Source organism: Taudactylus pleione, unplaced genomic scaffold, assembly GCF_031769625.1.
Source record: "Taudactylus pleione unplaced genomic scaffold, aTauple2 ptg000040l, whole genome shotgun sequence".
Taxonomy (NCBI): domain Eukaryota; kingdom Metazoa; phylum Chordata; class Amphibia; order Anura; family Myobatrachidae; genus Taudactylus; species Taudactylus pleione.
This window is the reverse complement of record NW_028284442.1, coordinates 31,279,924-31,424,102: the sequence shown is the minus strand read 5'-3', so window position 1 is coordinate 31,424,102 and position 144,179 is coordinate 31,279,924. Positions and strand designations below refer to the sequence as shown.

Below are 144,179 nucleotides of genomic sequence, written 5' to 3'. Positions count from 1 at the left end.
GCTATGGAGCTACACATCCCAGCATGCCCTGCCAGGGTTTTGCTGTTAGGGCATGCTAAAACTGTGGCAGAGCATGCTGGGATACAGGGCCGGCTCCAGGGGTCTGAGCACCCTGTGACGGCCCGGTACGTAGCGCCCTGTAATCGTGCATGACCGAAATTGGGGGCGTGGCCTCATTACCATAGGCCACGCCCCTTAAGTAACATTATTTGGAGGCGTGCCCACATGGCATGCCTCCAAATAACGTCAGGCTGGGGGTAAAGCCCAGCCTTCCGTCACTGGCTGGGCTTCCCCCAGCCCTCTCCCGTCAGTAAATGCTGCACGCATCCATTCACACTCCGGGGGTCTGGCACCGCCGCATAGCTGCAGTGGTGGGGCTCCCCAATCTCCTGATTTGACCACCCACGGGTCACTTCGGCCCACGGGTGGAACAGCGGGACAGTACTGTGAAATCGGGATTTTGAGGAGGGGTGCGCCCTCTATAGGTGCACTGGTCGAACACCCCTAGAGCCAGCCCTGTAACGCCACAGCAGCTGGAGGGCCACTAGTTGCTCATCCCTGTTCTACAGGGATGTTCTTCTAAGTGGTCCTGTAGAGAAGTTGCACAAAGTAACCAATCAGCTTCTACCTGTCATTTTATTGAAAACATTTGATAAGTGCTAGCTAGAAGCTAGCTAGAAGCTGATTGGTTGCTTTGGGTAACTTTTCCATTTTTTAGAAGCTTTAATACATCTCCCCCTTGACCGTCTCAATTCAACAATGTTAAATGTAAGGTTAAATAGATTATTAAAAATCTTGCACCTGTGTGCAAGTATGCACACAGGTGCATACTTGCCGACTTTACTTTGGTACTCTCCAGGAGAAGCCCAGAGGGAGATGCAGATGGGCTGGGCTCTTTACATCATTAGGTGAATTGCATCATATTGGCTCCGCCCCCTATGGACCCGTTATTCCCAGTATTATCTCCCCATCCTGTCCACTTCACTAGGAATAGGCTGTTGGAGATCCAGTCATTCTACCAGGGATCTGGGGGACTATCCAAAAAAATCTGGAGTCTTCTGGACCTTCCAGGAGAGTAGGTAAATATGAGTATGACACACATACATCGAGGATACACAAAAAAACCCATAAAATAGATCTATTTGTATAACATGCAAGTCTAAAAATGAGTTTGTACTGGCTGCTTTCTGCAACTGGCGAGCAGTGTGTATGTACTGTAGTAGGCTAACAAGTAAGCACACGCGCTTATTGTGTGGCTCATCTGCTTTTTATGTGGTTAGTGCTTATACAAAATACATTCCTCAAACTGGCAAAATGAATAAAGATGTAGCAAATGATGGATTATGCTAACACATAATAATGCTGACAGGCAAAATAAGAACATATATAAGTATGAACAGTGGGCCTGATTCAGAGCCGGACGCTATTTGCGCTCGCTCGTTCAGAAAAAGGGGACGGCTATTTAAATTGAGCGCTCGCTCTTTGCGGTCTGTTGACGCCTCTATGTCTGAGCGAGCGAACGAAACATGCGCTTGCTACTTTGTAAAGACGCCCCCTGGCCGCTCGCATCCTACGTCATCTCCGCTATTTATTAGATTAATCGAGTACATCGAAAGGCGTCTGAACTGCTCGCAGTGCTTGTGGTTGGATTTTCCTACCACAATCATGCGAACAGTTCAGGCTAAGAGACAACCAAGTGACGTGGCCGATGACTCTGCTTTGTTAATTATGCACACCCTTAAAACGCCCGTTTTGACCGTTTGGCACGCCTGCGTTCGGATCTCCCCTCCCCGTTTTCAAACACCTTCCCCTGTTACCACCCACAAACGCCTCATCCTGTCACTCAAATTAGCAGGCACTCGCTATTTTGCGAACACACGATTTCCGACCGCAATGACTGGTTTGCGCATGCGTATTACAACCCATACCCATGCGCAGTTGTGCGAACATCGCTCAGAGCGAACGAGCGGCCGCTTACGAGCGGTTCTGAATCAGGCCCTAGGTTCAGGGCTATTCTGCAAGTATGCAGCAGGTGTTTTGAAGAATAGAATTATAGCGGCAGGTGCACAAATGCAGAATTTTTAAAAACTTACTTTAGGGACATAAAAATATGCTAGTACCCATTTTCATGTACCCCAAATTTGATGGGACCACTTAAAAAAAACGAAAAAAATCACCTAAGTGCTCTTCTGTATCACTTCTTCAATGTCGGGAAAAAAACACCTGCTGCGGCTATTTAAATCCCCGACTTTCAATTAAAGGCTCAAACGGGGGTACCCATAGTGATCCCCCTTGTTTTTACAACTTTAGGGGGGTCTTACAATTTTTTTAAGGAAAAATTCGTAACTTTACGCAAATCCAACTTCGGAGTTTCCCGTTTTCGTTAATTTTATATTGAATACGGGGATAAGCGGGAGCGCGCCCGATACTTTAATGCAGGTAAAAACTCCGATATGAAACGTTAACTTCGACAGTGAAGTTAACGTTTCATATTGAATACCCCTCGTAGTGTTTAACAGCTGCCTGCTAGAAATGATGGACTGTCACTGTAAATAAATAAAAGTGTACCCCGGTTAGGAATGTTACTGAGCTTACTGTGAAATAAGCGCTGCACTAACAGGTAGTCTAGATTTTTCGGTCTACTTTTTACCGAAACAGGTAGAACATTGTATAGTTACAGTAAGTGCAAACATTTTCCATAACACAGTGTATTGGCTGTAACGTTAACCCCAACTTTGCCTGAACATTTGGTTTCTAGACATGAGCTCAACATCTTGGGATGGGATTGGCAGTAAGGACAACACATCTATTCTGCCCAGTATTACTTCCTATTCCCTGTCTGGCACCAGCTCCCTATTCGCTCACTGCCGTTTACAGGACTGCGTGATGTTAAAAAAAAGGCTCCGAAGTAACCTTATTATAATGGCTCGCCCAGGATTTATGTGGCTGTTACAAAACAAAACATCACAATTATTTATAATTTTATTATCGAATCGTTCTGATACTTTACGGTGTAAAGGAGTAGCCCAAAGAGAGAGAACATTGATAATTCACGTTTTATCGAGGGTGTTCCATCGGCACACAAGCTAGTATAGTCATTGCTGCAGGCATGGAGGTGCCTACTGTATCTCAGGATTCCTCATAGGGCCACTAAGCCTGAGAAGTTCCCAAAAGGCGCAACATGCTATAACACAGAGTCCCATTCTAAGGAGCGATATGCAAAACGCAGAGTATGACCGCAGTGAACATGGTGCCACACGGGATGAGCCAAGAGTAGTAGGTACACAGTTAAGCATTTTATGGCGAAGAAGTAGACAGGTGGCGAAGTTGACCATAGCAACCAATCAGCTTTCAGCTAGCATTTATCAAGTACATTTTATAGTATGATAGTTAGAAGCTGATTGGTTGCTATGGGTAACGTCTCCACCTGTCCACTTCTGAACTCTTTAGAAGGTTTGATACAGCACATCTCCCCTTTAGTCAGTTTGCAGATGTTACACACTAGTTTCAAAATAGCTTTTCAAATACTGTAGGTGTAATTCCTCTATAGGAAAACAAAACTGCATGTTTGTCCCAATACATTTAATACATGTTACAATTACAACTGTGACAATATCGATAGAAAAATATTTTGCCCATCTACAAACTGAAATTCCAATACCTGTAACGGTAATCTGGTATTAATCTTTGGTCATCTGTCTGACACACACACACACACACATTGATGAAATGCACTGTATCATAATGACTGACGGAACCAAATGTTTATGTTGTAACCGTAGGCCACAAGCTCTGCCTAGCACAGTCCTGCATTACATCTGCCAAAGGATATTCTCCAGTAATCTCTCCTGTCCTCTAATAACCTTCTCACATTCAGGCCTAGCCCTCCCAACCTGAACTATTTACCTCACAAAGGCACTTTAATTAGGCCATAATTATAGAAAAGTACAGCAGCAAACACATACTTACAGTACATTTAGACATCTCCCAGTCTCTAGTCCAGTGTTGTCCAACTCCAGTCTTCAGGGAACCTATCAGTGCATGTTTTCCAGGTCTCCTCATAGGATCACAAGTGAAATAATTAGCACCAGCTGTGGATCTTTTAAAATGTGTCAGTCAGTAATGATTAAACACCTGTGGAGATATGGAAAACATGAACTGTTAGAGTTCCCTGAGGACTGGAGTCGGGAAACATTGATCTAAACTTTCTAAAGGTTTCCCAAAATGCATTTCATAACCACTTGCCTGACGTGGCCGCGGCCAGACTGTGATCGATGATCCTAACAGGATTGGCTAGGGTTGCTACCTCATCCTAATAAGAGACACATATGAATTACCCAGATTCTCTGGCTGGCTGACTTCAAGTCTCCATTTTACCTGTTTTTAATCAGCCACAGAACCTGTGTCATTCATATGTGTCCCTGGGCTCTCTGCTGCCTGCAGCAATGCCGTGCTTCCTCCCCACTCCCAGGCTAATATGAGCGACAAAAGGTGTCGTATTGATTCCTTCTTCTAAAAAGACTCTAGAGTGCCGCCTCTCTAACTGATTGTGTTATATATTACACACACAGTATAATATATATATATATATATATATATATATATATATATATATATATATACACATACACACACGTATTGTTTTGCTCTTTTTAAATTGTTTCAAATTATATTTGCCAAAAAATGGTCGCTTTTCTTTTAATCAAAGCACGTAAACATTAGCTATTTCAACAGGTGCTAATGAATGACCATATAGATAAAATTTCAATAATACTGAAATATAATTAAAAACATATAGTAAAACCACCTGCAGCACCCTGATTATGAGTTTGTGGGCTCTCACTAGAATATCTTTATAATAAGAAAGGTGAACAGAATACATGTAATTGCATGGTGCTGCGCTTAGAATGTGAAAACAGAGATATTGGTACCGTATGGCAGAAAGATGTAATGAGAACAGATGCACTACTAAACAATTACACCACATTTAAAAAAAAAACAACAAACCTCACAACATATAACAATGAGAGTTATCACATAAATGTCAATTTCTAAAATAAGCTTTTCTATAAACCACTGTTTAAAAAATATTCAGAGTAGTAAATGGAATGTCCGTCTGTATACACAATAAAATCTGTCTGTATACCAGCGACAGGTGATGGATTAATTAAAGTCTTGAAGCTGCTTACTGGTTAAATATAGGCTTACCATACTACTGTACCTACCCTCCAACATGACCCATTCCAATAGGTACAAAACACTCTGATCCTGGACTTCCCACCTAATGTATGATTGCAGCCACCTGTGTTGAACTAGGTAATTGATGGGACAGGTGGCTGCAATCATAAATTAAGAGAAGTCCAGGAGCAGAGCATTTTGTACCTAATGGAATGGGTCATGTTGGTGGGTCTGCATACTATCCCTTTAAATCAAGACACTCATGAATTACAATTACACAGGGTCTGTGGCTTGTAATATGCAGAGTAATATGCAAAGTCAGCCAGCCACAGTGACAGAACCTGTGTAATTTATGAGTGTTCCAATATAAAGGGATAGTATGGTAAGCCTAGATCACAGGTTCTCAAACTCGGGTCTCATCACCCCAAACTGTACATCGTTTTCAGATCTCCTCACATAATCACAAGTAAAATAATAAGCTCCACCTATGGATCTCTTAAACTAAACTTCACCTGCTGGGTGAAGGCCCCATACATCAGCAATCGGTTGTGGCAGTTCTGCAATTTACATTCGATTGTGCATAAAAATCTGCAATGTATGAGCTTCACAGATCGCAGATTGCAACCAAAAAGTGATTGGAATTGTTAAATCAGATTGTCCAATATGTTGGATTTCACAGATGGATTGGGGCTGTAGATTGCTAGTGTATGGACATGGGGCCTGATTCAGACCCACTCGCGAGCGGCTGTCCGCTCGCAAGTGGGTCGATGTTATGGACTGAGCATGCGCACGACGGAGGGAGCTCCGTCGTGCGCATGCGCCAGACGCCACGAGCGAAGGAAAGTCCTTCGCTCGTTGTGTCCGATCAAAGGGGGCGTGCTGTCAATGTTGATTGACAGCACGCCCCCTTTGGTGGGCGTGCCGGGGGCGTGCCTCCCTGACGGGGGCGTTCCCACGGGAACGCCTCCCGTCAAAAGCCGGCCCACTGACATCACTAGTGATGTCAGTGGGAGTGATTTTGGCTCTGATAGAGCCAAAATCACTCCGGAGCTTGCGGTTGAAAACCTCAACCGCAGGCTCCGGCTCGCAATTTCGATGGTCGCGATGGTCACGACCATCGCGGCTATCACAATGCACGCTCGTATAGCCTGTGGGTGGTGACCCACAGCTATACGAGCGTCCAGGAGGACGCTCCATTTTCATGGAGCCCGGCCCTCATTCAGAGCGTGCGCTCTGCTCAGAGCGTATGGCTCTGAATGAGGGCCATGATCAGCAGATTTGCAGACCGTTACTAGTAAAATAATAGGCCTTTCAAGATTGGCAGATCTGTGTTTGCTGCAAACGATCTGCAAATCACTGAAAAAGATCTGTAATGTATGGGCGCAGATTGCTAGATTGGGAAATCATAAGATCGGGCAATAAACCTTTAAATTGTTCAATTGTGGTTCTCAGATTGCTGATGTATGGGGGCCTTGACCTGGAAAACGTGATCTGTTTGGGGTCCTGAGGACTGAGTTTGAGAACCACTGGCCTAGATAAATATGTTCCAAAATGGTGTACTTGCAAATGTCCCAAATTGCCAGTATAATATCCGGTTTGTATGACGATAATTCTTTATTGAGAATCCATGCAGAGCGCAATCTCCAAGTGTATCATACTTGCCTACTCTCCTGATGAAAAGGTTGTGAGCCTCTTGAAAATCGGGTGACGCTCCCTGCCCCCCGGAAGAGTGGCCATCCGCCCACAAGGCACCCCCCCCCCTGCACCCACCACCGGTGTCCGATCTCATCCTTGCATAGGTGGCTGGTCGAACTGATGACGCGATTTGCGCTGAATCGCGTCATCATGGCCCTGCCCCAGGCTACACAGTGCCGGTAACCTCGGCATTGGGCAGCGGGGAAGGGGCCACAGTGACGCGATCGCACTGTCATACTCCGCCCACAAAACCGCATCCCGCCTCCCCTTGTTGTGCCGAGGTGGCTGCCTCCTCGCGGATGAGGCTGCCAAATTGTCGGCAAGCCTAAAGTGTATATGGTCTGTACCAGTGCCACCACGGGAAACAGAAGTCATAGGAGGAGATGTACAAAGCTGTGGAGAGAGATAAAGTGAATGGAGATAAAGTACCAACCAATCAGCTCCTGTCATGTTATAGGCTGTGTTTAAAAGATATGACAGTTAGGAGTTGATCGATTGGTATTTTATCCCTTTCCACTTTATCTCTCTCCAAGAATTAGTACATCTACCCCCTGATGTGAGCTCATAAACCAGTCTCTTAGCAGAAGCAGATCTCCAAACAAGTGGCAACAGGTTGTCATCTGGATCCAGTGTATAGCACGGAGATGCTACAACAGCACCAAATGACGGTTGGCAGTAGTCCTCTGAATCATGTTTAATTACCTATTATTTACATAATTTGATTTTTTTTTAAAAACTACAATTTTGGGGACATTTTTTGAAAAAATATTTGTCAGTTAAGTGGTTAAATGAAGCCTGTAGAAATAGATCTATTAATAATTATGTATCCTGCTGAGGCTATTTTTTTACTTCGTATCTATCATCATATTACGCTTAAAAAATGGACAGATTTCCAAAATTGTACATTTTTCCTTTCCAGTCTGCATGTACTACGCACTTGGAGAATTATTATTATGACAGCCTTCCACAGCCCAACAACAAGTTGAGATTATAAGGCTGATCTAAATCAGTATAAAACATCTATTTATCGCTGATACATTTATGAATTGGTGCCCAGTACCTGGTGTCTCAAAATAAACGTTCAAACGTGCTCATGTTTTATTTTGTCCAAGGTGAAACAGAGCCAAAACCACTAAAGCTACGTACTCTCCGTCTCGTTTGGTATACGCTCAGCTGCCACTTTATTACTTACACCTGTTCGTCTGCCCGCTAATGCTAATATCTAACTAACCAGTCAGACACGTGGCAGCAACTCAATGTATAAAGGTATGCAGACATGGTCAAGGGGGTCAGTTCTTGATCAGGCCAAACAAAAGAATGAGGAAGAAATGTGATCTGTGACTTTGGCTGAGGGATGATTGTTGGTGATAGATGGTGTGCTTTAACTATTTCAATAACTGCTGGGATTTTCATGCACAACAGTCTCAGGAGTTTACAGAGAATGTTACACAAAACAAAATGAAGAAAAATGTTCCTAATAAAGTGGCTGTAGACACAGGTGTGCGTAGAACCCGGCAAAGGGGGCCACAGCGGGACCTCCCCCTCAGCCGGGTCATGGACTACCCCATCCCCTTCTCCCTTCAGAAAATAGACTACTTACCTGGAGATTAGTCTATGTTCTGGAGGGAGGGGGAACGGGGTAGTGCACGACCCGGCAGAGGGGGAGGTCCTTCACGCCTATGGCTGCAGAGTGTTCAATATACATATAAACAACACAAGCTCCTCTCAAGACACTCTTTATGAACATTATATAACCAACACAGTTATAGTCTTGACCCAACACTGCTATACAGTTCTGTGATTACCAGAATAGTAAAGTGGGGGAAGGCAGGACCATGATGATGAATAAAATGCAAAAATGTTTTCATTCACTTCATGTTAGGGGTATTTTTGGAGTACAGTATATTCGTTTCTCTGGCAGCAACAAATTAATTATAGAGGTTCCCTATTCTCATATCAGGGCCATGGTGCTGCATTTCAGCTTGATTGATTGTGCCATCAAGCTGCCCCAACCTCCCACTTCACTTGGGAAGTATGTGGCAGCGGGCAACCTCTGGCAGACTTGCCTACTCTTCCAGGTGTCCGGGATACCCATCGGAAATGTGGGAGCATCAGAGATGTTCCAGCAAGTATAATGCATCCCAATGTAAGTAAAACGCATGTGAAACCGCAAATATGTATGGTCTCATCAGTTCGCTGCCGGCCGCCGTGTAGAGAGGAGGGGGCCCTGTAGACTGCACATGGGCCCCCTCCTCTCTTAATATGCCCCTGATGACAGGGGATCTTATGCTAATGCCAGGGCCAATTTTGAATTACTGAGATGCCCACTTGCAGCGTCTATTGTAACTGCATTTCCGTCTTTTTAGCATGGGACTCACCATCGAAAATTGCACCAACCCTATGGCAGGTACAGTGGCTCTGTCTGACCAGGGACTCCTGTGTGAGCAGATGGGTGTCTTTAGCCACCCCCCTGTTGGCCGCATTTCACAACAATGTTTTTCAAGGCTATCAAAAAACACTTGTCGGGACAGCAGCTTTGATAGGAGCCTGTACAGACAAAGAGATTGGCAGTAAAGAGATAGCTATCCCTGTGACTTTAAAGACACCAGGTCGCCATCAGAGGGAAAGAGCCAGTGCTGGTGTACAAGCCCTAGACTCAGAGGGGTGCCCGCAGTGTGCTGATGATTTTGTCTGTTAACTGCTTCTTATTCACAGGCAGATGTCTCAGTCAGAATCATCGGCATGCTGCAGGCCTCTTCTTGTCGATGTCTGATGTTTTGCTGTTGTGTGGGTGGCAGGGTAGGCAGGCTCCCATAAGTGTGGAAGGATATGTGCACCTTTAACACACACATTTCTCAATAATGTCATACCCGAGACTCGAACCCAGTACCTCACACATTGCAATCAGACACCTTACATACGCATAGGAAGCCAGGTAATTATAACTATATGAAGCTAGGTGTAATGGTCAGTATAAACCATTGCAGCTGAACAGATCTATGTAGTGTGTGGCTGCAGTGCATTGAAATATATGGTTGCACACTACATTGATCAGCTTAGCTGCAATGGTTTATACTGGCATTTGCACCTAGCTTCATATAGTTAGAGTTACCATGCTTACTATGCAGGAGCAAATAGTTCCATGTGTAATGTTTCTGAGTGCATTGTAAAATGTCCTGGGTTTGAGTTCTGGGTATGACCTTATTGACAAGTGTGTGTGTTAAATAAAGAAGGATGTAACTGAATGGCAAGGGGCTCACAAAGAAAGCTATCACTGATAGATCTCAAATTAGGTGTATAGGAATATTGGGGTAGATGTATAAAGTTGTGAAAAGAGTGTCGAAGCTGAATAATTGGCTGAGACAAGTTTGGTTTAAAATTTAATTGCAGCGATGCCATCTTGCGACTGGCCGCAAGATGCCATCTTGAAAATGAGGTCGCAAGACGCCATTTTGCGAATGGCCGCGTAAGCGCCATTTTAGATATCTCACATTTTAGTACATGTGGCGATAATACTATTAGCACCATGCGATTGCAGTTTTCACCATTTCTCATACACACATTAATACGCACAATTGCGCTGTTAACTAGTCGCATATTAGCGAATGCATAGGACTTTGTATGAAACCGCTGTTTTATTAGCTTTATGCGCACTCATCTGCCCCAAGTTAATTAGCATCCTTATATCAAACCCTCAATACCCACACATTACATATTCACACATAAGGTTCAATAAGCTTTAAAGTGTATGATTTAAGTTGGTTCAGTTAGTTTAAATGCTGAGAAATAAAGAGATTTGATAACTAAGGTATTATACATGCTAAGCAAGTCGTGTTTGGTCTTGTATTGATGCGTACTCTTTTTACAGTATTCCGGTGTTATCGGTGAGGAGGTTGCATCATGCAAACTCAAGTTATGGATCGCAGAGCCTACAAGCAACAAAATGTATATTTCATGAACAACTGTTAGAATGTTGCAGGGGGCGTGAAGAGGAAGACCCCCAGCTGTTAGAGGCAGGGAGAGTCTATTTGAACCAGCCTGTTAAATGTGCTGTAACAGATGCTTCTCCCCTGGGAACCAATGACATCAGCAACTAACTTCCTTATTGTCCTGTTTATTCTGGGGGCTATAAATATGTGTGCACGAACGCTGGTTCTCAGTCTTCGTGCTGAACGCTGTATGACTAGGGGTCTCTTGCTGATGCCTATCTCCGGGTCCGGAAGCACCTGCGTATGTATACTGTACTAGGGTCTGTATAATTTACGTTTTGTGCCTAAATCGTGTCTAGATCAATTGCGTGTAACTGTCTGAACTTTTACCTTAATAACACTTGTGCTTCGGAACCACAGATTCCACGTTTAAGTCTTTATTTATGGTATGACTGCGTACGCAAATTAGCGTCATCCTTAGAAGATATAGGCAGGATATTAGAAGGTATAGGCAGGACATTAGAAGGTATAGGAAGGTGTGTATAGAGGTTCTGATCCAGTATCGTTAAGAGTGCAGAAGTGTGCCAGTGGAGAAGTTGCCTATGGCAACCAATTAGCTCCTACTTATTATTTTACAGAATGTACTTAAGAGGGTTGGTGTTCAGAACGCTTTATTGGAGTGTTATTAAAGTCAGTTCAAATGTGTGTATATATATATATATATATATATATATAAATATATATATATACAAATGTGTATATATGATGACGATGTATAGTATACATGCGCCGATCATCGCCAGCTTTGATAAACCACGCCTTAGTAAATCTACACCATCGACTCCAATTTTTGGAAAATGCATATTGGGGTTGTTACCCGAATATTCCAACTCCAGTATGCCCAACAGTTGTTATGTATCAGCTTAATATGGGGTCGCTGCTCAGAATAGTGTGTTATACCCCACCTTACAAATAAAGGACACTACATTAAGCTGAATTCACTAATATTGTAAATCCATGAAACCATATAAGATATTTTCCAGCCTTGAAACATGGAACATTAACTTCCTGATAAACCCCTTTCTCCGATGAATACACTGCTACTATGAAGGGCTAGTTGGCCAAAATATTCATATATCCTCTGACAGTCAATAGGTGTTGTATGTATAGGTGGCAGCATAGACGGTGTAATGGTTAGCATTACCGCCTCACAGCACTGGGTTCGATTCCCACCACGTCCCTACCTGTGTGGAGTTTGTATATTCTCCCTGTGCTTGCGTGGGTTTCCTCCGGGTATTTCGGTTTACTCCCACACTCCAAAAATATACTGGTAGCTTAATTGTCTCCCAACACAAATTAACCCTAGTGTGTATGTGTGTGCGCATGTAATAGGGAATATAGATTGTAAGCTCCACTGGGGCAGGGACTGTTGTGAATGGCCAAATATTCTCTATAAAGTGCTGCGGAATATGTGTGCGCTATATAAATAAATGGTAATAATAATGTATATCAAGAGATCTGTGTATGTGAAGAACATACCCACACCATACCACCAGCCTACATATGTAACATACTGCAGGATGCATCCAAGCACTCATTTTTCATCAAATACTGGTCCTCCTGTAAGCATGAAACATCAGGTACCAGGATTCTTCACAACACTTCACCTTGGTGTGGAACTCAAGCTATCAAATGCCACACCAACTTTGTGAAAAGCTATGAGAAGCAGTGCATTTGGATATGCCTCTCTCTGCATCACTGCTGTACTCGGCTGTTTGACTGCCTGTAGCCTGTCTATTGCTCCAGTGGTTGTATGGCCCCTTCCACCATTGGTCTGTGATTTGCGATTATGCTCACACAGAGGATTCCCTCGCAGAGTTAGTGACAGGTAGTCAGCATTTGGGGGAGGTAAAGTGGGGTGGTTAAGGAAACGCAGGCGTGTCTGACCATTTAAACAGTGTGAGATATTGCAGTTGCGATTGCATTAGCGTAAATCTCTGAATCAGGCTAATTCATTTCAACACTACTAAGCTCTGGAAAGTGATAAAGTGGAGAGTGATAAACTACCAGCCAATCAGATCCTAACTGTCATGGTACAGGCTGTTTGAAAAATGACAGGAGCTGGATGGCTGGTAGTTTATCACTCTCCAATTTATCACTTTCCAGACCTTAGTACATCTGCCCCAAAGACATAAGCCGCCAAGCAGGATCTCTGTGCTGAGAAAAGGTTCAATTTGATACTGTACATTGATCCTTATGTTTCTTAACTTCAGAAAAGAAACCCCGTTATTTCCAGCACAGCGGAATGTCACTCTGCACTGTATCAAACGCAGCACAGCACTGTTTTATTTTTACAATTATCCGATGAATCAGTGTAATTCAACTTCTCCTTTTATTTGCTGAATATCTGTCTGTAACTCGGCTGCTCTCACTGCTGTGTGTCCCTCGGCTCCTCTAATACCTGTGCAGATGCTTTGACCATTTTTCAGATGAAACAACATTGGCCATTTACAGCTGTCAGTTCCTTAAGAAGATGGTAAAGCTGGAATAGCCTTAGAACAAGCTATGTCTTTAAGGAATACACAGAGTGACTGTCTGCAAACGCAACAAGATTTCCTAATCAAAATTCTTTCTCCAGTCCGCATTTTTCTCTTAGCACGTCATTCCATAACCTTATTAAATTGGGTACATTTAAGTGGATTTTTGGGTCATGTAATCCCTCTTAAAAAGGCAATATTAACCCCTCCCAGCTAAAGAGGTCAGTTGAGAATTCCTCCCCTGCAAAGCATTGAATTATGAAGTCCGCTGGGATACCCCCAGGGTTGAGATAAAGGAGAGACCTTGGGCTATTAGACTGTCACATGTTCTCTGTCACTAACAGATGTCAACACTACTGAGTATGTCAGTACAAGTGACTGCCAGCGCTAGTGTCATAGGGGTGTAAACCCCATCACATGACCAGACAGGACCAGCTGAGTTATGTCACATGACTAGACACCAACAATTGTGTCTGTGATGGCAAAATGTGTGTAGCTGGCTCATGCTCAGTGTAAATTCAAGAAAACATGATTTAAGATGTAAGGCAACAGCAGTCGTTTTATATATATAATATACAGTATTATCTAATATATTTAAGTAAACATTTTCCAATTAAAATCTGCATAGATATGCAAATTGGTATTTAATAATATAATTGCTAAATGTTGGCGATATCACAGATATCTCCTGCGCTATAGCATTCAATGCATCTCACTGCTGTCCCCATAGATCATTAATTGTGCTGATTGTCACAATACATCAATGCCGGGTAACTGCCATGGTTAGCATGCTTCCTGCTCTCCCCTCTCTCCTATGCTTCGGCCATGTCCATCATTCTGCTCTGTATTATAGGGCTTTGTTGCTTGCAATCAGATGACCTCTGATGTCACTAGGATGCCAAGCACAGTAATATGCAAGAGTATTAGGCTCACATACTCAGGCACTCCTGTATATTGATGGCTTCTAGTACTTCTGTATATAACCTGGCCTATTTAGCTTATCTCTTTCTGGGCGGGAGGCATCAAGCACGATGCATCCCACCCCTGTTCGCATTTATTAACTCTGTATGCATGAAGATTTGCAGTTAAAACTGCAAAGGACAATAAGAGCTGTCCTTTGCAGTGTGAGGACTTCCGGGTTTGTTACCCGGGAGTCCTTCTGTGCATGTGTGGCCATCGGCCAGTGTATACACAACCACGGGGGACACTATTGAATCCCTCTCTGGTAAGTCTATGGTAAAAAGCCCATAGGCTTCTATTAGACAACGCCATTTATAGATGGCGTTGCTTATCATGAACAAGCTCTGGAGTTTGATGCATATGGGGAATGCGGTCAGACCTCCAAAAACTGCATTTTTGGAGGTTTGATGGCATTTTTGAGGATAGTTCATTCCGCCCCCTCTCTCTCTCTCTCTCTCTCTCCTGCTGATTTTGCACTGTGCTAACTGCTAAGTGTTTTCCTGTGTCATTTACTAACTACTCTCCAATTTATCAATGTGACATGTGCAATACTTCTCTGTGTACAACAAGCTATGTCTTTAAGGAATACTTACTTGCTATATGCAATTCCTTAGCCTGCTGCTGACTAGAACTGGAATATTGGGCTGGTAATTTTTTTTCTTCCCCATATTTGTGAAGTGGCATTGCCACTTAAGGTGCATGTGGAGTAAGGACATAGGTTGGGTTGGCACATGTGGGCTGTGGCATGCTGCATTTCAACCAGTTCCATGACTTGGTTTCACTGCACAACAGTTCCTACTCTTGTATTATCCAGGCAATCCACTCTTACCTGTCACCCTTATATGGTGGTGGACAGGATTGTGCTTCTGTTTGTCCACACATTGTATGATTGACAGCCACTATCACTGGTTTTGCTTATCACTTGGAATATAAATAATTTGACTCAGTCCTGGACCGTCTACCCGTGGCACCCCTGCAAGTGCTCTGCAACACCCAGTTTGGGAACTACGGAGTTAAGGTATATACATAGATGAACAGGGAACAGCACATACTCAGTGCATACAAGACCTCATTCTGAGTGGACGCTTTCTTTTGCCTGCAACATTCTTTATTGTTAGTGTGCATGCGCGGCTTTTTTTCCAAGCAGCCTACGCTTGCAGCCCTGTGCACCAAGGGGATTGGGCCAAGGATTGGAGGGGGTGTAGATGTAGACAAAGTACAGCAAGGGTGGGTTGACGCAATTGGATCCTAAGATGTTTGATGAAAAAGCACAATTGTGCCTGTTTGGAAGGACACATGATTTGCGAGCAGGTCTGAAGAGAGCCAGCCCAGGTGATTGCGGGAGGCGTGGCCATGCCTCTTTAGGGTAAAAATACTTTTTTGCTGGGGAGGGGGCGCTGTGAGCTTCTCAGACCGGCGCAAATCCAAGGGGGGGGGGCTGATTAGTGTGATCGCTCCCGGAGGCAGAGGAGACTGCTGCTGCTGCTGCCCCAGGGGTAAATTTACTAAAGTGCTGGTTATAGAAGTGGAGATGTGGCCCATAGCAACCAATCAGATTCTAGCTATTATCTTCTAGAACTTGCTAGATAAATAAGTAAATATACCTCATTTTATCTGCACACTCTGACCATTTACCTTAGTGTGTATGTATTATGTACTGCATCTTTGACCACCTTTTGTACTCACAGTGAAGCCACACCAATCGTCTTTCTGGCGCATCTGCAGAGTTGGTCGCATCTCGCATTTGAGGCCAACTAATAATAGGAAGCAAAATGAAAATGTTTTCTTCCTGCACATTTTACATTTGCATTTGCATCCAACTCTGAATGAGATCCTCTGTAGCGCCTGGTTCCTCAAGGTGTACGTGGTTGGTTATAAGTGAAAGGCTGCTTTTGCATTGTATGTTCTCATCATTTCAGCAAGTAGTATAAAGCAATATCTGTGCTTCTCCGTTCCACTTTTATCCCATTTATATACACATCATATAGAATGCAATAATTGGCCCATATTGTAGTCATGATGTGTAATTGGTATGTTGTCACTTGGGCCAGCTTACAAACCTCACACATTGCAGACCTTTCATCTTGTTTGCGGATATGCTCCTCTTTGTCCAGCTAGCCCCGGTCCTGTTCCATGGATCTGCCCTGTAAAAACAAAATTCTTTATTATGAGTACAGTATGACCAACTTCTACATTAATTTAAACTTTTAAATTAGCTTGGCTTAAATTCATTGGTGTCTTAAATTAATCATGAGATTGGCATTGAGGAGACATTAAGGCTGTGTTTATTACAACACGCTTTAGTCACTTTTTGAATGTTTTTATTACATTGTACCTGAAGTATAGGCTAAGGTCCAATGTGCAGTGTTCTACAGCGGAGGACGTGGAGTCTTTCTTGGAGATAGATAGACCGTATAATCCCCTTTATCTCATTTAGGGGCATATTTACTAATTCTCGGGCTTCAGACCTGACAATTAGAATTCTTATCGCATCTGTTCGGGGCAATAACAAATTCACATTTGCCCGAATTTACTAAAAACACTTGCAGGGACAGATGCTCCGAAAGCTACCCATAGACTACCATAGGATAACGCAATCTGGAGATGGCTTATCCAATTGGGGCCAAGCTCTGGAATGCTGACACATTTCCGGAGCTTGGTAAATCTGACAGTTTAGCAGCCCCCATAGAAACCTATGGGGTCTGCAGATATGGAGAGACCGTGGCAGATATTAGAGATATGTTCTGCAGTCTCCCCTTCATACATTTGGGGGATTCTTTTTCATATTGTATTTTTCTTGCATCATGTTTTATCTCTACTAAAGTAATCATTTTTCTTAATTAACTACAAATAAAAACCAGACATTTATTGATTACATAAACATTTCCTCCACTCAGGTCACGCAATTGATTGTATTCCAGCTGTGTATAATGAAAGTCTTTCAACTGACTTCAAAATAAATGCACCTGCCTGTGCGAGGTTCCGCTGTTGGTTATTGTATTTACAAACAAAGACATCACCGTGAACATCAAAGAATATTTGAAGCAAATTTTAAATAAAAAGTTATTCTTAATATTGGCGGGTATCCCCCTAAAACAGCCGGATAAATAGGTCTCTTAAATACTCTCCTTCCACAAAACTAATTGTAGAAGTGATGCCGTTAATCCTCACTTGCCCACTCTCCCAGATCTCAGAAAAGTAGGAAACCCACCCATCCTGCCACTTTTCTGATGGAGTGGGGGGGGGGGGGGCGTGATGACGATGCGCTATAAATTGGGTAATCATGGCCCCGCACCCTGCATTGTAACACCAGGAATCGCTGCTAATTATTGTGGAGAAGGGGATATGAGGATTCATAGGGGAAGAACTAAGGAGCTTATTCAGAGGCGGACGTACGGTCTACGCACGATGTTTTGCCAGTGCGCATGCGCACGAGGGAGCCGGCTCCCTCGTGCGCATGCGTGAGAACCGCTACGACCGACAGCGCTGGTCGTAGCAGGTCTCTTTCCAAAGGGGGCGAGCTGTCGATGTTGATTGACAGCTCGCCCCGTTTGGAAGGCGGGCCGGGGGGTGGCAACCCAAACGGAGTCGTTCCTATGGGAACGCCTGCCGTTTGGGGGAGGCCCCACTGACATAACTAGTGATGTCAGTGGGGAGCTTCCGGCTCAGACAGAGCCAGAAGCTCTCCAGGGCTTACGACAAGTGAGACCCTACCCTAGGGTCTCGTCGTAAGCCCCGATGGTCGTTAGAACTGTGGGTGTTAACCCACAGCCTAACGACCGCAACAGAGGCGGGCGGTCAGGATGCAAGTGGCCGCCCAGTTTCTGAGCGACCGCTTGCATCCTCCGACCGCCTATGAATGAGGCCCTAAGTTCCTCTCTTCGCACTTTTTTATAGACGCGTCGCCTCAGTGTGTCATTCGCAGGGCAATAATTTGGCAGCAGCATTGGGAGGGTTGGAGCAGCAGGAGGAAATCCGATCTGCACATGAGGAAAAACCTCAAATAACTGCAGTATCATGCATGTATTATTAATAGGGTCCCCCTAGAGAAGTCTTCATAGTGATGCTGCCGAATGTATCAAGGTCCGAAAAACTAGTACAGATAGCTAATGTTATCTTTGATTCATCCCTGGTAATGGGCACTTCCACATGTGTGGTGCATGCCCAGTAACCTTGCTGGGTCTGAACATGGAAATAAAATGATTGCGTAAGTGATCAATTTACATAATTCACTTCGCAGGTACTGTAAGGGGGTATATGTAATAGGTTGCAAGCTGCAGCCGCTGCAGAAACTCCTGCGAGTCTTCCCGTATTTTTAAAGCGCCAACCTATTACATAAGCCCCATGGGCTCTTTTCAGAACTCTTTTTGTTTTCTTCTTCTTTCGGAAGTCTTGTTGTAATACATTGCATCGATACATGAGGGCGTAGTGACATGATAGGCAGTGATAACAGATTATGTTTATCAGGTCATTTTCCCGGACAATGATAAATCGCCCCCTTACGCTGTTCGGTCCCTAATGCAGCAAACTTCTGGCCTCTCATGTGAATAGACTGACAGCTGCGTTTAGAACATCAGTAGTGACATCAGTTCCCAGACATACATGAACAGTTGTTTACCCATATAGAGAAAGGTCTAGTCTTTCCCTATGCACAAAGACACAGAACTGTAAAACACAGTATATACTAGCGTAGCTGCAGTACAAGACTCCCTCTATCCTTCACATACGCACATTGCTCTCTCTGCTGAGAAAGGTCTGTACTGTACATCACAGGCTGAAATAATGCTTGATACATAAATAAATAGCAGTTTAAATTACCTTCTAAATGTAAAGGTCTGTAAGTTATCGAGCCCTCTTGAACTTGTTTTGGGAAGTTTTCTAAACTTTTATCCTTGGGGAAAAATGTACTTACTGTATGTACAATGCTCCTCAATATCTCCAAACTACTGTAGTAACTACAAAAGCCTGGTGCAGCTGTGATAATGTCATATCACCTAAAATGTCATATTAAGCTGTGCAATTGAAAGTTCAATTGATTTTGCAGGTCTCCAGCATATTACATGTGATTTATACCTAGTAACAACTATACTTTATATGAGGGTCTTTTTATTAAAGGTCTACCCTGAAAATCATGTAAAAAAAAGTTTCCGGACTAAAAAAACAAAAAATGTTTCTAAAATGTTTACATTATTACTAACCCAATACCCACGACCAGGGGTTTCAGGGATAGCCCTTATGTGGTATCAGCACAGGACTGGTTTCTCCTTGGATGGGGGGGGGGATCCATTTTTTTTGCAGGCCCGATAATCCTAGGGTGTCCATCCCTGTGCTGACGGGCTGGTTGGCACTATGGCAAGGTAACTCAGGGATTTGTGCAGCACTATAGAAGCCCTGTATTTTCTGTAGTCTGGCGATGGTGGCCATTCTCTGCGAAGGTTTCCACTCTGCTGTGCTGACAATAAATGGGGGCATGTGCGTGTGCGGGCTACAATCTGTATGCTCAGTAAAGCAGAGCAGTGGACATGGCAGCATAGGGACCAATATTGCGGCTCCCCACACCAAAATTTTCCTGTAAGGCCCGGTAACTAAGGACCTCATTCAGAGCCGCTCGCAAAAAGCGAGCTCTCGCTCTGAATGAGGGCGGCCGCCTTTTATTTTTTAGCCGGCCTCCTGGCCGCTCGCTAAGCTGTGGGTGACCACCCACAGCTTTTGCGAGCGGCCAGGTGATGGTCGCGACCATCGGGCTTGCGGCGAGACCATTGTGGTAGGGTCTCATCTGCCGCAAGCCACATTGAGCTTCCTGCTCTAAAAGAGCAGGAAGCTCACTACTAACATCACGAGTGATGTCAGTAGGGCCGCCCAGAAACGGCAGGTGTTCCTTCAGGAACGCTTCCGTTTGTCCAGCCACCCCCCCTGCCCACCTACAAAATGGGGCAAGCTGTAGATCAACATCGACAGCCGCCCCGTTTGTAGCGAGCCCCGGAGCAAGTGAATTTCTCAGTCGCTACGGGGCTTGCGCACGTGCATGGCACGCACAGCGCATATGCAGTGCCCCACCATCGGCCCGCTTGCGAGCGCATCTGAATGAGGGCCTAAGTGTTATGGAGCCACACATTACACAATGGCTGGCAGTTTGGTAGAAAATTACAAAACAGAACATATAAACTAGTAACTGTGTCACCAGTTGTTTGACCAGCATTGGTAAGAGATAAAATGGAGAAAGATAAAGAACCAACCAATCAGCTTCTGTAATTTTTCCCACATTTTTTAGCCTGTAAAATTACAGTTAGGAGCTGATTGGTTAGTACTCTATTTCTCTCCACTTTATCTCTCTCCAAGGGCGGGATGCAGCAAAGGGAGAAATGTGGTCAAACCCCGAAAATGCGGGTTTGACAGCATTTCTCATATGCACCAAGCCTTGGATGCGGTGGGTAACTCCATTTTCAGATGACGTTACCCTATAGAAGCCTATGCATTTCTATCGGGCTAGTGCTGTGAGAGCGGATGTGTGTAAGGTAAAGTGGGTGTCTTTATGTTGTGCTGATGGATTAGCTTGCTATCGCAGTTGAACTGCGTGCGTACGCAATATTGCAATCCATAGTGAATCAGGCCCTCTGTTTGCAGAATTTTAGCACTTTGAAAACCCTAAGAAACACGCTTCCAATGACAGCCATTTCATCCTGGTAAAAACAATGGTATCTTTTTTATTAGCCAATAGTGGTTCTGAGACACATACTGGGCAGAGTGGCAAGCTCAACTCCGAATGCCAACTGAATGAGAATGGAACATGCTCTATGTACATTCTAAAGCGATCCTACCACCCCACTTTCTCCTGTACGAGAGCAGCCGCAATCATTGTCATCGGTACTAACACCGACTCCAAGCTAGGTGCAGAATAGCTATCTGGATTTCTTGTCCTCTTTGCATATGCAGTGACAAGTAAGCAAGTAACAGGCCCACGACACCCCCTGACACACCCACAAACAGTTCTCCTGCATGCATTTGCCTTGTTGCCACCCAGTTGTGACCATCAATGACAATTTAACATCTGCAGAGAAACAGCTGAGATACGTATGACACTGAATCATGTGCACTTAAAGATGCGTATGCAGTCTGCGACCCATCTCTAGATGCAGGCATGATATCCGAATAGAAGATCAACAGTGTATAGGTCGACATTCAATAGGTTGACACAAGATAACAGACTTGACAAAAGGTCGACAGTGTAAAATGTTGACAGGGTTAAAAGGTTGACTGACAAAAGGTCGACAGCATGAACTGCACTGCACTGTCAACCTTTTGTCAGCCAACTTTTTGTACCTGTCGACATGTTGCATGTCGACTATTTGCGGTCAACCTGTTGACAGCCTATTTATTGTCGATCTTTTATACCACACCCATGTGCACAGCTGCCTTTGAAGTTGCAACTCAGAATCAGGATCACTATTAGTACAAACAATTCCTTTCGTGTGGTGAGAGTTAATAGACAAAATGGTTTACTATATATGACATGAAAATTATGGGGGGAGATTTACTAAGACTAGGGGCAGGATGCATGACACATAGCATTCGGGCTGCGATGCATCCCGCTACCCTTTCACATGCACCACAATGGACAGCTCTCTCGGTAATAGCTGTACTTAGCGAATGAGGGACTTCCGGGTCTATGACCCAGAAGCCCCTCTGGCATCCTTCTGCTGATTGGATCTTCAGCAGAATATTGTAACCATTGGTACAATCGAGTACCATCGCAGCCTCACACACACTTGCACAAGCCCTGGCTTTACTCGGAAATTGCTAACCTCATCGCATGCTATGAGACTTCACATTGCGTAAGGCATCAGTGGCAAATTTATGCACACCCCTGCAGCGGTGTGCGAATGCCCTGGCATGTCTGCTTTTCCCCGACCACCCCGTCACCACCCTCAAATGGTGCATCCTGTCAATCCGATCGCAGTGGCTATTTTGTGCAGGCGCAATGCGGTGTACGCATGCGCGGAATGCCATAAATGGACGATTGCGTGAGTATTAGCAACTGTGTTCCTCGCTGAATCAGGCCCAGAGCCAGCAATTTAGCAAATAGAAGGTACACGCTGTCAGATGTTCCCTGTTTTCCGAGGCTGGGGTGTGCTGTCCCCACTCATATCATCCTGTTCCTCTGCAGCCAGATCATAATGCACCTCTGCAGCTTTTTCTGGGATTTGTGTAGATGAATGGTGTTTTTTTTGTTATTTTTTTCAGTTGTGGAAATTTTTACACATGTTTGTCGAATTCCCTCACACCACACTATAATTTCATCTTTGATAAATACTCTGAGGTCTTCTTCCGCAGTTATGCCGTCTGAATATTTTGACACATTATTGTTGAATTCCCTCCAAAGATTGTTTTTAATGGTGAGCCTCTGTCTGAATAGGCCTTTTCTGTGTGCAACATAGTACATATAGAGCCTGTTTCTGAGTTGTACGCTCGCTATGTTTTCGTAGTTGGGCGATTACACTGTACAACAACTAAATACTTTTAATTTGTTTCCTTTCTAAAAATAGGCATACTATACTGATTAGAGGTCAAGAAAAGACTTCAGAATATTTGTATTAGCTCTTGTTCTTGAGCTACTCTACAATACTTGCTCTGTATACACTTCAGTATTATAGTCATAGTGAAAAGCTATTTTAAAATAATCTGATGTTTTCTTGATTACAGCATAAATAACAATTGCTTCAATTCAATCAATCGCGAATAAGAACACAACACAAAACAACACAGAGCAACCGAAAGTACTATCTCCATCCTGTTCATGAGAGCGTTTTCTCTTTGCTTGTCGCTTGTACTCCTCGTCTGGGGCTTCTCTTGTCACTGTCCAACAGGAGTCAGCAAGCATAGAAGTGTGCAACCTACCCTGATACCTTCCTTCCATTGCTGAATTCTTAGGGAAGAAGTTCAGATGAGAGGCGAGAACGTGGATTATGAGTCACAAATTGCAGCCTAATTGATGACACTTTTCTAGAAAATTTTTCATAATTTTAACATAGTTTCCAGCTCTTCTGTTACCCAAAAGGCCATGTAGACCATCTTTACAGGCTTCCCAAGCTGCTTTCCCATTAACCTAGAGGACTTGGTCGGAGTGTTCATCCTTAAGAAGTTGACGAATTTGCGGATGAACAAAGATTCCTTCCTTAACTGTAGCATCACTCACAAGTGGAAATGATCCTCTCAGGTACGTGAAAGCTTCTCCATCTTTGCTCATCCCCTTTACACAGTTCTTCATAAGTCCGAGTTTGATGTGTAAAGTGGACAGAAGAATTCTGCTTCGATCAACCAGAGGACTGTAATGGACATTTGGCCTACAATGACTACATGGCCAACAATGACAGCATTCCTGTATTCAGGTTTCCTAACCTATATATTTTCTAGATGCCCACATTTTCTAGTGTTTAACCAAATACCCCTACATCATCATAATAGCTAACTGAGAGTTTTAAATGTCATATTCGATCTTCGCATGCTGAAATCAATTCAGGAGTAACTATTTTCACATCAGAACCATTTTCACTGTTGCGCAGTATTATCGGCAGTCTGAGCATGCGACTGAGTCGAGCTGCGCATGCATCAAGATACATTACCACAGTAGCTCGAAGCAACTTTTTACTCACAGAGTGATTGACAGTCAGAGAGCGTTTGGTGGAGGTAACGGGGAGTGGCGGCAAAGAACACAAACATGTTGCAAACGTTTCAGGGGAGTGTCACACCCTGCGTCTGATTCCATATGCAAAAAATCCTGCGGCCATTCTGTGGGACCACACTCAGGGGAGTATTTATCAAGCAGTGAAAAGTGTGTAGAAGTGAATCAGTGGAGAAATTGCCCATAGCAACCAATCAGCTTTGAAGTAGCATTTATCAAGTACAGTCTCTAAAATAATAGGTAGGAGCTGATTGGTTGCTATGGGCAACTTCTCCACTGGTTCACTTCTCCACACTTTTCACTGCTTGATAAATAGACCCCTCAGGACTGCGTTAACCGAATGATCTGCAACTAATGCTGCGCCCTTGTATGCAGATGCTTGGATTTGCTCAACATATCTCCCGGGGTCTGTGACATTTGAATATATTTGCATAGCAGCTACGAACACAGATGAAGCAGTGGCAGCATTGGTGTACAACTCTGAATGAGGCCCATAGATCCAACAAGCTCCCAAGGTGATGATTGGGACTGTGAGCAATATAGCTCGTACAATAGTGTGTGTGCTCCAGCATTGATTTGACTATTTCTTTTACTAAATGATCCCTAAGTGTATTATCCACTTGTGGATATGCCATCACTGCCTTATAGAAACAAGGTGCTGTATGTATTTTTTAACGTTTATATAGTAATGTGGTTTCAAATGCACAAATGCAGTAGATATAGGTGATTATTCTATAATCAGCCCGATAATGTTGCAATACTAGTTTGAAGGATGGTTCAAGTTTTGGATATATCTCTCTAAAAATGCTGGCGTGGCAATGTTATGCTGTTAAAGTAAAAAAAAAAAAAAGTAGCTTGCTCCAAAAGATGGCATGATATGCACCGCAAGTAGCTGCAGAGCGTTCTGCTGTGACATTAATGACATTTAATGTCTCAGGGGGAGATGTATCAAATCTTCTAACAAGGACAAGTGCAGAAGTTACACATAGCAACCAATCAGCTTATAGCTATCATTTTATACAGTGAACTTGATACGTGATAGGTAGAAGCCGATTGGTTGCCGTAGCACTCTCGCTTGTCATCTTTAGATAGGTCACTGCGTCTCCCTGCTCTGCATATTATGGATTGACTGTATTTTTTTTTTTTTTTTAAGGTCATTTCCAGAAATAAGTACAGTATATCTTTTAATGCTAGTTAATACTTGAAGCTTATCAATCTGCCTCTAAAATTATTTGTATATAAGACAAACATGGTAAGTACACTTAATAGCATACACTAAAAGGTGATTTATTGGATCTTTACAGGAGGAAGTGGAGTCTGTGTCTTGATTTTTCCTGTTTACAAGTTAAAGACCTGGTAAGTACATGGAAAACTAAACTAGGTTTAGCAAAGTCATTTGGCAATTCAGCAGTAACCTGAGTAATTGCAGACAATGTTGAGGACAGTTGTACAAGGCTTGGATGAGAGAGAAGTAAGAGAGAAATCATGACCTGGCAGGGCACAGAGATGGCACAGAACCTCACTTCAGTCAGTGCCTAGTCAGTAGATTGGAGGAGTACAATAATAGCCCAGTCTTTGGAGACCATGACATGTTCACTGAGCTCTAGCCAAAGTGACAAAGGCTCTTGGAGTTTAAAAGCCCTGCTGAGTATCATTAAGTCTGTCAAAAACCAAAAGTACAGTATATTATACCCTGAAAGTTTATGTAATCCCGTGCGGTCACCCAGTGCCCATGCTTCTGTGTACAAGTATAAATTGTCCGTATAAAGGAAATCATTACAATTAATTTGATATATTTTCCATTATACACTTCATTGAATTTTCCCTTTTCAGATGTGTGCTCATACATTTCAGGAATCACAAGCTTCCATCACTGAGACTTTTTATAGCGATAAGTTTGTCATCATCTCGATACAAAGTAATGTCTATATTGTTCATCAGGTTGTGCCAATATCTACCTTTATTTTTATTTTTACTGCCATGAGCCGGAGAAGCTGCAAATAAAACCTTTTAACAAAGAGAACAGCAAAATCATCCAAAAGGGACTTGCTCCTGTATTTTAAAACACATACAGACAGAAGCATTTGTGTTATGGTAGACATGCAAAGCGATGAATCCAAGTGTTGGGAATCTACAGTACATGTATTAGGGGAACCTACCAATGCATTTACAGTATGAACGATATGTGTAGATTTTCTATACAACTTTAGCAACATATGACCTATCTGGTCAGAGTAAACCTGGGTACACGCTATAAGATTTTGCCCAACGATGATAACCACTAAACTAGTTCAACCCGACCAAAAAGATCCCGAAAACGGCTGATATACACCATATACACTGCCCAATAATCGTTTAGTTCCAAATGATCCTTTCAATTTCAAATGGTCTTGTCTCCGTACACACTGTCAGATAATTGTGCTTTCAGAGAAGGGGAATACTAACTAATTACTGTAGCACTTTCTGAACAATTCTAAATAGGTCCGACATAGCATTTGCAGTACACGCTATATCGGGAGCCGATCCTGTGAGCTTTAGACCGAATGCCGGACCCTGCTGCTGCGTAATTATTGGACCCATCTGACAAATATGATGGGCTGAGAATCGCATAGTATGCACCCAGTTTAAGATTAGGAGAATTGATGAACAAATCACCCATCAAGGAAAGCCGTATCAGTTCAGTTTTGTTCAGATACATCTGAATATTAGAACATTATACAGTATACAGAAAGAATATGATAGGAAACTATTAAAAAAAACGCACTTGTGGCTAGATATACTAAATGGCGGCTTTTGATCCCAAATTTAAGACGGCGATAATATTGAATGCAAAACCAGGCCTGTTTTGCATTTAAGAGTCAGACTTACCAAAGCCATCGCTTAGTAAATCTAGCGCATGGATTTCTATTCTAGCCCATAGTTTAAACTATGGATATCAAATTGGATTATTTTATATAAGCAGTGTTTTTTATACAAGCAAACTATACTTGATATATTTCACCAATGTAAAGTCATCACTAAACTTTTGCTTAATTTGTTTTCAAATATCAACTGAGTAAAAGTAACAAGTATCAATCTTAGGGGTCTATTTACTAGGCAGTGTTAGGAGACAGAGTGAAAAGTGATAAGGTGCCAGCCAATCAGCTCCTAACTGCCATTTTTCAAACACAGCCTGTGAGATGACAGTTAGGAGCTGATTGGCTGGCACCTTCTTAATTTTCACTCTGTCTCCTAACACTGCTTAGTAAATAGACCCCTAAAGCACAAAGGTCAAAATCAGAGTAGGAGGTCAACAGCTTACTGTGCTGATTTATTCAGCAAGTGCATGAGGACTTCTTTTATGAGATAAGTGGATTATTAGATGTCGACATTTGAAGGTGTTTTGAACTGGTTCTAAAGTTTTATTTTAACTCCTTTTAGCTGCGAACTGCAAACAGGAACTTCAAATTCTAGTTAACAATTTAGGGGATGATTCAGAGTTCAGGGGCGTTTGGAGGCAGGAAGGGGCAGCGATGAGCTCACCCTCACAACACGGAGGCATGTCACCTCTGTTTTGTGGGAGTGCCAAGGCCAGGGTCACTTCCTTGCCCCGGCAGAGTTGCTCCATCGCCATTCTTAGGCTTACTCAGATGGGAAATGACTGCGACCACCGCAACCGATGGTTGAGTTGGTGATCCAAAGACGCAGTAGCGATACTAACACCGTGATACTCTGAATCAGGTCCCTTAGCAAGTGGAAAATAGACACTGTGGTGGTTGAGCTATAACAAACTTTGATATAAATGAGACTGGTTTGATCATAAGTTCAAATTAAAAATTTCAATGTGGCTCCAATAGCTTGAGCATCTAGAGAAATAAGGGCCCGAAGCAGAGATGTACAGTACAGCAACCATCTGTAAGTCTGTGCACCCAATACATCTTTGAATAACAGTAAGTCTTTAACCGATATATCGTACCGAACGTGTTGCATGACAGATGCGATATATCATGCAGATATGTCGTCCTTACATTGTTGTGTGTATAGATGACCTAAAGGCTGCATGATAGGATGGACACATGAATCTTTGAAAATGTCAGTAAAACTGTGTGGGCATATTTAAATGGGTTCCTCTGAACAGACATATTGTGCGGCCCATTGGTAAGTGTGTATGGGAGCTATCGTTGCTGTGCATCGTTTCCTAAATCATTAAATCAGTCGGTTGCTCTTCACATCTTTCAAGCGTGAACCCCACAAAAGAAAAGCTGCATATCACTATTTGTATTGTTAGACCCAGATGCTCGTCAGCTGGGAACATACCAGGTGAAAGAGGGCATGCTCTCATTGGATGTAGGCATCACATCATCAAATCCCATACTGATTAACTATATCCAAGGCATTTCCAATGTACAAAAGCACCTGTCCTCCGTAAACAATATTTGGGCTTCTTAATCGAACCCTGACATCGGTATAATCATGGATTTCTCCAATGTTTACTTGGTAACAGTGTAAATCTCCATCCCCATAGATCTCTATGGGGATGATAAATTATCCAATTTCCCAATCAGCATACCCCCGGTGTCTAGCACCATCTTCAAATTGGCATTAGCTGCCATTTCCCATTGGTAAAGCTCTGGCAACAGTGAGTTATACCAGTAGTGAATGGGCCATGCATGTGCATTAGTGTCAACTGGTGACTTTTCAATGGATAATTGCTTTGCCAGTGTAGCCTCTTTTTCGAAGCGCTTGTCTAGAAAACAAGCTACAGTAGAAGCGCTGCAGAAACTTTGTAATAATAATAATGATTGGTAAATATGTCGGCGCTAAACACAATGCATAATGATTTGTCACTTATCGGGTAAAACCCCTGATAAACAATAAGTAGGTTCCTATATCTTTTTATGTACAACTCTAGTTGTGAGCTATTCCTCAGCTCCACCTGGGTACTGATCCCGGATTTCTGGTTCATGATGCTGCTCCAACAAGTAATGTCAGAAGTTACCAGGATGCGGCAGTAATCACGCCATTCAAAGGAAGCCGGTGTTAGTCTTCCTTTGTTGAAACCATATCTTTAGTGGCAGTGGTAGAATAAAGCAGCAAGGACAAACTGGTTTCCAGAGATACTTTTTCAAGAAAAGAAGACTGAGTGCAGCTTCCTCTGATCAGTGTGAGTGTGGTCACTTCCTGGCTACAGTCACCTCACAACCTACCCTAGAAGACTCTCTACAGTAAAGTACATCTGCTGTCTCTCAGCCTGACAGCTAAGAGTAATAATTAGTGAGATGCAACCAAGGAGAGCTTTCATGCTCTTTAATATGTCTGTGAATGCTGGATTAATTCATGGCCTGTTGGTAAGCCTTCAAGAGACTATGTTGGCCAATTTGATGAATGATTGCTCGAATGTGGATGCAGGTCCAAATTGCTTGACTGGTTAGAAATGTAGCAGCCTGCCCCCGTGAGGCCAGCTAATGGTATCATACTATCCTCCAGCTGTGACCAAAGATGGCAGCATACTGTGTGATTTTCATTACAACCACAGAACAGAACAACCTCACAACAGCGTTGGCTGTTTACATTTATAAATGACTGATTGCAAGTGATTTTGATGCAATTTTGACGCAATGATCAATGAAAATCCCCAATGTAACCTAGGTCTAAGTCTGCTCTATACCAATGTGTCTTGTTAAAGCATTAGACACTCCAAATACGGAACCTCATGCTAGATGTATGACAATTTGGGAAATCATGAAGACATTTGACTTGTGTGTAAATAGCATATTGACTATCATATGTTCTTTTTGTTTGCATTATTACAGTTGAATAAGGCAGAGAATTGCCATCCAAAAGTGTATTTATACATGTCAACCATAAATAAAAACACATCTGTGCAATAATATATCAAATAGAATTTGTATCAGTAGATAAAACAAGCTAATTACATTGTGCAGTATTAACACTTAACAGTGACCCTGCTGGCTGCTCGTTAATGTCTGGTTCAGGATAATGCATATGATCAGAGTTCACATGTAAATGTGCTTCAGAGTCAACATACAGTAAGTTACCATCATAATCAACAACAGGTTTTGGGGACATGTTAGAAACCTATGTTTCATTTAGCAGTATAGAGGTACTATGAACTGGATAATTGTACACGGCATTTTATTGCTTAACTATGTGATATACTCTAATAATCAAAGCAAATGCTTTCTTTTTCCTCAAGTGCAAATACTTCAACATGCTGGAAATACTTTGCTGAAGGCACATTCCCACTACAAGTCCTGCACCTGTGCCTGAAAGTATCAGGATGAGTTCATTGATAAAAACTGGAATATCTCTTTGCCCCAGTGTACAACTAGCAAATTAATTTGATAAATGCTCTGCGAAGCGAGTGGAGGGATAGACAGACAGACAGAGAATAAGAGACAGATAAACCCAGAGCGGAGAATTCTGCACCCCCCCCTCCCTGGCTCTGCTCCCATGTCTATTTCAGCCAGAATTGCAGAACGTCAGCCAAGAAAAATGAAAAAAAAAAAAAAGAAAAGAAAAAAAGGAAACAAAACAAAATAAAATATTCCCCCCTCCTCTCCCAATAATAAGGGGGTGGGATGGGGCTGCTGGCACTCTTAGAATGACGTCGTGTCTCTCACTGCCCCTCCCTTGTTAGGGATGTGAGCTGAGCGGCGGGATAAAACCCAGCATGTGTGAGGGGACGGGGGCATTGTGAGACATGGAGAGCATACGGCCTGCCGCTCCGCTGCGGAGCCTTGTCCTGCTGCTTGCCTTCTGCCAAACTACTCTACAAGGAGGTGAGTGTCCATGTAGACCAGTGCACTTTACTCTAACTTTGTAGACTTAAGAGACCTGGCCTTGTCACCCTGGGTCATTCATTTGTCCCATGTTATGTAGGTTAACCTTAAAATGCTTTTCAGGGATGCATAACACATTTATTACTTGTCACTCACTGAGTGATCTCCATACCATTGCATTGCTCATTCTAAAATAGTCATACAGTATATACAGTATCTGTAGGGCTGCATACTGTACATTGCATTCACCAATTCTTCACACACATCACATTTTATAGTACTATATCTACAGAAGACTTGGCTCATCATGCAGAGATAATCACAAATCGTGTTATTATTCTTAGTCCATGCAATGCAGGGCATCATACTGTACCTTCCATAAGTCACGCCCAGACCCCTGCAGCTCAAACCCAGATCTAGGAAAGGTATAACCTGCTTGGGAGCTGTCTGTATCCTGACTGATCATTTCACTTCAAACCCTGCGTTTCCATCTCAGCTGCGGATACACACAGCACTGCTACAAAACACAGTTTAAAGCCAATGTTTGACTCTTGGAGTAACTAATGCTTTTTTGCAAACAGATGTGAATTCACTCAGTTTACATATGACACTGACATTCACAAGCAGCGTAAAGAAACTTAAACAGTGTGGGGCCCCGGGATCAGTATACAGTACCCTTTTAAATGAAAAACAAAAAATCAAAGAGACTCATTGGGTAAGAAGTGCAGACGTATCACAGGTACATGTTCTGGATTAAACCCCTGGGCCCACGTATTTAACCTGTTCACTGCCAGAGGACACATTGTTTCAAAATTGAAATAAACTAGAGGTGTAGATGTGTGAATATTTTGTTAGATGACAGCTACAAGCTAACTTCAACGTCTCTCTCTCTCTCTCTCTCTCTCTCTCTCTCTCTCTCTCTCTCTCTCTGTCTCTCTCTCTATCTCTCTCTCTCTCTCTCTCTCTCTCTCTATATATATAATTGCCAGTGAGATTATATTGGTATTACCAATGATATTTTAACTGTAGCAGCAACAACCTCATCACCGAGCGACGTACTGTACAAGCAATTGAAACCTGTGTTGGCTTTTAATCAGCATGCATATTTTGTGCAAATTTACACTCTTTTATATTAAAGCAAGACAGTTTATTAAGGGGAGATGTATCAAGCCTTGGAGAGAGATAGAGTGGAGAAGTTTCCCAAATCAACCAATACGCTTCTGTCATTTCATAGACTGTGCTAGATTAATAACAGTAAAAGGCTGACTGATTGCTTTGGGCAACTTCTTCATTGTATCTCTCTCCAAGGTTTGATACATCTCCCCCTTATTTAGGACATGCATTATGCAATTATCGGCCCGATCCACAGATTATTTGTGCAACATTTCCCTTGTTCCTCCACAGGGGAGGAATGTAGAAATGTTTTCTCCCCAAAGGGGGGAACGCAGATATTGTGGACATACACTGTGATATCTCAGTTTACAGAAGAACTATACTATATCTGCTGGGTTCAGGTAGTCAGATAAAATGTCTGTAGGTCTGACAGACATTTTATCTGACAATGTATGACCAGCATTAGTGAGATAGCATATAAGAGGCACATACCTACATACAGGTAGAGAGCTGGTCCTCCTCTTGGATGCCAAAGAAACAAGCTTAGCACACGAAAATCAGTCAACTTTGTTTAAAATTGTTCTGCTCAGCAAATGTCAGTGTAGTCTCTCATCTAGCAATGCATAGGCGCAGCCATGAGTTTGTTAATAGACTTGCACAGTCAGATGAATACTATATCACTGACAGAGGGGCTGGGTCTGGTCTCACAGAGGAAACAAGTGCAGGAATCATTGCCAAGTTTACATGGATCGTAAGTGCATTTGAAAGTGAATTTCACAGTGATTTACAACCGTATGTCTTGTTTATTAGAGAAAGCTGTGCACATATGATTTGAAGTTCACTGGGGTTAAAATACACATTCTACACTAATTGAGGATGATACAGTTGAGTATACATGTAATTATGATATGTAAACATGTTCCCAACTACAGAGAGGGCTATTTCACATATCAACTAAAAGGCGACATCCAACATGTGCTTTCCTTATGTGCAAGCAATGCTGCCGTCAACATTACCTCCTGTTTTTCCAATATACTACAATGAAGTTTGTTTTCAGAGTGTGTTTTTATTTAATGCAACATGATACCACAGACTGCTAGTTCTGCAAATCACTAAGAAAACAGGGTCTCATTATAGTGTAGCATTGTTCCTAATACTGAGTGACTTTGCACAATATGCATTGAGTGATGTGATACCAAGTTATGCTATACATGTATATGGTTTATAAACATTTCTCATTGCAATAGAAAATGTGTTTATGGTAAATGTATAACAGATTGGGAAAGATTCTAGGAATAGTGAGGCATTTAGTTTAGATACCAAACGTGTTCTGTGAAAGCACGCTCCTCTATCTTGGGCATCTTTGCAGTCTGTCTACAGAGAAATGATCATTTAAATGGTCATCAGCTTTATGAGTGATAAATGACAGGTTGCTTTGCATTTATTTTTTGGACACCTTATTATTTTCAAAATCCCAGAGACACAACTGAAACTGTAGTATATGTTTTCTCCATGGTAGATGGTATAGCTAAGCTGCATGTTTTATTAATAGCGGCCTACTGTTTGTCATAGCTTGTATACATAATTAGTGGTCTCCTCTATCATATCACAAAGTGATAGCTTCACTTTAAGATTTATTTTATGACATTTTTGTGTTGTGTGTTCCAGCTCATAGATAAACACTAACAAAATGAATTCCTGTGAAGTAATCATACTTCATAGTTCCTTGTTTGTCATCCTGTCATAGTACTTTTACTCCCATAAACACACAACACAGATTCATGGGGTATTTGGGATAAATTTACAGAATCAAGACTTTTATTAGGATAAATTGATAAGCAATAGTAGCTACTTGGCTAATATTCCTGATCATAACATGGTACATGATAAAAGAAGGTTGAGAAATCCCTATATAGATTAATTCAGGATTAACCGTGGTCATTCTCTTGAAGAGATTACAGTCCAAGTTTAGGTTAGCATACTCCATTCAATGGTGTTTCATGTTGCGGATTAGCTCAGTTTCGCATGTTCCGTGGAATGGATCAGTGCCCATGTTTTAGCCTAGTTCTGCTCAGGGCCGTACCCAGGGCAGTGCGATATGGGCAGATGCAAAGGGAGCAAATCTTAAGGGGGCAATGTAAATATTAGGTTCATTTAGTTACAAATGAGCGAACAGAGCGAACAAATCTATTTAGTGCTCTGGTTCTGTTGCATGTTTCAGGGATTGTTACCCCCAACATGCTTCTGTACTTACAGTAGTGATCACTCATGTTATAGACCACCTCAGCTGAGCATATTGTAGGAGAAGATTGCTATTCATAACTCACAGCATCAAATAATTTGCTCATGTTTTTGAAAAGTTCAGCAGAACGTGTCCTATTGAGGTGATCTCTATCCATGTTATTCTTAGGTTTAGCTGAAAGCTGCTCTCAAAGAGAACTGTAGTAGAGATCTGTTTCTCTGGAAATTCCAGATGTTTTCTGTCAAGGGAAGCAAAAGCTTTAACTCACAAGTGAAAGCTGACACATTCACATCTGACACGAAAGCAATTGCTGGAGCTGTTAACCATTTCCCCTCAGCACTGACCTGCACACCTACGGAGCAGCAGGGCCAGTGCCTCGCAGACAGGGAATACCTAGCTACAGATTGAACCCACTGCCTCAATAAGGTCATCACAGGAGTTAATGGACCAAAAGTGCACAGTCATGTTAAAAAGTTTTAAAAGTACCTACTACTTTGCCTTTGGCAGATCGGTTTGTTTCTAGAACTATATGGGTTAATAGGACAAGGTTTTCAGTTTCATTCAGGAATGATGATGAATTTAAATATCTTTATTATGGGGGTTAAGCAATACTATGCAGTATACATTAGGCAGAACCGTAACTAGACTTTTTGGTGCCCTGTGCCAGAAAGAGCATTGGCGCCCCCTCATTTTTCAAAGGGACATAATGCACCCAAAAAAGGGCCATGGCTTAATGGGGAGGGGCCAGGGAAGAGATAGGAGAGGCCAGGAGATGCTAGGGATGAAATAAGAGGAAGCTACAAGCAAGAATGATAATAAACAGAAATTTGATAGGCACAAATAGCGCCCCCTGATCTGTGGTGCCCTGTGCGATGGCACCGACTGCACTACCCTAGCTACGGCCCTGATATTAGGAGCAGGACAATACTAAGGGGTCTATTCACTAAGCAGTGTTAGGAGACAGAGTGAAAAGTGATAAGATGCCAGCCAATCAGCTCCCAACTGTCATTTTTCAAACACAGATGGCAGTTAGGAGCTGATTGGCTGGCACCTTATCACTTTTCACTCTGTCTCCTAACACTGCTTAGTGAATAGACCCCTTAGTGCTGTTTAGCAGATGTTGTACTCTGGACAGCCTCACATCTCATCCCTTTCATTGACTTTTCTCTCTGTTGCAATCTTTTGTTTTTAATGCGCACTTGATACTCACCAATTATTACTGTGCTCCAAGTCTTATGAAAGAAGTGAGACCCATATAGTAACACTGCACATTTGTAAAATAAATAAATAAAAAATTCCTTAATGGAAACGTTAAACCCAGATCTGTAGAGGACGTTCTAGTTTTCTGAAGTGACGTTAAATAAATAGCGACATAAAAAATGAACAATAACAGATGTGCTGTCATAGATCTGTAGGAATTGTTCTGCGTTTTGTTGGGGTTTTTTTTTTTAGGATTGTGAAACATCAGTGACTCCCCGGTGAAATGATTACAGCAGAAATGATAATATAAGGACATTGTACATGAGATCTTTAGCTGAGCTTCATTAATGTGCCATGGTTTGTAAATATGTAGATATCATTGGTAGATGAGGAACCTTTATGAAATGTGATTTTCTATTGCTCGGGAACTGAGCATTTGCCCATTTTTTTATTTACACGATGGAGCTTACAAAACTGAACACTGCTCTACAGGAGTTCATTTAATTGTATGGCAGTGCAAGGCTCATATAATAGCAGCTGTGTATATTAACATATAACTGTAGCATAAACATATTCTGTGAAATGTCAGACATTTTGCCCAGATATTGCTCTTTATTAATGTTCTAGACTCCCTGACGGCTATTTATTATTGGCCTTGCTGCAAAAGTGGACTGTTACAGCACAAGAATCACTAGCTGAAACTATCCTCACTTAAACCAATGCAATATTATACTTTGACAGGGCTGGTCCATGCTTGCACCAGATTTGGATCCAGCAGACTCTGACACATGATACATCTCCCAGTGGTGCTCTTAAAAGGTTTTTAGGCATATCCTTTCCAGAAGATACTGTAAAATGAGGTTTGGCAAGAGATCTTTTTTTTTTTTAATTTGGTTCAATGCTAAAATAAAAGGAAATACTATTTAGGTGAAAGAAAGCTCTTAATAAAAAATGAAGGATACTTTCACTCTTCAAGTTTCAAGCTACAGGAAGGTTTTCAATTGAAATACACAACGGGATGCAATCGGGAAGCCGACTGCCTATATACCGGCAGCCGGCTTCCCGACTGTCTTATCCCGGCATGGGTGAAATGCCGGGCGTCTAGATGTAGACGCCCGCATTTCCCCAACGCCGGGAGACCGGCGCCCGGCAACACGATTGTAGTGATGCTGGGCGCCGCGAGCGGACAGCCGCGGGGGGGGAGGGTTAGGTTTAGGGCTCCCGGGGGGACTTAGGGTTAGGCACCCCCCGGGAGGGTTAGGCTAGGGGGAGGGAGGGTTAGGGTTAGGCACCCCCGGGGGGGACTTAGGGTTAGGCACCCCCCCGGGGGACTTAGGTTTAGGTAGCGGGGAAGGGGGTGGTTAGGGTTAGGCACTTAGAGGGAGGATTAGGGTTAGGCACTTGGGGAAGTTAGGGTTAGGCACCCCTAAGGAGGGTTAGGGGGGTTAGGTTAGTGGATACTTACCTATCCACGATCGGGATTTCCAGCGCTGTCGGGCTTCCGCTGCGTCGCACTCTGCTCTGCTCCATGCGGCCAGCGGTATTTCATACCCATTCCTACACAACTACCCCCAACTGGATAATTTCTCTATGTGGCAGCAGTATAGCTGTTACTGTTACCTACAAAAATGGTTTCTGTACTATTCTCCAACACTGTTCCCTTACTAAACTCAAAGACACCATCATCCCCAACCTCCAGCCTGCACTAAATATTCACTACATTTGTTTTATGCTCAGCAGGCGACTACTAACTATTTAGCCCATGAGCCCTTTCTATGCCACACTGATTTATAATTGTTGAGTGAGCTACTATAGCAGTAGTTCTCCAATCAGCAAGCAACACCTTGACCTCTTCCTCTTCAAACCATTCTTAAACAATTCATGCAGTGTGGCAGGGTGCATCATCCCGCTGAACGAGGCCACTTACATTGGAGCAGGGGCGTATCTATAATGGGTGCAGGGTGTGCAGTGCACACGGGCCCCCGAGTCCAGGTCCTGCACCCATATTACTTAAAACTTACCTCTTCATGGTCCTGCGCCGGGTGTCGGCGCTGTACAAAAAGCCGGAAAAATGGCTGCGGCGGCCATTATTCCGGCATTTCGCGCATGCGCGGTAGACTCTGGGCACACTCTAGTGCCCAGAGTCTACTAATGCTCCGGTGGCTGGCTAGCCGCGGTAGTCAGCTGCAGGCCGCCGGGAAGAGAGGAGGGGGCCCTGAACGAGGAATGCACATGGGCCCCCTCCTCTCTAAAGACGCCCCTGCATTCGGAGACTACTTTTACCATGAACTTGGTACGCAACACTGACGTCCCCCTTAATGACTGGATCTCAAGAATCCAAGCAGAACATTTTCAAAGCATCACACTCCCTCCACCGACTTGTTTTCTCCCAACAAGGCATCCTGGTTCCATCTCTTTTTATAATTAAACTGCGCACACGTATCCTGCCATATTCATGATGCAACAGAAAACATGGTTCATCGGACCGGACAACTGCTTTCATGGATCCAAGGTCCATCTATGATGCTTGCGCACCCATTGTAGGTGATGTCGACAGTGGACAGGGGTTAGCATAGGCCCCCGGCATGCCCTAAGGCTACACTGCCCCATACAAAGCAAGGTTTGATGCACTGTCCTGACACATTACTCCCAACATCATTAAAATGTTGTGTGATTTGTGCCATAGTAGCCCTTCTGTTGGTTTGTACAAGATGGGATAGCTTTCCTTGACTTCTTGAACTGTTGAGTCTTGGCCAGAGCTGGCCCTAGGTCCACTTGCGCCCTGTGCTACACTGCCGCCACTGCCCTCCCGCACCACCCCTTCCCTACTGCCCCCTTCTTCCCCCTTACCCTTCCCCTGATTTCATCCCATAAACACAAGCCGGTATGTGAAGGGCAGGGTTCTCGTGCACTGTGAGACACCTCCGGAGAAGGCCAGGTTGTGTTGGCTTGTGGACCCCGCCCCTGTGCAGCTGCTCTGCTAAAACAACCCTCAAGCCGGCCCTGGTCTTTGCTGCACAACACCCTATTGAGAAGTCATGGTCTTTCCTTCCTCAGACTACTGTCATTATGAACTCACCACTGACCTTGAGCATCCCACAAGCTATGTAGCTCTGACCCATTTGTCTAACCATAACATTTTGGCCTTTTCAAATTTACTCAGGTCTAAACATCTGCCCATATCTTCTGCATTGAACACATAGACTATGAGTATCTAATGTCAGCTTACCTTCTAAAATGGGAGTAGCTATAATGGGTGCAGTTGGTGCAATTGCTATGGGGTCCAGAGGCTTAGGGGGCCACCGGCCCAAATCATTTAGTTGTTTATCGAATTACAGAATTGATTGCTGAGCAAATGGATCTCAGCATGAAAAGGGTTACTCATCAACGCTCATATAGGTGATGGTGGCGGTCTCTGTCTCTACACTGATATCCATCCCCCATTCTTACGTTTCACCCTCACGGACACAGTTGAGCTAATAAATGAGCCTTGCACTGTCGGAGAGTAGGCATCTCCTTGAACTCGTGGATTTCAGATCAGCCATTTAATTCCTTAATATCTGTCAGTACAAATACTAATGAATCCATACACACACTAGTTTAAAAAAAAGTTTGCTTTGGTTAGCATCAGATTCATCATTACCTGTAGCATTTATAATCATCTTCAGTCCAATATAATGGAGTTTTATTAATTGATCACAGTATTACAAGGTGGCCAGGAGAATGAGCTTTAAACAGGAGTTATTTTTGTACCCAGCGGTTCTCAACTACAATACTCAAGCATTATTATTATTATTATCGTTTATATGGCGCCACAAGTGTTCCGCAGAACCTTACAAAGTACATAATCAAAAAGGTGACTAACAGTACAATACAAATACAATGGAGGACAAGGACAGGTATAATATACATTGCTACATTGGTGACCATAACACTCAAATAAGCAACAGAGCATAAGCATCCAAGTGTTAGGTACCCTAGTGGGGAGTAAGAAGTAGATGAAAATAATGTATGGAGAAGCACAAGAGGGTAGAGGGCCCTGCTCGCAAGAGCTTACATTCTAAAGGGGAGGTGCAGACAAACAGGCGTGACACAGATGGGGTAGATAGGGAGGAGGGAGCATGGACTATTGGGTTAGGATAAGAGCTGGAAGGCTTTGACGAAGTAGTTGGTCTTGAGAGGCCGTTTGAAGGATTGTAGAGAGGTGGAGAGTCTGATGGGGAGAGGGAGAGAGTTACAAAGGTGGGGAGCAGCGCGGGCAAAATCTTGGAGGTGGGAGTGAGGAAGTAATCAGTTGGCATGAGAGACGGCGTCCATTAGTTGAATGAAGAGGGCGGGCAGGAGAGTGAAGCGAGATGAGGTCGGAGATGCAAGTGGGAGAGGAATGTGTGAGGGCTTTGTAAGCGAGTGTGAGACCCTTGAATTGGGTCCTGAAGGGGAAGGGGAGCCAGTGTAGGGCTTGTAGGAGAGAAGAGGCAGATGTAGAGTGTTTGGAGAGAAAGATGAGTCGAGCAGCAGTATTGAGGACAGCCCGGAGAGGAGAGAGATGGGAGTTGGGTAGGCCAGAAAGGAGGCTACCCAATGGGTCATGTTTTCAGGATTTCTGTCTGTGGAAAACAGGTGGGATAGTTACTGTCCCAGCAAAATAGATTAACTCACCTTTGCATGACTAAAGAAATCCTGAAAATATGACCAGTTGGAATTACTAGAGGATTGAAGTTGAGAACCACTGTTCTACACTAATGTATACAGGTTCTTAGTCTGTGGGACCAATACATTTAATTATTTACTGTACCCAACACAAGTCTTCAGGGAACCCTAACAGCTCATGTTTTCCATATTCCGTGGGCTGAAACAGTTTAAAGGATCCACTGCCAGTGTTATTTTTTTACTTGTGATTCTGTGAGGAGACCATGGAAACATGCACTGCTAGGTTCCCTGAGGACATCAGTAGGGTAACACAAATTTACTTGCATGTTTATTTGATTTTACACCCTGAGCCATAGCTGCATCTTAGGATATGTAGCTAACAAATCTTCATATAAACTGAAAATAAATACAAATAATGGTATAGTTGGATCTGTGAAAATGAGAAAGTAGGGCAGGGAAAAGCCAGAGATTTCTGCCTTTGGCATAATAGTGGCTACTGACTGCAAATATCCAACTTGTATCTGAACTAATTGTAATGCACAAGTATATTACCTACACTATTTGTCTGTGTCAGGTTTTCTGGTTTTATATAAGGGTACTGGTGACCCATGTGCAAGTTAGCTTCCACTAATAAATCTAATCTAGTGATAGTTTATGGATTAGTCAGTGCAGCATGCTGCATGCATAATGGTAACTAAGCAGAGAACTCTGTATTTCAGTAATACCTCTTTGATTGGTGGGTCACTGGGTTGGGACATAGTTGTCTGCTCCCCTGGAATGTCCAGAGGACTCACAAATTTGGGTCAGGTGGTTCCACGATGACGCGATTCACTGTCAATCATGCAACCATAGCCCTTCCTCGTGCTGCAGAATGGTGCAAATAGAGTGTGTTTATGTATGTGTTGGTATGTTTTTTATATATATATATATATATATATATATATATATTATCACAAATAAAGAGTCAGACTGTCTTGGCTTGGCTTTTCTCTGCAAGATACCATTGCAGAACTAGGGCTGTACATTGGCACTAGTATAGTGGCCTGCTACATGTACTACGCATTATCGGTTACTTTAAACAAACATCAACATTTTAGAGAAATAATTAAACACATACACATAATAATGGCCTCTAGGAGCATTTAAAATTCCTTCCTGTCAGTGCTTCTACTTTCCATGTAAGCCTGTGGCAGCATTAAGCCGTGTAGACATTTCCTCTCCTTGCACTTGATAGCAACATAAATGTACACTGAGTAAATGAGTTACATGTGCCGGATCAGTACTTTACTTTAACCTTTCCGTAACCTTTGTATAAATAAATGTACCGGAATATACCATGTGCTCATATGGTAGGTAGGCAACCATGCCAGGAATACGACCAGGGGAATAACTAGAATAGTCTGGGTTCCATCGTAAATTGTGATGGGAACCTCTAAGCACCAACATAAACTTGGGTTTCATAGTCATACCTGCTCTATCTCCGGTCAGTATCCAACAGACAGAGTACTCATTTCATTGCAAATCTATATCATTTCAGAAGAGTTCTAGGGAACAACTTCTATGGAGCTCTATTGAACAGCTACGGATAGACCAAAATGGGGTGTTCTTACTTTGCTATAGTGGGGGAGGGGCATAATTGTAGGAAGGAAGAGTTTTCCTTTAAACAGCAAACACAAGCTGAATAGTGTAGACATTCTCAAGATCTCTTTCAATACAGCCAAATTCTCTAATGTGTTTAGAATCTTTCGGAGGCTGAATACACATACTGCAATGTGGCCGATAAAACCAGCCAATTGGCCTGTTATGTAGGAGTGTGTCCAACCCAAAATGATAGCAGTGCCAATCGGTCATATTGTTACCGGCAAGTTGAAATGTACGGTTAGGAGTTGGCTACTACTGGCCTGTTTCTACAGATATCTTCTGACCGCACAGGCTAGAACAAGTCACAAGTGGTCCGACCACTCTGCCCACGTACTGAATGGCCAGATCTTGCTCAGCTTGGCTGCCAAGCAGCTGAGGGGCAAGACAGGCCAAAGCGTAGGCAGATTAGAAGCAAATGTAAGTAAATGTTCCACTGTAATCGACTAACAGACGGACAGCTTTACCGGAACATGCAACTGCTCAAGATAGTGATATTTCATATTCTGTTTACATTTGCTACACAACAAAGGACAAACTATTGTTCTATGTTTCCAGCTATTTAGTTTTAGAGAAGATTATAGCAGTGCCTCTCAATAGACATAGGGAAAGGGTGCTAGTGGATTGAACACTCATGTTGCAGCTGCACAGTACTGTTGCATGCAAAATGTCGACACTTCAGTAGCTAAAACTCTCCTGGCATACTGCTTAGACTAGTCATAAAGAGGTTTGAAGTCGGGGAGCTTGGTGTGATTAGGAAAAAATACTTTCCCCCACTAGCACAGATTTTCGAGCAGATATGATCAGTTCTCCAAGTTTGTTAGCGACATTGAAACCTTGCAGACATTTCATAAAGCTGTAAAAATGAAATTTACATATAGATATAGCTACAAATATTTGTAATGTTAATGCTAGCTTTCTTATTTAAGCCATTTTAGTGTTTGGTTTATTGGTCCTATAATGCACCAACTGTACAATAATTGATATTTTTTGCACTTGATCCAGTGAAAAGATTAAAATTCCACAGTTCTCCTTCAGTACCATGAATGCAAAGGATAAGTGCAAAATGTTTTCATTTAAATCATCTAGTCTGGTGACTATATTTAAAAAGCTGGCCAGACATTTCTATTAAATAATTTTCCATGGACACTGTTTTGTTTTTTTAAATCTTAAACTTGATTTATTATGCTCAAAGTAAATAGAGTCAAGTTTAGTCTGCACATATTTCTTCACCACATATTACTGAAATAACCCCAACTGTTACATTAGATTTACCCAAATGATTAAAGTTGGGAATTAAGCAATTCACTTGCTTGCTTCAACACATAACAAAGCCAGTACCACAACATAGGGCCTGATTCAGAGGCGCCCGCTATTTGCGAGCGCTCGCTCTGACTCAGGGCGGGCCTTTTTTTTGCTTTCCACAGCCTCCAGGCCACTCACATAGCTGTGGGTGACCGATAATCGCGACCATCGGGCTTGCAACGAGACCCTTGTGGTAGGGTCTCATCCACCGCAAGCCCCAGTGAACTTCCTGCTCTAATAGAGCCAGAAACTCACCACTGACAACACGTGTGATATCAGTGGGGCCACCCACAAATGGCAGGCGTTCCTTCGGGAACGCCTCCGTTTGTGCAGCCACCCCCCCCAACTCGCCTACAAAACGGGGCGAGCTGTCGATCAACATCGACAGCCGCCCCGTTTTGCTGCGAGCCCCCAGCAAGTGAAGTTCTCACTCACTCCGTGGCTCGTGCACGGCACACTGTCCGACCATCGACCCGCTTGCGAGCACTATGTGCGAATTAGATGCGCTATTCTTATCTTTGTCCTCCTGTACCCCAACAGGATCTGCACAAATGGGGGAGCCTCAGTGCTGCATTAACAAATAGGCAGAGCTGGCACCGGCCTATGGGCCCCGCGCCTTTTAAGGGCCCCGCAACAACGGATCAAAATATTATTGATTTGATTTTGAAAGAAAATTACAATCTAGCTTTCCTAAATTGTTTCCAAAAGATAGAAAAAATGAATCAACTTAAAGAAACGAAAATTTTACATTGAAGACTCTATAGAGAAAATACTGTATTAATGTAATGTACCTATTAACAACTTAAAGTACATAGGGTAGGGTCTCACTTGTCGTAAGCCCCGGAGAGCTTCTGGCTCTGTCAGAGCCGGAAGCTCTCCACTGACATCACTAGTGATGTCAGTGGGGCCTCCCCCAAACGGTAGGCGTTCCCGGCCCGCCTTCCAAACGGGGCGAGCTGTCAATCAACCTCGACAGCTCGCATGCGCACTGGCCAAACATCGAGGCGGCCGTGCGGTCGTAGACCGTACGGCCGCCTCTGAATAAGGTCCTTTGTCTCTTAAAAACTCATCTTCTGTAAACTGTCAGTTTGTAAAAAAAAATTTGATTCAACCTACGTATGGTTTTTAAAACTGTTGGTTGGTAAAATTAAAAATGTATTAGGAGATAATTTGCAAGGGGGGGCCCGGGTTTTCGACTGCCTAGGTTTTAATCTGACTCTGGGGAGCCTGAGTATTGGGCTAGCAGCTACTGGCTTAAAGGAGTGGGGAACAGACTGGACCAAAGATATAAATTAAATACAGAAAGCAATAATCCTTCATTTTTCATTCTCTACAGTGTTTGCGACTTATGTGCAGCTGTGATATGTGGCTGAAAATATCACTCAGAATTATCGTAACCCAACATCGCAGATTTTCCTAAGCATCTCTGGGAGAGCAAGGGAAACACTGCTATATTGGTTGTCGCAAGTTCCCAGCTAAATGGACAGAATGCCAGCAGCTTGTAGACATCACTCAGAATTGAATTGCCACCATGGACAAATTGTGGTGTGGGGGGTGTGTGCATGTGTGGATGGGGGGTGATCTTGGGGCTGCCTTTGCTGTCTAGAGGCATCAGGAACAGCAGCACCTGGTCATAACAGGAAATACAGCTGTGTTCATGGTTCCCAATTGTGGGCTACAGAGATATGTTTAGCCTTGTACTTACATTGCTAAGCTACTACTGCTTGTTCTTGAGCAGAGGGAATACCCTCAAACATGACCTATTAGGGGTACTTGTGGACTGTAATTGAGAATCCCTGTCTTAAAGGGACCAAGCAGTCACCTATTTACTAGAGTTTATTCAAAGATCAGATAAATTAAATATTTAAAAGAAGTAGGATGTTTCAATATTCAGGTGTAAAAATAAAACTAGAAACCCAAATTGTTTAATAAATTGAGCATTCATTGTAATAGCATTACTTTGTAGGAATGGTGGCCGGCTATTCCGTGAAACATTCAGTCAGTAGTCCTTTTTTTAATTCAGTTGAGCATATCCAGAGTCGGTCTGGCCAACAGGGGTACAGTGGGCCCCAATGCCTGTGGGACCCAATCAGAGGAGTAGCGTGGAACCATGGTGCCCGGAGAAAGTGCATGTCATAGCGCCTCCCCCCCTCCCCTGTACTCAACTATGCCAGTGGGGTATGGCCAGCCTGTAGGGGAATACTGAAGTGAAGAGAAAAACAGCAATCAGTGGAAGTATCACACTGGGAGTAGAGGTCCAATTGGGGGGCATGGAATGCTTTGGTGATGTGGTCATAACAGAAAATTCAGCTGTGTTCATGGTTCCCAATTGTGGGCTACAGAGATATGTTTAGCCTTGTACTTACATTGCTAAGCTACTCCTGCTTGTTCTTGAGCAGAGAGAATACCCTCAAACATGACCTATTAGGGGTACATGTGGACTGTAATTGAGAATGACTGCCTTAAAGGGACCAAGCAGTCACCTATTTACTAGAGTTTATTCAAAGATCAGATTAATTACATTTTTAAAAGAAGTAGGATGTTCCATTATTCAGGTGTAAAAATAAATCTGGAAACCCAAATAGTTCAATAAATTGAGCATTCATTGTAATAGCATTACTTTGTAGGAATGGTGGCCAGCCATGCCGTGAAACATTCAGTCAGTAGTCCTTTTTTTAATTCAGTTGAGCATATCCAGAGTCGGTCTGGCCAACAGAGGTACATTGGGCCCCAATGCCTGTGGGCCCCAATCAGAGGAGTAGCGTGGAACCATGGCGCGCGGAGAAAGTGCATGTCATAGCGCCCCCCCCTGTACTCAACTATGCCAGTGGGGTATGGCCAGCCTGTAGGGGAATACTGAAGTGAAGAGAAAAACAGCAAACAGTGGCAGTATCACACTGGGTGTTTAGGTCCAATTGGGGGCATGGAATGCTTTGGTGATCTGACATTAAGGAGTAGCTCCTTTTGGCACTGCTTTATTTATGTATAGCACCTAGGAACTGACTTTTATCTCCTTTGAATCATTGTTGTTATTATTATTATATTCCTATCATTTAACTTTAATTGACAGAATACATGTGCTAGAGTGACATTCCATAGGGTGCACAGCTTATTACTGCAATTACTGCCCCAAGCAGCTATCACTGGAGCATGAACACCTATGGGAAGCTCCCTTCTCAGCTATGCTCCTACTTTGCAAATTTACATTGCACCTGTATCACAGGTTCTCAAACTCTGTCCTCAGGACCCCAAACAGTATATGTTTTCCAGGTCTTCTAACAGAATCACAAGTGAAATAATTAGCTCCACCTGTAGATCTTTTAAAATGTGTCAGTGAGTAATGAATACACCTGTGCACCTGCTGGGTAACCTGGAAAACGTGAACTGTGTGGGGCCCTGAGGACCGAGTTTGAGAACCACTGACATTTATTAATGTGAGTACTACTAATCATGTTCTGTCTACCAACATTATTATTATTTCAGGTCTCCCAATATTTTTTAAAAGACCTTTCAAATAACACTGTGTCGTCATGCCTGGGAACACCTCATTACTTTAAATAGCAAAGCAGTGACTTTTTTAAACTCATACCTTATAATTGAAATTTAATATTTTACCTCAGATGTATAACTATTAAGTCCATTGAAGCACAATGAATGAATGAATAAATGAATGAATGAATGAATGAAGAGAGATGGAGAGAGGGGATCAAAGAGGAGAGGGGAGAGAAAAGTGCCAATCGGAGAGGGGAGATGATAGAGGCCAATATGAAAGGAAATGGGGAGGGGCAATGCCATTCAGAGAGGGCCAGTGACAGAAGGCAATAAGAAAAGGAGAGGATAGGGATGGTGACAGAAGCTAATAAGAAATGAGCGAACAAGGGCAAAGAGCCAATCCCAGGGTAGAGAGGGGAGGGAATTAAAGAGGTGAGAAGTGAGTGTGATCTATCTGACAGGTAAGGGGAGGTGACAGAAGATGATCACAGAGGAGGGAGGGCGGGAGGGGAGGCAATCTGGGCAGCTTGAGGGAGAATGAAATGTAGAAACGGATCTCAGATTCATAACTTATTTAGGATATAGAACAAACAAACCGAGATAAAAATAACAGGCGACCGTCACACTGTGAATTCTGGAACCCTGGATGGAGCTCTCTGTCGATTTTGGCACCCGGAGCACATGCTCCACTTGAACCACCCTCGCTACACCCCTGGCCCCAATCCCTCTAATATCAGGTTCCAGACCTTGCACTAATAGTGTACTGTACATTGTCAGGTACCTGGTAGAGCAAGAACATGGATGAACATGGGTGCTTCATTTGTTTCTATAGAAACTACACCAAGATTTACCTTCCTGCCAATCAAATTTAGTAGTTGGGTTATATATATGGGCCCAGGCACTGTAATATACATGTTGTCTGCAAGTTATGTCCTCCTCTAAAGGTTGGCTAAGCTCTATGGTGGGTGACCACACCTCTTAAGCATGGGCCCCTACCACTGAAATCCCCCGGGGGGCTCTTCTTGCCCAAGTCCAACACTGGGCTTATCATTAGAAATGGCTGGACTATTTTTAATATAGCTTTACCAAAAAACATGCAAGCACAAATGATACTCCTCTTTGCATGCCTTCAATGACATTGAGGGTTAATGGTAGAACACTTGGGAGGTCCTTTACAGAGGATATGCTATATTATCCCAGAGGGGTCTGGTTAATTGCCAGCACCTGCAGTCCACACTGCTGCCTGCTGTTCCTCCAAAGTAGAAATGCCTGGTTTCAGTTTTTGCTAGCATTATGTATGACAGACATAGAAAGCGAGCCAAGATCAATCTCTAAGGAAGAGGCAAGGCATTAGCTGCTTTATGTCCCATCTTTCTCTGCAGCTGAGTAAGGTCTGCCAGCTATACGAGGAACACATTCCTCCTTAAACTTCCACATTCCTGTCCCCTACATCACTAGTGCTGTGAGTATGCAGTGTAAGAGATCACTGCAATGTATATCTCAGTGTACATTGCAATGATCACTTATTACAGTGCATACTTGCAGCACTAGTGGTGCAAGGAACAGGAATGTGGAAGTTTAAGGAGGACTTTGTTCCTGGAACAGCTGGCAGGTCTTATTCTGGTTCTCTACACCTAAATTGACTCTTGTGATGAGTTACTTGCGGTAGCAGTAGAGTGTCCTACAGATATGGCCTCAATGTGCGACCTAGCAGAACATCCTGCTTCTTCCAGCCACTTGTTGCTGGTGTCAGGGGTGCTGAGAGGGGTTTGGGGGAGGTATATCATGCCCAGGCCTGTTTGGGGAGTGGGGGCACAGGCTTGCTAGAGTAACAGACACTTCCTGAAGAAATGTAGAAGTTCATCATAATCAGGCCAGGCCAGGCCCCCATAGGCTTGGTCGCCCCTTATACTACCAGGAGCTGAATTTTCTCAAGGCACCCGTTTGGTGAGTGAATACAGGATGGGGTGATTGATGGTCACTTGTAGAGAACAGAGTAAGCAGTAGGGGTGGGCAAAGAAAGACAGGGAAGAAGTACAACTACTATACATCAAAAAAATGACTGGAAAAAGTCAGGTGCCATTAGCTATTTGTTACAGATACATTTGGCCTCCTGTTTTCTCCATGACAGACATTTTTGCACCACAACTGCAGAAAGCAGGGACTCGTTTAACTTGTTGGGTACTAATGAAATCCAGTGCTGTAAACTATTCTATAAGTGATAAACTACGCTAAGCCAGTAACACAGGCTATTTGCAAAGATGCCATGGGGCCATATCCAAGTAGATGTGAAAAAGTTAGGTTTTCACGTGTGTAAACTTTTCGCACCGTTCGCCCGAATCTGGCACTTTTTGCACTCCTGTTATTCGCGCTATCATATTGCAAAAGCCGCAATATGGCTTTCAGGCAAAAATTCTCCATGCTGTTAGTGGCGAAAAGTACAGGTGAAAAAAGGGAAAACTACCTGTACCCCCCAAAAAAAGTCCAACCACTACTGGGTAACATTATAGATGTGTGTTAAGGGACATAATCAAAGGGTTTGGGGTTCTTAAATTGTGTCAAATGACTGTTATATTTTTTCTTTAACAGTAACAAAATGACAGAAAGCAAGTTTTTTTTTAGCCAAAATAAATGCTGCATTTAAATTAGGGGTACATTAAAATGGGTGTAAGTATAATTTTGTGTCATTTTAACAATTAAAATACACCTGGTGCAGCCACCTGCAATCCTACAAATACCTGTCCCATCCATAGACCACCCCCCCCAAATACCAATCCCACTACTTTAAACCCATTTTCCGACACTTTTTATTTTTTCACCCCAAAAATGATGTCATTATTGGCCCAATTAAGCTAATTAGAAAATTGTTTTTACCTGATTTGCCATTAAAGGGGGTGTCCAAGGGGCTTTGCACAACCTTTCACCTGCCCTGAGATAGTGAAAACTTTTGCTGCTTTTGACTATGGAGAATTCACACATGTGAAAAGCCTCAGCTAAAACGATAGCACAATACGCATTTCGCGCGAAAAGTTAGCAGCGGTGAAAACTTTTCGCACAACCATGGCTTATTGCAGCTAATTGGATATTTCCCCATTACTTCATTTGAATTAAAACACACACAGTAAATCTTGATACCAAGGGATCACTTTGGTGCAGTATCAATGCTCTAGATTTATTGTGTTCATCCTAATATGAAAAGTGTTCCGGTGAAACCACTCAGTTTGTACATATTTTATGGAGACGTTGGTTGAGTTCTGTTCCAGCAGTCAAGGTGATAAAACAAGCTGAGGACAACATTTGAGTTACAGCAAGACTAACGATCTCTGAGTTATCACTTCTCTTATTAGACCTTTACTCTTTATAGGTATAGTAGGTGGAGAAGGATATTTTAATTGCCATGTGGATAGTTAGATTTGCAACATATTGCTGAGATATAGCTCTTTGGTTTAACTGGATGGTATGGAATAACGTTGGACAGTAGCTAATAACGTCAGGGTACACCTACGGAAGGGGATCAATCCACTGCCTTCATACCCTCCAACATAAACCTTTCCACCTGGTTTAAAATGCTCTGATCCCAAACTCTCCATCTAATTTACCATTGCAGTTGCCATAGCTTAATTCAGTGGTTCCCAAACTTTTTTGAATCACGGCTCCCTAGAGTATCAGCATTGGTTACACGGCACCCCTAAGTTTAAGTATGTTATAGAGAAATGTAGAAAAAAATCTAGTAAAAGAGTAAAGTTAAGTAAATTGTGCTTACCTGTCATCTTTAGTTATGTGGTGGGGGACAGGTTTACACTTCTGTTTGTCCACATATTTACATTACATTGACCATAAATATTTTGATTTGGTTCTGGACTACCAACCAGAGACACCCCTGCAAGTGTCCCAAGGCACCCCAGGGTGCCACGGCGCACAGTTTGGGAACCACTGGCTTAATTAATTCATTGATGAGATGGACGTCTAAGAAACATTCATTTTGTACTGATTCATAAAATATGGAACTGCAACATACAGTAGCAATGCACATAGCCACATAGTTACTGTGAGGTCTATTTACTAAGCCTTGGATGGAGATAAAGTGAACTGAGATAAGATCCCAACCAATCAGCTCCTGTCATTTTTCAAACACAGCCTGTGACATGGCAGTTGGGAGCTGACTGGTTGGGACTTTATCTCCATTCACTTTATCTCCATCCAAAGCTTAGTAAATAGGTCCCTGTATTCTGTAACTGCACTGTAGCAGATTACATTACCCATAGTACTGTTCGCCTCTTATCCCGGGTAAAGTGTCGGAAGCTGTTGAATTAAAGACCCGTGATCAAGCCGTGAGCAGCACAGAGGCAGCACTTGGGTAAAGAGTAAAATCCCAGATGTAGCATAGATTGTTGTTTACAGGATCATTTATTTATTGATCCAAACCCGTGACTAGGACCATGAGACAGGCTTTCACAGAAAGATGGCTGTGTGCAGTAAACAATGGCAGTGATTTTCTTTTGAGTAAACATAGCTGTCCTACAGTACATTCAAGTGAAAGCAAAAAAAGTTCTGCTCACTTTCTTAGTTACAAAAGTATAAACTGAAAAGAGTCATTCTTCTTGCACATTCCACAGAGCTTATTGCAGGGGAAGCATCAGGGCAGGCAGAACACAACATGACTTTTTTAGCAAGACAAATGAACAATGCCATATCCAGTGATGTAACTGACAGCATGTTTGACGGGGTTTTTTATTGGACCATTAAGAGTTACAGAGACTAAACTGTTGGTCATTTGAGACAACTGAGTACCTCTATTGGCACAATAAATCATTGCAGTGCTTGTTTCAAAAGGCCTGCATGGAAGATTACAGCTGCAGCTCTAAGCTGTAAAGTGTCAGAACCCTGGACAGCTGCCCCAGAGATGAGGGTTTATTATGGGCACAGGGGGCTTGCAGTACTGTCTCCTGTAAGCCCTTTTATACAACTCATGATAGCAGCTGGTTTATTGCACCAGGCAGCTTTAGTCACCTTCTAAACCCCTGAGGAAAGCAGGATTTGCAGTAAGAGCAAGTTGTAGAGCACACATTACTCTTTTTTATTATTATTATTATTATTATTATTATTATCCTTTATTTATATGGCGCCATAAGTGTTCCGCAGCGCCTTACATAGTACATAGAACTAATAGGTGAACAAGTAACTTACAGTACTCTTCCACCTTTACAGGTCTATTATTTGTCAGAAGCATTTTTCCAACAGAAACTCAATCTTCAAGATTTCTATAGATCTCGATCTGAAGAAATAATTCACTATAATATGCTGATCCAGTGCCATATCTGCCTGCAATTTACACACCTTGAAGGATAATTCAAACAAGGGTCTTGCATTAAACATATTAGGCCATGACATATATACATGTGATGTCAAATACAGAGCCGCAACTAGAATTTTTGGTGTTTGGTGCCCTGTACCAGAAAGAGCATTGGCGCCCCCTCATTTTTCAAAAGGACATAATGCACCCAAAAAAGGGCCAAGGCTTCATGGGGAAGGGCCAGGGAAGAGATAGGAGAGGCCAGGAGATGCTGGGGATGAAATAAGAGGAAGCTACAAGCAAGAATGATAATAAACAAAAGTTTGACAAGCCCAAACAGCGTCCCCTGCCCTGTGGTGTCCTGTGCGATGGCACCGGCCGCACTACCCTAGCTACGGCCCTGGTCAAATATACTTTCTTTCCAATATGGTAACCATGTGATTTATTTTTGAAGATCACTACACAGATAACAGTCTGTGATCCAGTCATTCACAGACCGGTCACTCCGCAGACTCATGGCATGACGGAACATACCTGTTCTAACAGCAACCAAACTATTTAACTTCACAAAATGCTTGGGCAACAGTATATGTGTACAGTGAATCTGAGCTTACAACCCTAGAACTGAAAGTCCAATTGAGATGTCACTTTGTTAGCTCCCACACATGTTCAGAAGAATACATTAGTGGCATAGCAGTGGCCAACTTAGTGGTTGGACTGGTCTTGACAGCCTAGCATCATCATTAGCCTTTAGTGGGTGGCCATGCAACAGATGGCATTATATGGATAACAGATCATTCTATGCAGCCTTGGGACTTTATGGCCATCCCCCTCCCACATTTAGGGGTCTATTGACAAAGCAGTGTTAGGAGACAGAGTGAAAAGTGATAAGGTGCCAGCCAATCAGCTCCCAACTGTCATTTTTCAAATACAGCCTGTGAGATGGCAGTTGGGAGCTGATTGGCTGGCACCTTATCACTTTTCACTCTGTCTCCTAACACTGCTTAGTAAATAGACCCCTTAGTGTTAAATTCATTACAGCTTTGTGCAGTATTCACTGACTGGCTGATGCAACCGTGTAGCTTACTGTTGATGTCACAGAGTGGCAGACATATATGACGTACAGTATTTATAAGAGAATGTATTTTCACACCGAATGTACACAGGAATGATACATGCAAAAAAAAGCTTATGTATATACATATGATAATTGTGTGTGTGTATACTTCTGCCCCATAATAGCGTGGAGTGTTAGTCGCAATTAATAAAGTTGCAATGTCCTATTTGAACACAATATAGAATAGGGGCTAAGTACAAACACAACAACAAAATACTAATTCAACTAAATCAATTACAAACATACAGTATGTCTTCTTTCCTGCAGCATACCAAATGGAAATGTTCAGTAAGTAATGTGAATAGACAGCCATCGCTATGTATATACCCAGTACTGTAGCCACAATGCTATTAAGTGAGGTATTATTAGCTGGGGGCACCATAAAGTCACTCTCACCCACATCTACCATTATAATTGAGTCTACTTTGTGCATCAACTGTTTCACATTAGGGATGGCCATCGAATGGTGGTAGCATTGCTGCCATTACAACCTTCCTTGTGATAGCAGCATGAAGCCATTGCAAGGCAACCATTCCATGGTTTAGCCGTCAGTGATTAATGCGCATGTGCAGCAGAGCCCAGAAGTGTCACTACTCCCTGATGTCTGCAGCAGAATGGACATCATCAGCCATCGAAAAGGAGCATGCAATGGTGGCAACCATCTCAATCCCAGCATGGCAGTATCAGATGGAAAAGGCATATCCAGTGAATCGGGAACATTGATTGTTGCCAACAGTCAGTTTCCGAAAGCCATCCCTATTCCAATAATAATAATAATAATAATAATAATAAATATCTCACTAGCACAATTACAAATCCTCTCACACAGCCCTTTTGCCTGCTTGGAATACTGTTATTGATGTGCACATTCTCAGTCGCTATTGACCTAAGCTAAGTGGCGCCTAACCTAGAGGCCATTAACTACTTCAGTTCCTTAGACTATGCTAGTTTCTAGAGTAACCACCCTCCTTGCCTTTGCCAGTCTTTGCAATGGACCACCTCTGACAGGACTTAGAACATGGCTCTCCCACTGCAGTTTGTTTACTAAAGTGCAGCTAAGCCATTATTGTTGCAGACTGCAGTGCTCCCCCATGGCCGGCCGTCTTACACCCGAGATCTGGCGCTGGTGGATCAGATATTGTGCACTCTCCAAATTCCTCTCATGCTGAGATCAACAGTTCTGGAATTCTCAATTCCTCGGGGGCTCTAGTAATCAAACACACACCTCTCATGTGGGGCTGTGGTTATTTGTTTTAAACCAGTCACTGTAGAGCAACCTGCCAGACATTCTTCTATTAACTATTCCACTGCCAGAAGTTACACATAGGAGCTTGCCAGATATTACCCTATAACTCAGCATTACAGTTTAAATCTTTCAGGACTAAAACATTATGCAACGCCGGTACATCCGGACCGTCGTCCAAAAATCAGAGAGCAGAAATTGTTGGGAAGGACTGGATCAGTAATCATTCATACTTAAGCGTCATGACAGGAGTAGATTTACAAAGCCACTAATCACAGATTTTCCAAATTGTCTGTGTGCTGCACCAAAGGAATGTGTTTATTGTGGGAGAAGCAGGGTTCAGTGCATCTCTGAAATCAAAGAGACACACAACACAAAAATGTCTGCTTTATGTGTATAATATGAGACACTAAACAGGCGTTGGGCTATATATCTCTGCAGTGGGTGATGTCTACTGTAATATATCACCATAGCCTAGGCCACAACATGTAACTGTAATGCTTATTGTGTTTAGCATGCTCTTCATTTATCATTGGAGCAGTAGTTAGCATTACTGCCTCACAGCACTAAGGTCTTGAGTTTAATACCCACAAAGGCCATTTCTGTGTGGCGCTTTCATGTTCTCTCTGTGCTTGCATGGGTTTCCTCCGGGCACTCTGGTTTCCTTCCGCAATCCACAAACATCCTTGTAGGTTAATACAATAAAAATAACTCTAGCGTATATGTGTGTGTGTGTGTGCCCATTTGATAGGGAATGTATCAAAGATTTGGAGATATAAAGTACCAACCAATTTGCTCCTGTCATTTTTCAAATACAGCCTGTAAAATTACAGTTAGAAACTGATTGGTTGGTACTTTATCTCTCGCCACTATATCTCTCTACAAGCTTTGATAAATCTCACCCATGGATTGCAAGCTCCACTGGGGCAGGGACTGATGTGAATGGCCAAGTATTTCTATTAAGAGCTGCAGAGTATGGGCCTGATTCAGAGCCGCTCGTAAGCGGCTGCTCGTTCGCTCCGAGCAATGTTCATACAACTGCGCATGCATATGGGTCGTAATGCGCATGCGCCAACCAGTCATTGCGGTCGGAAATCGAGCACTCACAAAATAGCGAGTGCCTGCTAATTTGAGTGACAGGATGAGGCATTTGTGGGTGGTAACAGGGGAAGGTGCTTGAAAACGGGGAGTGGAGATCCGAACGCAGGCGTGCCAAACGGTCAAAACGGGCGTTTTAAGGGTGTGCATAATTAACAAAGCAGCGTCATCGACCACGTCACTTGGTTGTTTCTTAGCCTGAACTGTTCGCATGATTGCGGTAGGAAAATCCAACCACAAGCACTGCGAGCAGTTCAGACGCCTTTCGATGTATTTGATTAATCTAATAAATAGCGGAGATGACGTAGGATGCGAGCGGCCAGGGGGCGTCTTTACAAAATAGCGAGCGCATGTTTCATTCGCTCGCTCAGACATAGAGGCGTCAACAGACCGCAAAGAGTGAGCACTCAATTTAAATAGCCAGCCCCTTTTTCTGAACGAGCGAGCGCAAATAGCGTCCGGTTCTGAATCAGGTCCTATGTGTGCTCTATATAAGTAACTGTTAATAATAAATAAAATCATGGTTTGCATAGATCACTTTATTATGTGTCAGTTTAGAAACAAACTCAAGCTATTGAACAATTAACACACATTATGGTGTTATCTGCAGTATATGCTTATTAATGAAAAAAATAAAAAACATTTGAATTATATCTGTATGAATCCTATGTATTATGTATAGGACAGTGCAGGGCCATATTAACAATGGGGCAGATTGAATTAAAGCTCCGTGCTTCCACATAAAAATATGTCCATCATAATGACAGCATAATGATAACCAGAAACCAGCTGGCCACACAGTCGGCCATAAATCATAAGTATTAAAAATGTATTTCTACTTTCCTCACAAAATAATGGGATTTTTACACTTTTACATATTTAGGGAGACAGTGGGGCTGATGGTGTAGTAGAAGTACACGCCCACTTGGCACTGGCCACACCCACACAGCAATGGTCACAACTCCTCCCCTTCTTACTATACGCCAGAGGTTCCCAAACTTTGCCATTACAGTCCACATTTTAAGGATATCCATGTTTGAGCACAGCTTACTTACTTAGTCCCTCAGTCAATTTGATTTAACTATCTTGATTTAAGCATTGCTGTCCTTGCTTAAACGATTTGCCCCACAACTTGGACTGTAATACATGGAGTTTGGGAACCTCTGCAATAGGTCCTTGAATATTTTCAACCCCAGGCCCATGTGTTCCTTAATCCGGCCCAGGGCAAAGTATTGTGAGCATCAATCCAAACACTGTTGACTTTCTCCCTTTGAGATCTGCTATGTTATCAAAAAGTCATCTGGAGAAATAAAATGTGCTAGCAGTAATTTCCTGCTCAACAATAATGGATAGGCAGTATAGTACTACAGTATGACTTTTTTTTTTTACATATACAAGCACTGTGCATCGAGAGAGAGAGAATATATACTATATATATAAATATATATATATATATATATATATATATATACAGTAATTGGATGGGGTAGTGCATTACCAAATATTTATTGTAAAGAATCTTTAGCAGTGGGTATGGTAGGTGATAATAATTATAGACCACAGGTATATCAAGTAGTTTGATGATATACAAGGCAGGGGCGTTTCTAGAGAGGAGGGGCCCGTGTGCAGTCTCCGACACGGGCCCCCTCCTCTCCGCCCGGCGGCCGGCAGCGCACTGAGCTGTGCATGGCCAGCACCAGAGTTATAGACTCTGGGCACTAGAGTGTGCCCAGAGTCTATAGTGTCTGCACAGGTCACCGAGAAAATGGCCGCGGCGGCCATTTTCCCTGTACTGCGCATGCGCAAACGACGGGAAAATGTCCGCTGCAGCCATTTTTCACTCGTTTTACAGCGCCGGACCACCGCGCCGTCATGGGACTCCAGAGAGGTAAGTAATATTATGGGTGCAGGGTGTGCGGTGCAGGGCCCCCCTGGACCCAGGGGCCCGTGTTCCCCGCACACCCTGCACCCATTATAGATACGCCCCTGATACAAGGACTATGAAGTACCAGAGCAGAGAAGAATGGTTAGTAAGTAATACCAGTGACAGCCAGACACTAAATAACTGAAGGTGAGTAGTTTGGATCATTGAACAATCAGGAGATTAAAGCTGGGGGGTACACATTAGACGATGAGCAAACGACATGATGTAGTGCGTACACACTGTGCAAACTTCCAAACGCTATATATTGTGTGTTGTTCAGTCATTAGATCATTCAGATATACTGTTAACATATCTCCTGGTCGTCCGGTAGTGCGAACACACTGCACGATTTGTGGAAAATCGTTGCCGATATCTACAGATTGAGCAACATGTACGGTAGATCTAAAGATGTGACGGACGACCCGCGGTAGCGTGCATAGTGATTACAGACTGGATGATTTGTATGACTTGTCATTCTGATCCATCAGAAATCAACAAATTGTTGAAAACATAAGGCCTGATTCAGACCCGCTCGTGAGCGCATATCGCTCGCAAGCAGGTCGATGTTCCCCTACTGCGCAATGCACCGCCTCCGGGGTGTGCATGCTCGAGCCCCAGCAGCTTCTTTTCTCCGGGGCTCACTACAAGACGGGATGGCTGTCGATGTTGATTGACAGCTCGCCCCGTTTTGTAGGCGAGGAGGGGGGGTGGCTGCACAAACGCAGGCATTCCCTTAGGAACAAAAAGTATGGTGGTCACTCACATGAGCTTAATGACTTTGCACAGGTGCTTGTAAAGGGCGGGGTTTACATTGAACTACAGAAAAAAAAGGGATTTGCCCTCCAGCACACTACAGCAATATCAACAAAAATACTTGAATCTTACATAATAATAGAAATTCAGAGGTATTAGTTACATACATTTGCAAATATATGAATAAGCGCCAGGCCAGCGCCAAGGCTCCTCTACACTTACGTCCCTAACATTATGGGGTACACGTCCGAGGCGCAGGGAACCCCAAAAGAATCTAGCCAAGGACCATCCCCAGGGCATCACACGAAAAAGGGAAAAAAGGTGATAGTGAAGTGCAAAGTATAGATGTGTAAAGATAAATCAATAAGTGTTAATATAATGAGAAAGAGTTAAAATTACATAAATAATAGACAAACAAATAGGAACGCCTGCCATTTGTGGGCGGTCCTACTGACATCACTTGTGATGTCAGTAGTGGACTTCCTGCTCTATTAGAGCAGGAAGTCCACTCAGGCTTGCGGGAGCCGAGACCCTCCCGCAGTGTCTCGACGCAAGCCCGATGGTCGCGATCATCGCGACCATCGCCAGGCCGCTCACACAGCTTTGCGAGCGGCCTGGAGGCCGAAACCCCCCCCAAAAAAACACCCTGATTCAGAGCGAGCGCACGCAAACAGTGTGCACCTCTGAATCAGGCCCATAGTGTGTACCCAGGTTAAGATTGCATATACTAGTGTTGGTAATGCCATTAGTGAGCTAAAGGGTGATTCAAAACATATTTTTAAGATAGACTGTTGAATATGGTGAGTGAAGGAGAAGTCAGAATCAAACATCACGCCAAGACAAAGGACTTATGGTTTAGCTGTGGTGGTAGAATTGCTTACATGAATAGGGATTTAAGGTAAACGCATGGTATTCAGCTTTGGACAGATGAAGATTAATTGTAGAAGGGATAGAACCTGAAAAGCATTAAGCATAAAACATTTGTGTCTTTCTAGATAATTGTAGCCCTTTATGTCATGGACGTAGAAAGCACGTTTCTTTTGGTCAAATCCCGTCTGATCACACTATCCCTGTCTGCTTCACGGTTACACTAATTGAGTGCAGTGCATTTTGTGTCCAAAGGCAGGATTGCATCATTCTTCCCCAACAAATATGCTACATCTGTAACAGGGGTTGGGTACGAGATGCCAGCGCTCTGGATCCCTGCAGTCAAAATCCCAATGTCGGCATCCCCACCAGATAAGGATACCGTCACTTGTCCGTCAGTTACCTAAAGCCCCCTCTCCCTACCCCTAACATCGCCATCATTGCACATAACTGACTAGTTTCCCTATTGTCTGTCATTATATCATTCTGATTACTGCATATTCTATTAACTACTTGATTTCCACAGTGCTGCGAGAGATGGTGGCACTTTGTAAATTAAGAATTATTATTACAAATTATAATGCGCCCCTACAATACTGTAGTCTGTTAGATCACTACAGAAATGGGAGTGATGCGGTCATAATACCGACAGTCGGGATACCGGCGCTTAGAATGCCAGCCCTGGAATCCCAACACCTGTCAGCAATTTGGCGGTGGCATCCCAATGGTAAGTACTGGGGTTAGGTTGAGGGTTATGGTTAGTCACTAGGGGGAAGGTTGGGGTTAGACACTAAATCCCATCTTAGTAAGTTTACCCCTAAGGGGGGGAAGGTTAGGTTTAGGGTGCGGGGGTGGGTAGGTTTAGGCAACAGGGGGAGGTTAGGCTTAGGCACCGGGGAGGGAGGGGCAGGGGGAAGGTTAGGATACTGATCGACAGGTGTCAGTATCCTAACCCTGTTGGGATGTTGGCGTCAGGATTCTGACCACCATGATTTTGGGCGCTGGCACCCGTACCCAATCAGTATGTGAAGTCGGCCTGGAATTCTGTGTCCTGTACAAAAATTTGCTTTATTACGGTCACAGAAGTCAATGGCTTTTTTAAATATTTGTATAATCTGCAGTAAAGGGAACACTATAATATATGTATATTATTGTACTAACTTCCCATCATTTCCTATGTTCTTCCCACTTTTGTACAGTAATCCCAGGACCTGTTACATTCTCTGTGCAAATCCTCTCTCACTCTGGACCTGATTCAGACCCGCTCGCTAAGGCGCGATCGCTCCCTCTGAGCGATTTTCGCCCATCTGCGCATGCGTATAATTCGCAGTGCGCGTGCACAAGCCCTTCGTTGTGATCTGATTTTGGTAGCTCGTAATCCACTATCAGGTCGCTGCTTTGAGTAACACATAGTGCCGTTTGTGGGTAGTAACAGGGGAAGGTGCTTGTGTGAACGGGGGAGTGGGTGTGCGAACGCAGGCATGTCTGGCCGCCAAAACGCTGTTTAAAGGGCGTGCATAATTAGCAGCGTCATTGTACACGTCACCTGCATGTATTTCAGCCAGCGCTGATCGCTGTGCTTGCGGCAGGCTAAGGCAACCCCAAGGGCTGCGTGCAGCTCCGATCGCTCACGATGGTCCCGATTAATCCTCCATTTCCCGGAGATGACGTGTGTTGCAAGTGGCAAGGGGGCGGCTTCAGACATTTGCGGGCGCACTTTGCTGTAGCTCGCTAAACATAGTGGGCGTCCTTACGCGACGCAGTGCGAGCCCTTAATTTTAATATCCGGCCCCTTTTTGCCAGTGAGCGATCGCATCTTGCGAGCGGGTCTGAATGAGCTCCTCTCTCCCTCCCCTATTCTACATTCACTATTCAGTTACATCGTGGACAATGAATGAAAACTGAACTGACAGATATGTTGCCATTACTTAGTTCTTCATGTCAGCAACAACTTGATTAGACATCTTGATTACTAATTTGATAAGCGTGTATGGCTTCATAGCTTCCAAGAAAGGAAAACAAACAAAAATGTGTCCAAGGTCCTACATGATATCAGCATACTTACAAAGAAAATAATCTGAATAGCTGAGATATGTGCTGTTATTTTGTCCAACTACTCTGCTTGGCTAACATTCCACTGTACAGTACATGGACTTGATCACATACTACTAGATAAACCTATAATAAATGTAAAATAACAACAAAGCATTACAATCCATGCTGTTAAGAAATATAAAAAAGATGAGTGTCACTATCCATTAAATGGTGCACAACCTTTGGGTCTGAATCCTAAACAGAGTCCTAGAATCTGACTATAAGTCCTGTGATTTACACATAAGAAACACATTTCTGTGGGAATGGCTTCATTTGAGGTCCTAAAACAAAAATCACTCTCACATGCTGGGTCCCAAAACAATAATCATTGCATTAGGTGTCCAAGAACAATATCAAAGTTAAAATTTTGGTCCCCAAGAAAAAGGCACACTGACACTTCGGACCCCCAAAAAATGGTACACTGGTATCTGGAGTACCAGAACAATAGCACACTGACACTGGGAGTCACAGAACAATGACATACTGATACTTGGGGTCGCATAACAATGGCACACTGACACTTGGAGTCACAGAACAATGACATACTGACACTTGGAGTCACAGAACAATGATACACTGACACTTGGAGTCACAGAACAATGACACACTGACACTTGGAGTCACAGAACAATGACACACTGACACTTGGAGTCACAGAACAATGACACACTGATACTTGGAGTCACAGAACAATGACACACTGACACTTGGAGTCACAGAACAATGACACACTGACAATTGGGGTCACAGAACAATGACACACTGACACTTGGAGTCACAGAACAATGACATACTGACACTTGGAGTCACAGAACAATGATACACTGACACTTGGAGTCACAGAACAATGACACACTGACACTTGGAGTCACAGAACAATGACACACTGACACTTGGAGTCACAGAACAATGGCACACTGACACTTGGAGTCACAGAACAATGACACACTGACACTTGGAGTCACAGAACAATGACACACTGATCATTGGGGTCACAGAACAATGACATACTGAGACGGAGTCACAGAACAATGACACACTGACACTTGGAGTCACAGAACAATGACACACTGACACTTGGAGTCACAGAACAATGACATACTGACACTTGGAGTCACAGAACAATGATACACTGACACTTGGAGTCACAGAACAATGACACACTGATAATTGGGGTCACAGAACAATGACACACTGAGACTTGGAGTCACAGAACAATGACACACTGACACTTGGAGTCACAGAACAATGACACACTGACACTTGGAGTCACAGAACAATGACACACTGATACTTGGAGTCACAGAACAATGACACACTGACACTTGGAGTCACAGAACAATGACACACTGACAATTGGGGTCACTAAACAATTTCACACTGACACTTGGAGTCACAGAACAATGACATACTGACACTTGGAGTCACAGAACAATGATACACTGACACTTGGAGTCACAGAACAATGACACACTGACAATTGGGGTCACAGAACAATGACACACTGACACTTGGAGTCACAGAACAATGACACACTGACACTTGGAGTCACAGAACAATAACACACTGACACTTGGAGTCACAGAACAATGACATACTGACACTTGGAGTCACAGAACAATGATACACTGACACTTGGAGTCACAGAACAATGACACACTGATAATTGGGGTCACAGAACAATGACACACTGAGACTTGGAGTCACAGAACAATGACACACTGACACTTGGAGTCACAGAACAATGACACACTGACACTTGGAGTCACAGAACAATGACACACTGACACTTGGAGTCACAGAACAATGACACACTGACAATTGGGGTCACTGAACAATTTCACACTGACACTTGGAGTCACAGAACAATGACATACTGACACTTGGAGTCACAGAACAATGATACACTGACACTTGGAGTCACAGAACAATGACACACTGACAATTGGGGTCACAGAACAATGACACACTGACACTTGGAGTCACAGAACAATGACACACTGACACTTGGAGTCACAGAACAATAACACACTGACACTTGGAGTCACAGAACAATGACACACTGATACTTGGAGTTACAGAACAATGACATACTGACACTTGGAGTCACAGAACAATGATACACTGACACTTGGAGTCACAGAACAATGACACACTGACACTTGGAGTCACAGAACAATGACACACTGACACTTGGAGTCACAGAACAATGACACACTGATAATTGGGGTCACAGAACAATGACACACTGACACTTGGAGTCACAGAACAATGACACACTGACACTTGGAGTCACAGAACAATGACACACTGACACTTGGAGTCACAGAACAATGACACACTGACACTTGGAGTCACAGAACAATGACATACTGACACTTGGGGTCACAGAACAATGACATACTGACACTTGGAGTCACAAACAATGACGCACTGATAATTGGGGTCACAGAACAATGACACACTGAGACTTGGAGTCACAGAACAATGACACACTGACACTTGGAGTCACAGAACAATGGTACACTGACACTTGGAGTCACAGAACAATGGCACACTGACACTTGGAGTCACAGAACAATGACACACTGACACTTGGAGTCACAGAACAATGGTACACTGACACTTGGAGTCACAGAACAATGGCACACTGACACTTGGAGTCACAGAACAATGACACACTGACACTTGGAGTCACAGAACAATGACACACTGATAATTGGAGTCACAGAACAATGGCACACTAACACTTGGAGTCACAGAACAATGACACACTGACACTTGGAGTCACAGAACAATGACACACTGACACTTGGAGTCACAGAACAATGGCACACTGACACTTGGAGTCACAGAACAATGGCACACTGACACTTGGAGTCACAGAACAATGACACACTGACACTTGGAGTCACAGAACAATGGCACACTGACACTTGGAGTCACAGAACAATGGCACACTGACACTTGGAGTCACAGAACAATGACACACTGAGACTTGGAGTCACAGAACAATGACACACTGAGACTTGGAGTCACAGAACAATGACACACTGACACTTGGAGTCACAGAACAATGGCACACTGACACTTGGAGTCACAGAACAATGGCACACTGACACTTGGAGTCACAGAACAATGGCACACTGACACTTGGAGTCACAGAACAATGGCACACTAACACTTGGAGTCACAGAACAATGACACACTGACACTTGGAGTCACAGAACAATGACACACTGACACTTGGAGTCACAGAACAATGACACACTGAGACTTGGAGTCACAGAACAATGTCACACTAACACTTGGAGTCACAGAACAATGACACACTGACACTTGGAGTCACAGAACAATGACACACTGAGACTTGGAATCACAGAACAATGGCACGCTGATACCTGGGGTCCCAGAACAATGGCACACTGAAAACTGGGGTCCCAAAACAATGTCACTTTGATATTTGTAATGTAAAAAAAAGAAGATTGAGCACCAATGCTTTACACAAATGTTTGATCTGAGCCTAAAATCCATCTATTACAATATTCCTACATATTGTGTTCTAAGGGAGAACCTTTGAGTAGAACACTCTCCCTGGCTCATACTATTATTATCACAATGTTTCAAGGACAATAGCTGGACAGTATGTTTCTGAAATTATAAAAATAAGAAAAAGTGTGATGTAAAACTAAATGCGTTTCACTGCTTTCCGAGTATTTCTCAATCATATTTGTTCCTTGAGCAAAAATTCTATTAGGACATTCTTAATCTAACATTTTAATAGCTACCGTGCTCCCTCTATATAATGTCAGCTTAAACTACTGGCCAAAACTGGTGTTATCGCAATGTGACATTATACAGATGGTGACATATATTGGATTTAGTACATTTTAATCCACTTATGTGCAGAGATAATATCACGCAGTATATAGTGTACTTCAAATGTAACTATTTAGAGGCAATCCTGAAAAACAGTTCACAGGAAAAATTTAGCTTAACCCAAATTACCCAAAATAAATTGGAATGCTATTTCCTTCAACAGTTTTTAGTTTATTATTATTATACACAACTAACAAAATAATTTTTACTCTTATATTTAATACTATTTTTTAAAAATGCAAATGTATTATTTTATAATAACATTTTGTTCAGTTATCAAAAATGAAAATAAAATAGACTAATTGTTGGCAAAGATGTAACACAGACTTTTCTAGGTTCCTGAAGCCAGATTTGCATATGGAAGTGTCTTTTACGCCTTGATTGTAACAAATGTGTCTCCCTCTCTACCTGCAGGAGTCCCTGGCGCAGGAGTAGGTGGAGTAGGTGGTCAATATTATCCAGCTGGAGGTGCTGGGGCGTATCCAGGTAAGCTTAGTTCATTCATTGACATCCTTCTAGCTAGCATTTATCAAGTGCAGTCTACAAAATGACAAGTAGAAGCTGATTGGTTGCTATGGCCACTTCTCCATAGTGATGGCAATCGACAGCTCTATGATTAATGGCAGATGGTTTTAAGCCATCAGTAGCAAACTATAGGCCTGAATCAGACCCAGTCGCTAAGCTGCGAATGCTCGCTAGGGGATATAATCGCACATCTGCGCATGCGTATGCATCAAAGTACGCATGCGCGAACCAGTCACTGCGGCCGGGAATTTTGAGCTTGTAGTACACAGACTGGACGCTACTTTGAGTGACAGATAGCGCCGTTTGTGGGTGGTGACAGGGGAAGGTGCTTGTGAACGGGGGAGTGGATTTGCGAATGCAGGCGTGTCTGACCATCAAAACGGAGTTTAATGGGAGTGCATAATTAGCAAAGAAGCGTCATTGTACACGTCACTTGGTTGTTTTTTTGCCTGAACTGATCGCAGTGCTTGTGGTGGGGTAGGGGCTTCCTCAAGTGCTGCGTGCTGCTATGATGGGTCTCGATGTTCCCGATTAATCACACACTTTCTGGGGATGACGTGTGCTAAGAGAGAGAGGTGGGCGGCTTTATACTCCTGCGTACGCTCACTGCCGTCGCCCTCTGAGACTGCCCTGTATGGGTGTCCTTAAGCCAGACAGTGCGATAGCGGGATTTGCATACCCGGCCCCTTTTGGCACCGAGCGACCGCAGCTTAGCGACCAGGTCTGAATCAGGCCCTATGGTCGATGTCCATCCCTACTTCTCCACTCTTTAGACACCGTGATACATTTCCCCCAAAGTTCTATAACTGTATTTAATATAAACGGTGCAGTGCACTCATTCCCTACACAACGACAAGGTAACTATTTTGTGGAATGAACCACAGAACGTATTTAACCAGCATTATTCATTTTTTTTACAAATGTAATTTTGGACTCAATTAAAGGGCCTTATGCATAGTGAGAACTACACAAGTTAGCATTGCGCATCCTGAGTGAAATGTTATTGCTCTTTGCCCGAAAAGTATGGCATGTACAGTATATTCGCCTATGGAGATTTGTGTGGTCCTGGACCTTACGCCTGCATGCACCTGGAGAGGCAGACTGGGAGGTGGAGTACAGTAAGAGGGTATTCACACAATCGCCAGCTCAAGCAGCACAGGATGCTGTATTATTTATGGGTGGGTGCTGCAGATTAGTACTGTCTTTGTTGTGCTGGCATATATTATACTTTTGTGTGCGGAGTTAAGCAAACGTTGTTTTGTTTGCTTGTTTGTTATTTCATGTGTAAAATGGAGAGTTATTTTTTTTATGTATTCAAGTTATATTTTCGTTTTATTCATGCCCAATAGTGAATGTGTATTTTACAAACCAAACAAATGGCCACACAGAAACAGCGATTTATATGAATCAGCCCCTTACTGTCTGCAAAAGAAAAGTGATCATTAAGTTTCCTTAGTCCATGTTTTCTATATTTCTATTTTTCTATTGATAAGAATGAGATATTGGGCCTGATTTAGAGATGAACGCTAATGCGTTCGCAGCTCCATTTTCAAATACAACACAGCTGTGAAAATATGCTACTAGTCACCAAGCTTAGCCGAGCATAAGGATGCCCACTGCTGTCTTCTTAACTCCGTGCGACGACGCATACCTGCATAAATTTCAGTAACATTGACACACATTGGTGGCCATCTTACCCTTGTGGAAGGTCTGTCTTGCCACAGCCTTGGGAGCTCTTCTGACACGCAGAGCTGTGTATGCACTCGCAGTGCCTAATTTATGCACGCCCATGTAACAGCGTTTAAACAGACAGGCACGCCTGCGTTTCTCATCACCCCCCATCAACACCGCTAAATGCTGACAACATATCACTCACTCTACAATAGATTCCTCTGCGCGTCCGTAATCGCAGTTCAATCCCTGTGCACGTGCAGTGTGGCTTATACACATGCTCAAAGCATACTTGCCTACCTTTCAAACTGCCGCGATTCGGTGAAATTTACATAGGGGCGGGGCCAAATGCTGTGATTCATGCAGAATCACATCTTAAGCCCCGCCCCCTTCACGGAGACCCGCGATCGCCGCGGGTATTCTCCTCATTCTGCCCACTTCACTAGGAAGTGGGCAGAATGCGGCAGAAATGCCTACCCTTCCGGGGGTGCGGGGTGTTACCCGAAAAATCGGGAGCCTCCCGGCTCAAAGGCAAGCAATCGCACATATATGGCGTGCGTAATCGCCTTTGCGTCCGTCTCTGAATCAGGCCCATTGTGTACAATTTTAGTTTAAAATAAAGAATTAATATTTTTCTCCAAGTGGCAGCAACTTTTGTTTATCTGTTTAAAACAGGAGCTGGATTTGGGACAGGAGGTGTAGTACCTGGTGCCGTAGGAGGACCTGGAGCAGGTCAGTATATGCCTTAACTTAGCTATTGGCCTATATATATAGCCAAGACACAATAATGGAATGAATGGCAGTGCGGTAGTTGTAGGAGGGATACGGAGGTACAATTCAATTCATTAGTTGAAAGCCAATGATTTTTTTTATTTAATACATGATTCTGGATATTTTAGGAAAGCTAAATTAAAAATGTGACATATTAATAGAAAGTTGTTCTCCCTGATTTTTAATAAAATAATGAATGAACGAAAATTTTAATTTGTAATTTGTACCTTGCAACATAGAGCCCTAGAGATTGGCACATTTTTTTAAAACTGTTCAGTAGAATATTCACCCCAGCCCACAATTTTGCGCATTTCGTTTGCGGAATTTAGCATTAAGCGTTTCCAGACCTACCCAACCATATCGCAGAGCAGAATGAATTGCCCCACATTGTCCCAGCGCTATTCATAGATTACCGATTCCATGAAAGCCAAATACAGTATGGAATGGAATTCTTAGGAATCGTGATTGAAAAGTGTAACTTGAAGATTGTACACTTCTACCAAACAGCTTGTTCCATCCCGAAATGCACCAAAATTGTGCTGTGATTTTGCTCATCTCTATTTTCTATGAATAACCCTAACATATAGAACAAATCTCAATGTAGCTGATTACAGTCATAATTTTTCCAAAATGTATACATTATACTTTGTACATCAAGACATTTGCACAGACTACCAGAAGCATTATATTTTTGGAACTGTTGTGGACATGCTGTAAGTAGTTATCTCATTTACAGTCTAGGGCGTTATTCCTAGGTTCTATGTTAGCATGTATCATGCTGTGCTCTATGGTTCCTACCCATCAGGGGCATCTTATGAGAGAAGAGGACCATGTGCAGTCTCCTATTGCACATTCACATATCTCCAAAGAAAAGGTTCCGGCACCATTTTCCCAGTGATTTTTCTATTGAAAATGCTCATATCTCTGGGATAATGGCGCTAGCACCATTTCCATAGAGAACTCTTCAGCGTTGGCCATAAGGTAAATATAATGAATGGGTGCAGGTTGTGCGCTGTGGGCCCCCCTAGACCCAGTGACCCATGTGCCCTGCACACCCTTTACCCATTATAGATACACCAATGTTAGTTACTTATTAACTATTGACAGTATATATACTTTATAGAGAATATTTAGTCATATATATAAAGGTGCCTACACACTAGGCGATCTGGTCACGATCCGATATCGTGTCCGATTTCTCCCCCTGCAGTTGTGGCCACGATTTGGTGTTAAAAGCTATTCAAATTGGCCCACGATCTATCGTGCATTCTATACTATTCCAGTGCATCGTGACTGAGATTTTTAGATCTTGCCTGCAGCAGGCAAGTTCTGAAGATGCGATGTACGACCAGCGGGGACGCGCATCGGCATCGTATTTGTGAGTTTGACATTCAGGATTAGGACATATTTTACACGATTTGTTGTCCCGATGAGTCGGAATCGGGCTGATCGTGTAAAATATCGCCCAATGTGTGGGCACCTTACGGTATATAAATTGGGAGGGACCCATCCACCCCTGTCACCTGTACCTACTCTAGTGGAGCAAGTATGCATTTGTGATTAGAGCATATATTTAGTAAAAATATAAACTGAAGAGTTTTGGAGCATTAGGGGATTAGAAATGTTAATTGCTACAATAATTATGTAATAAACAAATGTATATCTTTGACATAAGCATTTTCTGTCATCTACTGTAGGGTCATATCCTGGAGGAAAGCCCCCAAAACCAGGTAACACGTGTATGAATTTCTCAAGTAGCCTTAACCTTTAACCTAACCCTAAAATCATCTGTCGACATTCACAATGTCAACATTCTGTTATTGTCGACATGTTGAATACATTCAAGCCACGTTGGCATTCCGGTGTCGACATTGTAAATATCAACGTGATGTACAAATACCCATTTTTTTTTTATCTGCCAGCATAAAAAAGCTGAGTAATCTCTTTGCTTGTGAAAATAATTCCATCATTTCAAAGTCCAGCTTTCGATTTATGCTTAAAAAAGATTTTGTTAAAAAAAAAGTGACAATATATTGAGGACGACTTTATTATGTCATTTTTATGTCATGTTTTTATAGTACACTAGTCAAAAGGCGCCTATGAACGTGCATTCCGGCATAAAATGCAAATGGAGTCCCATTGTTGAAAGTACAGACTGCGGATGTGCAAACAAATAAGTCTTTTGTGGGAAGTAAAATTCTCTGTGGCCCAATATTAAACAAGGAATGTCCCCCTATGTTCACCTCCTTCATTCCTGGAATGTATTGTCCTGAAAATCAATTCTTGTTTTCGTACAGTATATAATATAACAAGGCGCATATACGCAACTAGATCGCACTTCACAAGGAACGTCCTGAGAAAAGTTAGAATATATTTAGGGGTAGATGAGTATATCTGAAATGTGACAATTAAAAAGGTCATTGGTAAATGTACTTTTTTTATGTCTACTCATCTTTCGCTATATAATCAAATTTAAAAAAAAAATTCAAATATTATCCAAAAGAAAAATACATGTAAAGCATGTACAGAATGATGCAAACAGTCATAGTAATTTCACTGGTACAAAGCAAAGTTATGAAATTTGTTCTGGTCACAAAGGTATAAAATACCCCCAGGCATTAAGGAGCTATAAAGCATAATAATACTTTTATAAGAACAGATTTCATAATAGTACAGTAAAATGTAGATATTTAATTTGTTTTATATTGATACAGTACATTTTTGTATTCCCAAATGTAAGAAACCAGAGAGCTGTGTAGTAACGTGTTCCGCGCAGAGGTCCAAGCAAAACAAACTTACGCAAACTTCAAATAATAAATGAATTACTATGTAATTACCATAGCAAATTCATTATTGATTAACGTCTCTAAGGCACTACAATAACCTCCTTTCATTTTGATGTCCAATGAGATTAGTTTTTTATGCTTTATAAATTCAATTTAATGTAGGTGGTTTTTTTTTGTGATCTCATGTCATTTTTCTTACAGGAATACATGGCTATAGTTCCTAGTAAGCAGTTAAAAAGCAGTGTGATGTCAGTAACTCCAGTGCTCTACTAATAAACTAAAATAATATATTTATATAGGTGTTGGTGGTCTTGGAGCCGGTGGACCAGGAGCTGGGGCTTATGGTGGTGCTGGTGCTGGAGTAGGCGGCTTTGGAGCTGGTGGCTATGGAGGTGCTGGCGCTGGAGGAGGTGGCTTTGGAGCCGGTGGCCTAGGAGCTGGGGGCTACGGAGGTGCTGGGGGCTACGGAGGTGCTGGTGCTGGCGGTAAACCACCAAAACCAGGTTAGGAACCGGTGATGCCAATATAGAAATAATATATATAATATTGTCATATGGCAGGCCACACGTTACAGTATTTGTTTATATCATTTGTAGTTATAAATTGAAGAGCCCTCTACATGGATATGTGAAACAAGGCCTCTCCTCAGTAGAACATGCATTTGGGGTTTTAAGGATATTCTATATGTGTACTGTTTCTTTTTCTCAGTGTACATATACAAAATAATGAGGAAATCAGGAACTATTCTGGCACATCTAGGAGCCAACAGTATCTGTTAAGGAGCCAAGGAAGTTGAGCTTCCATTTTCATAGTACGTGGGAGATGTATCAAGCCTTGGAGAGAGTGGAGAATTGGATCTGGAGAATTACCCATAGCAACCAATTAGCTTCTAGCTATCATTTAGCTAGCACAGTTTATACAATTACAGTTAGAAGTTGATTGGTTGCTATGAGCAATTACTCCACTTGTCCATTCATTCGAAGGTTTGATACATCTCCCCCTGACAGAGCTGAATAAAATATTAGGTGTAAGAAGAAATTGTTTGGCAGGATTGGCTGCCTGGCTCCTGATATTTGGCTGGCCCCAGTCTAGCAGTTTGGCTATATCTAATCTCAGTATACTTGTTCCATGACACTTAAAATGTGTTTAACTACTTAAAACTCAAAGGGTGTATTAGAACTTTTCAAGAATAAGGATTTGGGTTTTTTGTCATTAAATCACAGTGCTTACTTATATGATAATATTTTTGTAAATACTCCAATATGTTTTGTTTATCCTATTCAGGCTATGGACCAGGAGGTGCTGGAGTTGGTGTCGGTGGGATTGGTGAGTAAAGCTCTGGTCTGTGAGTGACCTATAGTATGCTGTGCTGGCTGTAGCTTCTCCTCTTCAAGACTGCTACAGTAGCTACCAAACAAAGACCGGGGAGATGTACCGAGCAGTGGAGAAGAGGTCCAGTGGAGAAGTTCCCCATAGCAACCAATCAGCTTTGAGGTTATATACATCAAGTGCATTGTTTAAAATCAGCTGATTGGTCTACTGGTCCATGTCTCCACTCTTTATACTGCTTGATAAATCCCAATAGACAGTGATATGCTTATCTGCTGAGGATTAGTCATACGCAAGGCAGCCATGTTTCAGTTTTGTGCCACAGTATTTCTCTGCTTGTTTCTGATCAAATTGGAGCCTTAAATATTTAAAAGGTAAACAGGTAACAAATATCCTGTATCATTTATCCTTATTTTTATGGCTTCTTAATGCTAAAGAAAAATTGATGCTAGATAGATGATGTGGATACCTAATATTAAATATTATAATGACAGAAAATAATACCACAATGACAAAAAAAAAGAAAAGAAAAGTGAATGTGATCCTCTGCACAAGGCAGCAATGTAAATGGATTCTGTGTATGGCTCAGAGAGAGGTATTGCATGGATCAGCGAATAGAAGAGATCTCCTACAAGAACATTAGATCATTGGGCAGCAGTATAAGACCACTGGTGCTTTTCTAGGTGCTCCGGGGGCTCAGCAAGTAGAAGCAGAGCCAACAATCACCCCAGGTATGAAGATGAAGAGTCTGCACATGAGGTTTCAATGTGCAGGTGACTGTGGCAACAGTCGCTGGGATGGGAACTATTTCCCCTGAAATCGTTCACTCCCAGCTCTTACTAACAAACTACTGAAAGATCTGCAATCCTACTATTAACCTTCCCAATGCTTCATAATGGTGCTTTCACATTAAATTAAACCAGCCTTTAACCAACTTGTTTAAAATCATAGTAATGTACGGCTTGTCTATAAGCAATGCTACAGAACGTTGGCCAAAACATGAGTGCATACTGGAGCTGGCTTTGTACTGATCTAACCTTGTCAGTAGGAATACACAGCTGCTTTCCTCCAAACTGCAATAACAGATCATACTTAGGATGAGCAAACCTTGTGAAGTGGACAGGTGGAGTTGATACAACCAATCAGCTTCTAGCTATCATATTATAAAATGGGCATGATAACTGGGAGCGAGAAGCTGTTTGGTTGCTATGGAAACTTCTCCACTTTTCCTCTTTAAAAGGATTGATACATAACCACCTACAGTAGTAGCACTTTGCTGGGAGATGTCAATATGTAAATTGCTGTGCCAAACTGCTTCATGCCCCTTCCCTCCTCCTACACATTCATTATGACTTCTTCTACTATTTCTGCCTTGATTTTTTTTCATCCTACACTACTGTACTTTATCTCCTATCCTTCTTTACCTGATTTGCATCTACTCTCTCTGTTATCATCTGCATTCTCATCCAGCCCTGTATATCACTACAATATATCAGGAATATGTATTTGTCATGAGGGGCATCACTTGGGTAGATGACACCCAGTGTGGCAAAAAAGCTCCAGTGCAGCCAAAAAGGGGGCGTGTCCTTGCAGGGGAGGGACGTGGCCTCTGGGCACACCCCCGGTTTACTTTGGGAGTATGCCCAGCACTCCTGGAGATGCTGGGCTGCCCGCAGAGACCCTCCCTGCTCTACATGCTCCTCTTCAGTGATTGGGAGCCAGGCACTTCACACTAACGTCACAGTGCAAGGTCCGGCTCCTGGTCACTGAGGCGGAGTCAGCATTTTGGTGTCACCTCCTTAGAGGGTGGCTCCTGGTGCAGTCTGCACCCTCCCACACATCCCTAGTGTTTGTCATGATGAGTATTGCGGCGTGGCTGTTTTCATACCAGCCTACAAAACATGTCCTTTGGCTGAAATGACACGTGTAAGAAAGTGTTACAGGATTAATGAGTGAATATGGTGAGGAAATATAGACCAAACCAGGGATCACTGTCCTTGTGGTTATCCAATGTGTACACAAAGCCATTCTGAGAAGTATTCTCAGTTTTTATCTACCCATCCTTTGCCATGTGCTTATCCTATGACTAGCGAACAGTCACTCGGTTTGCCAAAAAGAACAATTAACATTGATTTAAATATCAGTTTTCTCAGCCACCAGTTATTATTTATCTTATTATTTATCAACAATTATTTATATAGTGCCAGAAAATTCCTTTATGCTTTACAATTGTTAACAAAACAGTAATAAGATGAGATTGAAGTATAAAAAAGAGCGCTTGTATAATGAGTGAAATGTAACACTATGGATCTGAGAAAATAAAAGATAAGAAAATGATAAAATAGAGTAAAAGTAATAAAAAGTAAAATTAAGATAAAAAGTAATGGATAAAAATAATAAAAATAATAAAATAATATGATCTCCAGGCAATGCTGTGAAGAAAAAATTAAATTGGAGATTGTGGTATTAACCACTATGTGTTTATAGATTTTTTGCAGGTATTTGTGTGGAGCCGGGCTGTGGGGGTTGTAGATGTTGCGGGCATTGAGGGCGGTGTCACTTGCTCGATGTTTTGGAGACACTGGCAGGTTCTAACTAGCTGACCCTATTCCTACCTTTGCCTCCTGGCAATGGTCACCTCTTCCTCCTCGCAGCAATGCGGCAATGTCCCGGGTCCCCGACAGCGTCTTACGTCCACTGGAAATGGTCACGATCGCACTTCTGGTTTGGCATCTTTCGGCTATCCCACCATCCAACGCGTTTCATACAGTAATGCACTTTGTCAAGATGAGATTGAACAATAATAGGCATACAGAGGGGTAAGAGGGCCCTGCCTGCAAAAGCCTACAATCTATAGGAGTTGAACACATTTCACTCCTAAAATTAGCCACAAATACAGGATGTGGTTCTATAAAGTGAATACACATGAAAAGCATAGAAGTGATTGTAGTCTTTATGGAAGGAAAGATGCCACCCAAAGTCATTACAAATGTGGAGTTGCCTGTTACAGAGTCTACAGATTACTGTATACTTATGTTGAGTGGACATACGCCCCATTTTCTGGTCTAGCATTACATAAGAAGGCAATGATGTCATGACCTTTATACAGCTCTGAATGAAGATATTTCCCTTAAGAATTTTATATGGAGAACTTGATAAAAATAAATCTGGCCAGGGTTATTAAACATTTGGAAAGTGATGTAAGGGTAAAGTGGATTTGTGACCTATTTTAAAATAGTAGACAAGGCTATACGAAATGATTTTCTGTAGCCAACCATTTAGGGGCCCCGTGTGTATTTTTTATACATTACACAAACACTAAATAATCCTAAAATTCTTAGAATTAATCTGATAAACCTTAGTAAAACAACCGGATACAGAAGAAAATGAAAATGTGTGTTTATCCAGCACAATAATAAAAATAACACTGGAAATGGTTAGTCAGTTCACGTTGACATCAACCCATACCATTGTGGTTTGTTTGATTTGGCTAGTGTCTGCTTCCTGACTTTTATCTTGAATTTATTTGAGCACATTACTTTAAACCAGCCTCGGCGATTGGGTGAGAGCAGATCATTACACTTGTGTGGATTGGAAATGTCGCTGATAACGAATTCCACATTACAAGCAGTGGATGGAATTTAAACAAGGCTTGAAACTACAGACACTTATAAACTATTCCAAGAACTTCACAGTTACCTTGGAAATATTAATTCCCACAGCTCTAAGAGACCCCAGAGGAAAACAGACTAATTAGACCAAGTGCCCAGGATTAAAAAACAATACACTGTTTAAAAATGCTGGCAGTCTTGAAAGAGAGAGGGGTATTCTAATGATGGCTTCATCCTTACAGAACAGGACAGTACAGCTTTTTTTCTATCACGCCTACTAAGGGTCACAGCTACTAAGCTACTGTAACTTTATCACAACTTCTACAAAGATAAAGTGTCACTTATATAATAACATAGTTCTCTAGCACAGTGATGGGCTACAGGCAGGGCACATGGCCTGGGTACTGAGGAGGCGTGGCTAAATCTGGAAGGTGTAGTCATGTCCCCTCCCTATACGCTTGAGGTGACGTCCACTGCAAAGAGGGACATTTGACCCCCTCAGCAGCTGCCCTGGGCCCTTCCAACAGTCCTGGGATCTGGTAAATAGCACTTGCCCGCCCTCTCTGCACCCCTGGCTATAGGTGGCCCTGGGGTTGCATGCAGACCTTCAAGTCCTCAAATGTGGCCCCCAGTGCTTGATTGTTTAAATGACCTGCTGATATACAGTATTATTACAGATAGTTGTATCTTTCAATTAATACATTAATTGAACCTACTACTGAGACTAAAAGAAATGTACAACCCTATCGAAGGTTAGTGGGCTGCCCTATGTGGCCCCCTGAAGTGTATCAGGTTGCCTATCATCGGTGTTCTAGAAAGTACAGAATAAATTTAAGATATAATTGAATTGGTTGCTATGAGCAACAACTCCACCGTTACCATATAGAAGTTTTAATAACAATACCCCAGACGTAACATGAAAGGATATTAGAGACAGTGTTCTCATAATTAATTTTCTGCCCAGCATTATCATCCAACAGCATGGTTCCCAGCAGAGAGACTCCAGATGTCCTGTCATTAATTATATTCTGTTCCTTACAGATAGGAATGGAAGAAGAAACCAGGAATAACATGCACTAGGTGCTAACAGTTGTTTCACTTGAATGGAATCACAATAACGTCAGTTTTTATCACATTCCTCTTACTACTAAGGATTTGGATTTTCCAAAACATGTTGTAAACAGTGACAAACAAACATGAGCTAGAAAGTGAAGATATAGCCAAACTCCTCTTATTGCAGACAAATGTTCTTTTTTGAATGATTTGGGGGTTCTTTTTTTTTTTTACAGCAGAAGAGTAGGACCCCCAGCTATCATCAGGTTTTCTCATGATACGCCACCGCTTTCTGTAGAATAACCACAGTAAAACAGTGAAATCTGTTCTGTCTACTGTCAATCCAGTGTCATCAAGTATCAGGAGTCTAGGAAGATAAGCATTGGTGGTTGCCAAAATATAAGAGTCCAGAGTGTGTTATGGGAGGCTTGGCTCTGTTCACATATACCGGTCTAAAGAAATGGACATAAAACATAACACTATATCACTTGCCTTTATTTAAATAAAATCCAGTTTGGGGTATCATGTAAACTAAACAATTAAATTGCACGTTTTCCAAACAGCACTGATCAGAGACAGCCCCAACTATGCTGGTGGCCTTCACCACCAAGGGCGCCAAGATGGGGGCAAGTACTGATTACCCAGGCCTGGGCTTGTTGGAGGGGCTCAACATGGGTCCAGGTCAGCTGCTAAAGAGGACACTTTGCGGTTCCATGCATAGTATTTTTTTTGGAGGAGGTGTGGCCACACCACCCGGATTCAGCCATGCCCCCCAGTACCCAGTCTCCATTCAGCTCTCAACGCCTCGGTTCACAACCACATATTGGTGCTGATTCAGAGCTGTATGCAAGTTGGCCGCAGATCTGGATGCATTGTCTGCTGGGAAATAAATGTGGATCTTCATCTATATTCAAAGTTGACGGCATCTAATCAGCTGCATCGCTCCTATACATCCACAACACAAGATCCATCTGCAAAACTCATTAAGATGCAACTCTGAGTACTGTCACTTGATCTTATTGTTCCATCATATTCGCAAATCCTTGTAACATGTAGCCTAAATAATTGCCTTAAACCTGATAGGACCATGTGAACCTGTATCAGATGCACCCATAGCTATGCCATGCAACAACTACAAGTAGCTTATAATCTATATGTGATATATTTCTCTGGTAGGTGGAGTTGGCGGTGTTGGTGGTGTGGGTGGAGTTGGCGGTGTTGGTGGAGTTGGCGGTGTTGGCACAGGACAGTTGCCAGGTAACTGGTTTAAGTATAAATAAAGGGGACGACCATGTGGGTTTTTCTTTGCTTTGTTTTCTACACAACCCTTTTTTCTCCTGACTAGCAAAATGGTGATGATCCACTGACATAACTGAAGTATCTAACACACATATTTAACTAGTATATTGGACTAGTATATTGGAATGCCGAGTCAAGGGGTCTCTCCTTTCTCCTTCGTCCCTTGCCCCCTCACTTACTCCAGCTACAGACCCGACTCCCTTCTCCCTTCCTCTGCGGTGGGAGCTCTTGCTGGGGGTTGGAGGGTGCCCTCTGTAATTCTGCTAGTCAGGGAGGGAGTTGATTTGCGTAGTGCATAATCCGTTGACTTTTTCCTTTTAAATTACTGAAAATCTGTGCAAAAAAACCTGATAATTCTTCCTCTATTTTCCACCAAGGGGGTGTCCAGCCAGGTGCTGGTGGTAAACCAGACAAAGGACCAGGTACTGTAGTGCTATTTTTTCCTGCCAGTTAGTGCCACTGTATCCATTGTGCCTTCAGTGTTTGTAGCTGTTGAGGTGTTTAGTTTTAGTTTGGCACAATACACAATCACTGCATTCTTATTCTTACACATCTCACACAAACACAGTCATACTCTCACCAACAAAACACACCAGATACTTCACAGTGGAATAACATTGTGGAGTCTGGATGGGCTTTACCCCTCATTTCTCCTAACAGTATTAATATAACATTGGTAGATATCTGTGTCAACTTTCTGAATTTATTAATTTGTAATGTCCTATGTACATAAGCCTAATGTATGACCTCTACTTCCTGACAGGTGCAGGGATCCCTGGCTTGTACCCTGGAGGTGTGGTGCAAGGAGGTCAGTGTCATCACTTTCCCTTCCTATGTTCCCATCCTGGTCTACCACCTGCAATCAGCATATACTTTAATGAAATGCAGTAGTATGCAATATAAGTTCCCAGATGTTTCTCTATGGTGATAAAACAAATTTATCCACACACACGAGGGTGGTTCAGTAAGTAAGGTAAGAAGACCATTACGTGTGTAATGTTATCTATTTCATTCTAATTTCCTGCCTGGCCAGAACAGGTAGACCACTGCTTTCCCTCATGGCCATTAGACTGCGCCTCATATCAGTGATACTGTCCCAACATCAGTTCTAAGATGGCGGGGCTGGCGGAAACCTGGTCACACATTGCGTAGTGTGATGAGATATTTGCGTCTATCCATCGCCAACTTGTTGAGGTGTGCGGTGATAACGTCATGTCACGGAAACAGCTGCTGCAAACAAGCATTATACTGCTGCACCATAACACCAGGCCAAGCACAGCAACTGCATGCGTGAGTTGTTACTGCACTACTATTGAAGGTACTGAACCATCCTCCCTACAGCCCTGACCTGGCACCGAGTGATTTCTATCTCTTTGGACCACTGAAGAAGCACCTGAGTACAAGGCGATTCGCTACTGATGGTGAATTTCAGCAAGCCGTCATGTCCTGGCTTGGCACTAATTTATGTCTTCTATGCCGGGATAGATGCCTTGGTGCACCATTGGAATAAATGGTTAGACAAGTATGGGGACTACGAGGAAAAATAATCTGTATCAAGGCCATACTTTGAAAAAATGTATGCAATGAGAGTTCTTGTTACCTTGTTTATTGAACCACCCTTGTGTGTGTGTGTGTGATATATATATATATATATATATATATATAGAATCCTATATGGATCGGCACTCATGTGATGTTGGTTCAGCAACTCAGGTGCCCTCCGCGTCATTTAGATTCAAAAGCAGCAACAAATGGACGGCAGCACTCAGAGATTTCCATAAAAAAATATATTTAAACATCCATGATAGACACCAACGTTTCGGGACCACAACGTCCCTTTGTCAAGGTAATTAACCTTTGTTAATTACCTTGACAAAGGGACGTTGTGGTCCCGAAAAGATGCTGTCTATCATGGATGTTTAAATATATTTTTTTATGGAAATTGCTGAGTGCCGCCGTCCATTTGTTGCTGCATATATATATATATATATATATATATATAGTAGTGCTATGTGACAAATGGAGATATGTATCGAACCTTCTAAAGAGTGGAGAAATGATGGGCCAAGGATAAAGTTGCTTATAGCAACCAATCGGCTTCTACATATCATTTTGTAGAATGTACTTGAAACATGTTGATTGATTACTATGGGAACTTCTAAACTTCTTCACTTGTTAGAAGGTTTGATATATTTCTCCAAAAGTGCTCCCATTGTCTACACATTGTGGACGCAGACAGTTAGAGATTGAAGTCTATAAATTCACTCATGGTCAGAGGCAGTACTGCCAACACAAATTATGGGGCCCGGGAATGACAAAATAGGCAAAGCCCCCCCACCACCCCAGTCCTCCTCACGTGCCACGGCTCCTCTTTCATTCAGCAGCGCGGCGTGATGTAATGACCTCAAGCCGCACTTTCTATCAAGTAAAACTTTACTGCACGGTACGGCGGCGACATAGGTAGGAGGCGGAGCAGGATGGCGGCCATGGGTGCCTTGGGTGAGAAGTGACTCACGAGTCACTTCTATTGTGCAGCGGCTGGGGCTAGTAGTGGGCGGCATGCTGGTAGGAGCGGGCCCTTAGGCTAGGCCAGTTACTCACTTTCAAGGGGATAGTAGTAGTGGGCGGGCGTCCCTGGGCTGGGCCTATCAGTCACTCACTGCTATTGTGTGGTGGTGGGGGTAGTAGCGGGAGGTACAGAATCAGAAATCAGAGTCCCTCTCCCTTCTTAAAATTAATACCATACATCTGCCTCCCCACTCACTCATAAACATCATACCCTAAATCTTCAATTTACAATCCATCATTAAAAAACATGTCCCAAATCTGCAATGCCCCCACTCACTGATTAAAAACCCTGCACTTTCTCCTCACCTCTTGTTAAATATCATAATATCTAATCCTTACCTTGCTGCCTTTGGTTGGTCCCGCCATCTCAGTCCTGATCCTGAATCCCACAGCTTTCTGTGCTCTGATTGGTGAATAGTTCCAGCCATCCTCCAATCAGTGCTTGAATACATTCCACCACTGTGATTGGTGGAAGGCTGGAGCCATTAACCAATCAGTATTGCACAGTGGCACCCCACTGACTGCAGCCAAACAGAGCTGCCAGCCGCCGGAAACTGCGTGTAGTAACACAGTGTGAGAGTGAGACAGTGCACTGCTAAGTGTCAGTGACTGTGACAGGCAGTGTGCTGTCCGACCGCTCTCATTGTATTTACAAACATAGGTACAGGTACAGCATGCGCTACTGGGGTAGGATTCGGAGCGGGCTGCATGCGCTACTGGGGTAGGAACGGCCAGGCCTCCGAGTGTCCGGGCCCGGGACTCAAGTCCCGGCCCCCCCCACCCTGATGGCGGCCCTGGTCAGAGGGCCCTATTCATTATCGGGGGGCTGTATGGCCCCTGATGATTTAATATCCACCTTGCCACGAGGGATACTTATCACTGGAGCAATTCATCATTGCTCCGCTGCGGGGACAGCTGCTCCGATCCCTGTTCTCGCAGGCAACCTCCGAAAACGTTCAGTTTGCAGAGTAAGCTGAATATCAGGTGGCCCTATTCAGACCCCTGATGATGAATGGCCTGGTAACTTAAATATGCGGAAACTAGCAGGCCTTTTTACTTATAATGAATAGACCCCTCATTCATGATCAGAGAGAATGAATAGACTGCATTCTCATGAATGTTAGCTCGCTCCACAAAATGGCTTATTACATATAGAAATCTATCACTGGTGACAGGGAGCCCTATAAGCTATTATTTCTTATAGCTACATATCACAGCAATAAGAAATAATTTTTTCTGCCTATTTATCAAAAAGCTCCTTCCGGCACAATTTCTATATATATAGTTAATAAAGCACTGATCCCTATTGAAAAACTCATTATCAACAATAATTCCATACTATGTTATTGTGATGAATTATGACTATTATATACTGAATGCCTCTCCAGCGTATTTATAAAATATATTGTTCTATGTTTCTTTTACTTTATTTTACAGGGGGAGTACCCGGTGTATATCCAGGTGGTGTAATCCCAGGTCAGTGCTATTCTGACCTCATTTCCAGTGTTTTTATCCTGTATAAGCCATCTGCTCTGAGAACATAACGTGTGGAAGCAGAACTTCCCTGTGACGTACACGGATATTATTGCTGACTCGTGCTCTCTCATCGAACACGCGTGTTGCAGTGAGGAAGCAGTTTGTTCCCAGTGCTGGCTGCCTGCTTCTCATAAGTCTCTCGGGATGTTATCCGAATTCGCTGTGCTCAGCTGTCTATAGAGTTACACTCTGTGCAGGAGATTACATCATAGAACTGGCACTGTAGTGATGACACATACACACACCTAAAAAGACCAGTGCTGCCAAGTGTAAAATGCGGCCACTTCATATCACAGATCAGTGTCTGCGGCTGACACACCACACACCATGCTATTTTCACACAGGGAGCTCAGGTGTTAAATAAGATATGACAGGGCACAGTAATGCTTTGGTCCTCATGACACCTCTGGCAGCATATATCTATAATGTGGTCTATAGAGCAGCTGTATCTGATAGAACTCTGCAGTTATATTTTATAACGCTACAGTAAAAAGTTACTAATAGACCAGCCATTCAGCAGACAGGTTAGTTTTACTTCAATGCGGGTTGCCTGTTGTGAGGACTCTTTCTGCTCAAATGGTTAAAATGATTTATCTGCCTGTGCAATTATTATTTGTGGTGCATGTTCAGGTAAAATGGTATATATTTATTATAGCCACATACTATGTATATTTATTTATTAGTATATCCTCTATTGTTGCTCAGACGCATCAGTCTAGTAATAGTGGTCAATTCCAATTGTCAAGTGACAACTGTAAGTCAATCCTCATAGCTATTAATGCAAATAGTATTTACTAACGTTGCTCACAATTGCAAATCTGCACAAACGCCATAATTCCAACTAATTAGACATTTTCTGTGAGAAGCTTATTTACGAAGTGCCATTGATACATGCTGTACATCCCGAAGATTTGCTTATGCACTAGTGTGCCGAGATGATACGCCCAGTGCGCACCATGGTGCACGCCGTCTTCAAGGACAAACAATATTTTCAAAAGGGGGGATTCCAAATGCTTCATTTAGGAACAAGGCAAAGAAAAACGACCTCAATAAGCCTAAAACAGACAATGTTTTGTACTGAAATTGTTGTACAAAGATAATGGTTGAGATCCTAAATTTTACTTATTCACAGTAAATATAAGATTGAGATTAAAAGTATATTTGAAAGGGTAAAAATGTTCCTACAGTAAAGTTACCGTGGTGGAGTTATCCTTAGCAACCAATCAGATCTTAACTATCACTTTCTAGATTATACTAGATAAATGATAGCCAGAATCTGATTAGTTATAGGCAACACTAGGGCCGCAACTAGGGGGGGGCTGGAGGTGCACGTGCACCGGGTGCGCCGTTGCACCCGGTGCCAGTGTCCTCCAGCCCGGCGCCACAGGGAGACTCCAAGCCGGAAGCCCGCTGAGATGTTATTACCAGCTGGCGCCTGGCTCCTTCTCTGCAGCGCCGCGTAAGCCGGAGGCTGGAATTCTCTCCTGAACTCCAGCTTCCAGCTCTCCCCACAGGCACTATGGGAGAGATGTAATGACGTCTCTCCCATAGTTCCGAGGAGCAGCCGGCTGACCCGATGGCGGCAGTCACAGGTGCGGGGTTTAAGGGAAGTATTATTTTTTGTGTGTATGTGCCACTACGGAGGCATTAATAGGGGGAACTACAGGGGGACTGTAGTGGCATTACCTACAGGGGGATTACCAGGGGGCTCTACAGGGGCATTACCAGGGGGCTCTACAGGGGCATTACTAGGGGGCATTACTATTTGGTCACTACAGGGGCATTACCATATGGGCACCACAGGGGCATTACTATGGGGACATTACCATATGGCCACTAGTACAGGGCATTACTATAGGTGCACTGCTGAAGGGGGCATTACTATGGGGGAACTGCTGCAGGGGGCATTACTATGGGGCAATTACCGGGGAGGGGGGTGGGGGGGAGCTGGTGGGCGCCAAATTACTGTCTTGCCCCGGGTAACAAAAACCCTAGTTTCGGCCCTGGCAACACCACCACTTTTCCTTTTGCGAAGTTTTAGTAAATCTGTTCTCTCAGAAACTGATCGCTTTGGCAGACGTATAAGCACACTTGCGCAATTCCAGGCACGTAGCGCCACTAAAGAGGATTATGCACTGCCCCTCACCAGTTTTGAGCTTGTATGACCTCTATCCTTTAACTTGGCGTGGACAGATAAAAGATAATGACTGACTGGTTTTTATGATTTGAATGCAGATTTAGATCATTGACCAATATGAGTGTGTACATTTGCTTAATATCTATATACCACTTTTCTTTGTTAGGTGTTGGAGGCGCTGGTGTTGTGCCAGGTGTTCCTACAGGTGACTCATTTATTTGAGTTTCCTAAGTCATGTCTTCTGTGTTTATAATGGGTACAGATAAAGTAGATAATGTTTGCTACCAATATATCTAATTGCTGCTAATAATTAGTGAGCTAAACGTCAAAATAAAGTATGCTCCATTAGTACCTTCCCTACCCTAGAACCTCATTAATATATAATTCTATATAATTATTCAGGAGCTGGAGTACCAGGAGCTGGTGGACAACCAGGAGCCGGTGGAAAACCAGGAAAAGTGCCAGGTGGGAGACAATGATTGTATGGCATCCGTTCGATTCAATGATGCCAAGATTGCGAGGATTGCTACTAGCACATACTTGTTTCCGATGATGATGATGCCCACACTGTTGCAGTCACCAGGACAGAGTATCCGCAGCAGTACTCATCTGCGCATGCGTGAACTTCCAGGAACCACTGCCTATGTGCACCAACTAATAATTGATTGTTTAACTAGCAAATGGTGACCTTGTGATGGCTGCAAATCTTTTGATGACCGACCATCCAGTTGGGCTGTGGAGGGCGTTGTGTAGTGGGTTCACAATTTAGCATTTTGACGCAAAACGCGGCATCGATCACCAAGGCCACTTACTTTCCTGGGGAGCTGGAAATAAATAATACCGTAATCAATATTGATTAACTCTGTGAAAAATACCCTTACTCATATCTAGTAAATTCATGTTTTTTTATTTTTTTGTGAACTATAACAGGTGCTGGACTTCCCGGAGTCTTTCCTGGAGGAGTGGGACCAGGAACAGGTAAGTGTAGGACACAAGAGCACTCTTTGTTTATCGTACCACCTTCCCCACCATCTTCAATATGGTATCCACAGTAGTGTCCTTTGTACATTCTTCTAAAACTCTGCAAAAACTAAAAGAAGGTCTCCCTTTTGCGTCCTTCAGCAGAAATGTATTCTATATTACATCTATAACACTGCCATTTTTAGATATTTTTTCTTTTTTATCACTATGTCAGACAATCTTGTTTTGTTTTGCTCTCCTTTAAAAATGCACAATGACAAAAAAAAAATTTGTATGGAAAATGATTTATAATTTATTGCTACCAGTTATTTATATAGCTCACACATGTCCATCAGTACTTTACAGATAATATTTGGCTATTTACATCAGTCCCTGCCCCACTGGAGCTTACAATCTATATTCCCTATCACATGTACACACACACTTAGGTTAATTTTGTTTTGTTGGGAGCCAATACACCTACTAGTTTATTTTTGGATTTTGAGAGGAAACCGGAGTACCTGGAGGAAACCCACGCAGACATGGGGAAAGTTTACAAACTCTGCACAGTTAGGGCTGTGGTGAGAATTGAACCAATGACCTGAGTTTTTTGAGGGAGCAAGATGCCTCATAGCCTCCCATTGGAAGTGCCCCATCCCTCCCCCCTTACAAATGGACATTTATACAATCTGCTAATAAATTTTACAAATTCTCCCAGACCTGGTGCCTTTGATATGCTTTTAGTCACTCTCCTTGTTCACCTCTCACAGGGGCCATCTGACCTTTTGTTGTAAAGGATCCTTACGGAACAGATGTCCAGTACCTCCATAATACACAAACTTGGTCTTCCTAGGTCGGGCCATACCTCATTGCTCCCACAAAACACGTCGATCACCTTCTCTCTCAACTCCAGGCAAAACCCCACCCAGTTTTTGCGCTCCCTTAACCCACCTTCTAATCCCCATTACTCAAATGTCTGTATGATAAATCACATTCATCTGATTATTAGTATGGAATTTGCTAAATGTTTGATTCTGCAAAACCAGGAATTTGTAACTTCCATGTTTCTGTATTGGTATTTTTCTATAACCGTGAACAATCACTTCCCCCATCTCTTACCAAATTGCTAATAATTTGCTATAAATCTGTACAAACCACTGTATTTTCCACCTGCTGTCTAGAGTTTAATGCCTCATGGTACTTACCATATGTTACCAATAACTTCTCCATCCAGGAGGACGCTATCCAGGAGTTGGTGTTGGTGTTCTCCCTGGAGTGGCCACTGGGAATGGTGTAAAACAGAAGCCTCAAGGTCAGATAAAGATGCTTGTATCTAAGACTGATGTATAAGCTAGCCTAGCCAAATATTAGGACAGAGCAAACATTTCTATGCTGTAGCTCAAAGAGAATCCCATAAATTACCAATAGGTCCTGACGGGGAGAAATGATTACAGCCAAAGACACTATTTATGTATTAAAAAAGCAACCTGGGGTTTGAACAATAGAGCAGATGCAAAGCTATAATTATGCTGTATAGAGTGCTGAAATACCACCAGATCAGCTTATGCTATGGGACACGGCAGTGACAGCAGATCAGGTGAAGTAGGTTGCAGAGGACCCAGCTTTGCTCTTCTCTGCAGAACTGAAAGCCCAAATGAGGCATCCCTGCTGGTGTACAGTACTTAGCCTTGTAAGGAGAACTTACTAACCTTAAGGTATTGCTGCTCTTATTGCAACATCTCCCATAGCCATCATTACAACAACACAGGAGCTGCACGATTTAGAAAGATATAAATGTATATAAAATAATGCAGCGCCCTTCATGTGACTGCCCAATGTTTATATAGCGGAGACTCCGAGACCCACAATTCTCTTTTCTGTCTGAATCCTTCCTGATGAAAATCAAGCACCCAACAGGTTATATATTTAATAATGAATACTGTAATTTTATCAGTCATGTACTGAGACTTGCCTTTGCCTACAGGTGGCGGTGCTTGGGCTGGAATTCCAGGTGAGTACATTATTACACGTGTAGGTTATAGTATACTGTAGCACCAATGTATAATGTGGTAGAGATAAATGTCCTGTATATCAGGCTGTGACTAACTACAACTCCCTGCATACATGCATTCTAGATCCCTACTACAACTCTCTGCATACATTCATTCTAGATCCCTACTACAACTCTCTGAATACATGCATTCTAGATCCCTACTACAACTCTCTGCATACATGCATTCTAGATCTTTACTACAACTCTGCATACATGCATTCTAGATCTCTACTACAACTTCCTGCATACATGCATTCTAGATCCCTACTACAACTCTCTGCATACATGCATTCTAGATCCCTACTACAACTCTCTGCATACATGCATTCTAGATCCCTACTACAACTCCCTGCATACATGCATTCTAGATCTCTACTACAACTTCCTGCATACATGCATTCTAGATCTCTACTACAACTCTCTGCATACATGCATTCTAGATCTCTACTACAACTCCCTGCATACATGCATTCTAAATCCATACTACAACTCCCTGCATACATACATTCTAGATCTCTACTACAACTCCCTGCATACATGCATTCTAGATCCCTACTACAACTCCCTGCATACATGCATTCTAGATCCCTACTACAACTCCCTGCATACATGCATTCTAGATCCCTACTACAACTCTCTGCATACATGCATTCTAGATCTGTACAACAGCTCCCTGCATACATGCATTCTAGATCCATACTACAACTCTCTGCATACATGCATTCTAGATCTCTACTACAACTCCCTGCATACATGCATTCTAGATCCCTACTACAACTCTCTGCATACATGCATTCTAGATCTCTACTACAACTCTCTGCATACATGCATTCTAGATCCCTACTACAACTCTCTGCATACATGCATTCTAGATCCCTACTACAACTGTCTGCATACATGCATTCTAGATCTCTACTACAACTCTCTGCATACATGCATTCTAGATCCATACTACAACTCTCTGCATACATGCATTCTAGATCTCTACTACAACTCCCTGCATACATGCATTCTAGATCCCTACTACAACTCTCTGCATACATGCATTCTAGATCCGTACTACAACTCCCTGCATACATGCATTCTAGATCCCTACTACAACTCCTGGAGATCTGCAAAATGTCTATAGACCAGATAGCCTATTCAAGCCACTAAGCCCAGAAAAGATAGAGGCCGAGGGATATGTACTAAGCCTTGGAGAAAAATAAAGTGCCACCAATCAGCTCCTAACTGTCACTTTAAAAAGGATGTGCTTGATTACTCTCTCTCCACTTTATCTCTCTCCAAGGCTTAGAACATCTCCCCCATAAGCTTTTGAATGCTTCTGATAAATACCTCCAGAAGTCTAGAAGTATTTGAATAATATTTGCATTAGTTAACATTTTTGAACGAGGAAGTGAGCATCAAGTGCATGTTGTCCTTTCCTTCACCCCACCCTGTTCTGGTTGGCGAGCCAATGCTGATAAAGGTACAGGGAAGACAGGGAGCCTCCACTGTGCAGATAATCATTCAGCACAGAACAGTATCAGGACAGGGAGGAGGGAAAGGAAACCAAGCCCTCTTCGGCCTCCACTCCCCGTATTGTTTTACACTTTTTAGACTACAGTTAAGTGCATTAGCTAGTGCGAGCCCCTAGTCATCTAACTGCCATCACTGATCTCTGGCCTTTTACAAATTATATAATGTGCCGTAATGAGAAGGTAACATCAGGTTATCAGCATAAGGTGATTGGTTCTAAAATATTGAATTTATCCATCATGAGATTCTTTAGAATAACTGGACATTTTGACATTTTACTTTTGGCATTTGCTCTATTCATTTTGTTTTCTTCCAAGGTTTTGGTGGTTTTGGTGGACAGCAGCCTGGTGTACCTCTAGGATATCCTATTAAAGCCCCCAAACTGCCAGGTATGTATCTGTGTGTGACTGGGTTGTGAATTCCTTTGGAGTTTTAGGACAATTCGGACAGAAACTAATTTTCAGACTTTTCCATTATAGTAAATTCTATGTCAGATTTAGTTTAGTTATTTTTGATAACTAAACTAGTTGCTTTTGTTTTACTGCTGCCTTAGGTTAACATGTATTTGTGATATTTAGTCCCCTCTTTAGTGACCCCAGTGCTACTTACCCTGACCTAGATTTGTAGATCTTACACCCCCATCTAGACCAAGATAAATAGGCAGTTTTTGCCGCTGAGATATCTTCAGATTTGCCGACATTCCTTATATTTAGGTTACTTTTTACATACTGCAGCCATAATGGTTTTCAGTTGCATCTGTTGCCCCCTTCTCATGCACCTCACCATCTTGTAGCGCATAAATTCAAATGCCAATAATTTCACAAATACGCAACCTCCTGTGGACTATGATGCACTGTAGGGATAATAATCTCATAGGTCTCCATATTTCCAACAGTGGGGATAAAACACATAGAGACAAATTATTGATCGTGGAATATGTTTATTTTTGTTGCTATTTTAATCACTGATTTGTTGCACAAAAAAAACGACGTAACTAGGTATTTGAAGGCCCCATAGCAAACGTTTGTAAGGGCCCCTATGTACCACCCAATGGTGAATACTGTATATAACACATGTAACTTTGACAAGGAAGATGGGCCCCCCTAAGCTCTGGACCCCATAGCATCTGTGGTACAGTAGACGCATGCACAGAAGAAAAAACTGCATCCGAAATCACTGCTGTGTTGACTGAGAATCAGCCTCCAGTCTCTATGCAGTGAGTAGATGGGAATAAAGGGGGTACTCTGGGGCTTGCCGATCACCGGAGTCAATAATATAACTATTGGTAAAAAAACGATAGTGAGAAAACATTGAGACCTCACTATCGATTAAGAAATCATTGAATACTGACGGCCTGATGTGGACGCATTCTTGATTTGGGACGCAGGCAGTTTAAGTCTGAGCGTGCGTCCCGATGGTTACCGCTGGGGGATGCAGAACAAATTTTGATGCAGAGAGGGGCAATTTCAGTGGGCCTTACTGGGTGGTAAAAGGGGGGGAGCCAAACCAGATGTAGGCGTGTCGCGGCCAGCCATGGTCAGACGGACATTCTGCACCTCCATAGGGCTGGTGCAACATCCGATGGTGCAACCGATGTGCGGCCAATGGTGCGTTTCTATATGCAAAGCGACGTTGGTCGTTTCTGTACAAATGCCATCGGTTGTAGCATTAGCATAAAGACGCAGTTGCAATGTGGAAAAAGACGCAATCGCGGCTGCATTATCGTCCGCCTCTGATGTTCCCCAGACATCAGAAACAACCTCCATTTTTTTTTAACATTGTTTCTTGTGTAGTTTACTGCACTCATCCATCATTTCAGTTTTTCTGTTTGCCTTGACTTCTTTATTCTTAACCCTGAGGTCATCTTATCATAAGTATTCTACAGAAAGTTGTTTTTTAACTCATTGAATCTGTCTGTCTGCAAAGAAAATATCTGAGATTTCTGTATGATGTGCTGGTGAAGATGAACATAATACAGAGCGATCTGACAGTTATGCGAGGAAGCCAGTCAGGTGTGAACAGGACAGAAACTATCCAGCAGCAGCAGCAGGACCCCTGAGCATTCCTGCTGGGATTCCAGCAATAGTAGTTTGTTCCCACGCGCAGACAGATAACAGGAGAACACATCATGTATTCTGCCAAATTATGCACAAAATATCAAACCAGTGAAATATGTTTCTAGTGACATTCTTATGTCTCCCAATCTTACCAAACAGAGAGCGGCATTTGTGTTTATTTCAAAATGGAGGGCTGGGATTTGGGAATATGTTTCTCTCACACAGATCATGATTTCCCCTGTTCCTATTCTAGGAACAGCTTAGATGGCAAATAATAATACAAATAGCCCACATAAATTATAATAGCCCACTGTGCAATATAATATATCAAAATAATGTTATGTCTGATTGCAATACACATTGAATACACAACTATGTACATATCACCCAAAATGACATGTGTACAACCTGTGGCATCACTATGGGGGTGCGGGACGCACCCATGCCGGCTCCCCCTCAGTGACAGGAGCCGGGTGCTGCAGTGTGACATTCTCCTGCAGCACCCGGCTCCTGTCATAGAAGAGGAGCCGACAGTGCAGGCACCAGTCTCCGGGGGCAGCCCAGCATCTTCGGGGATGGTGGGCACACCCCCAGGGTGATGCAATCAGGATTTCTCAATTGGCCATGCCCCTTCAGTTAGGCCACACCTCCTTTTGGCCTTATCAAGTGCACACCGGGTGTCACCAGACCGGTGATGCCTCTGTGTGCAACATCAAAACAGTCGCTGGGTCCATCTTGTAGCTGAGGACCGGACTGTAACTACCATTTGGCCAGGATGCCACTCACCAGGAGGAGAGCATGTTGAAGAGGGGGGACTGCAGCTCAACCACAATCAAATGCTGCTTTCCCTAACATAGATTTGCACACCCCTATAGTATAGTAATAAACAGGCTGTTTGTGCCTCTGAGATATCTGCTAATTTGTTTGGCTTACTTGCATTTGGTTTACTTTAAATACGACAGCCACCATTTTGGTATTCATTTGCCTCAGGATTACAATCAGTTACAGATTGGAATTTCCCCCCTGTACACCAATTCTCCATATTGTGCATATTTTGTATTAGCACTATTATCCTTTATTTGAAGTATAGTTGTGGTATATCCATTAAGGTAATAAAACAAAATGACATTGATAATATTGCTAGAACGTTGAACTATAAGATGAGAGAGCCTATGTGTCAAGGACCCGTGATTTGTGGTCTTTACATGAAGAGTCCAAAAGCCTATAAGAAAAGTCGCCAAGATCTCAGAGTACACTGTAGTCTGTAGTTAGGTCATGCAAAGTTGGCTCATCTAACAGTACAGCAAAAGTCTAACAAGTAAACCAAAGTAGACTGGGGGAAAAAAATATATATTTTTTTAATATGTTTTTTATGTGGTTATTCTTGCTCAGTTTATTAAACTTAGACCACTTTTGTAACTCTCCTGAGTATTAGTACAGTGCAGTAACACTCTGTGTAACTTACCTTATGCATACCCCTAATAATTCTCAGCGCTCTGGCCTGAAGAACCCGAATAAGTAGTAAGAACATCCAACATCACCAGATTTTAAAGTATAAGTAAAAATAGTTTATTATGTGTAAGTACTACCAAGTGTGATGTCTTATATTAGATCCTTCCTTTAATATGTTTGAAACGTATTTTGTTAAAAGGTTATTGTCGGGTAAAGACAGTGAATGATATTGTATTACTGATTATGATCATTTGTCCATGGGGTGGGGAGAAGATTCATATTATAAATAATTTGCTTCCAAATATACACATTTTCACATGTACAGTATATGTATCAGTAGTAGATACAATTACTAATAGAGAAGGTAATGTAGTATTGTCTCCTGTTGCACTCACTTATTCATGGCTGACATCTAACAGCTGGTATTATGTCTACGTCCTCAGTGGGGGAGATGTACTAAGCTCTGGAAAGTGATAAATTGGAAAGTGATAAACTACCAGCCACTCAGCTCCTAACTGTCAAGTTACAGGCTGTGTTTGAAAAATAACAGTTAGGAGCTCATTGGTTAGTAGTTTATCACTTTCCAATTTATTACTGTCCAGAGCTTAGTACATCTGCCCCACAGACAGCACAGATTACACGTCTAATTGTAGAAGATTCATCTGTAGATTACTCCTTTCTTCTGAACACTAAACCTTTTGTATTGCCAGGAGGATATGGGCTCCCATACACATCAGGAGTACCTGGAGGATATGGAGGTAAGTGTCCTGAATAATTCATTCACCTCCCTGACCATTCACCATTTCCAGGCTCACCCTTTCTGGAATAAATAGCCAAATAGACATTTGGAATATGCACTCTTATGTCATCTTATTGAGGGATGCTGTTCTGCTTTCTAGTTAATGAAACATTGTGCAGGCTCAGGCTGAACCCTGTAGGAGAGCAGGAATAAATAAACATGTTCTGGGCTTATTATTTCTGTATGTTTCCTGGCATGCAGTGTTTTTTTCTTAAAGTCAGTTTCTATACAAGTATATGCAGCAACGTTCAAAATATGTAAAAACGAAAAAAAAGTCTACAGTGTGTCTGGCCAATGTGAAAATAATTTGTAACTCACTGTGACATGTAATGAGTGTGGCTGACATTAATAGTCTTGTAATCTGCATCATTCTCCTATCAGCCAGCTGAGAGGTCTGACCGAGAGTACCTTGGCTCTGTCTGTACTGAAGAGTATTGACAGTGTTCATTAGTACATAAGAGATTGCATATGTTTTGTAAATGACTGTGTATAATTTGTCCAAGTCACAGCTATTGTTATTATCTTTCATTTATAACGTGGCAAGCAGCCTCTTACACTGATATACAGTACCTTGACTGCAGTACAGAAACATAAACTAAGACAGTTACAATGAAGGTTCTCCTCGCTCTTCTTGCAGTCTTATAGGAAACAGCCAAAGTGAGAAGAAAGGCGGGAGTACATGTTTTGGACAATTGAGAAGCCCCAACTTAATGAATAAGGTGTAAATTAGATCCAGTTACCTAGTTGGCTTCTGTCAAAAGCATATTAGATTATTTGTCAAATACAGCACTGAGGCCTGAATTTATCAATGAGTGATATTCTTGTAATCACTCATTACTAATCTTATATAGTGCTCCAACCAATCGACTCCTACATTTTTTAAACACATGACAGTTAGGAGCTGATTGGTTGAGACACCATTTAATCTGGGCCTAAGAATGATTGTTTATCTGCATAATAACATATCACCTCATTTATGAAAATATTGTAGGGGCAGCAGAAGATGGTGGAAAGAGTTAACTGGACAAGTCTTTGGGGATATGCTCAGGCATGAACAAGCTTGAATTTGCGCAATGGTACCGATTTGGTACTTAGATTTTGGATTTGAGTTCTACTAATAAAAAAATAAAGAAATACATTGCAAAAATTCTTTAAAAATATAAAAAAAATATTTAAAAAAACTCATTAAACATTGTAAAAATACCCTGTGCAAAAATAAAACTTTTTTGTTCTAATGATTTTCATCTGTTATCAAACAGAACAAAATAGTTTCATGGTACCTGTGCCCCCGCAAGCCTTGCTAGATGGGCTGTCCTATGCAAATAAACTATAGGTGGGGGGGGTTACCCTTAGTTATGGTCAGGAAAGCAAAGCAAAATGCCCTATCACCTGCAAAAACACAGTTCTTACCCTCAAGAGAAAATGGAGAACATGTGTGAGGTATAGTGGTCAGAAATGGGAGATGATGACAAGGTATAGTTGAAAATCTAATGCACACACAGAAGATAAAAGTGAAATTATTAACAGGGGCAATAGTATTGAGGGCCTTAAAGGTGGCCAGTAGGCCTTCCTGCCCTTCATAAATGTTCCTGTTAGTTCTCAAGTCAAAATTGTGGGTAATGTGTTTCCTGTGACTCACTCAGTAATAGAAAACAGTTTCAAATTAAATAATGTAAAATTAGTGAGTAGGGCCTGATTATTAAAATATACTGACAGATGGAGCACAAACAGAGTGTTAATAAAGCTTCTCAATTCTTGTTTTATGTACCCCAATCTATGTGTCTGCACTAGTAAAGAGTGCCAGCTAACTCGACTTCTTCTAGTAAGTCACGTTTTTATTGAGCGTCCTCATTAACAAAGCGTTGTCCCTGTATTACAGGTTATGGCGCTGGTGGCGCAGGAGCTGGTGGCAAAGCCGGATACCCAACAGGGACAGGTACGTACACCGTTATGTCACAGCATAGGAAAAGTATATTCAGTTCATGGATTCACCATTCCGGAATGAAACCAAAGCCCTCTGGCTCGAACATAGTGCAGCATATTTCTTGACGGCCTTCTGTTTTTATTTAGCCTCTAGTAATATGTAGTCCCAAGATAATTCCAAGCTATATATCATTTTAGCAGACTCGCTAGCGTTTTTTTTTTTTCTTCACTTTGTGCGTGCAAAGAAAGTGAGCGGAATACATATGTTTTGAATATTGTACAGCAGCTAATTTAGGCATTTATACATCACAATTATAAGGGGAGAGAAGAAGAGCCTGAGAGATAAAAGTCAATATAGACAAGCTCCCTACAGTCTATGCCGACAGATTCTAACTGCCAGTATTTGTTTTGTCCATCCTTGGCTATGAGAAATGCTGGTCACATAATTAGTTCTTCAAATGTGAATGAATTTCCCATGTTTGGCTTTATCCCTTCATGGCAGGCTCATAGTGGTAATCTACAGAGTGACATAATAAAGAAGCAAGTGCTGTTGTTAATGACATGGACCCCTACCAGGCCTAATTACTATATTCCTTCCTCTGTACCTAGGGGTCGGCTCTCAGGGAGCCGCAGGCAAAGCCGCAGCTAAAGCAGGAAGATATGGTGGTGAGTAACCCTCAGTTCATCACAGACCTCTAATACAGCTGGGTACACACTACACGATATACGATACGATATATATCGCTTCGATCAGGGCGATATATATTGTATGGATTGTGCAGTGTGTTCGTCCGATTGTGTGTTCATGAGGGTCGTTCATTGCTTCATCCCATCTGCTTCACACCCAGTCAGTGTTTAATATGGGCTCAATGGACTTAAGTTCCCTTAAAGTGATATATTGATATATCAGATGAGGATCTATAGACTGTGGTGTGGGGTATATAGTAGCTTTCATGTATAATAGTGTATAATAGTGATTGGATATAGATTTATTCTTTATATATAGCAAGCAAACCCACATTCACTGTTACACTGCAGCTTTTCCTACAGATAAGTAACAAGGGGCCTGATTCAGACCCACTCGCAAGCGGCTGTCCGCTCGCAAGTGGGTCGATGGTGTGCACTGCGCATGCGCACGAGGGAGGGAGCTCCGTCGTGCGCATGCGCCAGACGCGACGAGCAAAGGACTTTCCATCGCTCGTTGTGTCTGATCAAAGGGGGCGTGCTGTCGATGGTGATTGACAGCACGCCCCCTTTGGTGGGCGTGCCGGGGGCGCCTACCGTCAGAAGCCGGCACCACTGACATCACTAGTGATGTCAGTGGGAGTGATTTTGGCTCTGATAGAGCCAAAATCACTCCAGGGCTTGTGGTCGAAAACCCCGACCACAGGCTTCTGGTCGCACTGGTGATGGTGGCGATGGTCAAGACCATCGCGACCATCATCCTGTACGCTCATATGAGCTGTGGGTGGTGTTTTAAGAATAACCACAACATAACCTTCCGGAGTATGCAGAGTAAACCTAAATGAATATGTATTATAAATGGTGGCCAATATATAGATAAATTATTGTGAAGGCTATCAACTAATTTGAAACCATATTGCTTATTTCCCTATAATAGATTGATATACTGCTGAGGGGAACATATCATATTAAGGGAAATTAATTCTATTGAATTCCACTAGAACACTGACTGGATGTGAAGTATCTAGAATTTCACATTGTCATTATAAGTGGTTGATATTAATCATCAGTGCACTGTACTGTAAATAAATATATTTCTTTGTTCTTATTTTGTACCATATCGCTTACTAGTTACATTGAGGTACTGTAGCACCCCCAATGGTTTGAGAACATACAATTGAAGTTTATATGACCAGCACAAGGGCAAAGATATGTTTATGATTATACAATGGATTTATATTAGCAGTGCAGCTGTAATCTCCCTATCTGCAAAAAGTCGCTGTTATGGGCTTCCTACTGAGATACCCCCTGGTTGCGGCTCTAATCCGCCGCTGTGCGCAAATTGTTGCACCATTGATCTGCCATCGGAGATTAGCGCAGCCCTATGGTTGCTCAAAATGTCCAAGATGTCCACAGAGGCCAGTGGAACTATGTCTTTCTTCACAATCCCTGGAACCGACACACCCGTCGCCGACAGCCACTCCCTTCCCCCTAGTCACCGCCCACGGACGCCCATCTGCTTGCATGGGTCTCGTGGCAGTTCTGAACTATGTACCCCAGCAGGGCCCCAACTAGGGGGGGGCTGGAGGTGCACGTGCACCGGGTGAGCCGCTGTACCTGGTGCCAGTGACCTCCAGCCCGGCGCTGCAGAGAGGCTCCAAGCCGGACGTCCGCTGGTAATACTCCAGCTTCCGGCTCTCCCCACGGGCACTATGGGGGAGACGTCATGACATCTCCCCCATAGTTCCAAGGAGCAGCCGGCGGACCGGACGCGACGCTGGATGCAGGAGCGGGGTTCAAGGTAAGTATTTTTTTTTTTTTAATAAGCTGCACTACAGGGGCATTATTATGGGGGCAGGGGCATTACCACAGGGGCATTACTATGGGGGCATAGGCAATAAGGGGCATTAATAATGGGGCATGAGCACTACAGGGGCATTACTATTGGGGCATGGGCACTACAGGGGCATTACCACAGGGGCATTACTGTGGGGGCATGAGCACTACAGGGGCATTACTGTAAGGGCACTACAGGGATATTACTATGGGGGCATGGGCAATACAGGGGCATTACTATGAGAGCATGGGCACTACAGGGGCATTACTATGAAAGCATGGGCACTACAGGGGCATTAATATGGGAGCATGGGCACTACAGGGGCATTACTGTATGGTGGGCACTACAGGGGCATTACTACATTACTATGGGGGTATTAACATATGGGCATTACTATGGGGGCATTACAATATGGGCACTACTGCAGGGGGAATTACATGGGGGGCGCCACATTACTGTCTTGCCCCTGGTGACAAAAATCCTAGTTTCGGCCCTGACCCCAGCAGTAACCATCGGGAATCATGCGCAGTGCGTCTCAAACGCATGCGTAGGATTAAAAACATTGCGTCCGATTTTTAATTCCCTCCACCTCTGAATCAGGCTCTATGAAGCATGTTGTCACTTTAATTTTGACAAACTAGTTTATTTATGTCAGTAAATTATAGTCATGAATAAACATAATGTCCATATTTAAGCTATACTCACTTTTAGATTATTTGGGCTCTAATGGATAGGACACAATAAAGGGCCGTATTCAATTCTAAGCGAAAAGCCGTTTTCAGCAAAACAGTTTCACCAGTGACATCATATCGCCAGGTGGAAAAGTATCGCCGTATTTAATTCCAAACACTTTTCGCAGACGCGGAAACGCAATGCAATGTAATAGACGAAAAAGATTCGCCTAGGAATAGGTGGTGAAAAAAAAGTGCACAATTGCGGTTTTGGGGTGCAAACATCGGAAAACCACTCAGCACCCTTGGGACAGCCCCCCAAAGCATAACTGTGTCAAAAAAATCCTAAAAAAAAAATGAACACCCCAAAAAATTATTTTGAAAAAGAGGGCGAAAAAAAAAGTCTGGGTACAAACTTAAAAACTAGCTAAATAAGCTTTTGGGGGGTCTGCAAATATGGGGGAGGTGTTTTTTTGATTGCAGGTGCTTGCTGAAGATGCGTTTTTTACGTTTTTTAAAACTTAACTTTTGCGATTTTTAACCATGCTTGCGCCCATTTTCATGTACCCCAAATTTGCTGGGACTAGTTATTTTCTCCCCAAAAAATTGCTAAATGTTATTCTTCACCACTTGTGCAAGCACGCTAATTAGCAGCTATGGAGACCATTTAAGTACCCCAAATACCTTCAGCAGGGCTATTCGGGGGCATCTAGATTGATCCCCAATGTTAGTGCACCTTTTGGGGGGTGTCAGGCTGATTTCCCCAAATCTGACAGCACTTTTCACCTGTTCCCGTTTTCGCGTCCTTTGGAATTGAATAGGGCGAAAAGCGGAGCCGAGCAAGAAAAGTTTTTGCGTCCAAAACACGCGAAGTCGGCGAAAAATACAATCTGCCGGCGGCTGCAAAATTATCGCTGCTAATTGAATAAGGCCCATAGTGTAAGATGAACTACAGCAGGATAGCAATGGCAAATAACACTATTAGAGGACTTAACTATTTAACACTAATAAGTTACTGTTCTGGGGCCCCCTTGTGGAATAAAATAAGAATGTCATGGAGAACATAACTTCCCTACACTTGGCATAAATTACATCCTCCTAAAGTAATAGTTTAGCAGTAACATTTTTGTCTATACTGTCACCTAATGTTTCATAGTCACCACTTGGGCATACATCACCCTCACTATTATATCACACTAAACTACAGCTCATTTGTTTATTGAAACAATAAACAAGATGCCATTGTAACATAGTATTGGATCATTGGCAGCATTTAGGACCTAATAACTAGAACAAAACAGATGCCGTCATAATGAGAAACAAGTTGTGCCTTCATCCTGAACGTATTTATTTTGTTTATTAGCATTTATTTATATAGTGCCAGCTTATTCTGCAGTAGTAGTATAAAGGATAAAAAGACAGAATTGATTGAAATGAAGAGTTTTTTGCTTTGATACAGTAGCCGGAGGTGCTGGGGGCATTCCTGGTGCTGTGCCCGGGTTGATCCCTGGAGGTGGAGCAGTTCCTGGCCTGCCAGGAGCAGGTAAGTTTGAGTGGAATTCATGTCAGAGACTGTGTGAAATCTTTATGTTTCTTAGTTAATCTTATGAATCGCAATTGTTTTATTAGGTATACCTCAACAGGGTGGTCAACCTGGAGGCAAGCCTCCAAAATACGGTGAGTCTATATAAACATAACCTCCATAGGTATTGCCCAATCATGAAGCCTTCTGACTTATCATTCCTATCACAGTATTAACCGACCAAACAATTGTCTCATCACACACCGGGTGACAATCTCCTAGCCATCTCCCTACTGGGGACACAAATGTCGGGTGTTCCTATGTGTAGTCCCATATAACAGAGATGTTTTGTTCAAAAGTCCTCGTTTAACAAAGAAAAGAATATATCATTTATGTATCTTGCCCTAAAGTTTTAACAGGAAAGGGCATTATTACTAGCCCAATTCTATATATTCTGGCCACCTGTCTTCCAGCACATAAGACATTTAATTTATTAATTCTTTACTCTCATCAAAAATAAGTTCTTATAAAAATGAAATACTTGCTCTATATATTATATATATATATATATATATATATATTATTAATCGCAAACGTGGTGCAGAAACATTGGCCCTCATTCAGAGCCGTACGCTCTGAGCAGAGCGCACGCTCTGCATGAGGGCCGGGCTCCTTTTTCATGGAGCGTCCTCCTGGACGCTCGTATAGCTGTGGGTCACCACCCACAGCCTATACGAGCGTGCATTTTGATGGCCGCGATGGTCGTGACCATCGCGACCATCGAAATTGCGAGCCGGAGCCTGCGGTTGAGGTTGACAGCACGCCCCCTTTGATCGGACACAACGAGCGAAGGAAAGTCCTTCGCTCGTCGTGTCTGGCGCATGTGCACGACGGAGCTCCCTCCGTCGTGCGCATGCTCAGTGCAGACCATCGACCCACTTGCGAGCGTACAGCCGCTCGCGAGTGGGTCTGAATCAGGCCCATTGTTTTCTTTTCTATATTTGTGCATTGTTTTTTCAGTATGCTTTTACCTGATCACCCAATCTTTTCCCTTTGGTTTCTCCGACCTCATCTCCCATAACACTCCAGCCCACCAACATCACTCTGCCTATGCCTCTTCTCTCAACTCCTCCCACTCTTGCTTCAATTACTTTGTCCATGCTGCGCCCTACCCCTGGATTTTCCTCCCTCCTACTATCAGACTCTCTACCTCTCTTCTAAGCTTCAAATGGGCTCTCAAAACCCACTTTATTATTGCCTTACAAGTCTCATCCTAACCCATCGCTCTTTCCTTCTCGTTCACTGTCTTTCCCCTAAAGTACCAACCCCCCCCATATGTCTTTCCCTCCCCTACAGAAAGCCCTCACGTGCAGTAAACACATGTGCTTCTCCTTCTTTCAATTATACTATTGTCTCTTCCCCATTGCCATCAGCGGCATCGAACCTTTGGGTCCATCCAACGCTGCTTTTGAGGGTATTTCGCCTGCATAGCCAGCAATGTTTAGAAACAGTATCTTGTATCCCATATTCCGCAATGTTTTTTGTTACCTGCACTGTTTCTGTATATGTCCTTTGTTAGGCGCTGCAGACCCCATGTGGCACCATTTAAATAAAGGATAATAATTAAATAATAAAGATAAACTCATAGAACTTCAGATTTATTCATCAGAAATTATACCTTGTTGGTATCTTACATCATATCAGTTGTATTACGTGTATGGCTCCTGTCCCATTGCCAGTGCTAACTTTCTACAACCAGGAAGCTCTTGGTCTTATGATACAAAAAATGACAAACACATGAAGATACAAACAAACCAGACCATCCAGCTCCATGCTCCTTCCTTAATGTCTACCCCATCTGTATTGCCCCTACCCTTTAGAATGTAAGCTTTCACAAGCAGGGCCCTCTTCCCTCATGTGCTTCTCCTTCCCTTAATCATACTATCGTCTACTCCTAACCAGGGCCGACGAGAGCCGGGCCGGGCCCAGGTGACAGGAGGCGTGGCCTAATCGTGGGAGGCGTGGCCATGCACCCTTAGAAAAAAAATGAAAAAATGTTTTCAGCGCTGCTAAGCGGCGCTGGGGAGGGGGGGGCGCTGTGTGCCCCTCAGCCTGGCGCACAGCCAGTGGGGGGTGCAATCATAGGCATAGGAGACTGCTCCGACTGCTGATTTAGCAGCCACGAGCTGTCTCCAAGTGCAGCCCAACACACAGCAGCGTGTGCTGGGCTTCTGTGACTTAAGAGGGAGGGGGAGCAGTGCCGGACCCGGGCCCTCACCGGGCCCCTGTAGGAAGCCCGGGCCCAGGTAATTTGTACCTGCTCCCCGCCCCTCTCAGCGCCCCTGCTCCTAACTCCCCACAAGGGCACCTAACACTAGGTTGCTGATGCCCTGCTGCTTATTTGAGTGTTATGATCACTAATGTAGTAATGTTTATAAACCATGTCCTAGTCCTGCATTGTTTTGTACTGTAAGTCGCTGTTTTCATGTTCGCATATTTGTTTATGTACTCTATAAGGCGCTGTGGAACCCTTGTGGCACCATATAAATAAAGGATAATAATAATAACAAACTCAGTTATGACAGTGAGATTGACATTGGTTAGAACATGGGTTCTCATCTCCAGTCCCCAAGTACCACCAACAGGTCATGTTTTGTGGATTTTTCTAATCATGCACAGGTGAGTTAATCTAATTTGCTGGGTCAGTAATTATCCTACCTGCTTCCACTGACATAAATCCTCAATACATGACCTGTCTTGAGGGTTGAGGTTGAGAACAACTGTAATTTTTAGAACATTGGTAGAGATGCAAACTTTGGACTATACGAGACGGACTTGTGACAAGAAATGCACTCACTTGTGCAAACCAGTTCCACTTTCCAGGACGCTTTGTAACATATAAGGCCATAGAAGAAAAACAATAATCTTATTCTTGATATATGCTGAAAGTATCTTTGTCCTCTTTTTGTAATAGTGAAATAAAAAGTAAACTCACTCTTTAATTCATAAGGTGTACCTGGAGCCGGTGTAGGAGGTTTGCCTGGAGTAGGCGGTTTACCGGGGGCTGGTGTAGGAGGTATACCTGGAGTTGGTGGCGTTCCCGGAGCTGGTAAGAAACCGGAAAACATTTGCATTATTATTTTGTGAATTTGTTTAGACAGAAAGCACTTTATACTGTCACACATTAAGGTTATTTGTATTTAATTATAAACCGGATATAGATCAAATAGATCATCCTTTTATTTATTTATTGTATTTATTTTTATTTATTTTTTACATTTTTTTTTTATATTTATATTTACTTTGCAAATTGGCACCACATGCTGCCTATCCTTTAAAAAAAAAATATTGAGATTACACCATGGTGTTAATTTTGTATGAATATCAGTAGTGTACTAATTAACATTAAATCTAAAATGTATTTCAGCAAGAAGCAAAATATGGTATTATTCTCCAACATAAAAAAAAAACCATGATATGCACATCATTCAAAATTATTATCACTAATATTTTTTATAAAACAAAGTTTTATTTGAGGTTGTCAGTGTGTAATAAAGCAGTAAATCATTTAGTTTAAACCAGCAGGTCTAATCATTATTTCTTTTGTTGTCCAGGTGTTGGCGGCTTGGGTGCTAAACCACCTAAAAATGGAGGTGAGCTATAATCATAATAAATAATAATACTAGATTACTACAAGAGGAGCACTAATGATCTACGCCAATAGTACAACCTACTACTAGGTGTATTGTCCGAGCTCGCCGTGTTACCACAGTAACAACTAGTGGCCCAAGAGGGCCCCCTGAGCTTCTGGACTCATAGCAGCTGCTACCATTACTATCCGGTAGTTATGCTGATGGGAACACTAGCTAGTGAGTAGGCAGCCACCACGGCTCTCCATCTGTGGACTTCTTGCAGAACATTTCATTATTTGTCTGTACTCTTGTCATTACAGGTGGATATGGAGTTGGCGGTCTCCCTACAGGAGGTGTGTACACTTACATGCTGTCACCTTAAAGTAGATATTAGCAAAATGTTCAAAATGCTTCCATGGAATTTTCACCGCTTTCTTTATTTGGACACTAAACGTTAAATGTTTTCGCCGATTTGGAAAAGTGCAGTGCAAAAGAGATAGTTAAGAGCAGCCATAGCTGCATATAAAGAGTGAAAAGAAAAAAGTGAAGTACATGTATAATAAACAAACAGTGAAGGGTTAAAATGTGTTATAAAAGAAAAATGATTTAAAATACAGTGCTAAATTTGGCTTTCTACGGAATGGATCACAAAAGCTGACCTCTAAGATTGTGGGAAATTTCACCTCAATTTCACTCATCTCTGCTTTATTAGTATTTGTGTTGCATTGGCTGTAATAAAGTTTCTAGAGTTACTGACGTGGATTGTAGTTTATGAATTGGGGAGTAAACCGGAAAGCTGAATTTTGTGATGACACAAAAAATTTTATTTATGAAATAGTCATTTATTTTCAAATAATTATTTATCATTCTTTCATGATACAGTATGACTCCTACTTAACTATCCATTTTATTGCATTTGGTATTAATCATTCCATTCAACTTTAGTAAATACTAAATCGGGACACGGGGGCATGACTGTGGTATTCTGGGGTGTGGCTACATCATAGTCGGTGTGTCTATCCCCATTGGGCGAGATCATGCCTCCAGTGGGTGATGCTGTAGAAGTTCTAGGTTGACTCTCATGCCATTTTGTTGCAACGAGCACTGGAGGATCCAGCCTCCACTGCATGCAGCAGGTTAAATACCTCCCAAACTCTTGCAAGTTGGGATGAGCACTTCGATCTCAGGAGACAGGGACAGTCCCCTCAAATGGGGACGGTGGGAGGTACGGGTATTGTGAATGTTATAGTTTGCAGCATTTAATAGTAACTTATTCTCTTCTCATACAGTTGGAGCCGGTGGATATCCAGGTGGAGGTAAGTTTTCTCATCCCCTTATATTCAGATCATTTTAAGAAAAAGTTTGCAGTAAGTAGTTTAATTCACTAAAAGTTACACGTGTTACAAGTTACAAGTGTTAAAGAGACTTGCGTTCTTCCTGAGTAAAAATACACAAATAAACATTAAAGGATGTTTTACTGCTGTGAATATCATTTTCTTTGCATCTCTTACATCAATGTCCTGCCCATTGGGTACTAAGACGCAGAGTAAAAGCAAATTATTGAAGTTTATTTACTTGCATTTTCATTGAAGGGCCACGCTGTCTAGGCAAAGGAAGCGCCATATATTTAATATGAGATATGATTATTTAATGTACTTTTCCGCACTAAGCATTCCAAGACTGAGGTCATGTCTAATGATACTGGGATTGAAACTGGGCTGACCCATATAATTGTCAGGGTACTAATGATCTTTTTTCGTTATCTCAAAACTATGCAGGCACATATTTCTGTAGCGTAAGGAACATCTGAGAGATAACTGGCAACTTCTCGTTCCAGTGTTCTTATCTGGAATGACATGAAGCAATAGCTGCAGTACAGTAATGTGTCTGTTCAACTGTAAAGTAAAGAAAACAACTATTATTAGTCCTATTAAATTTGACCTTTATCCTGACATAAGACATCTTTAGCTGCATTAGCTACAGTCTTGTGAGCAATAACTGTTTATTATAATAATTTATAAAGGGCCGGATTAGGAGCCACAGGGGGCTGAAAATGTTCAAGGGCCTATTGCATACTTACCTACTCTACCGGAAGTTGCAGGAGCCTCACAATTTTTCGGGTAGTCCCCCACACTCCGGAAGAGTGACCAGATCTCTCACACCCCGTCAACTTCCCAGTGAAGTGAGCGGGATGGGGAGATAGTTACTGGGAATTGCGAGTATGTAGGGAGGGTAAGGGGCTAAAATGATGCGACTGTGTGGGCGTGATGGGGAGATAGTGGGCGGGATGGGGAGATAGTTACTGGGAATTGCAAGTTCGTAGGGAGGGGCTGGGCTAAAATTATGCGACTGTGTCATTTTAGACATGCCCCCTCCTCACAGACTTGCACGTAGCTTAATGTGGGGCCTAATGACGTAAAGAGCCCACCCCTCCCCCTAATAGTAAGCTACATCACCTCTCCGGGCTTCTCTGAGAAAGAGGAATTAAAATGTTGGCAAGTATGGCCTATTGTAAGAAGCGACAAAGCTGTGACCAGTGCTGAGTGGGTGTGGTCAGTGCCATATGGGCGTGTGCATGCCCTACACTATGAGCCCTATTGTCTCCCTACATAATTTTGAGGAAAAGAGAAACTTTAATACTTTTTAATGCTTACTATGATTTATGGCCGACTGTGTGGCCAGCCGAGCATCTGCTCATCATCATGCTGTCATGATGACGGGTTTATTTTTATGTGGAGACCTGGGGCTGTAGTCCCATCAGCCCCATTGTTATCCTGGCCCTGACCTTTTAGAAGACAAAAATGTAACTTCAGCCATCAACACTTATGCTGGGTACACACTTAATAATGTGTACCCAGCCGATATTGCAAGCGGTGGGTTCCGGCGGGGGTGCGGGCATCAGCAAGTGCGTACACACTTTCCAATGCCGGCACCAATGGAATGACAGCAGTTGCCATGCTGCATTCGGCAGCATGGACCCCGCTGACTATATCGCCCGTTGGAACTGCATGAAGGCCCGTCGGGAAATGTCCTTGTCAACGTGCGGGAGCACGCATCGTCAGCGACATAGCGAGTACACACTGCCCGATGTTGATGATATGTCGTCCGAGCAATGTACAGAAACATCCTGGATGAAAACCTGCTCCAGAGCGCTCTTGACCTCAGACTGGGGCGACGGTTCATCTTTCAGCAGGACAACGACCCTAAGCACACAGACAAGACATCAAAGGCGTGGCTTCAGGACAACTCTGTGAATGTCCTTGAGTGGCCCAGCCAGAGCCCAGACTTGAATCCGACTGAACATCTCTGGAGAGATCTGAAAATGGCTGTACACTGACGCATCCCATCCAACCTGATGGAGCTTGAGATGTTCCGCAAGGAGGAATGCGCGAAACTGCCCAAAGATAGGTGTGCCAAGCTTGTGGCATCATATTCAAACTTGAGGTTGTAATTGCTGCCAAAGGTGCATCAACAAAGTATTGAGCAAAGGTTGTGAATACTTATGTACATGTGATTTCTTAGTGGGTTTTTTTTTTATTACATTTGCAAAAATCTCAAAAAAACTTTTTACATGGTTGTCATTATGGGGTACTGTGTGTAGAATATTGAGGACAAAAATGAATTTATTCCATTTTGGAATAAGGCTGTAACATAACAAAATGTGGAAAAAGTGAAGCTTTGTGAATACTTTCCGGATGCACTGTACCCCTCTGTGACTAAACTCCTTCTATGCTCATTTACGTTTTGTTTTTCTCCTTTCTAGTTTTTAGAAATAGTTTTTTAATGAGGTTCCAGATAAGAGAATGTATACTTGGCAGGAAGATTCACTAAGGAGCGAGTTGTCAAAGCCACCATTCACCAGCTTTGATCAATGGATTTAAAACGGTGATAGAAATAAATGCTAATTCAGGATTGTTTAGCATTTATTCCTATTGCTGTTTTAAAGCCGCTGATGATTGGTAACTTGCTTGTTGTTAGTAAATCTAAAAGTGTCGGACTGGACCACCGTTATAACCAGGGACGTTTCTAGAGAGGAGGAGGCCCATATGCAGTTTCGACACGGGCCCCCTCCTCTCTGATAGGCGGCCGGCAGAGCATTGAGCTGTGCGCGGTCAGCGCCGGAGTTATAGACTCTGGGCATTAGAGTGTGCCCAGAGTCTATAGAATATCCGCAGATCACCGGGAAAATGGGCGCGGTGGCCATTTTCCCTGTACTGCGCATGCGCAAATGATGGGAACATGGCCACGGTGGCCATTTTCCAGTCGTTTTTACAGCGCCCGCTCCCGTGGGACTCCAGAGACGTAAGTAATACTATGGGTGCAGGGTGTGCGGTGCGGGGCCCATTTGCCCCGCACACCCTGCACCCATTATAGATACGCCCCTGGTTATAATGCTATAATACAGCCTCCTTAGCATTCTGATTATTCATAGGGCGGAATTCAATTCATTCCAGCCCCTATCGCGCCCGACGGAGCTATTGTATTCTTGCTCCTGTCGGGCGCGATCAGCTGCCAAGCGCTACATTTCAGCTCGCAGCCCCTGGAGGATGAGAGCTGAAATGTGCGAAAAGTGACATGTTTGGGCACCCAAACATCACTTTTCACGATCGCGCCCAGCACTTTGGTCGGGTTTAGCTGCTTTATGCGGGTAAACCTGACCTCTATGGGCGCGATCAGCGCGAAGAATGGCAGCAATTGAATAGCGGCCCGCGATCTCCTGTCACTTTAGACGGGAGATCCGGACCGCGTAATCAATTGAATTCCGCCCATAATGTCTTGGGCTTAATTCAGATTTGTAAATAAACCCAATGTTTATCTGCACATGGGCAGATCTGGGGCTGCAATGTTACTCGCAGTCAGAGGAGTAGCGGGAACCATGGCACCCAGAGAAAGTGCATGTCATAGCACCCCCCCTTTACCTGTACTGAACTGTGCCAGTGGTGTACTGTATGGCCAGCCTGCGGGGGAATACTGAAGTGAAGAGAAAAACAGCAAACAGTGGCAGTATTACCCTCATTACTATAAATAGCAAAGCAGTGACTTTTTTTAAATTCATACCTTAAAATTTAAGTTTAGGATTGTACCTCAGATGTGTCACTTTTAAATCCATTGAAGCACAATGAATGAATGAATGAATGAATGAATGAATGAGGAGAAAAGGAGGGAGGGGATCAGAGAGGAAAGTGGCGATCAGAGAGGGGAGGTGACAGAAGCCAATAAGAAAAGGAGCAGAGAGGGGTGGTGACAGAAGCCAATAAGAAAGGAGAGGGGAGGGGCAAATAGTTGATCAGAGAGGGGTGGTGACAGAAGCCAATAAGAAAGGAGAGGGGAGGTGCAAATAGTTGATCAGAGAGGGGTGGTGACAGAAGCCAATAAGAAAGGAGAGGGGAGGAGCAAAGAGTTGATCAGAGAGGGGAGGTGACAGAAGCCAATAAGACAGGAGAGGGGATGGGCAAAGAGCCAATCAGAGAGGGGAGGTGACAGAAGCCAATAAGAATAGGAGCAGAGAGGGGTGGTCACAGAAGCCAATAAGAAAGGAGAGAGGAGGGGCAAAGAGTCAATCAGAGAGGGGTGGTGATAGAAGCCAATAGGAAAAGGACAGGAGAGAGGTGGTGACAGAAGCCAAAAAGAGAGGAGAGGGGAGGGGCAAACATCCGATCACAGGGTAGAGAGGGGAGGGAATTAAAGAGGTGAGAAGTGAATGTAATCAATCTGACAGGAAAGGGGAGATGACAGAAGATGATCACAGAGGAGGCAGGGCTGGAGGGGAGACAATCTGAGCAGCTTGAGGGAGCATTTAATATAGAAACAGATCTCAGATCCATAACTTATTTAGGATATAGAGCAAACAAACACGAGATAAAACTAACAAGCGGCCATCATACTGTGCAGCACCCCATGAATTCTGGAACCCTCTGTCTATTTTGGCTGCCAGAGTTCATGCTCCACTGGAACCACCCTCACTACCGTGTTTCCCCGATAATAAGACACTGTCTTATTTTTTATTTGGGTCAAAAAAAATCCATAGGGCTTATTTTCGGGGTAGGGCTTATTTTAATTAACATTGACAGCATCATGCCCTCAAGTCCTGCTTTTATCCCCATCATGCCCTCAGTCCTGCTTTTATCCCCATCATGCCCTCAGTCCTGCTTTTATCCCCATCATGGCCTCAGTCCTGCTTTACAATTCTTTACTTTTTTTTTAGGGCTTATTTTCGGGGTAGGGCTTATTTTGGAACGTTTTTCAAAAATAAGGGTAGGGCTTATTTTCGGGGTAGGTCTTATTATCGGGGAAACACGGTACTCCCCTGCTCACAGTACCCCAAGTGCAGCAGCATGATTGACATGCTGCTGGCATTTGGGGGCGGTGACAGGAAGCATTTCAGACACAGGAGGGGGGTTGTCAGCTCTATTTTCTGGGCGCGCTTAATTTTCAACCATCCTAAATAACCTGAGGGTTACTCAGATGACGATGTTCATACAGATGATCCGATGCAGTGGTCTCAGATGGAGCAGCGGGTCACAGAAGCCATCAGGAAGCGTTTACTTACACAAGGTGCCTCCTGCAACATTAGCATATTATCACACAGGCACAGCGACTTTCTTTGTGACTAGCGTACATCTCTAAATCAGGCCCTTGGTACGATATTTATTTAAGGCTCTTATTTAAAAAAAAAATAGATTATTCATTATAAACAAAGAATGATACATTTGAATAACTAAAACTTTTTCTGATAAACAGTTGGTGGGGTTGGCCCAGGCGGACTACCAATTGGAGGTTTGTATACACATTTTTTGGATATTTAATGAACATTGTATCTTTTCATTTCTATTTTTTTTATACAGCAATATAATGTTTCTGTTGGGAACAACTGTAATTTGGGAGCTGGCAAATTGCTGAGCCTACCAATGGAAGTACAATAGAATGTTATCTATCCTTATCTAGTGCTCCAGTGTCCAAATTACAATGAAAAATAGGTCCATGCCGGTAGAGCATTACTGAACATGAGAAATGTATCTTTACGTATATTTTCAAAATATATCATTACGAATTTCCCGTACTAGTCTGTCACCACAAACCATAATACAGTATGTAGCACAGTGGTTATTTGGTTTGGGATGCAATCGGGAAACCGGCTGCCTTAATACCGACAGCTGGCTTCCCGACTGTCATATCCCGGCGATGGTGAAATGCCGGGCGACTAGATGTAGACGCCTGACATTTTCCCGACGCTTGGAGACAGGCGCCCGGCATCCCGATCAAAGGGATGCCGGGCGCCGCTAGCGCGGGGGAGAGGGTTAGGTTTAGGGCACCCGGGGGGGACTTAGGGTTAGGCACCCCCCGGGAGGGTTAAAGTTAGGCTAGGGGGAGGGAGAGTTAGGGTTAGGCACCCCCAGGGGGGACTTAGGTTTAGGCAGCGGGGAAGGGGGGGTTAGGGTTAGGCACTTAGAGGGGGGATTAGGGATAGGCACTTGGGGGGGAGGTTAGGGTTAGCCACCCCTAAGGAGGGTTAGGGGGTTAGGTTAGGTTAGTTTATACTTACCTTAGGGACGATCGGGATTTTCACCGCTGTCAGGCTTCCGCTGCCGGGAACTCTGCTTCTGTCGGCCTGCTGATGCCGGGAATCGATCATACCGATTCCGGTGGTTTATGTAGCTGTTTTGCTTCTTACCACTTGGAAACCTGTAAATAGTAATTTCCTTTTCTTTCCAAATCTGCAGTTGGTGGAGTTGGCCCAGGCGGGCTGCCCGTTGGAGGTATGTGTCATATATTATTGCAGATAATTAAACAAGAATTGTAGGTTTTTCAGTATTATATAGAGTAGTCTCATCTCCATATAAACTATAATATTGTGATTTGCCGGCCACGTGTTTGTTTGTTTTTTAGCACATGTGGTCTTGCATGATTAATATTCAATCGGGCAGGTGTAAGACAAATCTTTATTACGGTGTGTGTATGTAAACACTTGTGATTCTTTTTTATAAAGGGAGAGGGAAATGATATATATATAAGTTCAGTTTTCTGTATATTATCCTTTGTATATTGCTGTTTGTGTTTAATAACAGTGGCCAGTCTGCAGTTTTATACAGAATAACAAAGTTGCACTTTTATTTATGGCTTTTGCAGGTGCTGGTGCTAAGCCCCCTAAAACAGGAGGTGAGTAATGATCTCTGCAGGTTTGAGTGTTAATGCCAAATAATTCAGCTGACATTTCTAATTATTCTTTTCTGTATCTGTTAATGCAGATGGTTACTGACACACTGTCTATGTTTATTTGTTCTGGTGTCTCTTCCATGTGATAGAGTACTTGAGTGTGACTACTTATCCCAACAAATAGGATTATTAGTGTACCTAGCTTGGGAATGAACAACTCTTGATATCATGCACGCCTAAAAGGTCCTGCCCACATCTCAGTTCTATGATTGATAACTAGCTGTGACTTTACCATGTGCTTTATGTTTGCTACTGTAGCTGTGATCATCAGTTGTGAGGGTTTTGTGACACCTAGTGGATCTATTGGTAAATTGCACTCTTGTCTTTCACAGCTGGATTAGGGACATTAAAAGTGAAATAAAGGTTGTGCCAATGTTAGCAGCAAAATAGATATCATAGAAGTATAAAGAATAAGGACTTGTGTGCACAGATATCTTTATCTCCATCTCCCTTCTCTCCAGTATTTTCAAAGGATGGTGAAGAAACTTACAGTGCTATAGGGGCCGCTTCAGAGTTGAACGCAAGGCCGTTTTGCACATTTTAGCAGTGGCAAACCCATCAGAGCTATACATACGCATCTATAGGCAATTCAGAGCCATAGGTATCTCAGCTCCACCCACAGTTCCTGAACCTATTTATATACAGGGTCGGACTGGTCCACAGGGGTAAAGGGGAAACCCCCAGTGGGCCCCACTGCCTGAGGGCCCGCCCCCTCCTCTAGGGATCAGGTTCCAGACTGTGCACTTGTATTATATTGCACAGGACTTTGGTGTATTTTCTACAATTTTCTAAAATGTATTGCTGTTATTAGCCTGGTACATTATTATGCATTCTCAAGCAATATTTACCATATCTATATATTTTAAGGGGCCCAGACCCAATTTGCAGGCTGATCACACCCCTAAGTATGGGCCCCAATCATTGCATTCCCCTGGTGGGCCCTTCACGCCCCAGTCCAGCACTGTGTATATGTATATATATATACTATATATATATATATATATATATATATATATATATATATATATAATTTTCTCCAACAACTGTACCCATTCACAATGAAGAGTTATCTTGGTAGTTATGTTCCCCTGTGTCTTTATTTCTCCAGCTGGACTAAGGCCTGGTGGTTACCCCACAGGAGGTAAGTACCATGCAATGTAACTACTGTTTGCTGCAGAATCAAGAGACCCCGGATTGTCCAGCAGGTGCTCACTCGCTGGGTTCATAGACAATATGCTCTTTAGCAATAAACAACATCTGTAATTTAGTGATAGCCAGGGTTCCCTTCTCAGTATGTCTATCTGGAGCAATAGGTGTCTACCACAGGTATAGCATCTGATTATCTTCTCTATCACTTTGTGTAGGAGCCGGAGTTGGTGGGGTACCAGGAGGAGGTCAGTAACACTCTCTGTATCTTTAAACCTTTTTGTAAAAAATGAAAATAAAACACATACAATTATCTTGAATACAGTATATATATATATATATATATATATATATATATATATTGTTGTCTTCCTTGTGGGCCTTAGTTGTCATGTTTTTAGCTTTGTAATAATGGATGGATAATGTCTAGTTATCTTTGTGCAGCATGGTATACTTCTGTAAGTTGTATGCTGAAATCCACATTGTAGTCTCATTGCATTAGACTAGTTCTAATGTTACATAGACAATACTGTGACGCGTTTGTCTTTGATCTGCAGTTGGCGGTGTCCCAGGGGGTGTGCCCGGTGCAGGTGTGTAAGGCTTTTTCTGTACTGTACTCTGCTTTCTTCATTGTACAATGACATTGATACTCCAGTGGAAAGCAATGATAGATAAAGACTGTAGTCATACGCAGTGCATAACGGTGCCCAAGTCCCAGTTCCATTTATTTCAATTTCGCATAATACAACATGTAGAAACATTTTCTCCCTAAGGAGATTTTGTTGTGCCCAATGCCATCCGTGTGAAATAAGTTAATTCTACAACTAATTAAACATATAATCATTATATGGGTCTACATGTATGCGCCAATACATGATTTCCCTTGCTCCGGCAAATTAACAAAAGAAGGGATAAGCCTGCCGCCCCACCGATTTTACTGACCAAGGTCCTGAATTATGTAGTCTTTCCACAAATCCATGCCTGATGCTATTTGCCCTCATTTATGCATATTTGCTTACCCTCCCAAAGTGTCCGGGAGGATACTACATTTAGGGAGTCCTCTAGGTCTCCCGGGAAATTAGACCTCCCATCATCTCTCTGTCTTGCAAAGTGGGTGAGGCCATAATGACGCGATTCACTTCAGCACATGCTTCCAAGTCTGCATGACGACGCATTTCACTCAATCATAGCTTGCCACCTACAGTGCGAAGATGTGAGTCATGTCATCACGCTCCTGCACAAGCCACTTCCCCTCTGGTATCTCCTGGAAAGGTGATCAAAATTAATATCATACTGTCACAATGACGATATTTCTGTTAATAACATAACACTGGGATCATATCTGAAATTCTGTAACAATCAATATTACACAGTATCATCACCTTTTCTTTTGGTATAGTTTTTAATTCTTACAACTAATTCTGGAAGCTGGAATAAATCAATTAAATTATTTCAGAAGTTATTAAAATAAGCAAAGATTTGTCCAGAGCATGGAAGCTACTATAAATCTTGTATCAACTTGTAACTTTAGATGCGCGATGGTAATTTTTTTTTTTTTTTTTTTTAGTATCGGCACCTTTTATCATAGAAAATAAACACTGGGGACAATAATATACTAGAGTCAAAAATGGAATTATAGAACTTCTTAGGATTTTTGTCTTTTTTATTATTTAATGTAATCTAATCAGTATGAACTATATCTGAAGAGCAGATTTATTTATATTGTTCGTAAGAAGATATTTCCATTAATCACTTCCTGTGAGTAACACAAACGTTCACAACTTTTTTTCTTTTTCATCTGTTCATTTTAGGACTTTATCCAGGAGCAGGAGGTGGCAAACCACCCAAACCAGGTGAGTAGCTACCTGGTCTACTTTCCTGGATTAAATCTATATAGTATTAGTATAAAAGAATATGTATATAAATAGATATATATATGTGTGTATACAGTATATGTGTAGCTTATATTTATTTGGTTGGTTGCTATGACAGAAGGCATTTCTCCATAATTAACTGGAAGATAGAATTCTGAGTCTTGCGATACAATTCTGATGTTCTCTTTAGGTTATGGTGGTGGAGTTGGGCCCGGTGGTTATGTACCTGGAGGTGGAGTAGGACCCGGTGGATATTTACCTGGAGGTGGAGTTGGACCTGGTGGATCAATACCTGGAGCTGGATTGGGAGGTGGTGGTGTAGGACCTGGAGGTTAGAGTTATATTTTAGAAGATATTCACATATTTTTACCATTGATTTACCGTTTGCTTCTGTGAAACCCTGAAACATTTCCTGAGATAACGCTGCATCATCCAGTCCTTCAGTTATTTGCTTTTCTTTTTAATGCCAGGATTGTACCCAGGAGCAGGTGCAGGAGGAAAGCCACCAAAGCCAGGTGAGACTATATCTGTATTAATTATCAATGGATAGAATTACTTGATCAGTCTTTTTTTTTTATTATTCCATTATAGTGGCTTTATGTAGTATTACATTACTTTGGTATTTGCTAAACTAAAATATTCCCAGTTGTTTTATAATTATAGTTGCTGTCGGGTCTGGTAAGATTTTAGCTACAGTATGAGAAGTAATATAAACAATGTGCCCACCAGTGCTCAGTATAGGACAGGTAACCAGAATAGTCCTATGTATGCAGAGATGGAGCTCAGGATTAAATAATGGCCGTTAGGTGCCAGATTAATGATACATGATAGGACTAACTATATAATGGACGACAGCATGTTGGGCATGGCTGCACCCATTTGTGGGTGGGGTCTAGCATGTGAGATGCACCCACTCACAGGAGCATGGCATAGCACCCAGCAGCTGGGGCTAAAGTATTCACTACTGTATTAGGATGGCGGGAGAGTCCCATAATAGCTGCATTTTTAGCAGGATGTATTTGGATGATAAAATGTAACACACAATAATTAAAGCGCTACAACTTTATTTTGTACATCTCTCAAGTAAATAACACATAAACAAAATATATTTTTTGTCATAGAGATAGATGAATGAAGGACTTAACTTTGTCATCTTAAACACACGCATTCCGCAGCACATAGCCTAACCCACTGCTCCATGCTCCTTCCTCACCCCTGTCTGTCTACCCCTCCCTTTTAGAATGTAAGCTCTCACGAGCAGGGCCCTCGTCCCTCACATGCTTCTCCTCCCCCTACTTATATTATCATTTACTCCTAACTGCCCTATTGGCACCTAACATTTGGTTGCTGAGGCCCTGCTGCTTGTGTTATGCAGCTATGTGTATAAACCATGTCCTTGTCCTGTATTGTTTTGTATTACTATTAACTGTTTCTCTTGTGTGCTCATTCATGTACTGTGTAAGGCGCTGCGGAACCTTTGTGGTGCCATATAAATAAAGGATAAGAATAATAATAATGTATCGCTGTGTGAAGACTGAACTATGGATAGTTGTGTAAGAAGACTTATAATAGGAATGACAGGAGTGTCCTGATTTTATTTTAATTTTTTATCCTAAGGTTATGGTGCTGGAGCTGGTCAAGTAGCTGGTGCTGGACTTGGTGCTGATGGGTATGGAGCAGGTGCTGGTGCTGGTGCTGGTGGGGTAGGAGCTGGAGGTGAGATTTCAATAACTGTCCAATACCTAATTATGCATCCTTTTCAATTAGGGGGAGATGTATTAAGCCTCCTAAAGGTTGGCGTGGACATGTGCCCATAGCAACCAATCAGCTTCTAACTAGCATTTATCAAGTACATTCTATAGAATGATAGGTAGAAGCTGATTGGTTACTATGGGTAACTTCTCCACTGTTCCACTTCAACACTCTTTAAAAAGCTTGATACATCTACCTACAGTCTCCATTCACATATGTGCAATTACCCTGCGAGGATTCCCTGCGGGGACATTGCATGGTCAGCCACATGTTTCACTGATCCCTATGGCAACATTTTCTTCTCGCTGCTCGTTAAAACTTCAGATCATGTGTGCTTAAATGTGAATAAGAAGGAATTTCTATAGACCTCCTGTGACTGATCTATCTATCATTCACTGATATACAGTATGTATCTATCACATATAAGTGGAAGATAATGTACATAGATTGGTTTTATTTGTTAAGAAAAATAAAGTATTATTAATCTGGGCAAGTTTGACATGCAAATCTAATTCCTTCTATGTGATGCTCTTAATTCAGTACACACATAACGATTCTCCTTAGCATATAATACAGAAGACAGATCTCCTAAAAGAAAAGACAAAACAGTTTTTCTTGGAATGGATAAAATATAGTTATCCTCTATCTACAAGTGAACATACAAGTTTTGACAGTCTTATCTACTGGTATTTGGAACTTGACGGTCCAACTGGAATCAATCACCATAGATTCTCAAACACGGAATAGCTATGGATAATTCACAAGAAGCAAATAGCATGTTCTATCTCTTCTCATGTCAGTTTTATACCTCATGGTAATACACTTACGTGGTATATAAGATGAGTTAAATTCTTTGTTACAATTTTTACTTCATCCATTTCTCTCCACTAGCAAGTAAGAATAGGGAGAAATAACATAACATCAAGTGCATGTCATAACTGCATCATAGAATGATACAAGCCTGCCTAGCAGAAGCTGAAAGAGTTACAGCATATCAATGTAAAATCTTATGCCGGGCATACACTATACAATTATTGGGGGCGATCTGCCCGATATCAGCGTATCTGCCCAATAATTGCACTGTGTTTTTGGGCGACTGAGGGTAAAATATCGATCGGTTGGGCACGCTGGATTGTCCAGCATGCCCGTCCGATGCGATATTTTGTATGTTAAATGTTGCCCGCAGCTGACAGTGTATGCCCAGCCGCTGCCGACAGACATTTCCTCTGTTCCTTCCCATGTGAGTAAAAGGGAAATGTCTCCTTCCCGGGAGCGGAGCGCAGATATCGGGGGCTAATACCCTGTGAGACATCTCACAGTGTATGCCCGCGATATCTGCAGGGTGACAGGCTGCCAGATAACATGTCTGTCGGTCTGACAGGCATTTTATCTAGCATTGTATGCCCAGCATTAGATATAAACTTCCCTGGGCTACAGATGGCAGCGTCACCAAATCAGTCTGAGAGCAGGAGCTAGTTTTTCCAAAGTTTGGTCCCACCCACCAATGCGTTTCGACTCAAAAGTCTTTGTCAAGTTGTGGTAATATGTATAGAAGAGTTGGAAGTACATGCTATCTTTTGTGGGTAATACACACTTTCTTTTACAGATCACATAAATCAATGACCAGAAACAGTTTACTGAATAGAGCTGTTGTTTCAATGTATAAATAGGTAAAATCAGCAGGGACATTGAGTACTAAAAGTAAAACAATAACAAAAACCTGAAAGAAAACATTACCACTGAAAGCTAAACCACACACCATAGAGCAGGTAAAACTATTGTATCAGTCAAGAAAGCAGTGACAATATAAATTACAGTGAAGATAATTAAAAGCTCAAAATAAACATATACAAAGACCAGTAGAAATCAATGAGACTGAGACACATAAAGAAGGGCTATTAACTCTTGTGAGTTAATAGAATATCCAAATCAGGTGCATAGGTTGTCTGCAGTAACGCTGGTATTATTATTATTATTAGTAGTAGTAGTAGTAGTAGTAGTAGTAGTAGTAGTAGTAGTAGTAGTAGTAATAGAAATAATATTTTTTCTTGCTTGTGTCACTCTGGTTGCCAATATGGTCTGAGATGACAGATTTGTTCCTTACTTTAACTGATTCTTTATTAATCAATTGTAAAGTTATAATCAATTAAATGCATTGCAGAAACATAAGTTGGTTCTTTGGAGCTTGTTACATAGGGTCAGTCCACATTAAGAATAATGGAGACTACGGATGAAGCCTTCTCTGTGATATCTCCTGCCTTAAGCTATTGTTACATAGCACCGATACTCAATATCATCTGAAATCTGCAGTCTCTGCATGATGTTTATGAAATAGGGCTTGATGCAGATGATCCATAGAGTAAGGATAAAAAGATATGGGTAAACTTTTGTTTGTAATACATGAGTCACAGTGCAGGGCCAAAACTATAATTTTTGTCACCTGGGGCAAGGCCATAATTTGGCAAACCCTCCAAAAAATACAATATAGAGGACAAAAAGGGTGTGCGGTTTGTGACACAGTAATGTCCCTTATAACACATTATGCCACACATTAATGACCCTTATAACATATTATGCCACAGTAATGCCCCTTACAATACATTCTGCCACATTAATGCCCCTTATTCATTAAGCCACAGTAATGCCCCTTATACATTTATGCCACAGTAATGCTCCTTACACATTATGCCACAGTTAGCCCTCTTTTACATTATGCCACAGTAAGGCCCCTTTTACATTATGCCACAGTAAGGCCCCTTTTACATTATGCCACAGTAAGGCCCCTTACACATTATGCCACAGTAAGGCCCCCTTTACATTTTGCCACAGTAAGGCCCCTTACACATGATGCCACAGTAAGGCTCCTTACACATTATGCCACAGTAAGGCCCCTTACACATTATGCCACAATAAGGCTTTTTACACATTATGCCACAGTAAGGCCCCCTTTACATTATGCCACAGTAAGGACCCTTACACATTATGCCACAGTAAGGCTCCTTACACATTATGCCACAGTAAGGCTCCTTAAACATTATGCCACAGTAAGGCCCAGGGGCGTAACTAGAACTTTTTGTGCCCCATAGCAGCATTTTTAAGGGGCCCCCCTAACTTAGGTCTTACACAATAACCATTGTAGTTCCCCTAAAACATTAAATGCCCACTGTAATGGTGCCCCTTACGCAGTGCCCCCAGTAGTGAGCCCCCTGTAGTTGCCCCCAGTAATGAGCCCCCTGTAATGCCCCCAGTAGTGAGCCCCTGGTAGTTGCCCCCAGTAGTGAGCCCCCTGTAATGCCCCCAGTAGTGAGCCCTTTGTAGCTGCCCCCAGTAGTGAGCCCCCTGTAATGCCCCCAGTAGTGAGCCCCTGTAGCTGCCCCCAGTAGTGAGCCCCTTGTAGCTGCCCCCAGTAGTGAGCCCCCAGTAGCAAGATCCCAGTAGCGAGATCCCAGTAGTGAGCCCCCTGTAATGCCCCCAGTAGTGAGCCCCTTGTAGTTGCCCCCAGTAGTGAGCCCCCTGTAGCTGCCCCCAGTAGTGAGCCCCCTGTAGCTGCCCCCAGTAGTGAGCCCCCTGTAGCTGCCCCCTGTAATGCCCCCAGTAGTGAGCCCCTTGTAGCTGCCCCCAGTAGTGAGATCCCAGTAGCTGCCCCCCCCCTGACCCCGAGCGCTCGCACGCACACACACACAAAAAAACCCACTTACCTTTATCCCCGCTCCTGTGAAGCGAAGCCGCCGTCCGCCCGGCGCCTGCTCCTCGCACTATGGGAGTGACGTCACGACGTCACTCCCATAGTGCACTGTGGGACCCAGAAGACGGAGTGAGCTCCGTCCTCCGGCTGCCACCGGAGGTTTGATTAGGAGCCGGGCGTCTGCTGGTAACACAATCTCAGCGGGCGCCCGGCATATGGAGGGTGCAGGGGGTGCGGTCGCTGGGCCGGCGGGCCCCTTAAGCCGCCGGGCCCCATAGCAACCACACCCCCTGCACCCTCCATAGTTATGCCACTGGTAAGGCCCCCTTTACATTATGCCACAGTAAGGCCCCTTACACATTATGCCACAGTAAGGCACCTTACACATTATGCCACAGTAAGGCTCCTTACACATTATGTCACAGTAAGACTCCTTACACATTATGCCACAGTAAGGCTCCTTACACATTATGCCACAGTAAGGCCCCCATTACATTATGCCACAGTAAGGCCCCTTACACATTATGCCACAGTAAGGCTTCTTTTACATTAAGCCACAGTAAGGCCCCATCTCCCTTCTCTTACCTGCCAGGGCTGTGCGTTGGGTGAGCTCGGGGAAGTGTCAGTACTGCTGTCATTGAAATGTGGCGCTGCTCGCAAACTAATTGGAACTCACGGACCATCAGCCTCTGCTGATTGGCTGCCGGTCCGCGAGCACTGATTGGCTTGCGACCGGCACATTAGACTGACAGTGTCTCTGTGCCTCTCAAGGCAGGGATGCTGCTCTAAACCCACAAGAGCAGCAACCTAGCCTCCCGGCAGCCTCTCCCCCGCACCCCCTCAAGTCTGGCACCCGGGTCACGTGCCCTTTAGCCCCCCATCAGTTGCCGCCCTGCACAGTGAATAGCACAATTAGATAAAACCTTTTTTATTGAAGGCTGTCAGATATGAGGAGGGGACTATATGAAAACATTTTACATTGCATTAACATTTTACATCCAACTAAAACAAACAGAACAATGAGCTAAAAAAAAAGTCTTGAAAAACCAGAACAAGACCATGATCTCACTTCTGACCTGAGGTTAGTTGGCATCTCCATAAAGGCAATAAAATATTGCTGGCTGCTTGAACATCTCCTGTTCCCCAGAGCTACATCACTAAAAACCATTAGCATTAGAATAATCCTAAACTGAAGAGCGCATTAATGACGATGAGTCACCATACATGCATCTGTAATGTCACCATGTGATGGCTGTTTACTGGGCGCTGTGAAGACATTAGCCATGTGGCCGCAGTTTCACCGAGTTCTCCAACCAACTCCAGGCTCAGAGGGACATCGACAAGCCAGGAATATGAAATTACAGCAGATAAATAAATATTATGTTTAGTTAATTGGTTAACTACATGCTAATTTGTGAAATCCTAGCCAATTTGTGAAATCCGGCCAGTTAGTGACCCCATGAGGACGTGTTTTACAGCTGTAAAAAAATAGTTTTTTGGAAAATTAGTGTATCTTATCCCACAAGAATTAAATACTTTTACATTTGTTGGCATAATGCAGTTATACATATTATGCTCAGTGCTGTGGGTAGGGTATGCTTACTTAATTATGAAGGTAATTATTTATTTCTCCCTATATTACCAGGATACCCCAGAGGAGCAGCAGGAGGCAAGCCACCTAAACCAGGTAAAGGACGCTGAAGTTTATTAGTCAATGCAAAAGCTTCAGACTTTGACTTTATAGCAGAAATAGGCTCCAGGCTGTGTTGAATAGTAATAGCAATAATTATACCATCGTCCAGCAAACTGCTCTACAGCATTTAACTGCTGTGCTGTCAGACTTTGCATATTCCTTCTGCAGATAGGATGGTGCACTGCAGTAATGTATGTGCAACCCAACAAAATCCAACTTCCAATGTACAACAGGAAGAGAGTATTGAGGATTACTGATTGCTGTGGCAACACCTATAACAACAAGTGACTTCAGGGATTTCATTGATTGTAGGTTACGGACCTGGAGCAGGATCAGTAACTGCTGGTGGCTTTGGACCTGGTGGTGGCTATGGACCTGGTGGTGGCTTTGGACCTGGAGGTGGATTTGGGCCAGGAACTGGCCTTGGACCAGGTGGAGTAGGAGGTGCAGGTGACTTCTTTATAGAAATCCTTAACATCTCTGTCAAATAAACACCTATTTATTGCCCTCGGACCGCACACAGTATTGAAGTGCTTCTCAATCTTCGCAACATTGTCTTTCTTGATTTCAGCGCGGTTTACTCATAGCAGCTTTCTGCATGGGATCAGCCACAGCGAGCACAGTTGTTTGAATAATGTTTTGAAACATACCCCGTCTTTCTGTACATGGCTTGGTGTCCAACCGTTGGAATGTTCTTCAACCATGTACAAATGTGCTGGGATGATATATTGAGATATATATTCAGATTATTGTGCTTTTTCTGTGCAACAATCTGCAGGGAGAGTACTCAGTTTTGGCGTGTTGCAAAAAGAAAGCAGGGCTGCGTGTCACTATTTCCCCATTAACTAGTCACTGTAGGCAACTTATGAGTCTCGCTTGATGCACACCCATAAAATGGTTTTGTACAGTCTGCCCAGCGCACTTCAAGATGCACACTAACCCTATGCTCTCAGGAGACACCTCTTCAAACTACTACAAGAACACATAGGGTTGCTAAAAGTTTTTAAAAAATTACTAGAGACTCACTGCGGAAATATGTAAACCTCTCATTAAAGTCCAGCCTCCTAACACTTCATTACCACCCTTTTCAATAACTTTTCCACTTTTCTCCAAAAATACCTAATTTATGGTGCCAATTATTAATGATAGTGTGGGGACATATGGGTGGACAGGGGCAGTGTGTTGCGTGTGTTGCGAAATGCCTCTGGAACGGTTGTGAATGCAGCAATGTAAATGTTAATCTTTCTTAATATTTCCTTGTACTCCATGTGGAGGAACTGTTTGCAGGAAATTCTGGGAAGATTCCTTACCATAATAAGCAATAATGGCCAGGCCAGACTTCACTGAGAATTAAATTGCCCCTTGGACTGTTTTTATTACTTCTGGAAATCTTTTGCATGTAAAAGTTCAAACTTTTTATTATATCATTAAGTGCACCTTGAAATGCGTTTCTCGGCCAAAGTGCAAAACAGGTCCCAATATAAGTATCGTACAAGACCTTAATACCACCAGTTCTGAGCTCTGGGACAAAAATAAAACCCTTTTGCCTAGTGGGAAGAAAAGTGAGCCTTTCTGAGGACACAGCGGAGAGTTATGTGGTGACTGCCTTGACGCTTATGAGTTCTTTTTAGTCTGGCTTTACAATTAGTTAGAAGCCACATAATAGACATACTAGGAAGGGCCGTAACTAGGGTAGTGCGACCTGTGCCATGGCACAGGGCACCGCAGAGCATAGGGCGCTGTTCGAGACTGTCGATTTTCCGTTTATTATCATTGTCACTTGTAGCTTCCTCTTATTTTATTCCCAGCATCTCCTGGCCTCCCCTATCTCTTCCCTGGCCCTTCCCCATGTGGTCATGCCCATTTTTTGGGTGCGTTATGTCGTTATTTGAAAAATGGGGGGGCGCCAATGCTCTTTCTGGCACAGGGCACCAAAAAGTCTAGTTACGGCTCTGATACTAGGTATAGATGGACAATATATTTTGAAGCCTACAGTATATGGATGAAGAATAAGTAAAATGTTTGTACTACTTGGCAGACCCTGGCAGTAGACTGAGGAGAACAGAGAAGGCTTTGGGCCACAATTATACAAAAGTATGGCTCATTCACTAGGACTGGAGCCATTAGAAACTTTGAAATGTAGATCAAAATATTGTGGAAAAAAGAGGGATGTAGATAAGTATCCAGGAGAAATAACTGGGAAATGGCACTTAATGTTGCCGTGTCAGTGGAGTGTGATGGATAGAAAACAGATTGCAGACAGCTGGAGGAAAACAAGTGATTTGTAGAATTGATATGAATTGCTGAAAGAACCTGGATCGAGAACTACAGTATATGGTGTTAGTGAAGACGGCAACAGAGCAGCCAATTCATGAGGAGATGGTTATAGCTAGTATTATGAGTGACAATCCAAAGAATGTTGAGACTGAGGCTGAGACTCCTTCTGCTTGTCATTAGCACCCTTCCATCTGCCCTTAGGTGTTCTTATTCAGCACAGGTTCATACATTGCTGTATTAGAATGGGCACTATGACAGTTTAGAAAATGTGAGAGTTTAGCAGTAAATTCTCACACTATTACGAGTTGTATCTTTAAAATGGAAAAACATCTGGAAGACAGTTTCAATCGTAAGAGTTTATTGAGTCTGGAAACATGCAAGTTTGCATGTTCTCGGACTCTATTACATTGGCAGAGTTTAGAAAGTATGAGAAAACTCTCACATTTTCTAAACTCTCACCCTATTACATTTGGCCGAATTTGTTAGTATTAGGGATGTTAGGGACCCATCTGATGGGGTTCGCCTTAACTTGGTGGATGGGCAAACATGTTAGTTCTAAGAACCTCACTTATACTCTATGTTAATTGTAGAGTTTATCAAAATTATTTTGACTATCATTATTCTTAGTACTTAAGAGTGTGCACCTGTATTTTCGCTGCATTGTGCTACAAGTCTCAGCATGGTAGCACCTCTTATTATGTTTAAAATTAGGATGTGCAGTCCAACACCTCTCCCCCAATTCAAAGAATGTCTAAGAAAATGGATAGCAGCTCAGTTATTATCTATCATCCCCTTTTTTGATAGGCCAGTACCCAGGAGCAGGAGCAGGAGGCAAGCCACCAAAGCCAGGTAAAGATGGACAAGTTCTCAAGTTAGTTCTAACGAGTTTAATTAATGTCAAGTATGGAAAATAAACTGTTGAGTTTTTTTTAAAGGTTATGGTGCCGGGGTAGTGTCAGGAAGTGCAGGTGGAGCTGGTTATGGAACTGGACCTGGAGCTGGCTATGGAACGGGTCCTGGAGCTGGCTATGGAACGGGTCCTGGAGCTGGCTATGGAACGGGCCCTGGAGCTGGCTATGGAACAGGATTAGGAGGTGGAGCTGGAGGTGAGATTTATACGTGATTCTTAAAATGTTGAGGCAAAAAGCAACAGTAAAATAATGACATTGCAGTTTCTATACAAACCACTCCAAGAACCAGGAGATGACATCAGTAGAAAAGATTTAGTGATTCAGGGGGAGATGTATCAAACCTTCGAGAGAAATAAAGTGGAGAAGTTACCCATCACAACCCGTGAGCTTCTAAATGTCAGTTTTTGGACTGTGCTAGATAAATGATAGCTATTTGCTGATTGATTGCTATGGGCAACTTCTACACTTTATCTCTCGTGAAGGTTTGAACATCTCCCCTTAACAAAGTTTTGCAGTAGCAGCTGTTAGTACTACAGTACATGCCATCTGGGCTTGAAATTATATAATGTCTCTCTGTATTGACAGGCCAATATCCAGGAGCAGGGGGCAAGCCACCTAAGGCAGGTAAGAAAGTGCACAGACCATTTCCTTATAAGAACAATGCAATGTATTTTAATTTCTTGTGCATTAATCCATAAAAAACTATCTCCAGTGATTCAGCAATGTTTTATTTTATTTTCAGGTTATGGAGCCAGTATTGGACAAGGTGGATTTGGAGTAACAGGTAAGGTTTCAACTATTGATGCATCAAATTGAGTAATACCCTTACTGGACCTAGATCAAAGTTGTGCAGCTGATTCATTGGGAGCAAAACATGAACAATATCTTGGAAAAGCCCCAAAGTCAGTGCTGACGACTGGGGCCTGTTCTGTCACTACTGACAGACAGGACAACATTAAAAAGCTTTTGGGAAGATGGAATAATGTTTTGATTTTTCCTTGTCTCTACACCTAGTATATACACACACCTGATGCAGGAAGTAGCCATACTTTTGAGGTTCATCTCCTGTTTTTTTGACTGCGTATCTAGGTTTTGTATACTTACATTTTTTCTTGTGCCATAGCTCTGGTTTTGCTGTCTTGTCCCAACCTTACAGCCCAGTTCTGTAAGCCACAAGTTTTAGACATTCCTGTCATTTGTACATGGATGGGATCAGGGTTGGACTGGCCCACAGGGGTACAGGGGAAATCCCCGGTGGGCCCCACTGCCTGGGGGCCCTACCACTTGCTCTAATGTCAGTTTCAGACTGTGCACTTGAACTATACATTGTTATTCTATTAGAGGGTCAGTTAAATGGTCACTAATGTCTGTCCAAGCTTCTGTGGGGGCTGGCCTCATCCCTTATGGTAACTGACCATGCTCCAAAGCATGGGCCCCTACCACTGGATTCCCTGGGTGGGCCCTTCATGCTCCAGTCTGACACTGGATGGGATCATGAGATGTACTGTGACAGGCCGGATTTAACCATTAATTCCTGACTGGATTTAGGGTTTTGGGTAAACCCCAGTCTTAGGGGTAAATTTACTAAGCTCTGTGTTTGCCCGAGATTGCATACACGGGAGTATGTTGCCACTTTTACAAACACGGGAATTTACTAAGGCAAAAATGGGTATAATTTTCTGTATATTTAGAGGTGAACGTGGCTGAATCCGAAGTTAAAATGCACCCGTAAATACAACTAGAAATGAATACACCATCATCTGAACACTGCAGTAATTTCCATAGACAGGAATACAACACAGGAATCACGGGTGTAATTCAAGCAAACACGGTTTAAAAATAGAAGTTTAAAATAGAACCCCTCCTGAGCAGCATGTTTGGCAGAAACATACACAGATCAGTGTGATCCGTGTATGTTTCTGCCTGTAATTAATAAAATAATGGGTTCATTTGAAAAAAGAGTGGTATTCTCAAACCCAACCCCCCCCCCCAAAGCCCAAAGCATAACCAGCCCCGGGCTCATGAGCCAGTCCTGGTTTTAAAAATATGGGGGGGAAATGGCGTAGGGGTTTCTGTATTTTTAAAACCAGCACCGGACTGTAATGCCACAGCCAGGGGAACCCCGGCCAAAGCCTTAACACTCCAAGCTAGTCAGCCCAGGCTGGGGATCTCAGGGTAGGTGGGAACCCCCTCAATAAAGGGGTTCCCCCTCTCTTGAGAACCCCATGCCTAGGCTGAAGCCCGGGGTTCTTCCCTGCACCCTTGGCAGGGGTCATAGTGTGAATACTATATGGCTACTATTGTTTTTTACAGTGGGACTAAAGGTGCCCTTTGGAACTTATGGCACCAGTATGCCCACTGTAAATGTAAAAAAATTGTAAAAAAAATCGAAATGTGCAGGCTCTAATTAGTTCCGATTTTCCCGCCAAATTATGATTTTTCCCACCAAAAATCGGGTCTCAGAAAAATGCAAAACGTCATCTTTCATGGATAAACATCCTCTTTTCTGGACAAAAGTCCATGAAAGATGATGCTTGTTCATGAAAGATGATGTTTTGCCTCTTTGTGAGACTCGATTTTGGTGGGGAATATTCAAACTAATCCGAGCCTGCACATCTCTTAAAAAAAAACACAGTACACACACACACAATAGATAGTAAACACACTAAAAACACTCATACATACTTACCTTCTCCCCAGTGATTGGTCCCCTTGTCCTAGGGCTTCAGTCTAGGCCTGGGGTGCTCAGGAGTGGGGGGACCCCTTTATTGGGGAGGGTTCCTACCTTCCCTGAGATCCCTGGCCTGGGCTGACTAGCTTGGGGTGTTAATGTTTTGGTCGGGGTGATCCGGTGAAAGGGTCCCCTGGCTGTGGCATTACACCCTGGCTAGTTTGAGTCCAGTGCTGTTTTTAAAACTACGGAAACCACCACTCCCTTTTTTCCAGTACTTTTATAACCAGGACTGGCTCACAGAGCCCAGTGCTTCTTCATAAAATATGGGGGACCCATACAAGTTTTGTCCCCTGTATTTTTAAAACCAGGGGTCTGGTTATGCTTTGGGGGGACAAACACAACTGAAGAGTAAGTTAGTACCAAGGATCACAAGGCAGGTAAGTTTTGATGAACACTGGCAGTATCTTCATTTGTACAAGAAGCAGCAATACATAATGAAAATTACAGCTTGAATTATTATTCTGATTTATAACATAAATCACTGTTGTTCAAATGTAATCTAAAAAAAAAAACACTACCATTTTTAATGTTTCTTGATGTCCCTGCAAGGAAAGTTATTAGAAATCTTCGGAAGGTGACTGACTAATATACATGAATCTATATTAGAACAAGATACAACATGCATTTTATATGCTAAACACTAGATGGCAAAACACACTAATTTTTACAATTTTATTTCATTTTAATACTACAGGAGCTGGTGGACAGCCGGGATACCCATTAGGAGGTAAATTACCATTTTTTTAATTATAAGTTATTACGTCAAGGGACAATGATACTTCATTAGGGTAAGGGACAACAATGTAAAAAAAAAAAACACTACCATTTTTATTTTTTCTTGATGTCCCTGCAAGGGAAGTTATTAGAAATCTTCGGAAGGAGACTGACTGATATACATGAATCTAGATTAGAACAAGATACAACATGCATTTTATATGCTAAACACATGATGGAAAAACACACTCATTTTTACAATTTTATTTCATTTTAATACTACAGGAGCTGGTGGACAGCCGGGATACCCATTAGGAGGTAAATTACCATTTTTTTAATTGTAAGTTATTACGTCAAGGGGACAATGATATTTCATTAGGGTAAGGGACAACAATGTAAAAAAAAAAAACACTACCATTTTTATTTTTTCTTGATGTCCCTGCAAGGGAAGTTATTAGAAATCTTCGGAAGGTGACTGCCTGATATACATGAATCTAGATTAGAACAAGATACAACATGCATTTTATATGCTAAACCCTAGATGGAAAAACACACTCATTTTTACAATTTTATTTCATTTTAATACTACAGGAGCTGGTGGACAGCCAGGATACACATTAGGAGGTAAATTACCATTTTGTTTATTATACGAGGGTTGTTCAAAAAGTAATGGCTAAATGCTCACAACTCAAATTTTATTATAGATACAGATTTGAAAATTTGCAGTAAAATACTTTGAAGTCTTAGTAAGAGAATGACTCTACTCAAAAAATTCACCATCTGCCCTCAAATATTTTCTCCACCTCTCAACCCAAGCTGTGAATCCACTTTGGAAAAATTCCAGTGGTTGGTGTTTGACCCAGGAACGTATGGCGTTTTTAACAATCTCTATGTCTTCAAAATGTTGACCCCGGAGATAGTATTTGAGAGGGCCAAACAGATGAAAGTCAGAAGGGGCCAAATCAGGACTGTATGGTGGATGTGGCATTATTGCCCACCCCGTTTTGGCAAGGGCCACAGATGTTGCCAACGAAGTGTGAGGTCTGGCATTGTCGTGGTGTAAGATGACATTTGACAGTGGAATTGTTGACCTTTTTTTGCGGATGGCTTCTTTCAGCTTCTTAAGTGTAATAATGTATTGATCACTGTTGATAGATTGGTTTGGTTCCAAGTAATCGATGAGAATAACACCTCAGCAATCCCAGAAGAATATGGCCATGACTTTGTTTACGGATCGCTATGATTTAAACTTTTTTGGCCTAGGTGAACTTGGGTGTTTCCATTGCTTTGATTGGGCCTTTGTTTCTGGGTCATAAAGGAATACCCAGGTCTCATCTCCTGTAATGACATTTTCCAAAAACGTCTCAGGGTTGGCTTCAAAGTTGGTCAAAGGTCATTGCACACTTCCATATATATTCAAGTTCATCACTGACATCTCTGATGGTCACAAGACGGTCTTTCTGAATCATGGCATCGACTTTGTGTCGGTTCTCTGCTGTCACTGCAGTTGATGGTCTGCCACCACGAGGTTTGTCGCACATGGACGATTCTCCCAATTGAAAACGCTTAATCCACCTTCTGACATTGCTGTGGTCAATTGTACGTTCACCATACACTTTTTTTCAGTCTTCTGGGGATTAGCACTGCTGCAGCCTTCTTTTTCCAGAAATTCAATGACGGCTCTTTGTCTCATCTTGGATTCCATGGTATCTCTTGGACTACCTAAACAAAAATACATATATAGCTAGCAGACATATTAATCAACAAACTGACAAAGGCCCTGATTCAGAGCCGGTTGCTCTGACAGAGCGCTCGCTCTGAATCAGGGCCGTCCCTCCTGCTTTTTGGAGCGGCCTCCTGGCCGCTCGCATAGATGTGGGTGACCACCCACAGCTATAGCGAGCTGCAAAAATGATAGTCGCGATTGTCTTGCAACGAGACCCTTGCGGTAGGGTCTCACTGCCGCAAGCCCTGGAGAGCCAAAAGCACTCCCACTGACATCACTAGTGATGTCAGTGGGGCCGGTAGGCGTTCCCATGGGAGCGCCTCCGTCTGGGCAGCCACGCCCCTGGCACACCCACCAAAGGGGGCGTGCTGTCAATCACCATCGACAGCACGCCCCCTTTGGTGTGAGACCCATAACGACGGCTTGGCCGTCGTTATTCGGGTCTCGCGCATGCGCACGACGGAGCCGCCTCCGTCGTGCGCATGCGCACTTGGGCAACATTGACCCGCTTGCGAGCGCTCAGAGCTCGCGAGCGGGTCTGAATAAGGCCAAAAGTTTCAAATAAATATTGCATAGTATTTCAGAGTTATGAGCATTTTAGGCATTACTTTTTGAACAACCCTCGTAAATTATTACATCAAGGGACAATGATACTTCATTAGGGTAAGGGACAACAATGTAAATACTCTTATGTAAAATACTTTTATTTCCTTTTTTCAGCTCAAAAACCAGCCAAATCCTACTATAGAGGTAGTTATGAACTAATGACCTTTATTTTTATGCAGTCTGAGTAATGGAACATCCCGTAACTTGGGGTGATTGTCAAAAATGTATCCTATACTTCTAGAATATATTGAAGCAACGGATGCCCAACAGAAGGTTTTTGGGTTTTTTTGTTAGTTTGTTTTTAATTTCCAGTAAAAATGAGCATGCTACAGTTATTAACAGAAGCCCTACAGAAAATATATGCAAATACAGAGTTAGTCCGCTCTATCATTTAAGCAAATGTTTTGAGATCTTCTTTAAACCATTGTTTATCACACCAGGATAAGCATGCCTTAACATTATTTTCATTAACACTGTTTAGTAGTATAATTGTAAGCTGCTCCGACCTAGACAGAGACTGATTTGCCCAAATTAAATGTTCTAGTTGTACAGCCATATTTGGATTATAAATAAAAGCTAGTAATAATAATTACCACTACAACACTTAGGGCCACTTAGGCTGCAAAAACGGCTAATTGTTTTCGCCATTTGCACTTATCCCAATATTCAATTACAAAGACTTTTCGCAAACGGGGATAAGTTTTCACCACTGAATAGGTGGCGAAAAAAAGTGCAGAATTCGGGTTTTTGAGGTTGTGAATGTCCCCCAAAGGTATTCTGTGTCAAAAAATGTAAAATAAAATTCCTCTGGACAGCCCAAAAAAGGTACTTTCATTTTGGGGGCGATAAAAAAAAAATGTGGGACAAGCTTCTAAACTAGCAAAATCGACTCCGGAGGGGTTCCCAAGTATGCGGCAGGTGTTTTCTAGAATGCGGGTGGTTGCAGAAGGTGGATTTTTGAAGAATTTTTAAAAATCACTTTAGGGACTTAAAAATGTGCTTGCACCCATTTTCATGTACCCCAAATTTGATGGGACTAGTTATTTTTTCCCCCCAAAAAAGCTAAGTGCTATTCTTCACCACTTCTTCAAAGCCGCATTTATGCACCTGCCGCAGCTGTTTAACAACCCCAATTACCTTCAGCAGGCCAAATCGGGGGTACCCATACTGATCCCCCATGTCAGACCATCTTCTAGGGGGTGACAGGCTGATTTCCCCAAAAGAGAGAGGACTTTATGATGCTTACCTTTCCGCCGGGTCCCGATTTCGCTGATTCCTAATTGAATATGGGGATAAGAGGGCACGCGCCCGATACTTTATCCAAGGAAAAACGGCGATGATGACGAAAAGTCCGACCTCTGACTTTTCGCCTCACATTGAATATGGCCCTTAGTGGGTATGTTGCCCATAGCAACCAATCAGATTCTAGCTATTATCTTCTGTAAGGTGCTAGATAAATGTTAAGTAGAATCTGATTGGTTGCTATGGGCATCTTCCACACCTCTAAAAACCCCACTTTAGTAAATATACCGCTAATGCTATAACTTTAAACTTTCTAGAGCATTGTATTAAATCTCAGCAAAGATAACTGTACAGTATCTAATTTTACTGCAGCGATACATAATGAAGTACTGCTGCTTCTTACCATATCAGGATGCCCAGACAAAGTTCCCCTCCGACCACAATACTTAAATGCCTTTCCTCGGCAGCCTAATGCAGCCGGGGAAAATAAGTGATTCTTCACTTACTGGTCACTCTATGTGCATGTAAGGTATCCAGCTAAGCCCCTCACTGGATCCCAGGTTAAAGGTAAGTACATACTGTACTTTCCAACTCTCCGTGATTGTTAGGGAGACTCCTTGAAATAGTAGCAATCTCCCTGACTCCCTGAAGAGTCTACCAATCTCCCTGATTGCACCTCACCCCCATTATGTAGGTATTATATTTAAAAAAAAAAACCAGATCTATACTTTCATATGGAATCATTAGTATAATTTCCTTGCATTGGTTATAAGGCACAATGATCCCTATGGCTACATGCATTTTCTGAAAAGTATCAGTGCGTTTTCCTCAACAAGAAGATCTTACTAACTGCTTTAGGGCTCATTTACATTTGGATATAAGTTAATTTTATGGTACGTCTCTCAGATGTAGCAGTACACATCCACTTTAACGCGCTCATAGGTGCTGCTTTCACAATCTCCCTGAAATGCTCTTCAAAAGTAGGCAAATATTGGTAAGTAACGCCATCCTGAGCATAGTTTTTCGACACGTAATAAATTGACTAATCAGGCCGTTATGATAGCTGATTACTGCTCGCACCTCCACAGTCAGCAAGCAGAAATCAACTGTGTGAGACTGAAACATATCCCGCAAGGCCGCCACAATCTGTTTTTGAGGCACATGCGGGTAAATTAACCGACTCCAAGATCTACATCTCAGGATAAAGGTAACAGAACAAAAGCAAGTGCAGGAGCCAGCCCGGCCAAACAATAAGTAACGCTTATCACTCCGGGACAGTATCATCTGCAATGCTGTTTTTTTTTTAACAAATATATACGGTGATAAATGGTGAAAAAATAAATCATACTTCTTGCCGACAATGGGCTGGTAATGATACTGTAAATAGGCTCCAATCAGAAAACAGTCCAGGTTAGTGTTCCTCAGGACCTGCAGGTACTTTTGTATTTTAGCCCACATTCTTTACACAGGATTATTTAAATACATCTCAATATTCAGCTATTACATTAGTTATAAAAATGATTAGTTTTGTGCCAGCGTTGGCATCCACTATATTGCTTGGTAACACCTCAATATTATTATTTCACCCTGGAGCAGGGTCGGATTACGTTTTCGGGGGGCCTGGGGCACTGGAGACAGTTGTCTTCTGGCCCACCCCATCATCATCCAGCCCGACCCCACTCATCCGACCCTTAGGAAATGCATGGGGACTGCACAGTACTGCAGTGCTCCAGCTGGGTAGCCCTGAGAGAGGGAGGCACTGTGCCTTAGTCTGGCTATGCCCTGGAGAGACAGGTTCAGGAGAATCACAGTGTGAAATGTGCACAAACAAAGATTATAGCTTATCTGATACTGAAGCACAGGTTGCATCATTGCTAACTGGTGATAAATGGTGAATAAATAAATCATACTTCTTGCTAAAAATGGTCTGGTATTAATAAATAGGCTCCAATCAGAAAACAGTCCAGGTTAGTGTTCCTCAGGACCTGCAGGTACTTTTGTATTTTAGCCCAATCTCTTTACACAGGATTATTTAAATAAATTTTAATATTTAGCTATTAGTTATAAAAATGATTTGTTTTGTTGTGCCAGCGTTGGCATCCACCATATTGCTTGGTAACACCTCAATACTATGATTTCACCCAGGAGCAGGGCCGGATTAAGTTATCATGGGGCCTGGGGCACTGAAGACAGGGGGGGGCTGCCCCCATTCCTCTTACCCCTACTCGTCATCTGGCCCACCCCCACTTGTCTTCTGGCCCACCCCCTCATCATCCAGCCTGTCCACACTCATCCGGCCCTTAGGAAATCCACAGAATTGCACAGTACTGTAGTGCACCAGCCAGGTAGCCCTGAGAGAGGGAGGCACTGTGCCCCCATGCCCCCCCCCCCCTTAATCTGGCTCTGCCCTGAAGAGACAGATGCAGGGGGCTGTGCTTGAAAACTGACCGTTAGGAGCTGATTGGTTGGAACTTTATCTCTCTCCACTTTATCACTCTCCAAGCTTTGATAAATCTCCCCCACAGTGTGAAATGTGCTCAGACAAAGATTAAAGCTTATCTGATACTGAAGCGCAGGTTGGACTATTGCTGTGCTTTGTATGATTTTGGCATGAATGCTAACATCTTAATATTTGACCATTAACAATATACAATTAGGAAGATTGTAAACAATGTTGTCATGATGTCATATCTAACCAGCTTTTCCCTTTGCAGGTGGTGGCCTTTGTGGCCAGGGGAAGTACTGCGGCAGGCGGAGAAAATAACCAGTCAGAGAGCTACGAGTAACCTCATCAACTATGGTGCTACTGCATGGTGTGAATGTAAAAGAATTCAAGTATTCCCCCCCCCCCCTTCATTTTTGTCCCTTCCCTAATCCCTTCCCCATTCTACCGTCCTTCTGCCCCTTAAACAAGGAGTCAGGCAGCTATAAGATGAGCCTGCAGTCTGACGCTAGTAAAGCAGCGGGCACATGTATACACACAAGGTGATGCTGTATGATAACGTTCGTAATGTGTGTATGTGTACATGCCAATATAACAGAACATAGTCTATGAATTGCACATGGAGAAAATATATATATATGTAAAATACACAGACATGCCCACATCTATTGTCAGGGGCTGGTTGGCATGCATGTGGGCCACCGTGAAATGCCAATTGTCCACTACACAGGGTGGTGTCATAAACCGCTTTTAGTGAGCAGCGCCTTATTGCGCTGTACTTACCATACTGTATATGACAACCACGACACCAGTGATTGACAGACACACTGCTAATTCCCTAAGAAGAAATCAAAGTTTTTACCTTGTGGGCAAATGAGCTTACAAGCACTGCCTGGTAAAACGCAGTGGACATGTGACAGCTACTGGTGGCCTGGTATTTGGGCCAGTAAATAGGATTTGCCCCCATTTAAAAGGAAAAAAATGCAGCCAATTAACCCCTGTTTCTTGCTCCTGTCTCTCACACCATGACCCCAGTAGGTTGTTGTTGTTGTAACTTATACTTGGAATAAAGTCCATTGTTATGCAATTGGCCTGCAACTGTACGGAATAGGTTTTATTTTTATTTGTCTTAATAAAGTGTGTAACTTCTCCCTCGCCGGAATGGGCACGTGACAGAATCGTTTTCGAAAGCATCATCCTCTTTTGGCTACAGAAATTGAAAAAGATGTATTTCGTACATTTGCCACAAAATGTAAAGCATTGCTGTATTTGTTTTTCTGTTTTTGTTTTTACTTGTGTGCCATTCTCTGTATTAAACCTTTATTGTTATGAGGGCTTATCGAACTGTAAGCCTCTTTGAAGTTAGGGATAGTGGCAATGTCAAGAGAGAAGGGGACAAGAGCTGATATATATGTAATTATAATTTTTTTTTTATTATTATTATTTTACAATTTTCTGCCAAAGATATTTGTAACATATTTAAACATTCTGGCGTTGAAGAAATAAAGAAAAAAAAAAACTGTGAGATTTTAGGTAGAGTATGGGCTCTCACATTCCTCTCTCTCATGCTATGTTCCCGCTCTGTCTCTTCCCTCGGTAACCAGAAAGCTGTAGTCAGTCTCCCACCCCGCTGTGTCTGGCTGTGAGGGATGTGTTTGATGTGTGAATGCCTTAGTTTACTGACCATCCCCTTCATCATCTTCCTCTTCTCAGTGTATTCCTTCTCTTCCTGCCTCTAATGAAAAAAAAATGAAAACACTTTTTTTTTTGTAAAAATAATACTGAAAAAAGTTATTAAAACTAATTTTGCTTAAAATAAAGAATAAAGAAATCTTTTTAAATGATCCAGTGTTTCTTGTGTTTTATTGTTTTACTATTATACGGGTATCGTTATTGTCGCAATGCAAATGAACATGTCTACTTTACGGGGGATAGGTATGGGATGCCGACGCTCAAAATCCTGACGCCGATGTCCCAACAGGGTTAAGAGGATACCGACGCCTGTCGGTCGGTATCCTAACCCTCCCCCTTTTCCTATCCTAACCCTCCCTTCCCGTGGCTAAATCTAACCTCCCCGCACTCTAAACCATACATCCTCCTCCCCGCACCCTAAACCTAACCCTACCCCTAGTGCCAAACTCTAACCCACCCCCTTTCCCTACCCTAACCCACCCTTCCCGGTGCCTAAACCTAACCTCCCCCTCCACGCACCCTAAACCTAACCCTCCCCCTAGTGCCAAACCCTATCCCTCCCCCTTACCTTAGGATTCCAGCGGTCGGGGTGCCAGTGCCGGGATTCTGACTGGTGTCGGGATTCCTGCGTTGGCATTCCGACCGCCGGAATCTCATCTTGCGGTATGTTGAACGTATCCCCTTTACGACAATAGATCATTTGAGTATTATCACAGGGGCAGAGGAAGCCGGCATCCAGGGCCAAAACTTAAATAGTGACGTCACAAGGGGGGCACGGGGGGTGCAGTCCGCACCTGGGTATCACCCACCCAGGTATGACACCAAGGTGCAGACTCCCCCTCATTGACAGGAGCCAGGTGCTGCACTGTAACATTAAGTGCAGCACTCGGCTCCTGACACTGAGGGAGCCGGCCAGCCCTGCAAACAGGGACCTCCTGCACCCCTTCCCCCCCAAGTAATAGCCACGGGGGTTCGGGACACGTGGCCACACCCCTTCTTGTATGGCCGCGACCCCATTTAGTGTGGACACGCCCCCTTTTCGGCACGCACATCGTCCTTCCCCGCACCGGGTGACACCGCTGGGAGGGACACCACTGGCGCTCAGTACCCCCATTCGGCCACATTGTGCAACAGATAAAGGGAAATTTATGTTAGGCCATGCTGGTGCCAGTAGTCTATGTGTGTCTTAGACATTGTGGGCCAAATGTTATAGGGTGAGAGTTTAGAAAATGTGACAGTTTAGCAGTTAACTCTCACACTCAGTGGCGTCACAAGGGGGGTGCAGTCCGCACCCATGTGTCACCCGCCGAGGAAACCGGCATCCAGGGCCAAAATTTAAATAGTGGTGTCCTAAGGGGGGTGCGGGGTGTGCAGTGCGCACCCTGGTGTCACCCATCGAGTGGTGACACCAAGGTGCAGACTCCCCCTCACTGACAGGAGCCAGATGCTGCTCCTGACACCGAGGGAGCATCCCTCCCGCACCAGGTGACACCGTGGGGAGGGACGCCACTGCTTACACTGTTACATTGGTCGAGCTGTATTTTCAAAATGGGAAAACATCTGGATGAGTTTTTTGAATCTGAAAAACTTGCGAGTTTGTATGTTCTCGGACTCTATTACATTTGCCAAGTTTAAAAAGTGTCATACTCTCACATTTCTAAACTCTCACCTTATTACATATGGCCCTGTATGTCTCACAGAGACTGCACAGTAATGACTACTTTGCTGACATATGGTTATACCAGGAAGTATCCAACACCACATACGGTATTTTACCCATATTGTAATCAGGGTAAATAGTCACCTTCCACTGACCTAAGCAAGTTCTGATTGGTGACAGCACAGTCTTTACTTTCCCACGCTCAGGAATGTGGGGTGGAGTAAAAGAATAGAACTTTATATGTTTGGCATGTTTTTCTTGCCCCCAGGTATAATAAGAACAATGCACTGGAGCGAAAATACCTGCAAGAGACAGGTACCTCTCTCAGAAACACAGAGCAAGCCGGACAGTCATGAGAAAATGTTATTTTTGGTGTGGTCTCACTCTCTATACATAACATGTAAATAGAGAACTCACCATTGGAATAAAATTCCTCAGTTTGAAATATGACCTCTATTTAAAATATTTCATAAAGGACACATAGCGGGAGATGAATCAATCCTTGAAGAGAGATAAAAAAGTAAAGTTGTCCAAAGCAGCCAATCAGCTTCTGCCATTTATCTAGCACAGTCTATGAAATTACAGCAGCTGATTGGCTGCCTGGGGCAACGTCTTTTATGTCTCTCAAAGTTTGATACAACTCCCTCAAGGAAAAATAAGGTCCAGGACTCTCAGCAGCAATATTTTCTGGTCTCAGCTTCCCCACTAAAAGCAGAATGATATTGGAAGCAAGCTCAGGCTGCATAGATCACAGGTGGACCTCACAAGCAGCCTTTGATTCCACAAGGGGGCCGCATATTACCATACACTATGGGGTCTATGTACTAAAGCTTGATGAGAGATAAAATTGTGAGAGAAAACATATTAACCAATCAGCTCCTACCTGTCATTTTTCAAACACAGTTTATAAAATGTAAGTTAGAAGCTGATTGGTTAGTGATTTATATCTCACAATTTTATCTCTCATCAAGCTTTGATACATAGGCCCCTATATATCATCTTATGCCACATGACATCACAGCACCAGCATTCAGCTGAAACCCAAAGCAGTAGTTTAGTATACATATACTGTAGCTGAATGGCAAACCTGGTGTGATGTCCAGTCATAGACAAAACTGCTACATACTGCAAGCTGTGTCACACTGTGGATACACTTTGCTCCCTCTGTGACACCCAAACTCCCATATAGGTCCGTATTCAATTTGAGGCGAAATATCGGAATTGGCGATAATTTATCGGCGATGACGTTATTTTCGCCTATTTGAAATATCCCCGTATTCAATTTCAAAGACTTTTTGCCGGTGCGAAAAGTCTTTGTGAAAAAACGGGGATAACTTTTCACCATGTTTAACATGGTAAAAAAAATGTGCAGAACTGGGGTTTAGGGGTGTAGGCTTGAAAAAATTACCCTGCACCCCTCGGAGTGTCATTAAAAAAAAACTGTGTCTAAAAAAGGTGGAAAAAAAAAAACGGGACACCCCAAAAAATGTACTTTAAATTTGGGGGTGAAAAAAAAAATAGGGGAACAAAATGCCAAACTAAATTAATTTTAGGGACTTAAAAATGCTTAGCCCCATTTTCATGTACCCCAAATTTGATAGGAATAACTAATTTAAAAAAAAAAATCTAAGTGCTATTCTTCATCACTTCTTCATAGCCGCAAAAAAAACCTGCCGCGGCTATTTAAAAACCCTAATTACCTTCAGCAGAGAAAAACGGGGATACCCACAGTGATCCCCCATGTCAGGACATCATTAGGGGGGTCCCAGGATGAATTCCCGAAAATTCCCCTATTTTTCACGATACCTTTCCGCAAGCTCCTGTTTTCGCCGTCTCCAAATTGAATATGGGGATAAAGCGGGCACGCGCCCGATACTTTATCCCCAGAGTAGCTTGGACTTTTCGCTCCAATATTGAACACCCCCCATAGAGAGCAAAGATAGGAATATCCTCTGCTCAGGACAGCCACACACAGTCAGGTCCATAAATATTGGGACAATGACAGAATTTTCAGATTTTGGCCTCTATTCACCACCACAATGGTTTTGAAATGAAACAAACAAGATGTGCTTTAACTGCAGACTTTCAGATTTAATTTGAGGGTAATTACATCCAAATCGGGTGAACGGTGTAGGAATTACAACAGTTTCAATATGTGCCTCCCACTTTTTAAGGGGCCAAAAGTAATGGGACTATCAACTCAAAAGCTATTTCATGGACAGGTGTGAGCTATTCCCTCGTTATTTCATTATCAATTAAGCAGGTAAAAGGTCTGGAGTTGATTCTAGGTGTGACATTTGCATTTGGAATCAGTTGCTGTCAACTCTCAATATGAGATCCAAAGAGCTGTCACTATCAGTGAAGCAAGCCATCATTAGGCTGAAAAATCAAAACAAACCCATCAGAGAGATAGCAAAAACATTAGGTGTGGCCAAATCAACTGTTTGGAACATACTTAAAAAGAAAGAATGCACCGGAGAGCTCAGCAACACCAAAAGACCCGGAAGACCACGGAAAACAACTGTGGTGGATGACAAAAGAATTATTTCCCTGGTGAAGAAAAACCCCTTCACAACAGTTGGCCAAATCAAGAACACTCTCCAGGAGGTAGATGTATATGTGTCAAAGTCAACAATCAAGAGAAGACTTCACAAGAGTGAATATAGAGGGTTCACCACAAGATGTAAACCATTGGTGAGCCACAAAAACAGGAAGACCAGATTAGAATTTGCCAAAGAACATCTAAAAAGCCATTACAGTTCTGGAACAACATCCTATTGACAGATGAGACAAAGATCAACTTGTACCAGAGTGATGGGAAGAGAAGAGAAGGAAAGGAACTGCTCATGATCCAAAACATACCACCTCATCAGTGAAGCATGGTGGTGGTAGTTTCATGGCGTGGGCATGTATGGCTGCCAATGGAACTGGTTCCCTTGTATTTATTGATGATGTGACTGATGACAAAAGCAGCAGAATGAATTCTGAAGTGTTTCGGGCAATATTATATGCTCATATTCAGTCAAATGCTTCAGAACTCATTGGACAGCGCTTCACAGTGCAGATGGACAATGACCCGAAGCATACTGCAAAAGCAACCAAAGAGTTTTTTAAGGCTAAAAAGTGGAATGTTATGCAATGGAAAAGTAAATCCCCTGACCTGAATCCGATTGAGCATGCATTTCACTTGATGAAGACAAAACTGAAGGGAAAATGCCCCAAGAACAAGCAGGAACTGAAGACATTTGCAGTAGAGGCCTGGCAGTGTATCACCAGGGATGAAACCCAGTGTCTGGTGATGTCTATGCGTTCCAGACTTCAGGCTGTAATTGCCTGCAAAGGATTTGCAACAAAGTATTAAAAAGTGAAAGTTAGATTTAGGATTGTTTAGTTTGTCCCATTACTTTTGGCCCCTTAAAAAGTGGGAGGCACATATAGAAACCGTTGTAATTCCTACACCATTCACCTGATATGGATGTATTTACCCTCAAATTAAATCTGAAAGTCTGCAGTTAAATCACATCTTGTTTATTTCATTTCAAAGCCATTGTGGTGGTGAATAGAGGACAAAATATGAAAATTCTGTCAATGTCCCAATATTTATGGACCTGACTGTATGTCCACTTTGACAGTCACAGGGTCACAGAGTAATAAAAGCACAATGAGGTAATGTGTGGCCTTTTGGTTACTGCTAAGCTGCAAGTCCTTAATGGCTGGCAAGGCGTGCTGGGACCTATGCCTCAGTCACAGCTGGAGAGGATGACTCCTGGTTATCTTCGTGCAATTTGTGGAACCCTGGTAATAGAAATGTTCAGACATTTGCAAACAGCATATCACAAAATAATACCAAGAGTGATCTTAACTCCTTCTCTGCATTATGCACTCTTATTTGGCAAACATAACAGAGCACATCAATAGAACCACGTGTATTTGTGTATATGAGACACTCCTATTCACTGTAAGCTTGTCGTAATACGGCTGGCATGAGTAGTCTCAAACTGTTCATGCCAGTCCATCGCTAAATTAGCTCACAGTGGGCGGGATGCATTCCGCCAGTCATCGCATGTGTTGGTATGCATGAAGATCCCCGCAAAGGACCACTCTGCCGGTAAGAGCGGCCCTTGCGATGGAGGGGCTTCCAGGTCTAAGACCCAGAAGCCCCTCCGGCGTCCTGCGCATGCGCAGAAGGACGCAGGGAGCCGTGGGGGTTGCTGGGAGGCATTCGATTGAATCCCTTTCACAGAACTCTGCGGAAAGAAGACATAGGCTTCTATGGGTAACGCCGTCAGGAAGATGGCATTACCCGGCACAACTAAGTCCCGGATTAATTTGCTCTCCGAGGTAATGAACAACGGAACGAAACCTCGTTCTGTCCTACTTTACCTGCAACGGGGCCGCTTACGATATCGTCTGGTCGGATGTGCAGCACAGCCAACCGGATGATATAGCAAGTGTCCGCGGGAGAGCACATAGTGGCCGAACACACTGAACCATGAGGCCGATATGACGGTTTGATTCGGCCGGAGACGGCATATCGTGTCGACATCGCTCCAGTGTGTACCCGGCTTTAGTCTTAGTATCACAGACATAGTGGGTCTCCAAACACACAGAGGGCTCTCCTGCTGTGAGTAAGAATGCAGTGGCTAATTTATGGGCGCCCAGAAAACAGTGTTTGAACAGTCCCTACATGCCTTACTTTTTTTAACCACCCCCCGTTACCGCTACATTACAAACTGCCCATACAGGAGTTTCAGTGTTCAATGTATTTCAGTCATTAGACAAATCCATATGCTATGTGTTATGTAAACCAATGTGGCTCAATGTGGAGATCGCAGATTCTGGGCCTGATTCAGCAAGGAACTCAGTTGCTTATACGCACGCAATCGGACGATTGTTGCGTTCTGCGCATGTGTATGCATCGCAGTCCGCGTGCGTGAACTTGCTATTGCAATCGGGACCCATGGCCAAGTGAATGACAGGAAGTGCCGTTTGTGGGTGGTAACGGGGGTTGGTTAGGCAAACGCAGGCGTGCCAGTGTATTGGTACGGCTTTGCATGGGCGTGCATAAATTAGCCACTGAGACACCATACGCAGTCTGAGGACTCATAACGTGCGCTGAAGTTAGCAATTCGTGAGTGAGGTCTGACCTGCCTTAACTGTGTGTATGGGTCTGATGTTACCGATTGTTTTGCTATGTTGGCCAGGTTTACGGATGTAACGGGAAGTGGGTGTCCTTATGTCAGGCTGCGATTACAATGCGAATGCAAACATTTACATATCACCGCTAATATTAGCAACTGCGTTGCGTGCTTATGAGCAGAATAGTGATCCTTGCTGAATCAGGCCATCTGTACCTAAACTTGTAACATAACAGCTAAAGGCTGAAATTGATTATGAGACTTATTTCACAGAACCAGTGTAACTACCAGAACCAGAGGCTAAATGGCCCACAACATTATTACAGCTTATGATACCACTGAACGTCCTAAGACATACGCAGTCATTCACTGTTCTTTATGTGGCTCTTCGTGTTCAGATATGCTATACCCACTTCATACTGATTGCTGTTATAATGGAGATAAGGTGTAATGGTAGTAGATGCGCACTCCAATCTAGAAAGTCGTCGTAGCGTCACAAACTGTAGTAGCCTAGACCTCACCTCCAGTCAGGGCCGGTGCTACCACACTGGAGGGCGCCGCTGAGTCCATTTAAAAAAAAAAGAAAAAAAAGAAGGATGTTTCTTTCAGTCCCAGCAGGGACTACTGATGACCAAGGCTGACTCAGGAACTCCCCCAGCCCCCGGCACTGCACTCTCACTTGTTAGGGTGGTAGAGTGAGCAGCAATGGTGGCAGCCCCTTCCTTCTCCTCCAGTTCTCTCCTTTCCTCTGGGTGACAGACTGTCACTCACCTAAGAAGTTGCGCCCCCCCTAGACAACACAAGGATTAATGGGTGGGTGTGTTGGGGGGCTTGTGTGTGTGGGTGATGGGGGCCTTGTGTGTGTGTGTTAATGAGTGCAGACAGGCTTAGTGTGTGAGGGGGTGGTGGTAGTGGATTTACTGAGTGCTGACAGCTTTAGTGTATGGGTTTAATGTGTGATAGCAGGGTGAGTGTGTGTGGGGGTTAATGGGTGCTGACATATATTGGGGTACATAAATATATATAGAGGCATGGATGTGTAGCATAATGTATTGGGGGCACAGCTGTATATAAAGAATTTGGGGCACATGTCCGGTATATGTATTAGGGGCACTGTGTGGCGTAATTCACGGCTATGTGGCATACAATACATTTGGTGTACAGCTGTGTGGCATGTATTGGGAGCACAAATGTATGGCATATTATGTATTGGGAGCACAAATGTGTGGCATATTCTCTATTGGAGACATTGCTGTGTAGCAGAATTATGAATTGGGGAGACAGATGTCTGTCATATAATGAATTGTGGCACAGATGTTTGGCATATTATGAATTGGGGGCAATGTTATGATGCACCTTAGGATTTTGGGGCTCTGCTGTGTTGCAAATTAGTTGGGGCATTTCTATATAGTATATTATGAATTTGAGAAACTGCTGTGTGGCATATTATAAATTGGCGTCACTAATGTGGCATAGTATGAATTGGAGGGAGCAGGGGCGGTGGGTGATATGTTGCCTAGGGCGCCCAGACACATTGCACCGGCCCTGCCTCCAGTAATTATTCCGTTTCAGTTGTTTATAGTCAGGGCAATAAATAACTAGCAAACCTC

At 42.8% G+C, this 144,179-nt stretch overlaps 1 protein-coding gene and 1 long non-coding RNA gene across 7 annotated transcripts in view; one reads left to right on the top strand and one right to left on the bottom strand.

Annotated features, from left to right (window-relative positions):
- The window catches only part of LOC148538501 (uncharacterized), an 18,089-nt gene extending 12,842 nt beyond the window's left edge, over positions 1–5,247 (bottom strand). The window contains exons 1-2 of the long non-coding RNA XR_015871961.1: positions 5,226–5,247; positions 3,970–4,134 (exon numbers count right to left, since the gene is read on the bottom strand). This is a non-coding gene — a long non-coding RNA (uncharacterized LOC148538501). The remainder of the gene's footprint in view (positions 1–3,969; positions 4,135–5,225) is intronic.
- Positions 5,248–30,667: 25,420 nt separating this feature from the next.
- On the top strand, positions 30,668–135,923 carry ELN (elastin). Of its 6 annotated transcripts, none has more exons than XM_088455238.1 (46): positions 30,668–30,760; positions 65,083–65,154; positions 67,540–67,596; positions 69,333–69,365; positions 70,721–70,924; positions 71,706–71,747; positions 77,591–77,671; positions 78,091–78,135; positions 78,477–78,521; positions 81,719–81,757; positions 84,121–84,159; positions 84,357–84,419; positions 84,885–84,932; positions 86,149–86,226; positions 86,899–86,925; positions 88,803–88,874; positions 92,705–92,752; positions 94,673–94,729; positions 95,326–95,382; positions 99,368–99,451; positions 99,538–99,585; positions 102,441–102,539; positions 103,045–103,083; positions 103,383–103,415; positions 104,352–104,378; positions 109,804–109,839; positions 110,784–110,819; positions 111,190–111,219; positions 112,385–112,417; positions 112,641–112,670; positions 112,980–113,012; positions 114,234–114,275; positions 114,487–114,627; positions 114,767–114,811; positions 115,914–116,012; positions 121,379–121,420; positions 121,739–121,870; positions 124,508–124,552; positions 124,639–124,809; positions 125,200–125,238; positions 125,357–125,398; positions 128,043–128,075; positions 128,348–128,380; positions 128,654–128,686; positions 130,509–130,538; positions 134,351–135,923. In XM_088455238.1, the coding sequence occupies exons 1-46, from the start codon at positions 30,682–30,684 to the stop codon at positions 134,398–134,400; spliced, it is 2,691 nt and encodes an 896-aa protein (XP_088311364.1). In that variant the 5' UTR covers positions 30,668–30,681; the 3' UTR covers positions 134,401–135,923. The 6 variants fall into 6 exon arrangements, with proteins under 6 accessions (XP_088311364.1, XP_088311357.1, XP_088311394.1 ...); XM_088455231.1 differs by having other exon boundaries at positions 121,739–121,876; XM_088455268.1 differs by having other exon boundaries at positions 71,706–71,750; positions 77,639–77,671; positions 121,739–121,876.
- The last annotated feature ends 8,256 nt before the right edge of the window (positions 135,924–144,179 follow it).

Excerpts from the sequence above, each read along its gene's own strand:
- ELN (XM_088455231.1), top strand. The coding sequence starts at position 30,682 with ATGGAGAGCATACGGCCTGCCGCTCCGCTGCGGAGCCTTGTCCTGCTG. Across the intron at positions 67,597-69,332 it reads CGTAGGAGGACCTGGAGCAG|GGTCATATCCTGGAGGAAAG; the intron begins GTCAGTATATGC and ends CATCTACTGTAG. Across the intron at positions 111,220-112,384 it reads TAAGCCCCCTAAAACAGGAG|CTGGACTAAGGCCTGGTGGT; the intron begins GTGAGTAATGAT and ends TTATTTCTCCAG.